General features: G+C 41.2%; 2 pseudogenes; both read left to right on the top strand.

Annotated features, from left to right (window-relative positions):
* Window positions 1-12,202: 12,202 nt before the first annotated feature.
* Window positions 12,203-98,752, top strand: LOC149174442 (uncharacterized; annotated as a pseudogene).
* A 78-nt stretch (window positions 98,753-98,830) lies between these two features.
* Window positions 98,831-103,162, top strand: LOC149174443 (uncharacterized; annotated as a pseudogene).
* The last annotated feature ends 41,017 nt before the right edge of the window (window positions 103,163-144,179 follow it).

Genomic DNA, 144,179 nt, shown 5'->3' on the forward strand with positions numbered 1-144,179 from the left:
AGAAAATACAAGAACACAAGAAATTAATAAGGAGTTCACCCTATCCTCCAGGGATACATCTCTAGTCTAGCTCTCAGTGGTGGCCTTATTTTATTGTGTCTTAAGCAAAGAATTACAATGCAGGAGCTCAATATGAGTCACCTGAAACATATTTGCTTGGCAGGGTGGTTCTTGGATTCCCCAAGCCACTAGAGTGCACAGACTCTGTTCCTACCAGCTCTTTGACCTCTCTGGTCTGACAGATCCTCTTTTGGGATGGATTGATCTCTCAATCTCTTTGGTGCTCGACGCTACCTTTGGTTAGCTTGGCCCTCTATCTTCTCTTCTGCTTTTCTTTGCTTCACTGTCTTCTTATGTTTGTGTTTCGTCCTCCTCTCGGGGTTCTGGTCTCTTTGTCTCTCTATGTCTCTCTCTTGTTTTCTTTTGTCTCTGTTCATGGCTTTAAGGTCATTCGTTCCCATGTCTGTTTAGTTCCTCTTCCACCTCCATTGAATCACCTACTACAGCTGCACTTGGAGTTCACTGTTAGGCATCATCATCAGGCTCACAGGGAGTGGCCATATGTCCTCCTATAAATGGTGCCAGCCTGCTTCGTCAGTTCAATTCTTCAGTTATGTCATAGAACGAGTCTTCCTCCACCGTGGCAGTCAAAGCGGACCTCAAATCCTTCTAAATTGAGGCTTATTCCCTTGTTAAATCCGATCTTTTCGTCAGGTGCGATGTCAACTGTTCGATCTGGACCCCCCCAGATCCAACGCCATCCTCTCATTTCACACGGTTGACTTGCTCGACCATTAGCAGGTGATGAGTAGTGGTTTTCTCTCTCCTCCACTCACCACGCATCACTCACTGGTGGAATTGCTCCGCTTTCATCCAAAACCACTTACTATTTAAGGAGCCCCCAATCAATACCACCGGTTTCAGAGAAAGTCCTGCCTTTTAGCTTTTAGCCTTTTCACCTTTTGTCCTTAGGTTCTCTAGCTCTCCATGTGACCAATGCTTAGGGCTTCTGCATTTTGAGCCTTTTCTCCCAACGATGCACGATTAGCGGTAATCGCGCATCAAAAACCTCCTCTATTTCCCGATCTGGGCCTCCCAGGGGCTAATTTCGCCTCCCGCACAGTCTCCATGGGCCTCGGTCAGTGTGCTTTGACCGAGGTCCTCGTCATTCCAAGTTGGCTACCAACTACCATTAGTTCAAAGGTTTTTTGATCGCTGTTTTGAATTCTTTGATGTTGGTCCCGACTTGATAAAGTAATGGTTCTTTTGACAGTTCTTTATGGATCCAATTCGGATCAAGCATCCAAGAAGAATACCTTCATCTACTCTGGATTCAAACTTACCAAGTTTTTCATCAGTCTTTTTGATGTAACATTTTCTTCCAAAAACTTTGAAGTATTTTACAGTAGGAGTCTTACCATACCAAAGTTCATGTGGAGTTTGAGTGCTGTTTACTTGAACATTTGCTTGGTTGAGAATAGTGATGGTGGTGAATGCAGCTTCATCCCAGAAGGTTGCAGGAGTTCCATATTCATCTATCACAGCTCGAGCCATTTGTTGAATAGTTTTATTCACCCTTTCTACCACTCCATTTTGCTGAGGAGTCCTTGCAGTGGAGAACTGCCTTTTTATTCCATGTTGTTCACAAAAGTCAAAGAATTCATCCGAGGTAAATTCCCCTCCTCGATCAAATTTGAGGCATTTGATTTTGCGATCTAATTCATTTTCAACCAAAGCTTTGAAGGCTTTGAACTTTTCAAATGCTTCATCTTTATGCTTTAGAAGACCTATCCAACACATTCTAGAAAAATCATCAATGAACAATATAAAGTATTCTTCTCCACGAGGTGAATTTTTCCTTGATGGTCCACATAAATTAGTATGAACAAGTTCAAGAGGCTTACTAGTTGACCCTTCCTTTTCGATGAAGTGAGATCTGGTTTGCTTACCAAATTGACATGATTTGCATTTAGTATTTTTAGGAATGCTGATATTTAGAAGATCATGAACAACCTAGAATCTGCATGCTTTTATTATTTGAGAAAAGCTTAGATGTCCCAATCTTCTGTGCCATAGCCATTTTTCATCATTTTTGCTTAGATAGCACTGTTGTTGTCCTCCCTTGAGTATGTATAAGTTGTTTGGAGTTCTTGTACCTTTGATCATGATTTCTCCTGTATCAAGCTCATGAAAAACACATCCATTTGATCAAAACACGACTTCATTTCCTTGATCACACATTTGACTCACACTCAACAGGTTATGCTTTAGACCATCAACATACATAACATTCCCAACTTTAACTTTTTCTTTCAAGAAAACAGAGCCTTTACCTCTTATGACAGGAGGCGTGTCGTTCCCAAATGAGACATTCTTTTCCTTTTCTAAGGCCTTATATGAGTGTAGTTTTTCTTTGTCACCTGTCATGTGTTTTGAGCATCCATTGTCAATGTACCACTAGTTTTCTTGTCCTTCTACATACAAGGCTATACCACATATTTCTGTTTGTGGTTCTTTCTTTCTCCATATTTTGGGATTTAATGGAGTTTTCTCCTTTTGAGATATATGCCGAAATTTACTCCTACATTCAGATTATTCATGGCCAAAGTTGTTACAGATTGAGCATTCTATTTCATTTTCAAGAAGAGAAAAGTTATTATAGGAACTTTTCTTGATCCCTGTCACATTCCTTTTATTTTGTGCTTCTCTCATCATGATGGTTTTGTAAGCAACATATTGAGTGGCTTTGTGTCCAAAATTATGACATGAGAAACATTGACCATTGAAGAAGTTCATGCGATTATCGAATCTATTGATCTGGTGTTTGTAGTTTCTATTCATCTTTGAAACAAATTGAGTATGTTTTACCTGAGGTTGGTTGTAAACTTCTATTCATCCTTGGAGAAAACTGAGCTTGATTTACTTGGTGATCTGCTTTATGCCTTTGTTGACAATTGTCATATTGTTCACTGTTCTTTGCTATATCAAGACAACTTTTAGTGGAGGTTGATGACTTCTCTCATATCTGATGGGCTTCCTTTTCTCATCTCAAAGGCAGTTAAGGTTCCGTGAAGCTTTGTCATAGTAATAGTTTGAAGATCCTGTTTTTCTTCTATGGCAGATACTTTTGATTCAAATTTAGCAAACAAGGATCTTAAAACTTTCTCAACTAAGGTAACTTCCTTTATCTCTTCACTCAAATTTTTCATGCAATTAACAACCTCATCTATACGTAAGAAGTAACTAGCAATACTTTCATCATTGTGCATCATAAGAGTTTAATATTGAATTCTGAGAGCTTGCAGTTTAGCACGTTCTACCTGAGAGTCTCCTTCGTAGCTTATAACGATTTTGTCCCATATTTCTTTGGTTGATTTGAGCTGCATAACTTTGACAAACTCTGATTATGACAGACTTTCCAACAATGTATTGATAGCCCTAGCATTGGTTTCATATTGCTTTTTACCTGCCATATCTGTAGGAATTGCTGATGGAAATGTATATCCTCCTTCCACGATTTCCCAGACATCTGTTCCAAGTGATTGAAGGTAGGTTGTGGTTCTTATCTTCCAATAAACAAAGTTGCTCCCATCAAAGATTGGCAGTCTAATGGATCCCCCACTTTCTTGATTACACATGATGATGGATCTTCTTTAAAGCGATCAAGCTTCTTCTGAAGGACCTGCTCTGATACCAATTGTTGGAAATAATACTAAGAGGGGGGGTGAATCAGTATTAGTAACTCAATAATTTTTCATTTCCATGGGGAGATTTTTATACACTACTTTAGCTAAGTGAATCAGCATGTACACATGACTGTTATTAAAGCAACCAGCGTATATGCAGAGAACTTTTTGATTTACCCAATTTATCAAGTATTGAATATTAATCAGTATGTCAGATATTAATTAGACAGTGTAGTAAAAGTAGAATAAAGCATAAGCATCACACATGAACACCAAGATATAAGGTGGAAACCCAATGTGGGTAAAAACTACCTGCTGTTGTTGTCTCTGTCTTCTTTTAATAATAAGAAAACATAAATTTTGTACTGGTGCAGACTTATACCAGTACACAGGCTTTGACCTGTAAAAGGCTACAACCTTCTCTCATTTTCCAGCTACTACTGGAAGGGAGCTACAACCCCCTAGCTATTGTACTAGCCGATATGATTACTAGTGCGTAGGCGCCAACCTACAGAAGGCTACAACCTTCTCTCTTCCTCCAGGGACCATGTTTCATAAATTTTCAGGCTGGACCCATCAACAACATCATAGCTGACATTCAATCATAAAATATATATGCATCACCCAGTTACCTTTTGAACCAACCACAACTGAATCAATCAATCACTTTGACAACCCATCAATCTGATCATTTAGAATACTGTCACCAGAATACAGTAACCAAAACCCAAGCCAAGACATCGAACTCTGCAACAACAAACAAAAGCAACTAAAACATATTTTATAAGGTATAAGCTACTTCCATGTGTTGAACCTGCGTGTATATGTGCTTTTCTCAAAGCCAACCAGCATATACATCTACAAATATAAATTCAGAGTTCTGTAGCTATTCTAGACTTTAATTATACCTAGATCATATCATTTATAGAATAATATATGCATCAGTATTCAGAACTAGAATATACATGAGAAAAAAGTCATAATGATACTTCATTTTATGCCTTAAGATCCTGATCCATCATTAGATCTAATCCCTCATCATCTGCTAAGGTTCATCCTTGGTTCAGATCCAGCACTACACCATAACCCAATAACCTACATACTAGATCTCACAATTCATTAGATATTCGATACTTGCACACCCTGGCCTAGTGATCTTCTCCTCCTTAGTTTGTAGGCCTTTCTCAATACCATGGACCAAAACCACTTACAACCAATACCTTGGACCATATACCTAGGGTCAATACCTCGGACTAGATACCTTGGACCAATACCATGGATCAAAATACCATGGACCAAACACCTCAGACCATAAACTTAGTTTTCCAAGCTATACGCACATTTCCTTCTATGAAATTGCATGTGTACGTATATGCGACTTGTATACAGTGAACCTGTGTGTATACGTAGCTTGGTCAATGGTGACCCTGCGTATACATCTCTTTCTTCATTTTGTGAAGACTGATATGTAATTATTTGTTGTTCACTTGCTATACTATGATCTTTTATCTGAGTGAGTTGCCATCGAGGACAATACCTGTATCATAATGCCAACAACATGCCCCCAACGTAATGACTCAAATCGAGGTACATGCCCCCCAAGCTTCATTTCATTCAACTAGGTGGATGGAATGAAGGTTCACTTTCAAGATCTTGGAAAGACTCGACTGGGATTTTACAAGATCTTAATCAAAGACTCGATTTGGAAAAGGGAGTTGTTTCATTTTTAAACGAGGTTGACACAGTAAGGGAACTCTCCTCATACTCCTTATTTCATTTTTGAACAAGGTTGACAAAAGATAAGGAACTCTCCTCATACCCTTTGTTTCATTTTTTAATGAGGTTAACACAAGACAAGGAACTCTCCTCATACCCTTTGCTTCATTTTTTAATGAGGTTGAAACAAGACAAGGAACTATACTCAGTTAAAATTGTTCACAGGCCATATGATAACATGGCATCCAAGAGGTCTTCACTAGATGGAAGAAACATGCTATGGGACGAATACATGTCATTGGGTACTTGTTATAGCTCCAAATATCACCCTTTGTATTTGTGATGCTTGGTTTATGGCCTAGGGCAACCCCTCCTTCCAGAATTGGTCCAAATATTAAAAAAATAGTGTTTTACTCCCTATACGCGACTTTGCCCTGTATTAAATGCGTGTACATGTTGGTCAGTATATACCCAACCCACGTATATGTCTTAAAACACTTAAAAAAAAATAAATTTCCTTAATTATGGGCAGAGATCATGGGCATTACCTGTTTATTACCTATTAGTGCCGATGGCCCAACTATTCCCAACTATTTCCCAACTAAAAGACTACTTTGGGAGAAGTATAAAAAGAATTCAATGGGAGAGAAAATAGAGAATTACTCTGCTGAGATTATCCCCTGATCAAGTCTGAAGATCCTTATGCTTCAAGCACTTCCCCAAGTTCAGGAAACCCTTGCTTCCTTGAGAGTTGATATCGTTTCACTTGTTGGAGATATCCTTGTATTGGTTATGGAAGGAGCCTTTTGAAGACTAGGACTGGGTAGACCTGGAGGACGGTTCCACTTGGAGCCAGAAGAGGAAGACTCAGGTGAACTCTTTCTATGCTTTTATTATAGTTATCTGCAATAAAAGAAACACTATCTTGTTCCTGATATCAACTTTGTTCATGCATCTGATGTTATTGTTATGGTTTATATATGAATGACTATTTCAATGTATAACTAACCATCTACTTATATGTTATAAAGTTGATTTCACTATAATGCTTTATCTATATGCTGTTGTGTGTCTTTGAATTGGTTGTTTTGCAGGTTCAAATATCATGAGGAGTTGTAGAGGGTTTGAACCCTGGCTAGAACTACCCAAACAAAGGACCCCCGAGTATGTACATCCTCACATAGTTTGCTCATTTAAGAATTTTTCCTGAGTTATATGCTTGTTTCTTGCTGTAGATTACTCCTGCTCTGCTAGGGTTCTGACCCAAAGCCCTAGGGGACTTTATCCCTTAACAGAATTGGTGACTCCACTGGGGACAACAATCTTGTTGTTCCTAGTTTGGGTTATTTAGTGCCAATCAGGGCTCAACTTTCAGTTTTCTTGCTGTGATTGTACTATCTGCTCTTGTAGGAACTCAGACTTCAAGTCTGATCCTTTTCATCAGGCCTCATTTTTTTTTTCTTGTAAACCTTTATATACGCACCTTTGTCGGGTTACAAAAGCATATACACGCTAGTTTCTCTGAACTGAAACTGTGTATACGTGGGTTTCTTTTGACTAAAACGCGTGTACATGCAGCTGTGTAGAGACACAGTCGCGTATACATTTGTTTTGCATGATTTTTTCAAGTCTTTTTATCTGGAAAGATTTGTTTCTTGGCCTGTGTGCTTCCTGAGTGGTCAGTTTCTATTTTCAGATTTTAGTTTTTCAGTGAGCTTACTGTTTCGAGTTCTCTCCTGCTTTGAAGAGTTTTTGGTCTCGGTTTGCTTTATAGTGAGTTTTATCATTTGTGTTTCAATGCACAAGACTTCTTGTAGTTCTTGATTGTTCTAGTCTTCTGGAATAGAAGATTGCTTGCAATCTTTGTGTCAAACTTCATTTTTATGGTTTGCTTGCTTTGCTTCCCGTTAATTTTGTGGCCATTCACTTCTTCTTGCTTTTCGAAAGTTTTTGTTGACAAGTTTGAAAGTGTGCCTTTCCTTATTTCTTGATCAGCGTCTTAAACCTCTTTTTGTTGCCTTTGGATCGTTTAGTGGATCTTGAAACACCTATTTTTTTAAGTTTTCATTCATGTTGAATTGACAACTTGCAAAGTTTCCTTGTGATTTGCTTTCAATCTTTGAGTCTTTGGTAGCATTTTGAGTGCTTTCGAAAAGTTTCTTTTATTGCTTTTTTGAAAAAAGAAAAGTCCTTCAAAAACATTGTTTTTGCTTTCTTTGCCGAATTTGAGTTTGGTTTCTTTTGGTTTTTGAGAGTGATTTGGGATCTTTGTGTTTAGTCCTTCTTGTTTGGGGAAAGAATTTGTGTTCAAAATTCTTATTCCTTTCAAAACACTTAAGTTGGATTATAAAAGAAATTACTTTCATTTTCTTTTTAGAGTAATCTAGAATTTTTGCATCATCACATACACCTTGCATTAGGGTAGTTTCGCATCATTAGAGCATCAATTGTCTTGTAGTTTTTGTGAGTGTGAAGTCTGTTACAAGAAAAGAAAAATATTTTTTTTTTTCTTTATTAGAAGTTTCTTAGAACCCAAGTAGAAGTTGATTTTCATCGAAGAACAAACAAGTGCATTGCATATAAGTTAGTTTTTCATTAATTTCTTTTGCGTCAATGAACACCATCAGTTTCACTTCTGTATTGTCCCTTTGACTTAAAAAGAACAGCCACTTAAAATCAAGCGCTAATAAAATAAACTAGAACTTTTTATATTGTCAATAAGTACACCAACAAGTTTTAGGTTATTTAGGGCCTTGGATTAGGCAAGAGGAAAGTAAACTCTCCAAGGTCACTCTAAATTGTCAAATGTAGAAGTCTGAATAAAGAGTGAAAATCCAATAGCATTAGGGAGACTGGAAAGCTCTGTGACTGGGAGTTAAGCACGAGGGTTTTTGAAGATAAGCATGAGAGATACCCCCTCTCTTATTTGTCGGATCTTACCTCACGACTGTTCCGCCCAGCTTCTGATACGAGTTGGTATATTTAGTTGCCTATCCTAGGGATCTCCACAGGTGGCTGCAGAGAGGAATCCTATGGCACCTGAGGTTGATGTTGCATCACGTTCAACGGTACTTCTGGAGGGCACTCTTGCGAATCTTGGGGGTTTGCATTGGCAAAGGCTATTGTCTGGAGGTCAGCATAACTACCTCTGATACCTTCACTAGTAGACTTGGGGCGTAATTAACCCAATCTATTTTCGGAAGGCCCTTATTATTCACTTTCTTGTATTTTAGTGTCTGGTCCTAATCACCTAGAGCGGAAAAACTTGGAAGTTGTTTGACTGCTGAATTCTTTAGGGACATTTTTAGTGTGTGTTCTGTGATCCTAGTTGGCTTAGCTTTCAAATTTCTTGAGTCTTTAAATAGATATTATTAAAATAATTCAAAGTGGTTGACCGATCACTTAGACAGTCCCATAGACTTAGTGGGCTTTCACCTACGATTCCAAAGTATTCTCCTAGAAGGCGTAGGAGTGATTCTGCCAGTGGTTTTCAACAAGTGGCAGCTGACACATCGGAGATTGATCCTCCGCTTGTGAGCATTAGTGAACAAGGTAGACCTAGTACTACCACAGATCTAGAGAGGGGCACACCAGTTCTTTCTCAAGTACTCTTCCAGTTGAAAGATAATATTGAGGTAGAAGAGCTCTTAGAGTCAGTTATGGCTTCGAATTCTCCTCTCCCTTTTGATCATCTGAATGTATTGTTATACGTCGGAACTCCGACACTCAGGCCTTCAAGCTCAGGTCCACATACAAACATTCCTTCGATGACCACTGCTGGAAGCATGGCATCCACCACGAGTGCTACGAGTATGCAGACTCCTATATCAGTACAAGGGGGAGGAACTATTTCCATCCCTTCTACATCTTTATTTGGATCTACTACTAGCACATCCTTGTTTGGGTCTACTTCCATCCCATCGATGAGTGGAAGTTCCCAAGCACATGCATCTAGTTTTGGATTCCTCCCTTTTGGAATGCCTTCTCAAGGTATTCCTTCAATTCCATTAAGTGTACCATTAACTGCCTCCACATCCATGATGAGTGGATCGACATATTTATAGGGTTTTCCTTTTGGAAGTCGTCAGATACCACATTCCAATCTAATGGTAGGGTCTATGCCTTTTCCTTTCACAGGTCAAGGTACTAATCCTTTTCAGAGTTGGACTAACCCTACGGTTAGTGGGATTGAAATTGGGAATTTGTTTTTTGGCCAACAAGGAAATGTGTCGTACTCCTCGATCAATTCATTTCGAAGTTTGCCACCCTTAGCTAATGCTTATAACCCTTACTAAGGGTTGTCCATTCCTTACAATAATTCGTTAGGGGGAAACTTTGCTGGTTACGGAGGTGTTTCGGCTGGAGTTGGTCAAACTCCGAGTTTTGTTGGACCACAAGGGTCACCTTTTAGTTTAGTAGGTTCTACCAATTACTTAGGGCAACCTGGTGCCTTTCAAAATCCAGGTCATTCTTTTCATACTTTCGAGAACCCCGCCCAATCTGGGTGGAATCCCCAGGGTCCTCCGAGACTTCCTTTTCTGGCCACGCTCAATCTTCCAGACTTGACTAAGTTAACGAATGATCCAATCAGATACAATCTGGCTTGGCCTCCGGTCCCAACCAAACTTCCATCGGATATTCCAAAATTCAAAGGGAAGAGAGGTGAAGACCTGGGTGACCATGTAACCACATTCCATTTATGGTGCTCATCGAACTCCCTCATTGATGATTTGATTAGGTTGAGACTATTTCAACGCACCTTAACTGGCAATGCGGCTAAGTGATATATAGAGTTTCCAGAGGGCACTTTTACATCTTTCACCAATTTCGCTAACATTTTCTTAAACCATTTTCAGTTGACTGTCCGTTACGAAGCCGAAACTGAACTTCTGGCCAATTTTCATCAGGACACGGCTACTCACATTTCTGATCATATTCAGGAATGGAGACAGAGAAAGAGGCTCATTAAAGCCGAAATTCCACCTGAATTCCACCTCGAATGGTTTTTAAAATCATTACAACCCGAGATCTCTAAGGATGTTTCTATGTCCAGAGTTTATTCTGAAGAGCAAGCTATCTTTCACGCCCAGCAATTAGAACTGATATATTCTTAGTCTAGGACTCTTCAGAAAATCTAGCCTGATGCTCTTAGATCCACAGTTGATATAGCCAAGTCTGCATGCTGACAGTATTGTTGGATCGATTGATGCAAATGCGGTGAACCTTCTAAGCCAATTGTAGTAGTTGTCCATACAAACTGCTTCTTCCAATCAGGCTGCATTGTTTACTACTCCACCTTTTCAACCTTCTTCTATAAACACTGTTCAGGCTTCTAACCCCAAAGGAAATCAAAATTTTGATGGGAAGAAGAAGGGACGAGGTAAAAAGAAGAATCAAGATGGAAGGGTAATGAGAATAAGCCTGGCAATAATGCTGGTGAGGGTGGAAAAGAGTTTAAGAAGAAAGTTAAGTTTCCATGCAAGTTATGCAGTGGAGACCATTTGATTCATCTCTGCCCAAAAATTCAAGATGCTCAGCGCTTGTTAGTGCAACAAGGGTCTTCTAGCTCCTAAGTGATCTTAACTAACCCTTTCCCCCAAGGGTAGCAGTTGCTTGCTGACGCAAACTCAAACCCTGGTACCTCTGCACGGGGAAACAAGGAGGGGGCCAATTCCTCAAATGTTTTCATGATGGGTTCTCACGTCAATGTGGCCACAGGGTCACGTGATTATGGTGAAGCTAAAACATCCAAGGATAAATCTGTTCCTGGAACTACCGATCCACTTCATATTGAGTGACCCTCTGTTGAGTCTATACCTCGAATACTAAAAGGTTCCGCCAAACGTGTGACTATCAACCCTAATGCTAGGGTAGCCTAGAACTACTCCATTGTTGAGGATCTGGCTCAAAGTCCATGCACTATGTCTGCTTTAGAGGTACTCCAGTCATGTCTAGCTCAACGAAGTGCTTTGCTTTCAGCGATAGGGGCAGTTGATCCAAACAATTCTTTAGTGCTCACTTTTGACATGCTCAATGTCAAAAAGAGACTCCCTCATCATATGGCTTTTCAAATAAAGTCTACTTACCAGAAAACTAACATTTTTCGAATAGTTGTAGATGAGGGAGCTTCCATGTGCGTAATGTCTATGTCATGTTGGAAGGCCATTGGATCGCCTTCGGTTGTTCCTTCACCCACACTCTTGACAGCATTTGGCGGACATTCTCATAGGCCACATGGGATTATCCCAGCCTTTCTTATATGTGTTGGAGGAAAGGTCGTTAACATCGAAGTAGAAATCATTGACGCCAACCTAGATTACAATCTCCTTTTAGGACGGAATTGGATTTATGAAATGGATGTCGTTGTTTCGACTCTGTTTCAAGTCCTTTGTTTTCCTCATGAGCGGAAAATTGTTAAGGTTGATCAATTAGATTATTCTCTAGTTGACCCTCGTGCAAATTTGGATTCTACTATTCCGTTGGTGGATAACTCCCGTCAACCTATCGAGAATCTAGGAGTTGGGATGTACTCTTCCTTGATGGGTGTTTTTTATCTTCCCCCTCCTTCAACTAGAATCGATATGATTATATCCTCCAAGGAGCCTCTACAAAAATACTTTGTTCAAACTCATTATTTTTCGGATCCTGGAACCTTACCTTCATTTGCGACCACATCAGATGAGGGGTAGGTGGGTGGAATAGCACCTTCTATCTCTATAGCAGAACTTAGATATGAATTTATTGATAACTCTGTAGACAACCATCCGACTACCTTTTCAGAGGAAGAGTTAGATGGTACTATGGATCCTGCTTGGAAGCTTGACTCTACTTTTGCTATGGATTGCTTAGATACAGTTTTTCCATCTGACGAAGCAATATTTGAAGCAATGATGATGGTAGATCGACTATTGGAAGATTTCCATCGTCGTTCATATTTTCGTCCTCCTTTGCATGAAGTCGAATCTAGGTCCACCAGTCTGCCTACTAGCAATGTTTGTACAGTTCCTTTGGCTCCAACACAGTTATCTGCCAAAGGTAATATATTGATTGGCTCAATGACTATACATATAAACGTTGCTAAGAACAAGCTGGTGGAGCCCCCTGATGGGCTCTACCTTAAGAGGAACTTTTCTTATGTTACGGCCGAGCAATGGCCTCTTTGTATATTTTGTATTTTTGTACATATTTTTATCGAGAGTTTTTTTTTTTTGTGATATCGACATTTTTTAATCTGCTTTGGCCTATTTTTTTTCCACAGTTTTTGCTCTCAGCACAAATGGTAACAATGGTGAGTCAAAAAGTCATTTTATAAGCTTTGAAAATGTCAAATTTTTTCAAAACTTTATTTTGTTTTGTCTTATGAATATTTTAACTTAGGAGCTTGGATTATCAAGAATAAGTTGTTTTTCAAGACATTTTGGATGCTTTTTCAAAAAATTCAAGTCGGTTCCATGACTGTTGACCTATCATGGCAGGTATCATTTACTCACTGGCATATAGGTTAGGGAAGCCATTTTTCCGTTGCATTTTGCATACTAGCCTCCATTTGTCGATACACTTGCCATAGGGTCGATCCCATCGTGTTATGGTTCGTAAACCATCTTCACTCACTGAATTTTTAAATCATGACACGATGGTAGAGCCATCCTTTTCATGGGCATCGTAGTTAGCACCTCACTGACATTGGTTTCCCATGCTGCTTCATTGAGTAGGCTTGGGAGTCCTCTCTAGTCCCGCCATGACTTGTGTGTTGAAGACTCATTCCTCTTTGCTTCTTCGCTTCGTTCTAGCCTTATACCCTAGAGGCTCCTTTGTGTTGAGTTGTACTACTGCATTGCATTTTGACCATTTGCACCTTTTGGCCTTGAGCCGACTTCACTTGGACTCATGTTTAAGCCACTTTTTGACCATGACATCTACAAAATCAAACTTGCAATCCCTTAGCTTCTGCAACTTGACAGACCTTCAGACCCGTGGAAGGAACATCCCTTTAAGTGTCCTTGACCATTTTTTCCTGCCTACATTGAGCATAGGAATGTTCCCATCCTAGGAGCTAGATCATCTGTTTCACTGACACTCGTTCTTTCCACTGTACTATAGAATTATTTTATTCTTTTTCCAGCTTAAAGAAAAAGACAAAAAAATTACATATTCCAAAAAAGAGCGGGAATGGGACAATATTTCCATTTATTGTTGGCAGCTAGAGTCAGTTGTGTCACCCTTGAACAAAGCACTCAAAAGAAAGTCTCTCCTCCATTTGGGTGGGATTTAGTTTGACTTAGGTATGCCTTAACCTTGTTATTGAGTCAGTTCTCCTCTAATTGGTTATCTCTTCCAATCATATGGAGAGTTCGTTCATGCCTCTTGCATGACGAACTTATATAGAGTCATCATATGCTGCCACATGGTCATCATTGAGTCATGCTTTTGTTCAAGGGAAGTAAGCCTGAGTCAGCCTCTTTGCGGTGTCTCTTGACCTATTTTTCAGTCAGCCATTCTTTGTTGATCAATGTCTTGTCTATAATCACATCAATTATATTGGTCCTTTACTCGTGCCAGTTTGAGAAGGTCTCCATTGACTTCTTGTTGGCGGGTCTTTTCCTTATCGATGACGACATCTTACTCTAAGGACAGGCCTAGAGCTACACCCTGGCCCTATTTTCATTATTTATAGGTCACCTTGTGCTCAGCATCAATCAGTATCATGGATCTTTGACTGAGTGGTTTCCCTTGTGCTCGACATCAACTTTCATTATCACACATTGGGATTCGTGCAGTGCCTTGGTTTCCATTTGATCCTATTGGTGGATTCCTCGCCTCTGTGTCAGCTTTCATTATTGGTTGGTTCAAAGGGTTTCTATCGTGCACTAGCTACATCTTATGTACACCAAAAACGTGCTTCGATCAGGTTACTACATCTTTTTTCATCCAATTCCTTCCACATTATTGGCCTACAGGTTACACTCACATTAGACTGATGAAGGATGCCTTAATGCCTTCCTTCTAGCGGATCTTTCCCTATCGACTATGACTCATTGCTCTGGGACAAAGGTCTATAGTCCATTTGGTAGTACCTTGGGGTTTGCAGTCATCAGTGGTAGATCCTTCGCTATCAACAGTGGGAAACCATCATTGTCTCCTGATTGACAGATTCTTCCAGGTGTTCAACTTCAGCTCATCTATTCGCACTTGTTAGATTGTACTGGGTACCTTGACTCTCATTATCATTATCGATGAGTGGTCTCACGTTTGTTAACGGTATATATCAATGACCGGTAATCAAACGATTTCTCACATGGTCTACTTCAGATAATTTATTCCCGTTGTGTAGAAATGTACCACAGCGATCGATGAGGACCTCAGGTTTCATCATCATTATTTGGTTCACTTGCCTGTTGCTTCTATTGCTACTAGTTGACACCATTCCATATTATATGTTGCAGTCCTTCACAACGACATCCTATATGCTGGCATCTGAGTTGCGATATAGTACCATCTTATTCCATCATGTTCATTTGGTACTATTGGGATCAGTTTTTGACATCAGTGATCAGCTTCATCTTTCAGCTTCATTGATCATCTTCTTATATGTGATATTTAGACATGTACTTGTTCGATCATGATTAGATGATTCGTTATGTACTTTCAGTTCCTTATACTTGTATACATAGTGGATCCACATGTACTTGATATACGGGCATGCTTTACTTTCTTTGAGCATGGGTATGCCTACCTTAGATAGTTGTTTCTTTCTAATCTTCTTTTGTTGGCTTGGCAGGGTAAAATCTGGTTAAGTCCTTCTCAGTTTTTGACAGGTTTCCTTTCCATATAATTAATACATTTCAGCCATCATGTACCCCTTCTGATCTCATATACGAGGGGGCATCTATTATAGCTCCAAATATCACCCTTTGAATTTATGATGCTTGGTTTATGGCCTAGGGCAACCCCTTCTTCCAGACTTAGTCCAAATATTTAAAAAATAGTGCTTTACTCCCTGTACGTGACTTTGCCCTATATTAAACGCGTGTACCTATTAGTGCTCGTGGCCCAACTATTCCCAACTATTTCCCAACTAAAAATCTAATTTGGGAGAAGTATAAAAGACTTTAATGGGAAGGTCTTAAGGAGGAGAAAATAGAGAATTACTCTGCTAAGATTATCCCATGATCAAGTCTGAAGATCCCTGTGCTTCAAGAACTTCCCCAAGTTCAGGAAACCCTTGTTTCCTTGAGAGTTGATATCCTTTCACTTGTTGGAGATATCCTTGTATTAGTTATGGAAGAAGCCTTTTGAAGATCGGGACTAGACAGACCTGGAGGATGGTTCTGCTTGGAGCCGAAAGAGGAAGACTCAGGTGAACTCTTTCTATGTTTTTATTATAGTTATTTGCAATAAAAGAAACATTGTCTTGTTCCTAATATCAACTTTGTTCATGCATCTAATGTTATTGTTATGGTTTATATATGAATGACTATTTCAATGTATAACTAACCATCTACCTATATGTTATAAAGTTGATTTCATTATAATGCTTTATCTATATGCTGATGTGCGTCTTTGAATTGGTTGTTTTGCAGGTTCAAAGATCATGAGGAGTTGTAGAGGGTTTGAACCTTGGCTGGAACTACCTGAACGAAGGACCCCTGGGTATGTACATCCTCGCATAGTTTGCTTGTTTAAGTATTTTGCCTGAGTTATACGCTTTTTTCTTGGTGTAGATTACTCTTTCTCTGCTAGAGTTCTGACCCAAAGCCCTACGGGACTTTATCCCTTAATAGTACCAACGACAGATCAGGTTCCAATGCCCCCAATACATGATCTACAAGACCATCTGTGTGATCATCAACAGATGCGGAGGTGGAATGAGTAGCCACATAATTGACTTGTGGTGGGGAAAGTACTACTTTCAAACAAGAGCTAATAGGGGACGATGGTTGCAAAGGAGGTATCTGGTGACTAATGAATGACAATTGATCAAGAGTCACAATTCGTCCGTCATGTAGAAAGAAAACCACATGAAAAGTAAAGAAACAAGAGCTCCCATGACATAAATATAGTCACGGCCAAGGAGAAGATTGAAATCTAACAAGCCTTGGATGACCATCACGTCTATATAGACAGTCCTGCCTCTCAAAGTAATGGGGAACCGTGGAAGGATCCCTAAGGGTTGTCTAATTCCTTCGTTGAAAGCCAACAGATTCTGGGTGACAGGCACAAGCCATGGGGAGCCCAAATATTGCCTAGTAGTGGAAGACATGAGGCTAACAGATGCACCTTCATCCAATAGAGTGCCAGGGACTGCCATATTATAGGCATGCATTGTGATCTAGAAAGGCACATAGGATGCGAGGCGGAAAGTAGTTAAGTGACTCCAATCAAAGGAAATGACTGAACTACTTGGTGGGGGTATCATATGATTGGCCCCATGCGCTGCAAGAATAGAAGAAGGACTCTCCTGAGCAGCCGAGATAGGAGGGCCATCCTTTGATTCATGAGAATCTGAAGAGACGAGAAGAACATGAGCAATATGATCAGTATGCACTTCCAGAACAGAGTGGGAAACTAGTGGTGAAACCAAGTCGACACTCTCTTCGACCAATGGTTGGTCAAGAATAGACACTAGAGAGTCAGGCTCAGGAACAACAGGGTGGGTAGGAGATGAATCTAAGTCAATCTCTTGACCAACCGGGGGAGGGTCAGAAGAAAGCCTCTGATAACCAATAGGGAGTTGGGGGTAAGAATCTGTAAGTTTTTCCAAAACTTTGGAGGCATTATCCATAAGAGGACAAAGGTGAAGAAGATGTTCTCCTTCACATAACCTACAGGGAAATATAATCTTCCCTTTCTTCTTACCATCACTAGCTAAGAGCGTAGCATCGACATGATCTCCAGAGGTCGATGAGGATGGTTGATCCAAATTTTGAGACCATACCTTCAAAACTCTGGGAATTTCAGGGCAACCTCGGAGGAGATGATCGCCCTTACACAACCTGCAGGGGAACTTAACCTTCTGTGGAAGATAAGAAGGTTTGCCTACAGAGGGTGCATTGGGAGTAACATTCGCACGGTCAACCCCTCGCTTAGCTGACTTCTTCTTCTTCATCTTCTTCTTCTTCTTCTTAGCCTCCTGGTTAATAGATTTGAAACTTTCACCAAGCAAAGTGGAAGAGGAAGGTGAAGAAATAGGGGAAGAAGGCAAGGGGTCAACCTTAGAATCGTCGTGGTGTGATTTGAATGAAGGAGATGGCAGGAATGGAGTTGAGACACTCGGGATTACTGAGGTAAAAAATAACTAGACAAGTAAACAATGGTTAACCTAGGGAGGGACAATGTTGCCATATAATGAGCACCAGCGTTTTTGAAGGAAGGAAAAGGACCAGGGTTCCCTTCTGAGGGGAACCCTTGATTGGTAGACTTCGGAAATATTGCCATTGGAATCGACTCTAGAGAATCACTAAGGAAATCAACTGTTACCAGGAATGTTTCGTGGGAAGTTAATTTTAGAACATTGAAACAAAATGTTGCCATTTCATGTTTTAAGAGTCGAGAAAAGAACAAAAGGTGACTCCATCACTTTTGATTGGAAATGAGCTTGAAAGGACAAGTGCTTTGATGATCCTTTTACTTTTAAAGAGTCTAAAAGGAATGAAAGTGACTGCTCTGGAATTCTAGGCAAGAGGTTTACCAGAAAATTCATAAAACTGCATATACACCTCGGTAATAAAATGAAAGAGAAATTACCAAGGACTTCCTGTACTACAGTCAATCTTCCCAAACGCTATGTTTGGTGCATTGCAACTCGTAGGGTGGTAGAGTCAGCTTCCTATGGATAATAAGATGATAACCTAGTGAGGTCTCCCAATATATACGCGACGGTATGGGGAGCACAAATCCGTACTAGCATCTATTGTATCACAAAAGGAGGAATCACCCAACCTTAGTGAGAACAATAAGAACTAAGTTTAACGACATTGGAACACGTCTCTAGCCTAAACCTCTAGATATGTGAGCATTAGGTTCCAATGCATTTTTAAGTTCATTCAATAAATTTTAACAGTTAATCTTGAATTAAGTCTTGATTTTAAGGCCCTATCGAATGTATCCTTAACACTCCTAGGATGCAACTAGATGAGCAGAAGGACCATTTTCGTTGGATGAATAACTAGCTAAGGAAGAGTGAGAGGTTCAATGCATAACAACTGAATGGAAAACAAGCAAGCCAATTAAAGAAAAAGGAAAACTTTGACCATCTTCTCAAACTTGCAAGCAATCCAAGAAAGAATGAGAAATACACTTTTTGCTTTTCAATGTCTTAATCTCAAGAATCTACTAATGAAAAAAATCGTCTTTCAAACCTTAATACAAGATGAATGCACTTTTTGATTTTCTTGAATAAACGATAAGCAATTACATGCACAAATGAATCAAAGACTCAAACTAAAGAAATAATCCTTTTTATAAAACTGAAAAACTATCTCATTGGCTGGGAAGCAAAGAAATTTATGCCAAGCGAAAGGAGCCCGAATGAACAAGACAAGGAATTTCGGTGATCAAACACATGCACCAATCAAGAGAATGACAAACAACAAAAAAGAAGAAGCCTCAAACAATGAGAGAGATTTTACCAAGCAGAGTCTAAAGATCTCAGTGAATGAGTGACCCAAGCAAACCAAGTAGTGGAAAAACCCTAGGGTATTTAGGTCACACGATTCAAGAGAGAGGATTTGGAAAGACTTAAAAATCGAAATCAAGAATCTTAACAACCAACACTTTTGACACAACAAAGAGAAGCAAAACAAGCTCTGAGGACAAAACACACTGGTTGATCAACCAAACAAACCTCAAAATTTGAAACTCATAGGAATCGTCGCAAGTAAAACACTAGCAACATGCACTGACAACAAATCATCGCACCTCCCTAACCAAGCACTTTGCAACATCATCATGAAAGTACATCAGTTATCTACACCGAGCCAATTTCAGGCCTCGGCGTGATTGTTAGACAATTCATTCACAAGCCAGAAGACAACGCAGACATGACTACTTCATGACTGTTAGGAAATAAACAGCGACGACCTAGAATCAAAAGCAAAACATGAAAGCTTGACTAGAGCAGGGCTAGATCTATCACTCAAAAGGGTGGGAAGGCTATAGAAGTAGTCCAACAGCTTCCAGAATGAAGTATGCTACCCAAATAGTAAGAAATACATTAAACAAACAAATCCAATCAACACAAAAGACAAAAGACAAGTGCCCAATGGATTCACCAACTTGTGACATAGGTAAGTTCCCTCTGTGGACAGAGGCAACCCCTCTAGCCCTACAGTGGGTCTAGTCACTACACAGACAATACCAAAGAAAATTTTCTTAGAAAGTTGGTGTTGTGAAGACCTACCTTCAATCCGACGTTCGATGAAGTCCTCGTCGTGTTGCTCCAGCTCTTCGTTCTTCTAGTTGTTCATACCTGAAAACAACATGTAGAGAAACACCACAAATGCAAATATAAAACAACCAAACAATCTACTTGAAGAGTCAAGGAACCTCAAGCTATCGACATATAATTTTACGCACGACATAGGAAAAAAACTATTGATTTGTATTAATATAAATCAAATTAAACTTACAACTGGGCCTTGACGTCGTAAGCCTCCTTGAAGGGTCTTGTTGGTATGTCTCCGTAAGCATTTACTTGTGAACCATCTCCCAAGGGAACATATGACTCTCTCTCCTCTCTAAAAGGGTTGATACTAGAAAGCTCTCAAGCCAACTCTACTCAAGCATCTCTCAAATCAAAATACAAATAAGGCTACTTCCACACTCCAATAAAACTCTCTACCTCTACTCCTCTCTTAGAAACTTGAAACTATCAAATTACATCTAGCTATCATTCCATTACATCTAAGCTAATTGATGTTATTCATGGAGGAGATATTTATAGGAGGGAGAGGTCCCATAAGAGAAGGAAGCAAGAGCTTATCTCTTAGGGAGGTTGCACAAAAGGTGGAACAACTATCCTAGAGGAGAAAGGCGAGATCAACTGACACAACAACTAGCCCTAGGACTGCAGATGAAGCAATTCATCTCGAAGTTTTGACGAGTCCTTGAAAAACTTGCCAAATCTGGCTCGTTGCGGGTGGAACATAGGGACAGAGCGAAGACTTCGCTAGGGCTAGTGTTAACTTGACAATCTTCACGAGGGGGCTAAATCCTGCCTCATGACGACCCAAAAACTTAGGTAAAAGGGGTCTTCTTCAGGGATAATGAAATGAGGCATTATTCCTGAGATTGCAAGGAAGGTAATGACACATAATTGGCAACATGACACAGCACAGATGTCAGTAACATGGACCAGAAGTATCTAGGATCAGGGAATGCAGACTCAGTGACAAATTACTGTGTAACAGGGTCTCCCCATCCATTCCCAAGTGTGATTTGGTAGGGCGTTCTCATCTGACCCCATATTCAAAATAACTTGATTCATTTCATACTCTCCTATTTGCGTAGTTAGTCTCATCTCCCGTCATGTTCTTGTTTTATGCTTTTGTTATACAGTAAAATGACCTCCTCATCAACTCAGAGGGGAAAGACATGATGATGAAGAAATGACCAAGTTCACAAGCCTTGTTTCTAGTGAGCTCCAATATTGCAGCAATAATGCTGCAACTTCTGGGGCTTCCTTCTTTACTTTTATCAACCTAGTAGTTTGTAACAAACTTGGAAGTGATGGTGCTGTATACACAAGTACTAGCTTTTACTACAGGCTGTCACTTGGTCAGTTGGCGCAAGATCACTAGGAGCTTAAGCCAACTTCTATGGATTCTCAGAAGAAGCTTTTAACTGTGATGAAAGGAAGCTAACTCTACAAGGACTATTCTATCTATAGAAAAAGAAGGAAAACTAAAATGTAACGCAAACCATAGCAAACCCTAACTTACCTATTAACCCTACTTTTGCAAGAAAAGAGATGAAAACTGATGAAATGAGTGCCATTGACTACTGAAAAGGTAAATTGCATTTATTCAAGCTACTTCTAAAAAGAAATGAGAAGAAAACATCTTTTTGTGTTTTTGAGTGTTTTTATGTCAAATTATTATGCTTGTGATTTATCTGGTTGTGACTGTGCAAAGGTTTGGTGGCAAAGGAAGATGGATTTGGCTTTGGAAAAGGGTGAGGGAGGTGTGGAGAGGTCCTAAGAAGCCCCTAGTACCCTTTTGAAGACTTCCATAGTGATCGGACTTCGAAAAATCACTCATAGGAAATTCTACAGGAGGTTGCAAGGGATCTACAAGAGGAGGCCGAGAGCTATCTTTGGAGTTTTGAAGGTAGAAAAATGATGGGAAAGGGGAACTGAAGGCTAGATGAAGGCGTTGAGGTGTCTAGAACTTGTTAGGGAAGATTAGGAATGAACGTGATGGTTGGATTTGTTCAAATGGTAAGAAAGCAACTTTATGGAGAAATACGCAAAAATTAGGGCAGTTTGGCAAAATGTTGCAAATGACATGGGAAATCTATGAGAAGTGAGCTGGTGCTAGCTGGTTTATGGATGTATGGTGAGCTAAGGTGTCCTGCAAGAGAGCTGCACATCTACTTACAAAAACTATTCAAAGAAAGGACTAAAAACTGAAATTTCTCTAGCTTGACCTAATTTTTGAACTAAAAACAGAAAATGCTGAATAGTAACCTGTGAACAGAAAAGCATGTAGAGAGATCTATGGTAAAAGAATTGGAAATGATCTAAGAAACTGAATCTAAACCAATATCAATCTTTCCAAACCGTGGTATCACACTAGTAGTTGCATGGAAGAGCAAAAGCTGTGTTTTTGGTGGCAGCAGTAGTGCCTTGACCTCAAATCATAGTCCCAAGAAGGGAGAAAGAAGATTAGGGCCTGTTGTTGGCCTTTTTGAATCTTATTCTATCAGTGTAGTAACCTACTTGAACAACTGAAACAAAAAAAACTATGCTAACCATCAAAAGCAACCTAATCTAACAAAGTAAAATGAATCTATGCAACAGAAATTAACTCATGAACTGAAGCAAAAACATATAAGTACATAGTAGGAGGTGTTGGGCAGCTTGGGTTGGGCCCTAACCCAAGAGATTCAGCCCTCTGAAAGAGATCAATGCTGGCTCAAAAACTGTTTCATCTTCATTATCAAAAATAACAGTCACATTACATAAATTGTTCTCAAAAAGGAACTCAAAAATGAGCTGAACACAATGTTGCACAAAAGTGAAAAAATCTACTAATAACTGGCTAACCTACTGAGGCTCTAAGCCTTCTTATTTATACAAATAGAGTCCTTCAACAGTCCTCCTAAAATCAAGGAACTTGGCTTCCTAGGACTGGAGATAAATAGTGGTCCTTCTTTACTTGCTCGGCTGCCCCTTGGAATCATCAATGTGGACCCTTGTGCTCCGAGATGCTGATGGAGGATTTAAGGAAAGGGGATCATAAATGAAGGAGACACCCCACTACAAGTCCTCTTCCCTGCTTTCCTCGAGTTTTGGCTGCCATTTGCTCATAAATCCCTTGACTTTGTCCAAAATTGACCAAAAACTCTGCATAAGGCACATATTAGACTACATGGCAAAATGACTAACCCAATTCACTATATTAGCATAAATATATTAAAAAACATATAATAAACTAATGAGAATGGTGGATTAAGTTGAAATAAGAGGCAGAATGAGCCCATATAATTACCCATTTCTAGGGATCATCATCACCTCCTACTGAATGGGTTGCTCATCCTCTGAGCAACTAATCTAACTCTTCATCCTTGATGGCTCTAACAGATTCCTTGACATCCCAAGCCTCTGATGTGATGTCTTCCTCTTTATCATGGAAACCTGCTTTCCTATCCACTTTTTCCCATTGTTTATGTTCTTCCTCCTCTCTTACTCCTTCCAACAGTCCTAGTAGCAGTGGAGGATTGACTTTATGGCCAATCCAATTTGCCTTCAATCTTTGCATTGAGTGCTTATACAGGGGCACTCTTCTCATGGCTTCCCTCATCCTGTTTGGGGAGTGATACTCCCTAATCCTTAGGCTGTGTGGCAAGGTATTCCACCTTCTCATGCAAGCATGAATGCAGTCATCCCCGAACAATCTCTCCATGTCCTTGAAGTGAGCAATAGCCTGGGCCTGCTTATCAACATAGTCTAGGACAACTTGAGGATTAGCTGCAAGGTGTTGGTGGGCATAGATGAGAGCTAAGGGGTCTACTGGTTCTGCTCTAATCATCAAGGGCTCACTCAGCTCTTTTGCCATCATTTTCTTGATTTCCACTACCCTTTTCTCTTCATGGCTCATCCAAGATGCCATAGCCATCAACTACAAGTCTCCCAATGCAGCATTTGGATAATTCATGTCAGTAAGTGCCATGTTGTGCAAGTAAAATTTTTCTAGCTTTGATTTATCCTCAGCTGAACTATGATCACATAAATGCATGAATTGGCCATAAAACTGAAAAGGTATTGTGCCCCTTTGGGCTAGTGTCTTAATCTGAAATTGGAGCCACTAATCTTTGAGGTACATTGCATGTGATTTGGCTGGCTGCATACACTGCAATGCCTCCATTGCCTAGCTAGCCATGCAGGCTAACTGGGCTTCCTTTACCTGTAGCTACCTTTTCAAAATCAGTGCTTCATTTTCTACCTGGGATTATTTTTCCTGTTGCTGTTTCATCAATGTCTCACTATCTATCTGTGGTTCCCCTTGCTATTGTTGTCTTTTTAATACCGACAGCTCCTTTCCTCCTTGAGGTTCCCTTTCTTGTAGCTGCTTCTTCAACATTTCATTTTCTTCCTCCAATTGAGCTCTTCTGATGCTTTCTGTATGCTTGACCATGCTCAATTCTTTGCCCATATCTCAACTTGTTTTCCATGTGCCCAATGTCTTCTACGCCTTTTGATTTTGCAAACTGCATCCACGTATGGGCACTGACTCTTTCCTTTTCCAGCTCGAAGAAAAGAGGCACTGCAAACTTTTGTGGGATGATCTTCCCACCTTCCAGAAGGTTGTAGTAGGAGCCTAAGTTAAGCTGAGGTCCAGGCTCTAGCATCTTGTTTGCCTTATCTTCCTCCTGGGTCTGTTCTTCTACCTTCTTTTCAAGTTTTTCAGTTTCTTTGAGCTTTGCCAATGTCTCCTGTAGAGAGGTCTGCACCTCCTGTAGGACTGCTTTAGAGTCCATTAGTTTGATCCTTTCTTTCCAGGTAGAGGTCTTAGGGCTTCCTCTCTCGTAAGTGATGGAGATTTTGGAGGGAGATTCCTCCTTTGTTATAGCAGGTACATCCTCAATGATGATGGGTTCCTTTGAAGGTGGATGAGGCTTCCCCATCTTGATTCTAGTGCTCTTTTAAGCTTTGAAGTACATATATGGCTGTCTCTTCCTTTTTCCTTTGGGCTTGGCTAGAGTACTAAGTGCAGCAAGAACAGTTGTTGCTTCTCTTGCTAATGTCTTAGGAGACACTTCTTCTTGCTGTGCTTCTTCCTTCCCATCTGTTGTTTTACCTGTGTCTGCTATCTCTAGTGTTGTTTTCTCCTCTGCTTGCTGAGTTTCTGCCTTTCCTGTGGCAGCCTTTTTCTGAGTTGTCTTGGGCTTCTTCTTTTCAGTTCTTGTCCTCTTCCTTTTCTCTACTGTGGTTTTCCCTTTTTTTTACTTTTGATGCTGTCTTTTTCTCTGCTTTAGGCTTATCTATGGTGGTGTCATGTTTCTCCTCTTCTCTCTATTTTTTTCTTTTTCTTCTTCCAATTGAATGTTCTGTTCTTCTTCATGGATTTCCTTCTTAGCTTCCTCTTTTTATTCCTCCTCTTCACTTCTAGATGGACTAAGGTCATCAGTGAGAGTTTTTATGTCATCTTCTTTAGTCATGTTCCTAAAAATCTCCTAGGCTATAGGGATTGTGTAAGTGCGTAGGGCATCCTCCACCAGCAATTTAATGAGCCCATGGTAAGCCAGTTGGTTTGGAACCCATGCATTCAATTTGGTGCTACACTCTATCAAGGATTGGAGGAAAAAGTATGGAAGACTGAGTTTTCTAGATGCAGGCAGGTCCATGCCATATCTTAGTTCATGTAACAATCTGAAGTGATACCCATAGAATATGTTGTATCTTCATTCACAGGAGATATATTTCATGATCTGATAGCTGACCTCACCCCATGGATAAGGTATACTTGTCCTTCTGATCCCATTCTTATCCTCCATAGGATGTTCATCAGGCTGGAAAAAGGTCTTCTTAGCAACTTGACCTAGTGGTTTTTCTTCTTTGCTCCAGGGGAGCCCAAGTGGAAGACTTGTAATTCTGCTGATGAACTCTAGTGTAAGTTCTATGGTTAGACCCCTGAAACTGACTGTAGCATGGGTTTTTGAATGGGGTCTTAAAGATAATAAAAATTCCTCTGTGACTTCCTCATCATACCCATGAAACTTCTCAAAGAAAGGAATCCAATTTTCCCTGGTAAAGAGGGCCACCACTTCTAGATGTTCATGCAATTTAGTTGAATTCAGAGGCTCCTTCCTCATAAAACCCCCTATCATGATGTTTAGTGACTGCTGGAAATTCTCAGGTGAGGAGGGAGACAACAAATTTCAAACTTGGAAACAGAGGAATAGCTGAGTTTTTTTTGGAACCAGAGAGAGTTTTTCGTGTTTCTTCTTTTTAACAAAAACAAATTGCAACTTTCCTACCCTTCAAACTCTGTTCTCAACCTTAATTTACTTCTCAGGCTGTTTGAGGAAATCAATATCTTTTTAAAAAAAAATAGAGAGTAAGACAATGTTTTTTTCTTTTCACAAAGTAAGAAAACCACCCAATGCAAATTCACTGCTTTACAGGCTTAATTTCCTATGGTTGTATCATTTATTTACACAAGAGAATACCACATAGGAGAAAGAGATAGAATTTCAGTGCAGAGAGTAAAATGGAGAGATTGTATATATTTAAAAACACAGGCAAACTTCTATTCTCAATTTTTCCTTTCTTTTCAACTCAATACTTTTCTTCAAATACCACCACCTTTTGTAGATCTATGAAATGCAGAGTGGGATTTCTGAGCCTACCTTTTTTTCAAGCTCAAATTTGGAATAAAATCCTGAATTTTCCCTCTACAGAGCCGCTCACTGGCCTTCCTGTAGAAAGGCTCCTATAGATTGTGTTTCCACTCCTGTAGAGTGCAATAATACTCCTGTAGAGCCCGATAAGCAGAAGGGTTTTGAAACTGGTAGAGAGTGACTGTTTCGAGGTTCTGAAGGTGGTAGGTAAGTTGTTGCAGTTGAGAGCATGACAATGCAAATGAAAACAAAGTTGATGAAGGCATCGACTGCAGCATACTTAAGCTTACGGGCATATTCTGCGATGACAAGGTGAGGTGGCAGGAAGGGTATGTTATCCCCATCCAGACCATTGGTCCCTACTGTTAGCTACCTATACCAATAGGTTTCATATTTCATGATTGGCAAAGAAAGTTCCAAATATGCTCTGCTTTGATGATGCAAAGATCCCATATTTCCAAGAGAAGACACTGTGTGTATAGAGCTTGATGTGCACTCAATTTTGATGGATGGTCCAACAGCCTAATCTGGACCATGCCATGTTTAAATTTTTGTTGTAGAATAGAGAAAGAAGTCTGTCCAAACTGTTTAATCTTGGCAGACCAGTAGCTTAGGTAGAGAATTAAGGTTCCCAACTGCTTAATCTGGGACCTTGGAAGCAATAAGGGTAGTTCTAGATAGAAAATCAAAAGAAAAATCCAAGAGAAAAGAAAAGGCAAATAAGGGTCTGCAAGTCTAAGTGCACCCTCCAAGAAGAAACAAAAAATGCTAGGCAAGTAGATGGGTAGGCAGATGGGGTTGCAGAAATGTCATTCCTTACAATTGAATGTATGCTAACCTATTCACAAAGGAAAATCAATGGATTGAGAAGCTCTTCTTCTCCATCAGGTGGCAGCAAAGCAAAGGAGCATGTCTAACTTTCATTTTCCCCTTTCCCATTCATTACTAACATCCCTTCATTAGTTGTGTTCATGAAAGAATTTGAGGTCTTAGGCTGGTTCTTATTCCTTTAAAAGCCACATTTCTTGTCTAAAATTCTTTTCATTTTGATCTACTCCCTGAACTAAGTGATTTTCAAATAAACTTAGTGATGTCACTCCTCATTCACCTTTTCCATCCATATTAACCCCTAACTTCTATTATCTAAATCCCCTATGTTACCCTTTCCCTACTATTATAACACTATGGTGTACAAACCCCAAGCATTGTATAAATATCCCTCCCCTTGGCATTATAGCCATATGATTCACTGTTCGGGATTAAATTGGCATCTGGTCAGTTTAAGAACCCCAAACCTTACCCCTTTTTCCCCTTCTGGAGCCATTTGACCCATTAAACCTTTCATTGGCTAAGAAACCTTGTGAAAAAACCCCTTTTTACCCCTAACCCGCTTCATTTGCAAAATGCGCATAAAAACCCACTTTTTCCATTTACCCAAAGTTTTAGCGCTGTCCGCATTTTTATAAAAATACATTGAAAAACCATGAAAATCCGCCATATTCCAAAGGTTTCCGCCGGGCGCAAATCCCAAAAGAAATATTATTTTAATCCCGCCCGCGTTCGTATCGTCCCGGCCATCTCAACGATCCGTCGACCGTCGGATCAGGCCCTTTTCATCCGACGGCCCTCGTACATATCGGACCGGCCCCGACGTCCGAAAGATACCTTCCGATATCTGTCAGAGGGTGACGTCAGGCCTCTGCCACGCGTCACCCCCACATCGTATCGGAGGTACCTCTGACATTTCCGCTTCCGTATGGAAGGCGGTGCGATATGAAACCGCTAACCACCTCCGGTTTCGGTGAACCCGCCTGCCAACGTCATCGCCAGCGTCATCGCCGTGTCAGCGCCCCGTCCGCCATCTGCCCCACCTGTCTGCCACCTCACCATCCCTGTGGACCTCTCTTATGCCGCCACGTCACCCGATGATGTCATGCTGACGTCATCCGACCTTGACCCCACCTGATGACGTCATGCTGACGTCATCCAAAAAAAGCGCCAATGTTCCGAAAAATCCATATTTTGGCCAAATTTTCGCGTTTTTCGCACTTTTTGCCAAAAACGCTGTTGCTTTCTCTGCATGGTTTTTTACGTTCAAACCGCACACCAACCTGCTGAACTCAACCTGGAGACCACCGGCGCGCCATTTCCACCTGCATTCGTGACCATTGCTCGCTATTTACCAGGTATTTATCCTTGTGAAATCCCTCCTGCGCCTGGTTTGTCTGTAAATTACCATAAAAAGCTTAAAACACTGAGAAACTTATAATTCACCGGCAAATCCCCTGTGCCTGGTCCCCATTTGCACCTGTAAGGTCGAAAATCACCGGCTGAGCCTTGTTTGCCCGAGCTTTTACCAAAAACTGCATTCTGTTCGCGCAATCGCGAACTGGTAACCCAAACCGTACCAATTTGCTGTAAAGGAGAGATTAAGGTTAGACATTGGTCTTATCCATGCATTAAGCAGTATTTCAATTGCTGCAATTGACCATTTATCCTCTGTCCTTGAGTAATTCACATTTCTCTGTCAAAGTAAACTCTTTGTGTTGCTCGGCATAGTAACACCAGTCTATAAACAACAGAAATCCTTAAAGCAACCATGGATCCACCAGTAGCCCCGGTGGCATTGAACGTTGCTCCATTGAATGCCCCTCAGAGAGAATTGGAGTGGCAGCCTCTAGCAGACCTGGACTATCAAATTTCAGAGGAAATGCTGATGAGGACCAAGTTCCACATCCACCTGCTAAATGAATTGAAGGCTAAACATGAGAGTGGGACAGATGTGCTGGGCATATGGGACTCTTTTCTCCCTATCTTCAAGCTCCCTCAGGTCAATCAGTTCCCTGATTTGATCCACCTATGTGCTGAAAACTATGACCCTACTCAGAGGGCAGTGCTTGACCCTTCAGGCTCAGCTGTTTTCTATATCACCCCAGAAGCTATCGAAGAGATGCTCTGCTTCAAAATTGAGAAGAAATTGGTCCCTCTTTCACTCATAGACTTGATAAATCAAGGAGCCAGGTTGACAGATGCTCAGGTCACCAAATTAAATCAGTTGTACATTGACTTTGACTCTGTGAAGTATCCTCCTATCAACCAAGTATACCTCAACCAATTGGGCAGAGATCTTGCAGACATGATTAGTCCCATTTTGGGCTATAATTCAATTGAATTTGTTGATGAAACTGTGCTGGTGATCATGCTAATGTTCGCTCCTGGCAAGTCTCCAATCTGCTATGACTATGCCACCTACATCTCTGATAAGATACATGAGCAATTGATGAACTTGGCAAGAGAAAAGGTGTTCAGATACACCTCTTACATATACCACTTAATCCTATATTATCAACATGAAAAGTTTTCTTTTGCTATGAAAAGGGTGGATGCCCAAGGCAATCCAAGGTCAGTGGTCTATTGGTCCTCTGTCTTCCACTGCAGACCTAATTCCCCATATACTTACTGTGAGTTCATAGATCTCTTCATCCACCCAGCCATGTCTCTGATGATGAGCTCACCTCCTCCAAGACTAACTGATGAGATGCAAAGGGTACTCCAGTTGTCTAAATCATACAGCATTGGGGACTGGTACTTCTATCAGAACCACACGGTCATCAGGATCTATGGGTGTGAATTGCCTCCCTACAGATTGCCCAAATATGTGCCCATGAGATTGTTTTCCCTTGAATATTTCAGGCAGTTTGGGAATGCTGATGTGCTACATTTTTCAGGCAAAGGCAAGAAAGCACAACTCAAGGTCAGGAACCAATTAGGCCACTTTATCTACAACAAAAGGGAGGAAGGTTGGAAAGAGGCGGATAGCATGTTAGAATCCCTTGGCTTGCAAACCAGTTTCCTTTGGAAACCTTATGACCCCAATCACTTCATAACTTTAAGAAGGGTCAAGTATAAACTGTCTGGTTATGATCATGTAAGGATTCCTCACATAGAAAAATATGCAAATCAAGTAAAATGGAGGAGAGGAACCTTAGAGGAGGCTGTCACACAAGAAGAGTTAAATCAAAGAGCGATAAGAAATCTGAGGAAGATGGCTGACCTTGAGCTTTGTTCACAGGTGTTTACTCTTCCAAGCACTCAAGTGGGAGCAGCTGCCTCTTCCTCCACAGCAAATCAGCAAGCAGTTAAGGCTACTGGGCAGACTTCTAGCAAAGGCAAGGAAAAAGAGATGGAAACCGAACAACCACCTCATGAGGAGGTGCAGCAGCAACAAGAACAGGTACAACAACAACAAGAGGGGCAGCAAGAGACAGAGCAGCCATTACAGCAAGAAAAGGCAGCTGAGGCCCCAATTTTTACTGAGCAGCAGCCACCACAAATTGTGCCTCCTAGGCAGGAAACAACAGCCGAAGCCTCAGTCCTCCAAACCCCACAAAAGGAAGACATAAGCAGAAAGAGGGACAGAGAGACTCCCCTAACCACATCAATAAGTCATGGGGAGAAAAGGCACAGAATGAATCCCCTTTCAGATGAGGAAATGCCTATTGGGCAGTCATTGGGCATGGGCCCACCAAGTCTGGAGGCCTCAGCAAGTTCCTTCCAGCAGGAACAAGAGAGGATGATGGGAGGAGAAGTCAGCTCCTCAAGCCAGCAGAGAGAAGGTGAACGGAGCATCAAACAGCAGTTCATTGACATTAAGAGGAGGAATGAGCCAATAAAGATACAACTATATAATCATTTGTTGAAAATGGCTCCCACCAACCAGCAAAGGCTCATGTCTGCATATGATGTTAATGAAGGCAAAATGATCATGAGTCACTTCATGCCAACTGCATTGCAGCCACAGTCCCCTTCAGACTACTTGAGGACCAATCTTGAGGTCCTTGCCAAGGACATCCACCCAATGGACAAAATCGAATTGCATAAACAAACGGGTGAGATGGTGTATGCCTCCTTGGCAGACAAGACACTGGATAACTACAGGCTATAAAATAGCCTAAATAATACAGCTGCCCAACTTGAGTTGGAGAGAGCATCCTCTCAAGCAAAGGACAACAGGATCAGGGCCTTAGAAGATATAATCATAGAGATTGGACATGATCCTAAGGACATCAAGGGCATACAAGAAATATTGAAATTGAGGGATGCAGACATGGCAGCTTTGAGGAGAAAGATCAAAATCCCAGCAACAATTCACCCTCAAACAGATGAAGTTGCCCAGCTGAGACATGATCAAGATGCCACAGCTTTGCTGGTGTCTTTATATAAACAGCTGATCCAGACTCAAGAAAAGTTGGGAGAATCAGAGGCTGCACAGGCAGCATTGCAAGCATCATTACAGCAAAAGGAAGGAGGTCAAACATCTCAGCCTCCTCCTGAAATAATTAACCTTGAGGAAGCTCCTCCAACTACTGCTCCTCCTACTCAACAAACAGATCAGGCAGCACCTTCTACCTCAGCACCAGCACCAACAACAGAGCAGGCTCCAAGCCTAGATATGCAGAAGCTCAAGAATGAAATCCAAGCCCTGGAAGCCCAAATGTCAGAGTTAAAAGAGGCCAGGGAAAATTTGGTCAAATTAAATGAAAGATATGACAAATCTAAGCAGACTGTAGCAGAAAAGGGCAGGGAAATAAAAGCCCTTAAGGACAGGATAAAGGAGCTGGAGAAGGAGCTCACACTGGATAAAGTGACAGCTGAGCTCAAGACAGTGCTATGGGCCAATATTGGCCAATCCATCACTGATCAATGGCAATATATTGAGACAATTCATGAGCAGTTGGAGCTCATTGCAAAAGCACAAAGGGAAATTCAGAGATCAAGGGCCTCTCTAGGCAATATGCCTGAAGTTGCCAACAGGATGATCAATGTGCTTAATAATAGAACAAGTGCTCAGTTAGAAACTATGGGAATTTCCAACAGGACTGAGACTATCTTGTTAGTAAAGAGGGTCCTAACACTAAGAAACCTGGTGCAGACATTAGAAAGAAGGACCCAAGACATGCAGACAGAGGTCAATAGATTCATGGACAAGTATGTGGCATTGCAAAACAGAGGTCTCCCTGGCTTACTGAACAGCGCAGGAAGGCTACTTACACATGAGTAGTATGCCAAGAGGGTTAACACATTCGCCACAAATCTGATCACTGAAAGGCCCAGCACCTCAGAGGAAACAAGGCTAGCTACAGGACAAATTCTCTACAACATGGTAGAGAATTTATTCTTTATAATGAATGAAATCAAACATCTGTTTGAAGTGCCTCCCAATTTCTATAAATACACAAAGGCAGATGAGACTTTGGATGCAATTCTCAGACATCAATTGCCCACACAGGAATGGTGGACTAAGGCAATACAGATGATCTTATAGACCAGGAAGCCATTCACTAAGTTTTTTCATCAAAAGTACAAGTTGGCATGCACAGGAAAACTTAGTAAAATCAGCATGCATGAAAAGGGAAGGGCTGAGCCAACTCAGCAGATCATATTCGGCCAACAAAGGAAGATTGACAGCTAACAGGTAACAGGGCCGAAAAAACTACAGCACGACATGCCATAAAGGCGCATTTTTCAGAGTTAAAGCAGAACGGTCAGACCGACTCAGTGGCCTCCAAAGGCCAAAATATCTTCTGACATACATAAAGAGCACTTATTCTGTATTCAATGATGTAATAACTTCTTATCTACTTTCTGTACAAGTTGGTGAATGTATTTATTTCTCAGATGACTCAACGCCTCAGATATTTTTGTATGACCGTTTGTATATATTCCCCCTCGCATAAGTTTGCAGGGGTTGTTGTTGATTTCTCTTCAAGAGTTTCTTATGCTGTATTTTTCCAGACTATTAATACAAAAGTTGATGGAATTTCCAAAGCTCTGCGTTATCTGAGTCGTTGTGGTGTTTTGCTGAATGTTACAGGATTCCTGCGTGTTTCATGGCACAATAAGTTTTCTTCAAACTCTCGTTATGTGTTTATGTATCTTTTCATAGCTCATTCATATTCTGTGTTTTACAATTAATGGCAAGGAAAAAGAATAGTTCTAGGATTTAATCACAGTTTACCCTAGACTCAATCTATGCCATTATAAGTGTTTTCTTCAGTTACAGGTATGAAGGTGTAATTCTTAATTGCTGCACTTTCAAACTATATACTTTCACAGTGATTGTTGTTTCAGGAAATCAAGTTTGATCCTGTGCAACATATCTCTTTCTCACACTCAGCTTAGTGGAAGATTCTTAATTGCCTTTCACTGGTTGAACACACATCACAATCACAATTTCAGATTTGTCCCATGAGATATTTAAATGGCCCTGTAATTCCAGCTACTCAACCCAATATTCAGTCAACCTGTAGCCACAGACTCCATTGCCCAATGGATTAATACTGCCTGAAAACTTACACCTTAGATGCAGAAGACTTCCCTCAACCAAAACATAAAACAAAACCCTGAACATAATAGCTAGCCTAAAATACTATCAAAATAGAGACAAATCATAAAGAGAGAGCCCTCTCTGATTACAGTTTGGCTAGAAACAGTAATCCAAAGATTGGTTAGTGGTTACCCCGGCCGTATTCCCTTGGGAGTCAAAGGGAACAACCTGGGTGTTAACACCTACTCCAGTGCCATTATGATACTTCATGCCTCCTACCCGCAATCACTTCCATCACTCCCATTATACACCGCCACCACTACCTTTTTTGAGTTTTCTTCCCGAGTTGACTGAACACACGTGCTGATTGCACCCATTGAATGCTTTGAATTAGACGAGGCTTGTTTGAACTAGACGAGGGGTGCTATTTGAACTAGACGAGGGTGGCCAATTAGTTGGCCCCTAATTTCATTTAATCATGACCATCTCAATTGTTCATGTAGTTTCTAAATTATACTCATGGAACAGAGGAACGGGTTTCGTCACTTCCCTGTTAATTGCTATTGTGCTTTGCATGCTCAGACTTTGGCACTCTGCTCATGTATTGCTACTACTGTTGGTGCTCATGGCTTTTGAACTGGTGGCTTGGCTACCTCATGCTAGTGTTTTATCATCTGTGGCTGCATTGACCCTGCCTCTAGAGCTCGATTTTTAAGGGGATCAGCTGTTACAGGAATCCTGCAGGATTTCCTGTAACTGCTTCTCCCTCTAAAATTTCTGGCTAAGGTTTGAGCAGGGACTGAAGAGATAGCTGAGGAAGGTTTTGAAGGAAAAGGAAAAGTAGTTGGCATACACTAGGTAAGAAATAAGTTAAGGATGTTGCGGTTTATTCTTCATTTTTCTCTTTTTTTAGAAAAAACAAAAGAAACAAGATTTCTATGTGTTCTGTGCAGGGAAGAAAGAAGTGAGTGGAAATGCAGTGGTGTAGGTATGGAATGGAGATTTGGGAGGATGAATGGTGGCAGGGAGGTCCACAGGTCTTCAGGACAAATTTCTAGCCCTCTGATTCTTTTCTGAACTTGATTTCAAGCTCTCTGTGGTTTCTATAGGAGCCACCTGTAGAATGCACAGAGCTTCCTGTAGGATGCATAATTTCCTGAAAAAGTGAGACCAGGGCTTGGGAAAAGACAATGGCGATGGAGAAATGATCTATCAGGGGTGTATTCAGCCTGGCCATGTTCCTTTTTCTTCTGTGACCCTCTTGCAATCTGCAATACATTCAAAAGAAGTTAGTTTTTTTCTCTTTTTTTCTCTCTCTCTTTTTTTTTTGAGACAGTTGGGGTGCCTCCAGGAGGTTTTGACCTTCACTACTTGCTTTGGGTGCCTCCAGGAGGTTTCCACCCAGGGATATTTTATTCTTTTTTTTCCTTTTTTTCCTTTTTATGTTTTTCCTTTTTTTTCTTTTTTTTTTCTTTTTGTTTTTGTTTTTGTTTTTGTTTTTGTTTTTGTTTTTGTTTTTGTTTTTGTTTTTGTTTTTGCTTTTTTTTGTTTTTTTGTGTTTAGAGTGTGGGTGGAGTGGAGGCAGAAACCCGCTCCACTACCAACACTGTTTTACTCAGATTCTCAATGAATTCTTGCTTGGAGAGGGGCTTCCTGTAGATCTTCAACCTATGTCCATTGACGAGCATGGGGATGGCATCTTCATTGATGGTCCGGATCAGAACTAAACCATTGTCATTGCACTTTTCTACTGTGTATGGTCCCATCCATCTTGTCCTCAATTTTCCCTTGAAATATTTATATCTTGAATCATACAACACCGCCCAATCTCCTTCCTGGAATTGTTCCTCTTTGAGGTGTCTGTCATGCCATATTTTCCTTTGAAGCTGAACTACCTCTGAGTGGAGAAGGGCTTACAATCTCTGTTCATCCAATCCATTTAATTGAAGTGACCTTTCATTTTGTGCATGGCTAAGAATTAGGTCCAGCTGAGTTGCCATCCTTAGTGCGTTATATTCAAAATATATTGACAACAAAGACTTCTTCCCATAGACCAACTCATAGGGTGTGAACCCTGTGGTGGTTTTCCAAGTGGTGTTATAGGCCCAGATGGCCTCAACCAATCGATTTGCCCAATCTTTTCTACTGCTTCTCACTACCTTGGTCAAAACTCCTTCCAAAGCTCTGTTAGTGACTTCCACCTATCCATTTGCTTGCAGATGATAAGGGGTGGAAGTTCTGTGCTTAATTTTGTGATGTGTGAGTAGGTCTTCAATCAAATTGGAGGTAAAATGACTCCCTTAGTCTATGAATAATTCTCTTGGATAGCCAAACTTGTAGAAGATATTCTCTCTCAAAAACTCAGCTAGTTTTTCTTCTGTTGTTGCCTTGACCGCTTTTGTTTCTACCCATTTTGTCAGATAATCAGTGCACACAATGATGTAAGATTTCTATTTTGAAGGAGGGTTGATAGGACCCACAAAGTCCATGCCCCACTTCTCAAATGGCTCGAAAGTCACTTGAGGTTGCAGGGGCATCTCATCCCTTGGAGTAGGTTTCCCCATCCTTTGACACCAGTCACATTGGCTGATATATCTCCTTACATCTTGATGAAGAGTGGGCCAATAGTAACCTTCTTGATTTTGAAGGCAGTCCTTTTTGCTGCAAAATGGCCCCCACAGGGCCCATCATGACAGGTTAGGAGTGTTAGCTTCCTGTTGCAACAGGGTTTCATTTTTCATGATTAACATTTTTACATGCCAAATATGTCATACTTTGCAAGCTGCAGTGTTCCATATTTCCAGAAGAGACCAAAGAAGAAAGCCATGAAGTGTGCTTAGTTCCAATGCCAATGTTGTACTCCAATTTTGATGAGTTGTTCCAGTTTTGAGGAGTTTTCATTTAAGGGAGGTCCAAACAGTCTAATCTTGGTCTCCCTAGGTTTCAATTTCCTGTTTTAGAATATAGAGAATGTATCTGTCCAAACAGTTTAATCTTGGGAGATTTGTAGATAGGTAGAGAATCAAAGGGACCCAACTGCTTAATTTGGGCCCTGGCAGAAATAAGTGTAGACTTAGATAGGAAATCAAAAAAAAAAAAAAAATTAAATCTGGGTCTGCAAGTCTAAGTGCACCCAAATAAAAAGAAGAAAAAATGTTAGGTGAGTAGGCTGGGTAGGTAGCTGTGAGATTACAGAATGATAATTTATGATCAATTTTGTGTTACAAAGTGTTTTATATTTTCAGATCACAATTATCAGGCAGGTTTCACCTGGAGGAGCTCAAGCTGGACATCACTAACTCCCCCTTCCTCTTATTCCCCAAGTGACTTACTAATTTCCCCAAAGAGGTCAAGATCTGCTTGATTCCTCTTAGTATTCATCATTTTCCATGTCATTTGTCTTGGTGAAGATCTTCTTCACTGAAGGATCCTCTATTCCTCATCTATGAGTCACTTTTCCCTCGAAAATTAGCCTAAGGTCCCCCACCTTAGCGCATGCTTATCATCTCCATATTAACTACTAACTCTAGTATGTAACTCCCTATCAGTTTTCCCCTTCCCCTACTAAAACTATGCATATAAAACTCCCCTATGTAAATATCCCCTCCCTGGAAATAAAGCTATATTTCTTCTAAGTCAGGGAAAAAGCAGTCTATCTGGGGCTGTTTTTAGCCCATCCGTGTCCTAAATGGGGTTAGTATGACACCTGGTCATGCTAACAACCTCTCCCCTAGCCCTAAAACCCTCAAAAACCCACATTTCCGCCCTTATCCTAAGTTTTTGTGTATAAATCGTTAAACCCCCGCTCATAAACCCTCAAAAAACCCATGTTTTACCCCTTATGCTAAAGTCCCAAGCGTAAATACATTAACCCGCCCATTTATAACCCCCATAACCCACATAAACCATAGTTTTACCCCCCGTTGCGCCGTATTAAAATTGGAATATTCTGTGTATATTCCCGTCCCTTATCCCTCCGTCGTATCATCTTCCCCGCCAACCGTTAGATCTGGCCCGCCCAAGATCTACGGTGGGCGGGCCTTCCCATCTCCAAGCCGCCCGAAGGTTAGCGTCCGGGAGATGGGCGATATTCCCGCCGTACTCCCGCCACGCGTCGCCCTCTGGGCTGTGGCGGAGTCCCCTCCCCCGAAACCACCTCTGTCCAAAGGCGGTGCACCCAGAAACCACTTACCGCCCTCCCCCCTGTGACGTAAGCTCCACGTCACCTGCCGTGTCATCCGCCTACATGGCCTCCTACCACTGTACCGCCGAGTCACCCTGCCACATGTCCTGCCACCGTGTCCCCTGCCGTACTACCACGTCACCTCCGTACGTGATGATGTCATCATGTTGACATCATCCTGCCACGTCATCCGCCATACAAGGCCCCACCATGCTGACGTCATGCTAACGTCATCAGCAATTTTGGCACGAAGGGCGAAAATCGCACTCTGGAGCCCCGGAATCAGTTTCTGAGGCAGTTTTTGATGCATGATTTGCGCCTAGCGCATATCGCGCATCGCTGGGTAAAATAGGCCAAAATGGAAAGCCTCAAATCGCGCAGCCCCCAGCAAGCCCGAAAGGCGCAGAATGACTCATTTTTCTTTGCGAAGCATTCAGAAAGGAGCCGAAGACAGTTTTAAGGAAGATAGAGAGCCGAACAACGGCCATTAAATGTTGATTTAACGCACAGCACATCAAAGCAGCAGCCCAGTTATTTTCAAAGAGTATCAGCCAAGATTTTTTAGGGGCTCGAAGCACCTGAACATTAATGAGTTCCCAAAAATTCTAGTCAAGAGGCGTAAGCCCATTCTGGCCCTCAAATCACAATAAAGGCATTCAAAGCCACCAGACAGCAAGGAAGCAGAAACCCATACACATTTATTTCAGAAAACACTGCACCAAGCCACCGAGGACAACATAATTTATTCAGTTTTGATACGGCCGCCCTCAGCGCAGCCCGAGATATTTTTCATGCATTTATTTCTAATAGAATTAGGTCAAATTAATCATTCTTTAGGACCTGTTTAGGTCAAGATGTAATAAAAGCAATTGTAGAGAGTTTTTTCCTATATATACCGCCCTCTACATTGTTTCAAGGGTTGGTCAATTGAGAATTTTCACTAGAGACTCGCACTGTATACCTGAAGTTGTTTCTATAATCAAAGATTGCCGAAAGTTCTGAGAAGAGACTGTTTGCTGTGTTGTTAATGTTTCTAGAGACTGAAGATGGAATTCTTGTGCTGCAGCCCGAAGCAATAAGTGCATCTTACCTCCGTTTTATTGTTTACCACTATCTAAGTAGCAGAAAGAAAGAATAGCTTAGAATTTGTTTAAATACACTCTATGCTCAATTTCTGCTATTTCTTTATGTTTTCCTCTGAATGAATTGGTTATGAATATGAATTCCTCCTGGCTCATGTTTACCCCGATTCACCTGTGTTGGCCAATTATCTAGGGATTCTTTACTGCCCCTAGGTAGAGCTCTGTTACCTCCCTCTGTTAAGCTGATTGAGAGATTCTTAACTGCCTCTCATTACTTAGCATTTCTTTCCATCACTTAAACCTGAAACATTGTTTCATGCGCAGCTATCTTGCTCCATTTTCCCCTATTGTGACCAAGGAAACGCACCAGCAGTCCTCCTCCTCGACTCCACGCCCAATGGTTTGAAATTTTCAGACTATGCTCTGCCTCTCTACCTGAAAACATCAATTTTCCCACCAAAACAAAACAAAAAACCCTTCGAACTCAATACCTAGCCTAAAATCCCTTTTCAACAAAGCTAAATCAGAAAGAGAGAGCCCTCTCTGATTGCAGGTGGGCTAGAACCTGCAATCCAAAGTTGGTCTGTGGTTACCTCGGCCGTATCCCTTATTCCAACCTGGGGACAACCTGAGTGATAACAAGGAGAATGTCAAAAACTTCCTCCTCCCTAACACATCTCCTCAAAATCTGATCTGGGCCAAGTTTGAAGAGATTGCCCCCAATCCAGGTGAATGGGGCACTTTTCCTCACAAGCTTGCTCTTCTCTTTTGAGGAAAGGTGTGGCGGGAACTGTGCTAAAACCAAGTAATTTTCTATATCAGCAAACCATGGAGAGAGTACTAAGATAGTAAATAGGTGTTCATCTGGCATTTGATCATCCACCATTCCTTCCTCACCTACAGGTAGATCTAGTCTAGACAGAAAATTAGCTACAACATTTTCCTTACCCGGCTTATCAACAATGGTTAAATCAAATTGCTGCAATAAAAGTAACCATCTAATAATACGAGCATTTACATCTGGTTCATTCATTAAATACCTAATTGCATCACGATCAGTGTGTATGAATGTTTGATAGCCAGTGATGTAGTGTCTGAACTTATTTAGGGAATGGACTATAGCTAGGAGCTCCTTTTTTGTTATAGTGTAGTTTAATTCTGCCTTAGACAAGTTTTTACTTACAAAATATATGGCATAAGGCAGCTTCTCATCAATTTGCCCTAAGGCTGCTCCTATCGTTTTGTTCAAGGCATCTGTATGAATGTGGAAAGGTAGGGCCCAGTTTGGACCTCTCAAAATTGGGGCAATCACCAGTTTACATTTCAAGGTATCCAGAGCCTCTTGACAGTTGTCAGTCCATATGAACTCAGCATCTTTCTCGAAAATACCAAACAATGGAGAGGCTAGCTTACTAAAATCTTTAATGAATCTTCTATAATACCCTGCTAAACCTAGGAAACTCCCAACATCTCTTACCTTTTGAGGAGGTGGGACCCTTTGGATGATGGCATTTTTGTTGGGATCCACCTGTAATCCTTGCTGAGAAATTGTATGACCTAGCACGGTCCCCTCAATCATCAGGAATTTGCATTTTTCAGGACTAAGGGACAGGTTCATTTCAATGCATTTGTCTAAAGATTTTCCTAGGTTAGTCAAAGCTTCCTGGATGTTAGAACCATAAGGGGTGAAGTCATCCATATATATTTCCACTGCATCATGAACCAATTCAGCAAATATACTCAATACAGCTCTCTAGAAAGTGGCGGGAGCATTGCACAATCCGAAGGGAAGGACCCGGTATGTAAAGGTACCCCAAAGACAATTGAAAGTGGTCTTATCTTGGTCTTCCGGGCTTATTTGGATCTGGTTGTACCTGCTAAACCCATCTAGGAAGGAGAAGAACTTCTTCCCTGCCAGGCCATCTAACACTTGATCTATGAAAGGCAAAGGAAAATGGTCCTTCTTGGTGGCCTTGTTTAGTTCCTGATAATCGACATAGATTCTCCACTTCCCATTTTTATTTGGCACTAGCACCAAAGGAGCGACCCACTCATTGTCAGAGATGGGGTAAATGAATCCTGCATCCAACAACTTTTGCAGTTCTTCTTTGACAATGTCTTTAAGGGCTGGATTCATCCTCCTTTGAGGCTGTCTAACTGGTTTGCAATCTTCATTAATGTAAATGTGATGAGTATAGACTAAAGGGTGCACTCCCTTCATCTCCTTATAGCTCCAGGCAAAAGCATCCAAGTGGTTTTTCAATAAGCTACATAGTTCTTTCTCCTGAGAGGTGGATAGGGGTGAGTTGATCTTCAAGGTTCTTTCTGGGTTGAATTCCACATTCTTAACTCGGAGAGAGGCCGGATTAGCCATGCAGAGATCAACTAAAGGATCGCCTTGGGTTTCTTCCACCAGCTCTTCTAATGGCAACACACTGGGGGGTGGATTCTGAATCAAGTTTTCAATAAGATCATCCTCGGTTTGTGGGCCCCCCATGGTATCTTCTACTGCACACAGTGGTGCAAAATAGGCTTCATCCTCATCTTCCTCCTCCAACCAGAGAGGTAAATCATGTTCTAACAAAGGTTGGGTAGGAGGATATAGGACTAGCTGCTTGGAAATATGCCCGTTCTTGATTGTCATGTTCCCAGCTCGACAACTGATGTAGGCATCTGCGGTAGCCAACTAGGGCCTTCCCAGGATGAGAGGATACCCAGTGAGCTTTTCCTTTGGCTAGAGAACTAGGAAATCAGTAGGGTACTCCCAAGAATCGATGGAGACCATTACATCTTCCACAATCCCCTCAGGAGTCACAATGGAGCGGTCTGCTAACTATAGTACAGTTGTGGACTTTCTCAAGGAGCCCAGAAGGTTGAGCTTGAGCATAGTGTTCTTGGTCATCACATTAATGGCAGTCCCTAGATCAATCAGGGTATAGGGGATTATGGTGCCATTGATGTGGACATCGACTACAGGACTTCCAGCGTCTACATATTTCGGACAGATTACCTGCCCCAACATCAGGTCGGACAGTTGTCCTATGACATTGATAGTTGGAGCATCTCTCTTGCGCCTACCTGGGTGCTTGAAGCACTTCTCCTTGATCATCTTGTTGTATATAGGCACATCCTTTATGGCTTGGAGAAGTGGTATCTCTACACATAACTGTTTTAATTCCCCCAGAAGTTCAGTTTCTTCTGGGGTCGGTTGTGTGGTTCCAGTTAATCTCTCAGGAAAGGGTGGAATAGCCTTTGGTTCACTTTCTTATTTTTCTTCCTCATCCTCCTTAGGGGGAGGTTGGTTATTGGGAGAACCTTCCCAGATCATAGGTTAATCTCCTGAATCTCCATAGCATAAGTCAGGCATGATGTTTCCCCACTATATACGTATTGGGCCTATCTGTTATTCAAGTTCAGGTTCGGTTAAGCAAGTATTTGGGGTTGCCTTGGTGGAGTAGGAGGCAATGGTTGTGGTTGAGCAGGTGGTGGACGCAAAAGAGTGGGAGGAGAGTTGTATTAGGGCCTCCACCCGTGATGAGGTGCATTCCACTGAGGCTGTGGCTGAGCATAAGAGTGGAACGAATGAGCAGCTAGTTGAGCATGGTATTGAGATGGATATGACCAAGGAGGGGGTGTGGACCAGGATGGATGAGAAGGGGGTCCCCAAGATGGCATGGAAGTGGCTTGATTGGGGTTGTAATAGGTTGGGAATGTCCCTTGCATTCCCGGTTGGTAAGGTCTGGGCCCATGTGGCCTCCTTTGGTTCATGAAGTAGAGTGGTTCAATGGCTCCTTCGGTCCCCTGGTATGCAGCTTTAAGTCCAGGGAATGAAGGGCACTGATTCATAGAATGGTTTTCTTCACATACTAAACACACTTCTATAGAGTTCAATGGACATTCGTTCCTAGGACGACTTCTGGTGCACCTAGAACAAAAGGTGGCCAAAGCCCTCTCTGCTTCCTCTTGTTTTCTTTTGATATGAAAGGTATCCATTTGCATGGCAAGAGTCTGCCTCATCTCACTCTTGAAATCTTCCAGCCAACTCTCAAATTCACTTCTAAGAGATGAACTGGATGAGGATGTACTAGCTAAAGGTTGACTTCCCCTACCTCTCTTTCTGGTTGCCCTAGAATGGTTTCGAAACATAGTCTTTATGTCATCATAAGGTAGTTGGTAATTGTCTCCCCTAGCTAGCAAATGGAGGGTATCTAGAAGGTCTTCAGGGACTCCTTTGAGCAAGACCAACTTCAGAGATTCAGGGTCAAGTGTGCACCTAGCCCTTTTATAACTAAGCTAAAACCTCTCTTTAGAGCCTTCTAAAGATTCATCACTTCCCATGGTCATTCGGAAGATCTCTTCCTTGGTATCCTCTAACCTACAGTAGTCCCGGTATTTGTTTTTAAAGGCTTGCTACATCTAAGCCCAAGTTCTGATGATGTTGGCAGATAACCCCATGAACCAACACAATGCTGCATCCTTGAGGGTAGAAGGAAACAGTTTCAACTTCTGCTCATCCTCTGCATAGTCATAGGTTCGACAGAGAACAACAAATTCAAACAAGAAGGTATCAGAATATTTGGTAGTTAATCCATGGAAGTGTGGTAAGGCTGAGGGACTTATGTTTTTCATTTTAGTGTCCCCATTGGTCTCTCAGATAGGAAAGGTACCCTCTACTCTTTCCCCATTTCTTGTAACGTTTCTGTTTTCAGCCATGGTGTCAAGAGGAATGGTTTCTTGCTCTTCTTCTGCTATAGGATCTTTGTATATCTCTGGAGGTTCACCTATAGGTTCTTCTGGATCACTGCCACCAAAGAAGAGAGAAGGATGACTATGTGATGTGGTGGGGGTGTTGGGTAGGAATTTTCCTGAATTGTCTCTGTTCCTACGAGGCATGAAAGGAAATCTCTTTTTTGGTGGTTTTTTTTTTCTGCATGTACCTATAAAACTGAAATTGAATATACAAACAAATTGCAACTAATCTGAAATGAACTTGCTAAAATGAAATTGCAGAATTGAAATGAAAACAAGGAAATGAATAATCTACTTTGCAGGAATGGAAATTGCATAATTGAAATGAAAGAAGGAAATGACTAATCTACTTTTGCTGCAATGGAAATTGCAGAATTGAAATGAACGCAGGAAATGACTAATATACGTTTGCTGAAATAGAAATTTTAGAATTGAAATGAAAGCAAGGAAATGACTAATTTACTTTTGCTGAAATGGAAATTGCAGAATTGAAATGAAAGCAGGAAATGCCTAATCTACTTTTCTAAAATGGAAATTACAGAATTGAAATGAAAGTAGAAAATGCCTAATCTACTTTTGTAGAATTGAAATGAAACAACTACTTTACTTTTGTTGAAATAAACTACTTAGCAGAATGTTGCAGTAGAAAATAGAAGAAAAGCAGCAATCACAAAATACTCTGACGCTTCCCCAGCAATGGAGCCAAAAAGAATGGTGAGATCTAGTATTGCAGCAATAATGCTGCAACTCCTGGGGCTTCCTTCTTTACTTTTATCAACCCAGTAGTTCGTAACAAACTTGGAAGCGACGGTGCTGTATGCACAAGTACTAGCTCTTACTGTAGGCTGGCACTTGGTCAACTGGCGCAAGATCACTAGGAGCCTAAGCCAACTTCTATGGATTCTCAAAAGAAGCTTTTAATTGTGATGAAAGGAAGCTAACTCTACAAGGAATATTCTATCTGTAGAAAGAGAAGGAAAACTGAAATGTAACGCAAACCCTAGCAAACCCTAATTTACCTATTAACCCTACTTTTACAAGAAAAGAGATGAAAATTGATGAAATGAGTGCCATTGACTACTGAAAAGGTAAATTGCATTTATTCAAGCTACTTCTGAAAAGAAATGAGAAGAAAACATCTTTTTTGTTTTTGAGTGTTTTTATGTGAAATTATTATGCTTGTGATTTATCAGGTTGTGACTGTGCAGAGGTTTGGTGGCAAAGGAAGATGGAGTTGGCTTTGGGAGAGGGTGAGGGAGGTGTGGAGAGGTCCTAAGAAGCCCCTAGTACCCTTCTGAAGACTTCCATAGTGATCAGACTTTGAAAAATCACTCACAAGAAATTCTACAGGACGTTGCACGAGATCTACAAGAGGAGGCCGAGAGCTATTTTTGGAGTTTTGAAGGTGGAAAAATGATGGGAAAGGGGAACTGAAGGCTAGATAAAGGTGTTGAGGTGTCTAGAACTTGTCAAGGAAGATCAGGAACGAATGTTATGGTTGGATTTGTTCAAATGGCAAGAAAGTAGCTTTATGGAGAAAAACGCAGAAATTAGGGCAGTTTGGCGAAATGTTGCAAATGACTTAGGAAATCTATGAGAAGTGAGCTAGTTCTAGCTGGTTTATGGATGTATGGTGAGCTGAGGTGTCCTGAAAGAGATCTACACATCTACTTACAAAAAATGTTCAAAGAGAGGACTAACAACTGAAATTTCTCTCACTTGACCTAATTTCTGACCTAAAAGTAGAAAATGGTGAATAGTAACCTGTGAAAAGAAAATCATGCAGAGAGATCTATGGTAAAAGAATAGAAAATGATCTAAGCAACTGAATCTGAACCAATATCAATCTTTCCAAACCGAGGTATCACACTAGCAGTTGCATGGAAGAGCAAAAACTCTGTTTTTGGTGGCAACAGTACTGCCTTGACCTCAAATCATAGTCCCAGGAAGGGAGAAAGGAGATTAGGGCCTACTATTGGCCTTTTTGAATCTTATTCTATCACTGTAGTAACCTATTTGAACAACTAACACAAAAACAACTATGCTAACCATCAAAAGCAACCTAATCTAACAAAGTAAAATGAATCTATGCAACAAAATTAACTCATGAACTAAAGCAAAAACATATAAGTACATAGTAGGAGCTGCTAGGTAGCTTGGGTTGGGCCCTAACTCAAGAGCTTCAGCCCTCTAAAAGAGATAGGTGCTGGCTCAAAAACTGTTTCATCTTCATTATCAAAAATCGCAGTCAAATTACATAAATTGTTCTCAAAAAGGAACTAAAAAATGAGCTGAACACAATGCTACACAAAAGTGTGAAAATCTACTAATAACTAGCTAACCTACTGAGGCTCTAAGCCTTCCTATTTATACAAATGGAGTCCTTCAACAGTCCTCCTAAAATCAAGGAACTCGGTTTCCTAGGACTGGAGATAAACAGTAGTCCTTCTTTACTTACTCGACTGCCCCTTGGAATCATCAATGTGGACCCTTGTGCTTCGAGTTGCTGATGGAGGATTCGAGGAAAGGGGGTCATAAATGAAGTAGACACCCCCCCTACAAGTCCTCTTCCTTGATTTCCTTGAGTTTTGGCTGCCATTTGCTCATAAATCCCTTGACTTTGTCCAAAATTGACCAAAAAATCTGCATAAGGCACATATTAGACTAAATGACAAAATGACTAACCCAATTCACTCTATTAGCATAAAAATATTCAAAAGCATGCAATAAAATAATGAGAATGGTGGATTAAGTCAAAATAAGAGGCAGAATGAGCCCATATAATTACCCATTTCTGGGGCTCATTAGTGTCCAAGCTAACGTTGCCTATACACTGACAACCTACTTTATAAAGCTTTTCTGCAAGCCTAAGGGAGCGTTAGTGACCCAAGTAACTCTACTTATTACCTAGGGGAAAACATTGGTGAACCCTAATGAAGATCTAAAGGTCAAAGGAGTGGATTGACTAAGAAATATCCCTATATTCTCTCCTAAACCAACTCAGCAAAGCAAGGAAACATCCAAGTTCGACCTATTTGGGGGATTTCTAATCCTAATGAAGTAGGAAAATGGGAAAGAGCTCAAAAGGATGGCAAACTCATTGCTTTTACCTGAGGAAACTCATGGAAAAACTTGGCAACCCTAACTTCGCATGCTACATAAGCAGAGCTAGGGCTGTTGTGATAGAGGTCAGATCATTTGAAAGGATAGCTTACTTGATTGTCGAGCAGAGTCTCAGACTTAAGCATAAGAAGTTTGCAAGAAGGGAGAGAAAGAGAGGAACTAGTGTTATAGGACAAATTGACCTCCTAATCAACTCATGCTCTCTATACACTAACAACCTACTTTATAAAGCTTGTTACCAAGCATAAAGGAGCATTAGTCACCCTGATAACTCTTATTGTTAGCCCAGGGGGAGTGTTAGTGAACTTAAGTGATGTTCAGAAGGTCATGCCAACGAATCTGTTCATAAATATCTAGATATTAAATCCTTATATTTATGCAAGAAAAGTAAGGAAACTCCAAAAATCAAGATATTTGGAGAAATTATATTCCAAGAATGAAGGCAAATGGGAAAAATCTTGTAAACAGGGCAGGTTCATGGCTTCTACCCTAATGAACTATAGGTGCAGCTTGGCAACCCTAATTCGATTGCTACATAAGTAATGAGAGGGCCATTGCAAAAGGGTGAGAGCATTTAGAAGGATAGCCCATAGAGCTGTTGTGAACTGTCATATTCTTGAAGGAGCTGAAAGAAGGAGAGAGAGAGGAAGAAGGGGTAAGGAAGGCTGATGCAATGGATTGTTGTAATCACTCTTCCATTCTAAATATAGAACTGCAATTGTGTTCCCTACTCCAAAGTGTCGGTGATATTGTGCATTTATTTGTTCATTCTGATGCTTGCCGAGTTGAGTAGTTAAGTTATACATTTATACATGTTTTTTACGGATTCTTACATTAGTTTTCAGAAGTGTATAATGTGATTGGTTTGCTTTGTCTTTTGTGCAAGAATCATCTTGGAGCCGGCTTAGAAGGAGTTCTTCTTACCGCACAGAGATGCCCAAGCGAATCTAGAAGGAACCAAAGGTGATCCTCTTTCCATACCCTGTCAATTTATGTCTGATAGATGAGCATATGTGTAATAGGTAGCTTTTGCAAATAATCTTACAGTCTATCGAAGGTCCCGGGAAGACCTTTGAGGGTAGTTTTCATCTTATGCATTTTACCCCATAGTAGAATTGGTGACTTCGCTGGGAACTATACATCTAGTTCCTAGTCAACCTGGACTCCTCTCAGTTCTTCTCCTTCTTCTATGAGCTTCCCACTTCTTCAAATCCTTTTCTGATCAACCATCTACCTTGTTGCATCCTGCAAAGTTGCATTTTCCTCAGAAACTGATCCAAAAAGCCCTCTTTTTGAGCTATTTCCCTCACTAACGCAGGTTGCTAGTCTACACAGAGCTTTATAAAGCTCTTTGACTGTGCACAGGGAGCGTTAGTGGCCAAACTAACTCTCTGTTTACATAGAAACAGAGCGTTAGTCTCCCATTTCCATGTTTTTCAGAAGATTTTGTGGACCAAAAGAGGGGAAACTTGTCTCAGGGGCTAAAGTAAGATCTGCAACAGTATCATGTTCAAATTTGGTGTCTTAAAAATTTATTTTTAAGAAAATGTTTTATTTTTTCTCTCATAAATGACAATTTTTTTTAAGAAGCTGATAAACTGTATATCTCCTTCTGTCAAAATAGTTGTAGGTTGCTTCATTTTGGTTCTCAATAGTTGTTAGGGAATATTGAGAAAAGAAACTTTCGGTTATGCAAGTGTTGAATGGTTTTAGATGCACCGATGAATCCATGAATATGTGAAATGATACATGTGTAGAATAAGACTTGTTTGCATAAGAAATTGAAAATAAAATTCAAAGCATTGTTCTGCATGGTTTATTGAGTCGAGAGTCTCATCATATTCATACGTCAACACCCCTACCAAAGAAAAATAAGCAAGCACACTAAAATTTACATTAAAATCAATCAGTTACTCTTTTTTGAGCGAACTTGTTAGCTATGCTATACAACGAGGATTCCCTATGGTTAGAGACAGGCTTGATCCGCTTGGTGGTGCTTAGAAAGGGTTCAAAGCAAACATGGAAGTGTTCAAAATCCTCTTAAGGCCTTCTACTGATCAGAACTATCGCAAGAGGAAAGCCCTTGGGAGGGCGGAAATACACTATCGGGAGGCAAAAACACTCCAAAACCATGCAAAAACCCAAATAGCAAGCTTAAAGGACCAAATGCACGATAGTCGTTTGATCTGGCCGATCAACGGTCCAGATCGCATCGGCATTTCGCAATCGGCGCAGGCGGGCAGTGGCAGCAATGCGGGACCCCACCGATCAGCGATCGTCGATGATCGGATCGGCGGGTCGCAGAGGAGGACTTACAGATAGTGGGACACTGCCGATCAGCGATCGCCGATGGTCGCATCGGCGGGTTGCATCAGCGGGTCGCATCGGCGTATCGCAATCGGCGCTTTCAAAAGGGAAATGGCAATGGAGAATAGCGCTTAAGCGAGGACCGTTGATCGCGTGCACAGATCAACGGCTCACGCTGCATCAGTTTTTCGCTATCGGCAAAACCAAAGGGGCGGGGCTTTTATATAAGGCATGCGTGCGACCCGATGGGTCAGACCCGATGGCATTTAAAGTGATCTTTGATAAATTTTCAGGTCCGCGCTAAAGCCGTTTTCAATGGTTTTTGGCGCATTTTCGTTATATAACGAAATATAAAGAGGTATTGGGCGAGCGCCGATAGCGATGAAGCCCGGACCCGAAAGGGTCCGGGAAGCAAAGTATATATATTTTCAAGTCCGCCGGAGGCATTTTTTCATGTTTTTCTAGTGTTTTTCATGTATTTCCAAATATAGGGAAAAGCAAGGGATCGGCGGCATCGGCCCAGATCGCATCGGCAATATCGCAATCGGGAAAACCAAAGGGTACACAACATTTTCGTATATGCACGCTATGCGATGAAACCCAGACCCGATGGGTTTCCAAAACAAAACTGTTTAACTTTTGAAGTCCGCCAAAGGCAATTTTTCGTGTTTTGCAGCGTTTTTATAGATTTTCAAATAAAGGGAGAAGCCGGCTATGATATGCGACTGTGACCCGAAAGGCGGACCCGATAGAGAAAATATGCATGAATGAACCTTTGATGTTCAAATGAGGCAAAGGGGGCAGGATTTCTCAATGGCACGGAGCTGGTTAAAGCGGACATGGAGCAGTACAGCGCAGCAGGCAATTACATTCAATACGCAGTATGGCCGAGTAGAAGCATGGATGGCATTGGGCAGATAACAGCATTTATCAGTCATGGACTTCATCCATATTTCACTCCACCTGCCAAAGGAGGACTACGGGGCACCAGAGAAGGTCAAATCCTTTACAAACACAGTCAGATTTGTATCAGAGACCCATACCAAGCAGTTAGAGCGGTTGGTGATCCATTATGATCCCTTCACGCGTAGGTTAGCAGAATTATTTTTTAATGAAACACCATATATACCTAGAAGAGAGATGTAATCAGGTTGATGAGTGTTGGATGAATGCTAGGCTGTTGTAATCTTCAACTTCTGGAGACTGTAAATACTATGAGACCTGCAGCTTTTGGTCTTGATTTCCAACTAATACAAGCTTATTTTGTTGTCACTTTCTCACTTCTCCCTTCTTCTATGTTCCAGGCTGTGCCTGCTTTGCATTTATTTGATGTGTTGTAAATGTTTAACATCAGAGCGGTTTTCATCCCACCTCTGTATTATAATTTAGTGGTTCATTGAAATTTCTTGCAGATTGCTGTTGTTTAAAAACCAAAGAGTTGTCATCCTATATGTGTATTAAATAATAGTTTTACAGATCTATTAACTGGTTGCAGCTGGCCATCACAGGGTCCTGTGCATCTGCTGCTGTAATTAGTCTTCTCCATCATCACCTTTACCTTAAAATGTGAGTAGTTGGTAGTTAAAAGCCTTGTAGTTTGGGGGTCTTCACCCATGTCTAGGGATAATCATAGTAGGAGTGGTTATCTGGCTTGAATGTGTAGCATACCTTCCATTTATTCATCATTTTATCCAACATAATTGTTGAATAATTAATGTTCCTGAGCATCACCGATTTACAACCTAGGTGAGTTTCTTGGGGTGATAACATTAATTGGCACCGTTGCTGGGGAGAGGAGAATCGGAGCTCAAGCTTCCCTGGGAGAATGAAATAGTTTCAAGCTTTGATGACAGACAAGGTTTGAATACAGACGTTGGTTGTAATCATTTGTCTGGCGACTCCATTGGTGGAAGACCATCCTTTGGCGACTCCACATTGAAGTTCTGGCTCAGTTTGTGAGGCATACTCGAAGAAATCCTCAGAAATCTCCAGTTGAACCATTGCATGACCCTGAGAGAATTGTTAAATCGAAGAAATCATCACAGAAAGGGGCATCAGGATCAGGTAAGCCTAAAAACTCTAATCTATCTCTGAAAGATGAAGTCATAGCTGGAGAATTACAATTTGAAGGCTTAGAGCCCAGCACTGTTAATAAAGAAATTCCTTCAGAGATTAGTTCAGCCCCTTGTGCAGTTAGTTCCCCTTTGAATCTCAGTCCAAAGAAAGCTTCCCATACTGTCCAAAACATCCCAATATCTCTGCCATCCATTGCATTATTTCCTACTGCTCCATCTGTTAGTCTTCTTCCACATATTCCAAACATGGCAGGACAGCAAGCATCTACTAGGATTGAGAGAATTGTTGCTACTAGATATGGGCCTCTGGTATTGCCTGTTCCTCTAAATCCTATGCCTGTGGGAGAATATAAAAAATATATGCCTAAATTTACTGGAACAGAGGGAGTGACAGCAGAAGAACATCTTGAAGCTTTTTACAGTTATGTTGATAATTTAGATATAAGTGAGAATGATGTATGGATGAGAGTTTTTGTCCAGAGCCTTGATGGTGAAGCTAGGAAGTGGTTTAGAGAGTTACACCAAAGATCCATAACAGATATTGAAGCATTAGATGAGGTATTTTTGAAGCAATGGGGAGATAAGAAGGACTTGTTGTATTATCATACTGAGTTTGGAAACTTGAAAAGAGAAAAGGGTGAGTCTTTGCCTAACTTCAATAAAAGATTTAATAAAATGTATAGTAAAATACCAGCTGAGGTAAACCCTACCCCCACCGCCGCCAAACTCACTTATGCCAATGCTTTTGACTCTGATTCCTGCTTATTGTTGAGAGAAAGACGATGTGCTACTCTGGGTGATATGCAAGATGCAGCCCTGGAGGTGGAATCCAATATTATGGCAGCAGAGAAGTTAAAGAGTCAAGTTGATAGAAGAAGGCTGAGAGGCGAGGCTTCTTCTTCCCCTGCCTCAAATTTAGAGCCTAAATTAGACAAAATGACTAAGATGATCGAGTCATTGGCTGCTGAAATTTCTAAGCTAAAGGTTGAGCAGACTTTACGCAAAACAAGGCAGCAAAACACATTTGCTCCAAGCAATCAAAACCCATTCAGAAAAGAAAATGAGCAGCTACAAATTATGCAAAGGGGTGAAGAAGAAAAATAAGATCATAAGGTTAAGGCTCCCTTTCAAAATGTAGTCATGGAGGGGGAACAATTTGAAGAAAATGAGGATGAAATTCACTGCATGGAAGATAAAGGCAGCGCTGCGTTTTTAACATTGGCCGAATATGAAGAGTCATTACTGCAAGAGCAAAACAGTCAGAAGTGGGACGACGGTGTTGTTCTGCAATCTGGTGAGCAGCAGCAAAAATATAATCTAAGATCCAATGCAAACAATGCCAAGGAAAATGTCGCACAAGAAGCTGTTGCCCAAACAGCGCCACAGAATACCAGGCAAAGAAGACCAGCAACTGATCCTGTCATCCTCAAAGCTCCAGTTCAAGAGGTAAAAATTGCTGATAAAGTATTCTCTTCTTTTAGTTTTGAGTCAGAAGTTCAGAAATTGAAAATATCTATGCCTCTGGCTGAGTTGGTGAAGAGTGAATTATTTAGAAAACCCATCCTTGAAGCCCTTGTACTAGAATCTAGACAAACCTCCATGGATTTTGTCAATTTGCAAGATGACAAGCCTGCTATTGTGCTTAGCCCCATGATTGAACCTGCTGATAATAATTCTCCATATTTCTATGTTTCATTAAATATCCATGATAAAATCCTCCACAATTTCCTACTAGACACAGGGGCCAACCACAATCTAATGCCTAAAGCTGTCATGGAAGAGTTAGGCCTTGATATCACTAGACCCTATCATGATTTGTTCTCTTTTGATTCAAGGAAGGTAAAATGCCTTGGATTAATTAAGGATATGGCCATTACCTTAACCCAGCTGCCCATGAAGAGTATGATGATGGATATAGTGGTCGTTGATGTCCCTCCTAAGTTTGGTATGCTGTTGTCTAGAGGGTGGATTAAGAGACTAGGTGGGACACTACAGAATGATCTATCTTATGCAACTGTCCCACTGTTTGGAGGAGAAAGCAGGAGGTTATATAGAGAAGCACAACTAGCATATATCATCAGTGATGAGAAGAATCCTACAAACCATCCCATATATTCAGTGGACACTGATTTTGGAGCATGCATTCTCCAAATAGAAGAATCTCAGAAGGCCTCATTGCAGATTAGGAAACCAACAGCTCAGGCCGAGCATGATATAGGAAGTTAGATTTGGGAGATGTTCTTTGATGGAGCATGTACCAAGGAGACTGCAGGAGCAGGGGTGGTGCTAGTATCTCCACGACAAGAAAGAGTTCAATTGTCTCTAAAGCTGGTTTTTCAGGTGACAAACAACATAGCAGAATATGAAGCACTGCTCTTGGGCCTTCATGAAGCCAAAGACAGAGGAATAAAAAATCTGAAGGTATTTGGAGATGCTAATCTGATAATTCAGCAAGTAAATAAAACATTCCAAGCAAAGCATCCGAGGCTGAGAGTATACAGAGATGAGGTATGGAGAGTCAAAGAGTTCTTTGATTTTTTCTGCATTTCATATATTCCTAGAGCCCAAAATCAGCTTGCTGATTCCCTTGCTGTTTCAACTAGTTTGTTCATCCCTCCATCGCCTCCCAAACTAGTTTATGAGGTACAAATGAAGTATAGACCCTCCTTGCCTGATAATGTCCACCATTGGAAAGTTTTTGATGACGATGATGAGATAAATAGGTTCCTTCAATTCATTGATGAGTTCTCTGAAATGCAAATTGACCAAAATAATGATGCTTTGTTAGAAAATCCCAAGTCCCAGCGTAGAAATAGGATTGGAAACAATAGCATTGTCCAGCTTCCTAGTAACCATATTCCTAAAGGTCTAATTCCTCTTGAGAGATTGTTTGACCACAATGATGTGCCTTACAAAGCTGCCCAAAAAGAAGATCAATCTGCAGTTTGTAAGCATGATATAGGAAGTCCAGGTCAGCCCAAATTTATAAATCTGTCTGCTAATCTATCTGTTGACCAGAGTGCTGAATACTGCAAATTAATCAGGCAATTTTCTGATGTATTCGCTTGGGAGTACAATGATCTGAAAACATTCGACAAGAATATAATTCAACATAAAATTCCGCTTGAGAAAGACACTATTCCTTTCAAACAGAAGCTGAGACCAATGAATCCTATGCTCCTTCCTCTGGTTGAGAAAGAAATTAAAAAGTTGTTGGCTGCTAAGATTATAGTGCCTCTCAGATATTCTAAATGGGTGGCCAATCTGGTAGTTGTGAGGAAGAAGAGTGGAGAAATCAGACTATGTGTTGATTTCAGGAATCTAAATAAATGTTCCAAAAAAGATAATTATCCTCTGCCAAAAATGGAGCATTTGTTGCAACAAGTCTCAGGAGCCAAAGTAATGTCTTTTATAGATGGATTTTCAGGCTTTAATCAAATTGCTGTGCACCTAGATGATCAAGAAAAGACTGCATTCACCACTCCTTGGGGCACGTTCATGTATGCCAAAATTCCGTTTGGGCTGATGAATGCTGGAGCCACCTTTCAGAGAGCTATGGATATAGCTTTTGTGGGAGAGAAGGACAAATTTGTGCTAATCTACCTTGATGACATAACAGTTTATTCCAGCAGCCATCATGATCATTTACAGCATTTGAAATGAGTGTTTTTGAAGTGCAGGAGGTTTGGAATTTCAGTCAATCCAAAAAAATCCCAATTTGCTTTGGAAGAAGGTAAGCTGTTGGGACATGTAGTGTCTGTTGCAAGCATTCAAATTGACCCAGAAAGAGTCAAAGCAATTCAGGCTTTGACTCTCCCAAGATCAAAGAAAGACATACAGTCTTTTCTAGGAAAAATTAACTTTGTAAGGAGGTTCATTCCGAATTTTTCAGAGCTAGTTAAGCATGTAACCTCCATGTTGAAAAAGGGAGCAGAGGTAAAATTTACTGATGCAGCAAGAAAATCTTTCGAGTCCATTAAGAAGGCTATTATGGAAGCTCCCACGTTAATAAGCCCTAACTATAGCAAGGAGTTTCACCTGTTTTCATTTGCCTCTAAGGATACCATTGCAGTTGTTCTGTTGCAGCAAGATGAAGAAGGTCCAGAGCATCCAGTGGCTTTTTTCAGCAAGAATTTGAGGGATGCTGAACTAAGGTATGATATTATTGAAAAGCAGACATATGCTCTTATCAAATCTTTGAAAGCTTTCAGAGTGTATATCTTGCATTCCAAGATAATTGCATACGTGCCTTCTGCTGCAATAAAGGATATTTTAACGCAACCTGATGTGGATGGAAAAAGAGCAAAATGGATTGAAGCAATCCCTACAAGGAAAGCTGATCATAATGTGGTCATGAAGTTTTTAACAGAAAACATTTTTAGCAGATTTTGTTGCCCACATAAGCTAATAACAGATAATGCAACAGCATTCAGGGCAAAAGAGTTGGTGGAAATGTGTGATTCAATGGGCATTAAACTTGTTCATTCCACCTCTTATTACCCTCAAGGGAATGGTCTAGCAGAATCCTCTAATAAAATTCTAGTCAGGATAATTAAGAAGTTGTTAGAGGATAATAAAAAGAATTGGGATGCCAAGCTCAAGTATGCACTTTGGGCGGACAGAGTGACCATCAAGAGATCTACAGGAAGTTCTCCATTCAAGCTGGTGTATGGTACTGAGGCTGTTTTTCCTATTCAACTTACCCTCCCTGTGGCAAAGTTTCTCCAAACAGAGCAGGATGAAGAAGATGATATAGCAAGTAGAATCACTGATTTAACAGAGTTGTATCAGATTAGAGAACAGTTGGTTGAAAAAGCTGCAGCACATCAGAAAAATATCAAGGAAGCCTTTGACAAGAAGGCAAAAAGAAATAATTTGTAGGTTGGGGATTTGGTTCTGAAATGGGATGCATTTAAAGAAAAGAAAGGCAATCATGGGAAATTTCATGCTCTCTGGACAGGCCCTTTCATCATTTCACAGATTCAAGGGAACAATACCTTCATACTGAAAAGTATGCGAGGAGAGACAAGTTTTGATGGCCCAGTTAATGGGCGGTTTTTAAAAATTTATGTGATTTAAGGTCTTTGGCCTTAAAGCTGTAAATATTGTCCTTTTATCAGTTTTTTTTAGGTGTAGTAGACTCCATGCCCAATGGAACACTAGGAATTTTGGTTAATTTGTTTGCTGTTAGAAAGGCATTGATCTGCAGGTTCTTGAGACCTCACAGGGAGGATCTCATCCCCAGAAGGAGCCAATGTTAGCTCTACTATATAACGAGGATTCCCTATGGTTAGAGATAGGCTTGATCCGCTTGGTGGTGCTTAAAAAGGGTTCAAAGCACACATGGAAGTGTTCAAAATCCTCTTAAGGCCTTCTACCGATCAGAACTATCACAAGAGGAAAGCCCTTGGGAGGGCGGAAATACACTATCGGGAGGCAAAAACACTCCAAAACCATGCAAAAACCCAAATAGCAGGCTTAAAGGACCAAATGCGTGACAACCGTTTGATCTAGCTGATCAACGGTCCAGATCGCATCGGCATTTCGCAATCGGCGCAGGCGGGCAGTGGCAACGACGCGGGACCCCTTCGATCAGCGATCGCCGATGATCGGATCGGCGGGTCGCAGAGGAGGACTTACAGATAGTGGGACACTGCTGATCAGCGATCGCCGATGGTCGCATCGGCGGGTTGCATCGACGTATCGCAATCGACGCTTTCAAAAGGGCAATGGCAATGGAGAATAACGCTTAAGCGAGGACCGTTGATCGCGTGCATAGATCAACGGCTCACGATGCATCGGTTTTTCGCTATCGGCAAAACCAAAGGGGCGGGGCTTTTATATAAGGCATGCGTGCAACCCGATGGGTCAGACCCGATGGCATTTAAAGTGATCTTTAATAAATTTTCAGGTCCACGCTAAAGCCATTTTCAATGGTTTTTGGCGCATTTTCGTTATATAACGAAATATAAGGAGGTATTGGGCGAGCACTGATAGCGATGAAGCCCGGACCCGAAAGGGTCCGGGAAGCAAAGTATATATATTTTCAAGTCCGCCGGAGGCATTTTTTCATGTTTTTCTAGAGTTTTTCATGTATTTCCAAATATAGGGAAAAGCAAGTGATCGGTGGCATCGGCCCAGATCGCATTGGCAATATCGCAATCGGGAAAGCCAAAGGGTACACAACATTTTCGTATATGCGTGCTATGCGATGAAACCCGGACCTGATGGGTTTCCAAAACAAAACTGTTTAACTTTTGAAGTCCACCAAAGGCAATTTTTCGTGTTTTGTAGCGTTTTTATAGATTTTCAAATAAAGGGAGAAGCCGGCTATGATATGCGACTGTGACCCAAAAGGCGGACCCGATAGAGAAAATATGCATGAATGAATCTTTGATGTTCAAATGAGGCAAAGGGGGCGGGATTTCTCAATGTCACGGAGCTGGTTAAAGCGGACATGGAGCAGTACAGTGCAGCAGGAAATTACATTCAATACGCAGTATGGCCGAGTAGAAGCATGGATGGCATTGGGCAGATAACAACATTTATCAGTCATGGACTTCATCCATATTTCACTCCACCTACCAAAGGAGGACTACGGGGCACCAGAGAAGGTCAAATCCTTTACAAACACAGTCAGATTTGTATCAGAGACCCATACCAAGCAGTTAGAGCGGTTGGTGATCCATTATGATCCCTTCACGCGTAGGTTAGCAGAGATATTTTGTAATGAAACACCATATATACCCAGAAGAGAGATGTAATCAGGTTGATGAGTGTTGGATGAATGCTAGGCTGTTGTAATCTTCAACTTCTGGAGACTGTAAATACTATGAGACCTGCAGCTTTTGGTCTTGATTTCCAACTAATACAAGCTTCTTTTGCTGTCACTTGCTCACTTCTCACTTCTTCTATGTTCCAGGCTGTGCCTGCTTTGCATTTATTTGATGTGCTGTAAATGTTTAACATCAGAGGGGTTGTCATCCCACCTCTGTGTTATAATTTAGTGGTTCATTGAAATTGCTTGCAGATTGCTGTTGTTTAAATACCAGAGAGCTGTCATCCTATCTGTGTATTAAATAATAGTTTTACAGATCTACTAACTGGTTGCAGCTGGCCATCACAGGGTCCTGTGCATCTACTGCTGTAATTAGTCTTCTCCATCATCACCTTTACCTTAAACTGTGAGTAGTTGGTAGTTAAAAGCCTTTTAGTTTGGGGGTCTTCACCCATGTCTGGGGATAATCATAGTAGGAGTGGTTATCTGGCTTGAATGTGCAGCATACCTTCCATTTATTCATCATTTTATCCAACATAGTTGTTTAATTTGTAATGTTCCTGAGCATCACCGATTTACAACCTAGGTGAGTTTCTTGGGGTGATAACAGAACCAACATTAGCTAGATTAGGACCTGGGGATAAGCATGTGAGTGAACTGCCCAAGGTTGAAAATCAAAACTAGTGTCGTTAACGAGTGAAAAATCCTTCTGCACTCATATTACCAAGACCACTCCACTAACAACGGAGCGAAATACGAGACAACATCGGACTTTGATTAAAGATAGCCCGCCTTCTCTTACAACTCCTTTGGGCATTCTATGTATTGGGGGTCCCTTTGGGGATTTCGGAACTAAGTCAAGGACTCAGGTATCCTGCCCACATAGGGTGTTGTCTATGACTATGTCCCCCTTGGTAATGTCCGTGATTTGAGGTATCTCTAGTGGCCAAAACTTCTAGGTACTTACCTAAGGTGACTGGGACAGGTTGTCCTAGTACCTCAAACGGACGGATCTACTTTGTCTTCAATTTTTGGGAGGGTGCTCGTCTTCACGAGAGTACTTATCCCCTCAATCTATGGTTCGGGTGTTGGCCAGATAAATCGATCTTGTGGATAAGGCCAATCTCCCTAGTATCAGAAGATATTCTAGCAACAAACAAACAAACAAACCTATCTTTCTCTAGACATATGCGATTTATAAGTAAATACTACAAAGGTGTTAAGATCCTACCTTAGATCCAATGCTTGTTCATTGTAGTCATCCCTCAATCATTCAAAAGAGTTATCTTTAAGGACCTGCAATCACAGAAAAGAAAACATTAAATAGCACTTGCATAGCAAATATCATAAATCATGTCTATTATGGTGATCAAGGAATCCATAAAATAAACCATAAATGAACAACTTATTGAGAAAAACAAACTTATTTGTATTAAATTTGAAGTAGAAGAACCTTACAACCTTTTCAGCCTTGATGTTGAACAAGCTCTTCCAGGGGTCCGAAACAGGAATTTCCTTTACTTTGACAAGCCTTGCACTCTTCCAAATGAGATCTTAGAGGCATGTAATCTCTCCTCATAAAAGCTCAACTAAAGAAGACTAAGTTCTAGCAACATTTCACCTCAAAAATATTCAGCTTCTAACCTCCCAAGTAACCAGCCCAATGCTTCATTTTATAGTGCAGAGGAGGAGGTTACAAGTCCATCTATGAAGGGATAGAATCCTCCTTCAAAGGGATAAGCTCCTCACATCAAAGGGTTAGCTCCTTAAGGTATGGGATGCATGAACCTTAAGAGAGTAAACTCGCCAACTCAAAATTCCTTCCAGAAGCTTCTAGAAATGACTAAAAGTGAGTTTTTTAGAATGTACTCTTGCCTTTTTAACTTTTACAGGGGTCCACACCCATAACACAGAGACAGAGCAATTAGGTGCGCATGGGACATGACCATTAGGTGCGGGACCGCAGGTAATGCAAAGAGAAAGTGCAGAACCAGAGTTTTAAAGACTTTTAGCACTTTTCTCTTACTTTCAAGGCTTTATATGAAGAACTGAGGCTTTAAACATGCAAAGGAGGAAAATATGAGTGGTAATGGACTCACACAGATTGCAGAATGTCAAGGTGACAATTTTTACTGCAACATCAGGCGAAGCTCAAAAGTAACTGTAACTGTACATTTCGCCATCCTTCTTTATTACTCATTGAGAAATTGGGTTTCATCTCCAGTAATCGGTGCTTATCAGACAAGGTAATTTCCCTCTATTTGATGATTGACATATTTAGTATATTTTTTCTTTTTAGGTACCTGAGTGCTATTGTTTTCGGGACTTTAAAGAATATCACATTAAATCTATTTGATAAAACTTAACAGTCACTACAGCTACATCCAACCCTCATCGTCAATCTAGACAATTGTTAGGACTTCCTCCACTCATTATGGAGGTTCAGTCGAATTCCACTAACTTAGATTCCTCATCTTTGAGGAATCAATCTCCTAAATCGCACATGGGATCTCTCTGGATGACTGACAATTCTAGTTTACCGGAGGATTTCTTCATGAAAGGATTTCTTCCTCATTTTAACACTCCGCTTACAGATCTGTCAGAACCTATCGTTACTCCCATGGTACCTATACTTCCTTCTTCAGTAGGTTGAACTTTCCCATCTATCCAGTCAACACCTCAAGGGTTGTGGAATTATAGAGACACTGTTGGTCCTCTACCACTTCCCCAGTTGACGATCATCACAACACCGGTAATGTGGAATCCCGCTATCCCGTTCATCCTAGGTACTGCAACCTACATAACACCCTCTATAAATGGAACCCAACAAATGCCAGGTTCCACTCCTATGGTGCCACAAAGCATACCTTTGACTAGTGCCACATATAGTGCTCCATATAACACTCAATTCCAGCACTATGGGCACGGTTCTAGTTTACCAACAACAAGGTTGGCCACCAATGTATAGTTCCAACCCCCAGATTTAGATATCTGGAGTGGTTCCCAATATGCACATGCTGGCGGGGAATGTCACAGTTCCCCCGCCATTCTCAGGCATGCATAGACAGTCACTGATTGACATGAGTGTTCCCTCTATCAATCAGAGCCATATGGTTAGTTCTGTGTCAGTTGGGAATCCACAAGGGATTCCCACCCAATCCATGGGGGCATGCTACTCATAAGCTCAGATGAGTCATGGGGGAATCGCTTATACTAGGGGCAACTTCATACCCCAATATCAAAATCCTCATGGAAATCCACTTTACAACACCGTACCACAAAGCAACTGCCACACCACGCAGCCCATGTACACCATGGGGAACCAAACAATGGGAGGAGCACAGAGCTCCTTAAGTCATCCGTCATCACCATGGTCTAAGTCGGGGGCACCCAAAAATTTGCCTTTTTTGGAAATATTGGATATTCCCGACTTATACAAGTTGACAAATGAGCCCATCTACCATAACTTACAATGGTCACCTATCCTGCATAAAATACCGATGGACATTCCTAAGTTTGAGGGAAAATAAGGAGAGGATCCAGGTACTCATGTCACCACCTACCATCTCTAGTATGTTTCTAACTCTATGGTGGATGACAATGTCCGGTTATGTCTTTTTCCCCGCACCCTCACTGGAAATGATGCAAAGTGGTATATTGAGTTACCACGCGCGTCAGTGAATACCTTTGATGCCTTAGCGATGGAGTTTCTAAAGCACTTTCAGTTACCTATCTGTTATGAGATAGGGACAGAGCTCCTTACTTCATTTCGTCAGGATACCGCCACCCACATCTCTAATCATATCCATGAATGGAGACGTAGGCGGAGGTTAGTCAAAGCTCCCATCCCTGATTTTCTCTTAACAGACTAGTTCTGTAGGTCATTACTCCCACAAATCGTTAGAGATGTCACTCTAGGTGGTGCAGTCATAGAGGACCAATCCATATGTCATGCCCAACACTTAGATTTGATTTATTCACAGTCTAGCACTCTCTACGACATTATCCCCTATGCTCCCAGTAACCCCAATCCTCCCACCGCTCAGCACCCTGGAGCACACAGCGATGGGATCGTCGGCACAACCTCCGGGGTCACTGTAAAACAATTCAATTGTTCCATTTCCAAGTTGGCAGTGAACCCCTCCACCGAAGTGATTGCTCTTGCTGCCACTGCGATTAACTTTGTGTAGTCTACATAGAAATCCAGTAGCAAGAACAAGAAGAATAACAACAAGACTGCTTCTTCTGAGGAGCAGCCATCTAAGCAGCCCAACCCGAAACAGAAGGTCATTGCGCCTACCAATACTGAAAAGGATAAAGGCACCAACTATTCATGCAAACTCTGTCTTGAAGATCACGTAACCTGGCATTGTCCGTGTCTTCAAGAATGCACGGATTACCTTACCAAGAAAGATTCTGGTAAGGCACTTGTTGTCCTTAGAAATCCTTTTCCTAATCAATAGCAGCAAAATCTTGTTTCCAACCAACCGCAACCCATGTCAGGGGGCAGCAATGGTTCACAACATCCTTCAGCTAGTGAAGGAAGTTCTACCGTTCACACATTTGAAACGGTAGAACTAGCCACAAGAGCCAAATCTTATGGAGCTCTTGTCACTCTAGCAGCAGAACCATCTGTATGTCCAAACCCATCGCCACCCAATGATCTGCATATTGAAAGGCTGGATGGGGACTTTGTAATTCGACCCCCAAAAGGGGCACTTTGATGCACAACGCACAACACATTTGCACATGCCACCAAACACTACAACATCATAGAGGATTTGGCGCAAGTGCCATCGGCTATGTCGGTGCTCAAAGTATTACAAACATGCCCCAGCCAAAGGAAAGCTTTGCTTTTGGCTATCGGGGGTATTGACCCTACGGATTCCATGCTTGCTATTTTTGACATGGACAAGTGTAAACCTCCCCTTTCCCACTAGCTTGCATTTCAGGTGCATATCACTTCGAAAGGTAAAGGTATACACCGAACTGTCATCAATGAAGGTGCTTCAACCTACGTCATGTCGGCTTCATGTTGGCTCGCCTTGGGTTCCCCAACCCTCTCCCTATCATTGAACTCCATTAAAGCTTTCAACGGCCACACCTTTATCCCAAAAGGATACTTAGCTAGGTTTCCCATCACTTTGGCTGGGAAAATAGTAACGGTGGACGTAGAAGTTGTGGACAAGAGACTCGACTATAATCTGTTGCTGGGTCGCAATTGGACATACACCATGATGGCTGTCATATCCAATGTCTTTCATATCATCCTATTTCCATTGCATGGAAAGCTCATTACAGTGGATCAGTTGTCTTTCTACACCCCTGACTATTCACCATTACCAAGTGGATCCGTACCCCTAGTAGGAGGTGTAACTAACAGTTTTGTTAGTATAGGTATCGGTTTGTTGAAGGCTTCCTCCATGATGGGTTGTTTTCCTCTTCAGTCATCGCAGGTTCCACAATCGGTCAATATGATTTCATCAATTCCTTATGAACTGACCGATCCTTAGATCCTAACGGCGTCTTCAAGCCTTGACACATTCGGAGACCAGATTCCACTGTCACCAACTGAATCGACCTACCAAGGCATTGAATCCACATCCACATCTCTGGTCATGTTGGCTATCACCGACGGTACCACCCAATTTTTCATAGCCACTCCTCCTTTAGATCCATGTGATCAACTCCCATCTATGGACGAAGCCGTTGATGAAATCATGAGTTTTGGAGAGAAACATTGGGAGGATTGGCATCTTTGGGGTTCAACATCTAATTCGAACATAATGCCTCTTCAAGTCCTGTCCTCTAACATGAATGAAATCATTTCCCCACCCTATACAAGCATCCAAACCTTTGGGGTGGAAGAAAATATGGACGACACTTCCAGGTCAATGCCCATAGATATTTCTATCATGACAGGCATTGTGGAAGACACCCAGATGTGAGTAGATTGCAGTCCTAAGGAAATTGCAAGCTCCACCTACCTACATGAGGAATTCCATGATGAATTTGTTTGGTCTCATGAGGAAATGCCTGACTTTAATCCGTCGTTTGTCGCACATGAGATCTAACTTTACGATGAAGCAAAATGAAATGGGTGGCCAATTCCTTCCCTCGAAACAGCCGTTGGACCCATGTCGGGCCCCACAGCCAAAGAAGAACACCTAATATACCTCAAACAACTAGATAAAACCCGTCAATATCACGATTTAGCACTCGTAGCTCACAAGGAGTGGGTACAAACCTAATTGGAAAAAGAGGTTAGGTTTTGTTCTTTCCAAGAGGATGATTTCGTATCCCTATATCATCCAAAAGATAATCTCTTCGAGGCATGTACGCTTTGACCCATTTGGCTAGGTCCCTATGTCATAACCAAAGTCCTCCACTCAGGGGCATATGAACTGTAGGACTGGGAAGGAATCCTTGATGCAACCAATGGTTGTAATCACTCTTTCGACATTAATATAGAACTGCAGTTGTACTATCTACACTGCAGTGTTGGTACTATAATTCATTTATATGTTTATTCAATGTCTTTTAGCATGAGTAGCTTAGTTATGTGCAACTAGATGTCTTTTATATATTCATACATCAATTTTCAAGGTTTTATGTTGTGATTACGCTTGTCTCTTCTATGTGCAGGTCTTGATCTGGAGTCAGCTCACAGGACTTCCACCTAGCTGCATTGTGCTCTCCAGAAACTCTACATGTAGACTCGAGGTAATGAATCCATCTTGCTTTGATAGTTAGTTATTAATTTGAACATGCATGTATCTTTGTGACAGTTGCAGATAATCTTACAATCTACCAAGGGTCTCATGAATACCCTTAAGGTTTCCTTCATTCTCCATACACCGTGCATTAATCCCTATAGCAAAATTGGTGACTCCAATGGGGACTACACTTTAGTTCCCAATTTTCCCAAAAATTTCCTAGTTTTCTCCTCCTTCCAAACCTTCCTGTACTTCTTCATTCCTTTTCTGACCACTCAATACCTTGTAGCACTCTTCTTTCATTGCTCAGCCATGGATCTGATCCCCACAACCCTTGTTTGAAGTGTTTTCCCTCACTAACGCAAGTTAGCAGTGTAAATAGATCTTTATAAAGCTTTGTGGCTGCACAAATAGAGCATTAGTGCCTCCAGTAACTCTCTGTGGCCTCTACAACAGAGCGTTAGTCACCCATTTTTTGATGTACAGTTGTGTCTGTGACCTCAAAGGGTTGGGAAACTTTCTTCTCGACTGATAAGGGAACTTGTTATGAAACCAGCTCACAAAAAGATAGAAAAGAGAGATCCACGCCTTAGAATTCAGCCTCTTCGAGGGGGCAACCTCCTTTACATTACATAAATGAACAATTCTTGGATGATACAAATGAAAATACCTCCTTTCTATATATAGGAGTCTAAGGGTCCCAATACAATCAGAGCCTACATAACAATAATATTGTAGGGCACAAAAATAACAATAGAGGGATTCTATGTGGCACAATAGTAACAATATGGGCACTACATGGGCACAACAATATAAATAAGGGGTATAACTACAATAGTAATGGGGTAATCACTAGTATTATAGGGACCCAACATGCCCCTCTCCTTCAAAAAAGTGTTGTCCTCAACGCTTGAGTAGTTCTGGATACTTCTGCATAAAATTCTCATCCTCCCATGTGGAATCTTCAGCGGATAAGTTCTTCCACTTGATAAGATACTCTGAAATTGATCGATTTCGTAGCTGTCGAGTTCTTGTTTCTGTGACTGCTTCTGGTTCCAATATAATTTTTCCTTCCTCGTCAAGTTCTGGCAATATTGTTTGAACTGGGAGCTTGTCGCCTATAACCTTCTTTAAACATGAAACATGGAAAACTGGGTGCAATCGAGAAGCTGCAGGAAGCTCCAATTTGTATGCCATAGTACCAATCTTTTGCAACACCTTGTACGGACCATAATACTTTGGTGATAATTTATTATCCTTCTTAGCTTGCTTGAGGGACATTTGCTTATATGGTTGTAGCCGTAGGAATACCCAATCACCTACATCAAAACTTCTTTCACTGCGATGTTGATCTGCCTGTTGTTTCATTCTATTCTGTGCCAACACGAGGTTATCCTTTAAGAGTTGGAGGACTTGTTGTTGATGTTCGATGTGATGTTCCACTGCCTGAACCTTAGAATTTTCTCTTAAATATGATGTGATGGATGGTGGTTGATACCCATAAAGTGCCATAAATGGGGTCATTTTTGTTGCTGTATGGAAGGAAGTGTTATACCACCATTCAGCCAGAGGCAACCATTTGACCCATTGTGTCTGTTTATCAGATACAAAGCAACGAAGATATCCTTCCAAACATTTGTTTACTATCTCAGTTTGCCCATCAGATTGAGGATGATAAGATGAGCTATGAGCTAACTGAGTACCAAGACAAGAAAATAATTCTGTCCAAAAATTTCCAGTGAAAATGGGATCTCTGTCACTTACAATAATCTTTGGGTTTCCATGTAGCTTTTGAACTGTTTCCATAAATGCAGTAGAAACTGTACTGGCTTTAAATGGATGTGATAATGCACAAAAGTGTGCATACTTGGTAAGTCTGTCAACTACCACCATGATGACACTCTTTCCCTCAGACTTGGGTAAACCTGTGATAAAATCCATTGAAACCTCCTCCCAACGTTGGCTTGGAATGGATAAAGGTTGTAATAGACCCGGTGTCTTAATTGTTTCAACTTTATTTTGCTGGCAAACCAAACATTCCGCCACAAACTTTTGAATATCTGATTTAAGGCCATCCCAAAAAAATTCCTTCTTAACCCTGTGGTAAGTTTTTAAAAATCCTGAGTGCCCTCCTAAGGGAGAAGTGTGCAATTCCATAAGAATCTTTTGTTTTAGCTGGGAATTCTTACAGAGGTATAAGCGATCTTTGTACCATAACGAATCATTTTTCCAGCTAAATGTATCAGAAGTACTGGAATCTTGTTGTAGCTTTCGAATAAGTGCCCACACTTCTTCGTCATTCTTCCATTCCTCCCTTGCTTCGTTTATCCAATCTGGTTGGATAATAGAAATGGCACACAACAATGCTTCCACATCCTCATCCTTTCTTGAGAGTGCATCTGCCACCACATTTTGCTTCCCTTTTTTGTAGATGATTTCAAAGTCATAACCCAACATCTTTGTGACCCACTTTTGTTGCTCTTCAGAGGATAATCTTTGTTCTAAAAAGTATTTAAGGCTATCATGATCCGTTTTTACCTTGAAGTGTCTTCCCATTAGGTAGGGTCGCCATTTCTTAAGTGCATGGAGTATTGCCAACATTTCCTTCTCATAAATAGCTTTTCTTAAAAACTTTCCCTTGATTGGACGACTTTCAAAAGCAATGGGTCTTTCATCTTGCATTAGAACAGCACCAATTCCATTTCCTGAAGCATCACATTCCACAATAAAGGTTTTTGTGAAGTCCGGTGTAGCTAAGACCGGTGCTTGGCACATTGCCTCTTTAAGATGTTCAAAGGCCTTTGTTGCTTCCGAAGTCCATGAAAATGAATCTTTCTTCAATAATGTTGTTAGAGGTGCTGCTATTCTCCCATAATTCTTAACAAACTTGCGATAATACCCTGTCAACCCAAGAAATCCTCGCAGATGCTTTATGGATGTGGGGATTTTCCATTCCTTAATGGCTTTAATTTTGCTAGGGTCTACCTTAACTCCTTCATGAGATACAATATGACCCAAATATTCCACCTCCTGGACTCCAAAGAAACATTTGGATCTTTTTGCATATAATTGTTTCTCCTCCAATAGTTGTAGCACCCTGTCAACATGTTCAACATGATCCTTCCAAGACTTGCTGTAGATTAGTATATCATCAAAAAATACTAACACAAATTTTCTAAGGAATGGTTTGAAAATTGAATTCATCAAACCTTGAAATGTTGAAGGTGCATTGGTAAGGCCAAAAGGCATGACCAAAAATTCATAATGACCCTCATGAGTTCTAAATGCTGTTTTCGGAATGTCTTCAATCTTCATTCTGATTTGATGATATCCCGAACGAAGATCCAACTTGGTGAAGTAAATTGATCCATGCAATTCATCCAGTAATTCATCAATAACAGGAATGGGGAACTTATCTTTAATAGTGAGCTTGTTGAGCTCCCTATAATCTGGACACATGCGCCATGATCCATCCTTCTTGTGCACCAATACTACTGGAGCTGAGAAAGAACTTTGACTCGGTTGAATTATACCAGCCTCTAGCATTTCTGCAACCATACGTTCAATTTCACTTTTTTGGACATAGGGATATCTGTACGGCCTGATGTTTGGAGGAACACTTCCTGGAATCAGATGAATAGCATGATCATGATCACGCATAGGTGGGAGACCTTTGGGAGTCTCAAATACCTTGGAATGATTGTCCAGGACTTTTTGGAGATCTGGAGAAATAGATGATTCCAATGTGGAAACATCTAGCGAACATAATTGTGCAATTACACCTCTTTGCTCCTTTTTTAGAAGCTTTGTCATCCATTAGAGCTGATTATCTTTCCTGGTTTCCCTGCAATACCCCTTAATTCAACTTCCTTTCCTTCCACAGAAAATTTCATGAAAAGTTCTTGAAAATTAAAAGCTATTGTACCCAAGGATTGTAGCCATTGGACTCCTAGTACAACATCAGCACCTCCCATTGGAATGGAAAGCATTGGGCTAGTCAATACATATTCTCCCATGGATAGCTTGATATTATGGCACTTTCCAGAACAATTTATTGTTCCTCCATTTGCAATCATCACTTGACACTCTGGTGCTGGATATAGGAAGCAATTCAATTCTTTTGCTACCCTACAATGAATAAAATTGTGGGTGCTTCCTGAATCAATCAACACTATTACCTTTTTCTTCTTGATTTGTCCTTCTATCTTGATGGTTTGAGGAGTGGTAATTCCCGCCAATGCATTACAAGATATGGTCGGATTTATTTGTTCTTCATCTAGGCTTTGTTCCTGGAATATATCCTCTTCTTTTGACCTTTCTTGCTCCTTTTCTTCTTCCTCTTCACAATCTATGTAGAATAATTTCTTCTCAGCACACTTATGACCTTTTGTGTATTTGCTATCACAATTGTAACAAAGCCCTTTTGCTCTTTTTTCTTCCAATTGTTGTGGTGTCAACCTTGTAGGTTGTGGAAGACTATGGGCAACAACACTTCCGTCTTTATAGTTGTGAATGGTATGCTTCCTAGTTGCCATAATTTTGCTTTCCATTTTTCTTGCTAACCTGAATGCCTTCTCTAATGAATCAGGTTCCCAAAGGCGCACATCATGTTGGATATTATCCTTTAAAGACCCTATGAACACATCAATCCTATGCTCCTCTGGAATATCTTTTACCCTTATGTTCAATTTTTGGAACTCCTCAATGTGCTCCATTATTGAACCCTTTTGTTTGAGACTTATCAATTGGCTAAAAAAAGTGTTGCTTTTTGTATCCTCATAATGTGCTATCAATTCTTCCGTAAAAATTGCCCAAGTGATAAATTGTTTACGAGAACAAAGCCATTGATACCATACAAACTGATTTGGTTCCAAATATAAAGTTGCCATACGTACCTTTTGTGTGTTTTGCACATTATTGAGATCGAAGAATTGCTCCATCTGTAATATCCATGTGGCGGGATCCTTGCCATCAAACTTCCTCATATCGATTTTTGGAACATGATGAGTCTTCGATCCAACATTAGCATCTATGGTATCATGATTAACATTTCTTTTGTTCTCATCATGAGTTTCCTTTACTACCTTTTCACCATTAGTGACCCTTTCTTGTAGCAACTTCTTCAATTCATCCATCTTATCATCCATGCCATCAAATTTAGCATCAATCTTAGCTTCCATGCCATCCATCTTAGCTTCCATGCCATCCATCTTAGCTTCCATTCCCTTTATCTTAGATTCCACGCCATTTACCTTAGATTCCACGCCACTTATCTTAGCTTCTGTTAGCTTTTGTGAGCGTGACATTTGTTGCACTTGTTCTTGTAATTTTGATATATCATGTAGCATTTCTTCCTCTTCTTCATGAGTCATGCTAGAGCTTTCAGGTTCCTTACTAGGTGTTTTCATTTTTTTTCCTCGGGGCATCAGTTACCGATAATAAAGTTTTACTATGCCCTTTGAATTCCGTTAAACCAAGCTTACACAAAAATTAAAAAAAAAACTACACACCTTTTTTCACTTTATAGAAGCCTGATATTGAATCTGATGTATCTCTGTAATTTCAGATCATCCAATTCTGAAATTGCTACCTGTAGTAGCCTTCTGCGTCCTCTTTCCAATGCCACAAGTCTGAGCCAAATTGGATTCTCCAAGGAAGAGTTATGTGAAATCTCCCACAGTTACTTGCTTTTAGACTGGTTCAGTAGAGCGAACTTGTACGACGTGCCACGAGTCACTGTTTCCACCTTTGAATCTGAAACACACGCACAAGAAACTACAGTCCGTCCTCGTTCTGTACCTTTTGACGAAATTTCAATCCGATCCTCAGAGAGAGAGTTATGACGATTTTCCCCAGGTCACCTGTTTTGAATGTAATTCAGGAGTCTGCCAAAAGACCAACTTCCTCAGATCATATCTCCGAAACTATCGCGAGAAAAGCTCTGAAATTCGGACCCAAGGTTCAGCGCCAATTCTTCTCAAATGGGTTTTTTTTGCGACTTCTGAAACGTCCCAGAAAAAAAGTTATAGCGAAAATGCCACGATGACCTGTTTGGAGCAGCGAAACCCTAGAATCCAAAGCTCTGATACCAAATGTTATGAAACCAGCTCACAAAAAGATAGAAAAGAGAGATCCACGCCTTAGAATTCAGCCTCTTCGAGGGGGCAACCTCCTTTACATTACATAAATGAACAATTCTTGGATGATACAAATGAAAATACCTCCTTTCTATATATAGGAGTCTAAGTGGTCCCAATACAATCAGAGCCTACATAACAATAATATTGTAGGGCACAACAATAACAATAGTGGGCTTCTATGTGGCACAATAGTAACAATATGGGCACTACATGGGTACATCAATATAAATAAGGGGTATAACTACAATAGTAATGGGGTAATCACTAGTATTATAGGGACCCAACAGAACTATAGCTATGTTTTGTTTGACTGATCTGTGTCCTGATTTTTTTTTTTAAAGAAAATAGCTTTTCTTCTTAAAAGTTTTTATTTTCATAAAAGAAAAAATCAATTTTTTTTGTTTTCTTCTTAGGTGATTAAGTTCTACATTATTTGGTTTCAGTGGTTGTTAGTGAGCATTGAAAAGTTTTTCAAGTTATTCTAGTGTTGTACTAAATAGGATGCATGGAATGAATATTGATGTATGAATGACTCTCCCTTTGTAAAAACAACTTATTCATCGAAATTGAAAATTTACAAGCATTGTCTTTGCATGATTTGTGTCAAAGTTCCATAAAATCTCATACGTCAACACCCCTACCGAAGACTCTAACAATGTAAACTTAAAATCTACCTAATGAAATCAATCAGTAACTCTTTATAGAGTAAACACACATTAGTTTAGGCTAGGATCTTAGGATAGGCAGTGTGAGTAAATTGCACAAGATCATACACCAAAACCAGTGTCATTAAAGAGAGAAATGCTTCTGCACTCATACTACCAGGACCACTCTAGTAAACGAAAATCTAAATACGAGACAACATCAGACTGTATGTGAAGGTAGCCTGCCTTTGCTTACATCTCCTTTGGGTATTCTATGTATCGGGGATCCCTTCGGAGATATCAGAACTAAGTCGGGGACTCAGGTATCCTGCCCATACAATGTATTGTCTATGACTATGTCCCCCCTGTTATTGTCTGTGATCTGAGGTATCCTTAGTGGCCATACTCTTAGTGACTAGCACAAGGTGACTGGGGCGAGCTGCCTTGGTACCTAACATAGATGGACCTACTCTGTCTTCAGTTTTTGGGAGGGTGCTCGCCTTCACGAGAGTACTTGGCCCCTCAATTTGAGGTTCGGGCAAAGCTCTAGAGTAACTATAACTCTACATTTGGCTAACTCTCTCTGTTATTCATTTTCATACTGTGTTTCATCTCCAGTGATCGGTGCTTATCAGACATGGTCATTTCCCTCTACTCGCTGATTGATTTAATTAGTGTATTTTTTATTTTTTTAGGTGCCAAAGTGTTATCATTGAGACTTTAATAAACATCACTGTAAAATTTATTGATAAAAATTATCTGCCACCATGGCTACATCCGGCCGTCGTCGTTAATCTAGACGATTGTTAGGACTTCTCCCACTCACTGTGGAGGATCCACCGAGCTCAAATGAACCAGATTCCCTGTCTTTGGGAAACCAGTCTATGAGATCTCACACATAATTAGTTTGGACATCCGACGATTCAATCTTACGAGAGGATTTATTTACCGATGGATTTCTTCCTCCATACAATCCTCTGATCATGAATCCGTTGGGCCCACTCTTGGTTCCCGTTGCATCTGTACCTCTTTTGTCTTCAGTTGGAACACTTCCACCTATCTCGTCAATCACTAATGAGTCGTGGGACTTTTTGGACTATTTTGGTCCCCCACCACTTCCCCAATCGACAGTCAGTACCACACCCTTGATGGTGAACCCTGCTATCCCATTTGTCCCAGGTTCAAACCCTAACATGACACCCTCCACGAGTGGAACCTAGTCTATTCTGGGTTTCACCCCTTTAGTGTCAAACCCTGTACCTTCTACAAGTGCTACATACAATGCTCCTTATAATGCTCAATATAGCACAGTTAGCGTGGGTCCCTTCAACTAATAATATGGTTGGCATCCATTGTATAGTTCTAACCCCCAGATTCAAATATCTGGGGGCACTCCTAATATGCATATACCAGCGGGGAGCATAACAGTTCCCCCTCCGTTCTCAAGCATGGATGATCAGTCATTGATTGACATGAACACTCCTTATGCTAGTCAATGACTTATGGTTAGTTCTGTGGCGAGCGGGACTCCTCAAGGAGGTCCCAATCAATTCATGGGGGCACCCTACTCTCAACCTCAAATGAGTCAAGGGGAACTGCTTATCCTGGGGACAATTCTATCCCCTAGCCTAACAATCCCTATGGACATCTACATTATAATACCGTACACCAAGGCACCTACTATACCACACAACCTATGTACAATATTGGGAACCACATGATGGGAGAACTGCAAGGATCCTCATGTCATATGTCATCGCCTTGGTTTGATTCGGGGGCATCACACACTTTTCCTTTTTTGGCAATGCTTGGTATCCCCAATTTGTACAAACTTACAAATGACCCCATCTATCATAACATACTTTGGCTACCAATCCTGCATAAAATACCGGCAGACATCCCTAAGTTCGAAGAGAAACAAGGGGAGGATCCAGGTACACACATCACCACCTATCATCTATGGTGTGTTTCTAACTCCATGGTCGATGATAGTATCTGGTTACGTCTTTTTCCCTGCACCCTTACTGGCAATGCAACCAAGTGGTACATCGAGCTACCACACGCGTGAGTCAATACCTTTGATTCTCTAGCGATGGAATTCTTAAAGCACTTCTAGCTACCCATCTGCTATGAAACTGGGACAAAACTTCTCACTTCATTACGTCAGGATACTGCCACCCACATCTCTGATCATATACATGAATGGAGACGTAGGTCGAGGTTAGTCAAAGCTCCCCTCCCAGACTATCTCTCAGTGGATTGGTTATGCAAGTCTCTACTCCCCTAAATCGCTAAGGATGATGCCTTAGGTGGGGCGGTCATAGAAGACCAATCCATACATTGTGCCTAGGACTTAGATATGATATATTTACAGTCTAGAACTGTATACGACGTAATTCCTAATGCCCCTCACAACTCCAATGCTCTCGCTACTCAGCAACCTGGAACTCACACCGATGGGATTATCAACGCAACCTTCGGGGCTGCTGTAAAACAACTCAGCAGTCACATTGCCCAGATTTCAGTGGACCCCTCTACCAAATCGACTGCTCCTCCTACCACCATGATCAACTCTTTATAGTCTACGCAAGAAACCAGTGGTAAGAACAAGAAGAATAATAAAAAGACCACTCCTGTTGAAGAGCAGTCAACAAAGTAGCAAAACCCAAAGTAAAAGGCTATTGCGCCCCCTGATGATGGAAAGGATAAACCCGCCAGATTTCGTTACAAAATCTGTGTCGAAGACCACATGACCTATCGATGACCGCATCTTCAGGAATGCACAGATTTCATTGCTAAAAAGGATACTGGCAAGACCCTTGCTATCCTGAATAATCCTTTCCCTCCTCAACAGAAGCAACACCTTATTGCAAACCAACCCCAACCCCAGCAAGGGGGTAATGGTGGTTTGCAACATCCTTCAGCTAGTGAAGGACCCTCTACCGTTTACACCTTTGAAACAGTAGATCTACAAACCAAAGCCAAATCTTATGGAGCTCCTTTCACTTATGCAGAGGAACCCTCCTCAAGTCAGAACCCACCGCCGCCTAACGATCTTCATATCAAAAGGTCGATTGCTGACCTTGTGATTTGCCACCCTAAAGGGGCACTTCAACGCACAACACACAATACATCTACATGTGCCGCCCAAAACTACAAAATTGTAGAGGACTTGGTGCAAGCATCATCAGCTATGTCAGCGCTCGAATTATTACAAACATGTCCAGCACAAAGGAAAGCTTTGATTTTGGCCATTGGTGGTATCGACCCACAGGGTTCCATGCTTGCAATTTTTGACACCGAAAAGTGTAAACCTCCCCTTTCTCACCAGCTTGCATTTCAGGTCCAAATTTTTTCAAAAGGTAAAGTTATACATAGAACTATCATTGAAGAAGGTACTTCTACCTGCGTAATGTCGGCTTCATGTTGGCTCGCTTTGGGTTCTCCAATCCTATCCCCACCGTTGAATTCCCTTAAAGCTTTTGATGGCCACACTTTCATCCCAAAAGGTTACCTAGCTAGCTACCCCATCACCTTGTATGGGAAAATGGTAACGGTGGACATCGAAGTCGTAGATAAAAATCTTGACTATAATCTCTTATTGGGTCGCAGTTGGACTTATGCCATGATGACCATTGTGTCTACTGTCTTTCACATCATCCTATTTCCATTGGATGGAAAGGTAGTCACAGTTGACCAGCTATCTTTTTGCACCCTTGATTATTCCCCATTACCAAGCAAATTTGTACCCTTAGTGGGTGGTGTACCTGACTCTTATGTCAGTATCGGTACCAGTCTACTGAAGGTATCTTCGTTGATGAGTTGTTTCCCTCTTATACCGCAAGCGGTTCCTCAAATGGTCAATATGGTTTCATCCATTCCTCATGAACCGACCAACCCTTGGATCCTACTGGCCCCTTCAGAAATTGACACTTATAAAGAACAAATGCCGCTGTGACTATCTGAATTGGCCTACCAATCCATTCAATCTGCATCCGAATCTCTAGTCACTTTGGTCACGACCAACGATACCACTACCCCTCCCATAACTGCTCCTTCTTCTGATCCCCTCAATCAAGTCCTACCTACGGACAAAGCTATTAGAGAAATCATGAGTTTAGAAGAGTGACCTTAGGAGGACTCACACCATCATCTTTCGATATCTGATTCGAACATGATGCCTCTTCAAATCCTCTCACCTAACACACTAGAAATCATTTCCTCACTATATATGACTATCCAAACTTTGGACATGGAAGGAAACATGGACAATATTTCAAAGACATTTCTCATCAATATTTCTATCATGACGGGCATCGTGGAAAACATCCAGATTGGAGAAGATTGCAATCCTAAGGAAATTCCAAGCTTCAGCTGCCTTTTTAAGGAATTCCGCGATGTATTCACTTGGTCTTACAAGGAAATGCATGGAATAGATCCATCTATTGTCGAGCATGAGATCAATATATATGACAATGTTAAACCTATCTGCCAAAGGCTTCAACTAGTCCAACCTCGCAAAATGGCAGCCATTAAAATTGAGGTGGAAAACATAATACGTGTTGATTTTGTCTATCTCATTCCCTTAATAGAATGGGTTTCCAATGTGGTTCCTGTGGATAAGAAACAAGGAACCATCCGCATATGTGTCAACTATCGAGACTTGAATGTTGCGTGTCCCAAGGATAATTATCTGACACCATTAATCGACCAGATCATCGATGACTGCGTCGGTTGTGAATCATTTTCATTCATGGATGGATTATCAGTTTACAACTAGATTGCTATAAAACCCAAAGACTAGCACAAAACTGCCTTCGTTTGCCCATGGGGAATATTTGCCTATTGAAAAATCCCATTTGGTTTAAAGAATGCTGGAGTAACATTTCAAAAGGCCATGGACTACACATTTCATGATATTAGACATATCATTCAAGCTTACTTGGATGACCTTCCAGCCCATTCCAAGTAGCAAACGCAGCACCTAGATCATTTAAGGGCCATCTTTCTTAGGTGTCCGTTTTATAACATACATCTAAATCCACATAAATGCATTTTCTTTGTCGAGTCTAGAGGCTTACTTGGATTCATTGTCTCCAAGTATGGGATTAGGGTTGATCCTAATAAGGTAAAGGAAATTACTCAATTGCCCAAACCACAATCCTTACTGCAGCTCCAACGTTTGCAAGGGAAAGAAAACTTTTTACGATGGTTCATTGTAAACTATGCTGAGTTGATGAAAGGTTTTATGTGCCTACTTAAGAAGGGAGTCTCAAATCTGTGGGATGATCACGCTCAATGATCATTTGATGCCTTGAAAAAGGTTCTTATATCATCCCCACTCCTTAGCACTCCCAATTATGGACATGACTTTCTTCTATACCTAGTAGCCTCGCTATCCTCTCTAGGAATGGTCTTGGTTCAATTTCATGATGACTGGAGTGAACATGTGATATATTATCTATCAAAAGGCCTAGATGGGCCTGAACTCAGATATTCACATGTGGAAAAGTTGTCATTGGCAGTCATCTTTGCTCTCAATCGGTTACGACATTACATACTACTGCGATAGACTACTGTCATCACCTTGGAGAATCCCATGAGACACATTTTGTCTCGTCAAGTTATTGGAGAGAAATATTTAAAATGGATCGTGATCCTCCAACAATTTGATTTGGTTTTCATTGCTACCAAGGCGAAAAATTCCTTATTCTTCGTCAAACTTATGTCGGATCTTCCCATTGTCGATCCTAACGAGATAGCCCACGATCCTCTTCCGAATGAAGCAGTATATCTTATTGACACTACTAACTCTTGGTATGGTGACATTATTATCTACCTCCAAGTGCAACAGTTCCGCCTTGAGCTATCGTTAGGTGACCATCGTCGCATCCGCCACCAAGCGCGACACTATTTAGCGCTTAACAATACATTATATCATTGTGGTGTGGATACAGTTCTTCGATGTTTCCTCACTCATGAAGAGGTGGAACACGTTTTAAATGACTACCATGTTTGGGAATGTGGCAGTCATCTTTCTCGCATATCTACTGTAAAGAAAATTTTGTGTGCAGGCTACTACTGGCTGACCTTGTTCAAGGATTGTATCAAGGCAATCTGACAATGCCATCCTTGTCAAGTTTTTATAAAGAAAATGAGCACTCGTCCAGCCCTACTGCACCTGGTTATCTCCGTCGGCCCCTTTGCCAAATGGGGGATAGACTTCATCACTTGCAATCCCGTTTCCTCTACTGGACACAACTATATTATTGTAGTTGTGGACTATTTTACGAAATGGGCCAAAGCCCTTCCCACCTTCCGGATCGATGGGGAAACCGCGGTGCTATTCTTATTTAATAAAATCATTTATCACTTCGGTGTACCCTGCACGATCATTACAGACCATAGGTCTCATTTTTAGAATCACATGATGTCTGACTTATCATCCTTGCTAGGTTTTCGCTAGGATCAATCATCCTCCTACTACCCCCAAGCTAATGGTCAAGTAGAGGTTGTCAATGGCGTCTTAAAAACCATGTGTTATAGCTCCAAATCTCACTCTTATGATTTGCGATGCTGCACTCATGGCCTAGGGCAACCCCTCCTTCCAGACCTGGTCCCAAAATTTAAAAAAATATTGTTTTATCCCTCATACGTGACATTGCCCTGAGTTAAACGCGTGTATACGCGGGTCTGTGTATAGCCAACCTGCGTGTATGTATTAAAACACTTAAAAAAATATAAAACTCCCTATTTTCGGGCAGAGATCGCGGGTTTTACCTGCTGATCACCTGTTAGTGCCCGTGGCCCAACTGTTCCCAACCAACTCCTAACTAAAAAACTACTTTGGAGAAGGTATAAAAAGACCTCAATGGGAAGGCCTAAAGGAGGAGAGAAGAGAGAGAAAGGTTATTATGCTGAGATTTTTCCCTTGACCAGGTCTGAAGTCCCTTGTTCCTTCTGCACCTCCCCCATTTTGTACAGGAAACCTTTGTTTCCTTGTGTGTTGATGTTCATCCACCATTTATGACATCATGGAGAGAGTCATGGAAGGAGTTTGTTGGAGGCTTGAGGCTGGAACGGATCTGGAAGGAAGCTTTGCTTGGAGCCTGCTGAAGGTGACTCAGGTGAAGATATTCCTTTTTATGTACTTTATTTGTCTATAATAAAAGAAACACATGTCTTGGTTCCCGAAATGAATTTTCTTTATGTTAATGATATTCATGTTTGAATTCGTATGTAAATGGTTGTTTGGATTTCATAACTAACTACCTTTCTTTATAACATGAAGATGGTTTCTTTATAAGTTTTTGTCCATATACTGTTGTGTTCTTTGAATTGGTTGTTTTGAAGGACAAAAGAGAAGAAGGGAACTCCACGAAGGGTTTGGACCCTAAGGGCCTTCTCAAACGTAGGACCAAAGGTACATACCCTTATCATAGAATTTTCTTATAATAGCATAATGGCTATATGAATGCATGTTTCTTTGCATAGACAACTTTCAGTCTGCTAGGTTTTCAACCCATAAGCCCTAGGGGAACATTTCCCTCCATGAGAATTGGCGACTCCGCTGGGGACAACACTCTTGTTGTTCCTAGTTTGGGTGTTTTTCAAGCCAATCAGGGCTCAGCTGCCTTGTCTGCTTTCTGTTACTGTCTGGTCTGTTTTTGAACTTTAAGTTTTGCCAGTTTCTTCAGTTTGTTTTTTTTTATTTTTCTTGAAACCTTTCATATACGCTGTTTTTCTTAGTTACAGAGGCGTATATACGCTAGTTTCTTTGAGTGAACCCGCGTATATGCATGTTTCCTCAGTTACAGTCATGTATACATGCAATCTATACATCAGTACAGTCACGTATATCTTGCAACTTTCAAGATTTGTAAATCTTTTTGTCTCTGAAGGTTTGTCTAGTGGTTTGATTTAGTCTGAAACAGTCACTGTCCAGTATCAGTTATTTGTTTTACAACGAGCATCTTGTTCCGAATTCTCTCTGATTATAAGGAGTATTGGTCTTGTTTTTTGTTGATTGCAAGCGTCATTGTTTTTTGCTAAAGAACGCAAGATTTCTTGCTAGGAATCTTGGCTGCTCTGTTTCATCAGGGTAGGAAGATTGATTTCAATCTTTGTGTTAATCTTGCTTTTGGTGACTTTTTGTTTGCTTGACAAAACCGCTTTTTGTGACCATCCACTTCTTTGTTTCATGAAAGTTGTTGATTGACACTTTCTTGGAATTTGTCTTTTTGATCTTTTGGTTTTCATTGCCAAAGCTTTCATTACTGCTTTTGATTGTTAAGAGAAATTTCAAACACATTTATTTTTGTTGAGTTTTCATCCATTGTGTGGTGTCGATTCGCAAAAGTGTTTAATTGCCTATTCTTCAATCACAAGTTTCAGTGTTGTTGAGAGCATTTTTTGAAAAGACTTTTTTGCTTGTTACTTTTGAAGAAAATCTTTTTGAAAAACTTAGTTTTTGCTTTCCTGAACTTGGTTTTCATTTGGTTTCCTTTTAGTGAAGTGAAAGTGCTTTATGTTTGTCTTAGAACTTGTTTTTAGTGTTTAGACGAAATGAATGGTAGCATCTCATATTCCATCTAGACATTGTAAGTGGCAAGATAAAGATTGATAAGCAAGCAACTTTCATTTTTGTTTTTAGAGTAGTTTTAAATCTTGCATCCGCATATATTTGTTGCATTAGGATAGATTTGCATATCTTTTTAGGAATATATAGCTTTGTGAGTGTGAAGCGTGAATTAACGAAAAGAAAAGAAAAATTTGTTTTATTAGAAGTACCTCTGAACCCTATAGAAATTTCTCTTCATTGAAAAACGAAAAAGTGCATGTGCATGTAGTTAAGTTTTTATTAATTTCTTTTGCGTCAAAAAACACCACTAGTTTCACTTTCGTTACCTTGTGACTTAAAGAACAGCCTAATTTAAAATCAAGCGCTAACTAAAATTCACTAGAACTTTTTGTTTTAGTCAGTTACACCAACAAGTTTAGGATTTTAGGGCCTTGGATTAGGCGAGTGGAGAGTTAACTCTCCAAGGCCATATAAATGTCAAACGTAGGAGTTTGAATAATGAGAGAAAATCCAATAGTGTTAGGAAGACCACGAAAGCTCCGGATCTGGGAGTTAAGCACGAGGGTCTGTGAAGACAGGGAAGAGAGATACCCCCTCTCCTACTTGTCCAAACTTACCTCACGACTGTTCCGCCTGGCTCTTGTGACGAGTTGGTATCCATAGTTGCTACTCCTAGGGATCTACACAGGTGGCTGCGGAGGGGAATCCCGTGGCACCTGAGGTTGACATTGCATCACTCTCGACAGTAATACTGGAGGGCACCCTTGCGAAGCTTGGGGGCTTGCACCGGCGCAGGTTGTTGTTAGGAGGTCAGCATAACTTCCTCTGATACCTCGCTGATAGGACTGGGCCCTCATCATCCCAGACTATCTTCGGAAGGCCCCTTAATTCACTTTCTCGTATTTTGGTGTCTGGTCTTAATCACCCGGAGCAAAAATACTTGGAAGTTGTTTGACTGGTTGTATCTTTAGGGACTTTATAGTGTGTGCTCTGTGCTCTTAGTTGGCCTAGCTTTCAATTTTTTGAGTCTTTAGTTAGATCATAACAAAAAATTCAAAGTGGTTGACCGATCTCCTAGACGGTCTCGAAGACTTCGTGGTCTTTCGCCACCAAGTTTAGAGCCTTCTCCTAGAAGGCACAGAGGCAATACTACCAGTGGGTTCGTCCCACGCCGGTTGACGCATCGGGGATTGATCCTCCTCTCTGGGGCATTAGTGTTCAAGCAAGGCCTGGCACTTCTGAACAAGAGAGGGACACTCCAGTCCTTTCTCGAGTTCTCTTTCAAGCGGAGAATAACATAGAGGTAGAAGAACTCTCAGAGTCGTTAGTGGCTCTGAATTCTCCCCTACCATCTAGTCATCCAGACGTATTGCAATACGTTGGGACACTGACACATAGACCGTCAAGTCCAGGTTATGTTACGCCCTTACCATCGATGACCACTACTGGAAGCATGTCTTCTACAAGTGTTACAACTATGCAAACCCCAACATCAGTGCAAGGGGGAGGAACAATTTCCATCTCCTCTGCTTCCTTGTTTGGATCTTTTGCTAGCACATCTTTAGTTGGGTCTACCTCCATTCCATCCACTAGTGGAAATGCCCAAACCAATGCTTTTGGTACTGGATTCTTCCCATTTGGCACCCACTCACAGGGTATTCCATCGGTTCTGTTTAGTGCCGCTATGTCCATGATGGGCGGATCGGCTCATTCCAAGGTTTTCCTTTCGGAAGTGGTCATATACCACGTTCCAACCCAACGGTAGGATCCATGCCTTTTTCTTCTATAGGACAAAGCAGCAATCCTTTCCAAGGTTGGACTAACCCTGGGGTTAGTAGCGCGGGAACTGGGAATCCATTTTTCGGCCAACAAGGGATTAGGCCGTACTCCACGGTTAGTTCGTTTCAAAGTATTCCTCCCCTAGCCTTGGCTTGGAATCCATATCAGGGGTTATCAACTCCTTACAATCCTTTAGGAGGAAACTTTGCTGGTTATGGAGGCTATACAGCCAGAGTTGGTCAAACTCTAAATTTTGCTGGATCACAAAGCTTGCCTTTTGGTTCAGCCAGTTCTATTGGTTACTTCGGGCAGCCTGGTGCCTCCCAAATTCCAGGACAATCTTTTCAGAACTTTGGGAGTTCTACCCAATCTGGGTGGAATCCCCAAGGTTCTCCTAGGCTTCCGTTTCTGGCAACGTTGAACTTGCCAAATCTCACTAAGTTAATAAATGACCCAATCAAGTATAATCCGGCCTGGCCTCCGGTCCCAACCAAACTCCCTTCAGACATTCCAAAATTCGAAGGGAAGAGTGGTGAAGACCCAGGCGACCATGTGACCACATTCCATTTGTGGTGCTCATCTAACTCCCTTATCGATGACTCGATTAGGTTGAGACTCTTTCAGTGCACCTTGACTGGTAATGCGGCCAAATGTTATATAGAGTTGCCAGGGGGCATCTTTACATCTTTCGCTGACTTAGCCAATATTTTCTTAAATCATTTCCAGTTGCCTGTCCGCTATGATGCCGGAACTGAACTTCTGGCCACTTTTTGTCAGGATAAGGCAACTCACATTTCTGACCATATTCAGGAATGGAGACGGAGAAAGAGGCTCATTAAAGCCGAAATCCCTCTGGAGTACCAACTCGAGTGGTTTTTGAAATCTTTACAACCCGAGATCTCCAAGGATGTCTCCATGTCTGGGGTTTATTCTGAGGAGCAAGCCATTTTTAGGGCCCAATAATTAGAATTGATCTACTCTCAGTCTGGGATCCTACAAAAATACTTGCCAGATGCTCCTGGATCTAAGGTTTACGTAGCTAAGTCGAAACCAGGTCTGCATGCGGATGGTATCGTTGGGTCAGTAGACATAACTACAGTGAACTTGTTGAATCAATTGCAGCAGTTGTCCTTGCAAACTGCTTCTAACAACCAAGTCACATCGTCTAATCCCCCCGTTTCCCAAACTTCTTCAATTAATTCTGTCTAATCTGATAACCCCAAAGGAAATCAAAATTCCAATGGGAAAAAGAAAGGACGAGGTAAGAAAAAGATCTAGGATGGGAAGCCTGATGCAAATAAGTCTGGCAACAACGCTAGTGGTGGTAGAAATGAGTCGAGAAAGAAAGTCAAGTTTCCATGCAAGTTGTGCAGTGGAGACCATCTAACTCATCTCTGCCCTAAGATTGAAGACGCTCAACATTTGTTAGGATAGCAAGGGACTTCTAGTTCTCAAGTTGTGTTAACCAACCCGTTTCCCCAAGGGCATCAACTTCTTGTTGGCGCGAGTTCAAACCCTGGAACCTCCGCAGGGGGCAACCAGGAAGGGGAAAAATCGTCAAATGTTTTCATGATGGGTTCTAACATCCATGTGGCTACTCGGTCACGTGATTATGGTGAAGCCGAAACTTCCAAGGACAAGACTGTTCCCAGAAGTACTGACCTTCATATTGAGCGACCCCCTGTCAAGACTATACCACAAATACCGAAAGGTTCCGCTAAACGCGCGACTATTAATCCTAATGCTAGGGTCGCCCAGAATTACTCCATTGTGGAGGATCTGGCTCAGAGTCCATGCGCCATGTCCGCTTTAGAGGTTCTCCAGTCGTGTCCGGCTCAGAGAAGTGCTTTACTCTCTGCGATTGGAGCAGTCGATCTAGCTAACTCTTTAGTGCTCACTTTTGACATGTTAAATGTCAAAAAGTGACTCCCTCATCATATGGATTTCCAAATAAAGTCTACATACTGAAAAATCAATATTTTTCGCACCGTTATAGATGAAGGAGCTTCCACATGCGTCCTATCGATGTCATGCTGGAAGGTTATTGGATCGCCTTCGGCTGTTCCTTCACCCACCGTCTTGACAGAATTTGATGGTCATTCTCATAAGCCGCATGGGATTGATCTGGATTTAAATGGGAACGCAATAGATTACAGAGATAACCATAAATACGGAGATGCAATAACCATAAACACAGAGATGCAGCGGAAATAATGCTTCATTTCATTAATGGAAAATACTGAAATATGCTTACAACCAGAAATGGAAATAAACCAGCTAGGGCGATGGTAGCTTATCTCTGAGAAGAGATGTGCGACTACATGCCTCTGAACTGTTCCGAACTGTGTTACAATGAGGCTCGAAGGCCTATTTATTGTTGAGAAACAATGGAAAACCCTTCACATTCCAAAACCTAGCCCTAGAAGATGAAATGCCAAATTGTGGGCCCCGTTTGGGTAAATTGCTACATCAATTTCCCGGGGTCGTAACTTTGGCATACGATCTCCGTTTGACACGTACGATAGCTCGTTAGAAAGATCTATCCGAGTACTATCACTTTGGGAGGCAACATCGGTCCATGGACCCATGTTGTCCCAGATTCCCCAAAAAACGTCGTTTAGGGCCTCAAAACGGCTCCGGAAGTTCAGGACCCGAAAAACTGCTAAAAATAGTAAACTGTGCTACAATTTAGGAAACTGAAAAGACTGAAAGAGACAATTGTGGGGGTCCAAATGGGATAGGTGGGTGGCCACCAACATCCACCTGGATCATTCCTCCCCCCTTAGGCAGCAATGGTCCCCATTGCGTTGAGTTCCTCCATCTGCTGAACTTGTCCTGCAATCTCTGATGTGTCCAGTGATGGTGGGAAGCATGGTAGACGATGGTCCACATTGAACATTTGGTGAAGGCGAAGGAATGGAGGAATGATGTGCTCCAAAGCATTGTTCCCCATAGCCTTGGTACTGCTGTAAGGACCATGTCAGAGTGGTTTGAGCTTCTGATGGGTTCTGGTAAGGCATTCTTTCGGTCGATGCAACCAGACTTTGTTGCCCACCTGAACTTGTGTGGTACCCATGTGGGTGAGGAGAAGTTGTTCCTGTGTTTTTTCATGACCGTATCCCTTTGCTGCTGCTGCTGCATGGAGGAACCCTTTGCAGGGGTCATGGAGGTAGCAATGATCTTCCTCTTACTTTGGGAGTGAACCAGACATATAAATTTCCTGGTCTGTGAGATGAGCTTGCTGCCTTTCTTAGCAGTGATCAAAGATGTGGCAGTAGGTGGGGCTACCTCTGGTATCCTGTATAATGAGTTACTCAAAGAAATAATGACAGCACGAGGCCTTGACTCATACACAGCATGTCGCCTCCACAAGTATGGCTGGCCTAGTAATACATCACAAACATCCAGAGGTGTAACATCACACAATACCTCGTCTGTGAAGGGCTTGATGCTGTAGGGAAGGCGGCACTGCTAGCGAACTTTGAGATCTCGTCCTTCGTGAAGCCACCCGATACTGTACGGCTGCGGGTGCGGTGTAGTCAGTAGGCCCAACTGCTTCATGACCTCTGCTGAAACAAGGTTCTTTTGGCTGCCACTGTCGACAATGAATTGTAGCTGCAAACCCTTCACCCACATCTGTGAGTGGAAAAGACGCTCCCCTTCCTCCAGATTTTCGGGCTCATCTTTCTGGATCTTGGCAGTGGCAACAGTGGCACTGGGATCCGCATCAATGATCTGCTTCCCTTTTCCATTACCCCTGTCGGGTACTGGCTCAGGGTCGGAACATGCATCTGATTCGGAAGCCTTCAACTCAACCACCAGCGACTGCTTGGTCCGACACTCACTTGTGTTATGAGTGGGACTCTTGTGGAACTCACACCACTTTCCTGTGTCCTTCTTTGGCTTCGTGGTGTTGTTCTTTTCTTGCAGCTTCGATGGGTTGTCTTGGGTCATCCCGCCTTGGCTTTGTCCTTTGGGCTTCGGATTTACAGATCCAAAGTCTCGCTTCTTCTGTTTGAACTTTTGCTCAATTTTGACAGCGTATCGGTATGCTGTGCCGAGTGAGGAGATGTTCAAGAACACCATCTCTTCCTGGATGTATTTGTGTAGGCAGCCACGGTATTTGAGTACCAGATGCAGCTCAGAATCTTTGATACCCAACTGTGTGCGAAGGGTATGAAAAATATTTGTGAACTCCGGCACATCTTGGTCTCGTCCCTGCCGCAGTGTGGTCCATTTGATGTATTTGTCTTCATAGGTTCCGACAGGGTAGTACTGCTCCTTGACGGCATCCCGGAAGTCATTCCAAGTGGGTGCGGTTGAAAATAGTGAGCCTGTACTTTCATCCTTCTGCTCGCAGTAGGTTTCCCACCAGTCCTTGACGTGGGGGGCTGCTTTGAGAAGAGCGAAAACAATCTTTTCCCGACTTGAAAATTCGTGAACAAAAAAATTCCCATCTAGCAGATTTAACCATTTATCTACGGCATCTGCGTCTATTTGACCCTCGAAGATGGGGATTTCAAAATTAACTTGTACCTTAAATGGCGTGGCATTTCCAGAGTCGCTATTGGAAGCCGATGTGTCGCCTCTGGGTAGCCGCTGAAGGATCTGCGCAAAGCTATCCATCATCGCGTTCCTTTGCCGCTCGAGCGCTTCTTCGAGCAAGATTTTGATAGGATCTCCTGCCCCCTCGTCTTTCTTCTCATCCGCCATTGGAGGCCGTCGGGATTTGCGAGGCTGGTCTTGCAAAGGTTCGACCAGTTCAAGCCCTAACTCCTTATATCCCGACCTCGTTGGGGACATGCAAAGAAAAACAGAGAAAAGTTGACCGCTCTGATACCACTGATCTGGATTTAAATGGGAATGCAATAGATTACAGAGATAACCATAAATACAGAGATGCAATAACCATAAACACAGAGACGCAACGGAAATAATGCTTCATTTCATTAATGGAAAATACTAAAATATGCGTACAACCAGAAATGGAAATAAACCAGCTAGGGCAATGGTAGCTTATCTCTGAGAAGAGATGTGCGACTACATGCCTCTGAACTGTTCCGAACTGTGTTACAATGAGGCTCTAAGGCCTATTTATTGTTGAGAAACAATGGAAAACCCTTCACATTCCAAAACCTAGCCCTAGAAGATGAAATGCCAAATTGTGGGCCCCGTTTGGGTAAATTGCTACATCAATTTCCCGGGGTCGTAACTTTGGCATACGATCTCCGTTTGACGCGTACGATAGCTCGTTAGAAAGATCTATCCGAGTACTATCACTTTGGGAGGCAACATTGGTCCATGGACCCATGTTGCCCCAGATTCCCCAAAAAACGTCGTTTAGGGCCTCAAAACGGCTCCAGAAGTTCAAGACCCGAAAAACTGCTAAAAATAGTAAACTGTGCTACAATTTAGGAAACTGAAAAGACTGAAAGAGATAATTGTGGGGGTCCAAATGGGATAGGTGGGTGGCCACCAACATCCACCTGGATCAGGGATTATCCCGCCCTTTCCTATATGTGTTGGGGGGAAGGTCGTCAAAATTGAAGTAGAAGTCATAGATGCTAACTTAGACTATAATCTCCTATTAGGAAGGAACTGGGTATACGAAATGGATGCTGTTGTTTTGACTCTGTTTCGTGTCATTTGCTTTCCTCATGAGGGAAAAATCGTTAAGGTTGATCAATTGGACTATTGTCCAGTCGATCCTCAAGCAAGCTCGGACTCTACTGTTCCTTTAGTGGATAACCCTCGCACGCCTACTGAGAATTTAGGAGTAGGGATGTATTCCTCATTGATGGGTACATTTGATCTTCCCTCTCCTTTCGCTAAAATCAATGCTATTTCATCATCTAAAGAGTCTCCTCGAGAAGAGTTCTTCCGAACTCGTTATTTTTCAGACCCTTGGACCTTGCCTTAACCTACGACCACATTAGTTGAAGGACAAGTAAATGGAATGGCATTTCCTATATCTGCAGCTTAGCTTAGATATCAGTCTATCGTAGACTCTGCAGAAAACCACTCTATTCCTTTTTCCGAAGAGGAGTTAGATGGTCATGTGGCCCCGGCCTGGAGCCTTGATTCTACCTCTCCCTTGGACTGCTTAGATTCAGTTTTACCTTCTGAAGAAGCAATCCTCGAAGTAATGATGGGTATAGATCGACCTTGGGAAGACTTACACCATCGTTCATACTTTCTTCCTCCGTTGCAGGAAGTAGAATCTAGATTCTCCGAGCTCCTCACTAATGATGTTTGTACGGTGTCAAACCCTTTGGCTCCAGCACACATTCGTGCTGAAGGTAATATGTCAGTGATTTCAAAAATGATACCTATAAACATCTCTAGGGACCCTAACCTCATCGAGAATCTATTCATCGGAATTGAGTGTTCCCCTGAAGAAATTCAAATTTACACCAACCTATTTAAGGAATTTCGTGATGTATTTGCTTGGTCTTATGAGGAAATGCCTGGCATTGATCCTTCTATAGTTCAACATGAGATCAAGACGTATGAAAACGCCAAACCAGTTCGTCAAAGGCTTCGGCCGGTTAACCCTAGGAAAGCAGCAGCTATCAAAGCTAAGGTTGAGAAGCTGATAAGGGTGGGTTTTATATACCCTGTTCCTCTTACTGATTGCTTTTCTAATCCAGTCCCTGTGGATAAAAAGCAAGGAACAATCCGAGTATGCATCGATTTTAGGGACCTAAACAAGGCTTGTCTGAAAGATAATTACCCCACGCCATTCATTGATCAGATTATCGACGAGTGTGCGGGTAATGAAATTTTTTCCTTCATGGATGGTTTTTCGGGTTATAATCAAATTTCTATCCGTCCTGAAGATCAACATAAGACAACCTTTATATGTCCCTGGGGTACCTTTGCATATAGAAAGATGCCTTTTGGTCTTAAAAATGCTGGAGCCACTTTTCAGCGGGCCATGTCATATGCTTTCCACGACATCAAACATGTCATTGAGGCATACTTGGATGATATCGCTGCTCATTCTCGAAAGAGAACTGATCACCCTAGTCATCTTCGATTGGTTTTTGAGCGGTGTCGTTTTTATAAAATCCGGTTGAATCCCAACAAGTGAATTTTCGCGGTTACGTCCGGTCGGTTGTTAGGGTTCATCGTGTCCAATGAAGGGATTCAGGTTGATCCCTTCAAGGTTGAGGCAATAGTTCAGTTGCCTCCCCCGTCCTCAATTCGACAACTTCAAAGTCTTCAAGCGAAGGCTAATCTCTTCGGTTTATAGCAAACTATGCCGAGATCACTAAAGGGTTTATGCATTTGCTACGGAAAGGAGTTCCATTTGTGTGGGACGACTTTGTGCAGCGGTCGTTTGATGCTTTGAAAAAGGCATTAGTCTCTGCCCCGCTTTTGAGTCCACCGGATTATGGTAGAGACTTCCTTTTATATCTCGCTGCAGCAGAATCAACCATTGGTATGGTTCTTGTTAAGGAGGACGATGCTCTCGCCGAGCACGTGATTTATTATTTGAGCCGAGGCTTAATAGGTCCTGAACTTCGCTATTCTCCGGTTGAGAAGTTGGCCTTGGCAGCTGTCCACGTTGTCCAGCGGCTCCGTCATTATATCCTGCTATGCAAAACTTTTGTCTTAGCAGTGGTCAATCCATTTCAATTTGTCCTCAGTAGGCGAGTGATTGGGGGCAAATATAATAGATGGATAGTCATTTTGTAAGAATTCGATCTCGAGTTCTTGTCTGCCAAGTCTAAGAAATACATGGTTTTCGCAGAGCTAATTTCTGAGCTACGTTGTGGAGAGGATACTGTTTATGAGGAAAGTTTTCCCGACGAACATTTATTCCTCATCTCTTCACTCGACCCTTGGTATGGAGATATCATAGTCTATCTCCAGACTTCGAACTTTCCCTCTACTTTCTCCAAGGATGAACGTCGAAAATTACGTCACCTAGCTAAAAACTATGTTATCATCGGTGACACATTATACCATCGAGGGGTTGATTCAATCCTTCGGCGTTGTTTAACCTTAGAGGAAGCAGAGTCTGTGCTCAATGACTGCCACAGTGGAGCTTGTGGTGGTCATCTATCAGGGCTTGCTACAGCCCGGCGCATCTTACGTGCCGGCTATTTTTGGCCTTCACTCTTTAAAGACTGTGTGGAAGCGGTCAAATGCTGTCACCCGTGTCAAATTTTTACTTGGAAGATGCGCGCGCATCCAGCTCCTCTTTTCTCGTTGTCACCGTCCATCCCTTTACTAAGTGGGGTATTGATTTTACAACCTGTAATCCGCCTTCAGCGGTGAATCACAAGTACATTATCGTGGCTGTAGACTACTTTACGAAGTGGGCTAAGGCCATGCCTACTTATAAGAACGATAGTGACACGACAGCATTGTTTCTTTTCGATCAGGTTATCTCAAGATTCGGTATCCCAAGAGAGATTGTCACTGACCATGGCAGTGATTTCCAGAATCAACTGATGTCCGAATTGGCTCTTAAATTAGGTTTCCATTAGGAGCATTCGTCCCCTTATTATCCTCAGGCCAATGAACAGGTCGAGGCAGTCAATAAAACTCTTAAGATGATACTCCAACGAAAGATCGATAAAAATCGGTCCAATTGGCACATTATGTTGTATTCGGCTCTTTGGGCATATCGAACCTCCGTCAAAACGACTACTGGTTTACACCTTTTCAGTTGGTTTATGTAATGGAATCTATCTTTCCGGTTGAATGTGAAATTCCATCTCTTAAGTTAGTTGTTGAGCTCCTTCCTGAGACTTCGAGTCTCGAAGAGTGCCTAGTTCACTTGGAACATCTCGATGAGCAGTGCCGAGATGCCGCCACGATGAATGAGGCTCACAAGAAAAGGGTTAAAACGCAGTATGATAAGTCTGTCCGTCCTCGAATCTTTTTTGAAGGTGACCTTGTCTTGGTCTATGACCAAGATAAAGACACCTTGGGGGCAGGCAAATTTAAGCCTATGTGGTACGGTCTTTTCATTATTAAATGAGTTTTAGAAAAAGGATCGTATGAGTTAATTGATTTCGAGGGAAACAAGCTGGCGAAGCCCCAAAACGGGCTCTACCTAAAGAAGTACTTTTCTTAGTTTTGGCCAGGCAATGGCTTCTTTGTACTTTATGTATATTTGTACATATATCGTCGAGAGTTTTCTGATATCAGCACTTTTTGGTCTGCTGTGGCAGGTGTTGATGGATGATTTGGTCTATTTTGGGTTCGCCGATGGTGCTAGTCGGCACACTCGGAATCTTGCTTCCGCAGCTTGGGTACTTTATTATCCAACTGGTCAATTGATGGCATCAAGAGGCGTATGTATCGGTCCTGCTTCAAACAATATGGCCGAGTATACTGCTGTTATTAATTTATTATCCGAGGCAATCTCTCATGGGATCGACTCGTTGGTAGTGTATCTTGATTGTCAATTGATAGTGTCTCAATTAAATCGGGTAAGGGATCCATCTTTATATCGCTAGTATTTAAGGGTGAGGTTGTTGCAAAGATCATTTATTTATATTAATTATTTGCATATTCCAAGATCTCATAATTGGTTAGCTGATTCTATCGCTAATCAAGCATTAGACTGGCACATCAATCATTCATCACAATAAAATCAAGCATCAAAAAGTCAAACTGTATATATATATATATATATATATATATATATATATCATAAAGCGTCTCGAGTGTACATATGTGTGTCCAAAAATATACAAAATTGGGACTCAAATGCCCATAATCATGTCCAGCATATCTAACGCCTCGGCTCAGGATGAGCATCTAAGTATGTAACTATCGCAGTGGCCACATGCCGAAAAGTGCGAACCCAGTCACGTGGCATGCCAACCACATGACGCTGCATATCCTCAGGAAGGTCCTCTATAGTAGCCATCGGTACTCGGCAGCTCAGTCTCGCCAAGTGTCGTTGGACATTGTTTAGAGTCCGTTCTGTATCAGCAGCCGCCTCTTCGGCTCCTCGGCCGCGCCGTCCATGCCGCGGGAATCCATCTGGTTGTACTGGCCCAATGTCTGGAACATGATCATCATATCAGTCATTTGAATCTCATCAAAAATATTTTTCAAAATTCATCATTATATTTGAAAAATCCAAAAAAATCATAAAATCAAAAATTCTTACCAATCTCGCCCCATGCTGCGTTCGGTGGTAACGCTAGATCAGGATCTCCTCGGAAATCCAGCCCAGCATAGGGGTAGTCATCCACGGCGATGATCTGTTGATCCCACCAGATGAAGAAATCATCGTCGAAGGCAGTCCTTGGGACCTCCCCACCCCCCATATGTTTCATTAGATCAGCCCACCAGCCTATGCGTGGATCGTGTGGGGTGCTGATGGAAACTGCTACCCTGGGGCGGAGTGCGGGAACCTTCTCGAAAAAGAAAGTGCACAAGATAGTCCCATATCCAAAGTTCTTCGTCTTTCCCCTCCTGATAGAAGTGAGTTGGCTCTTCATGTTGGCCAGAAGAGGAGTACACCAGTCGAACATAGTAGTGAGACAGTCAACTGCCACACTTATGGTTAGCCGTGATGCCTGATGCAGAGAGGATGATCTGTTCACTCGAGCTATGGTGAACAGGATTATCCTAAGTGATAAACTCGCCACATGTGTGATGGAAATCTGGCTCCCAACCTTCTTGGGATGTTCCGGGCAGTATATCTGTACATAGTCCTCTATCGTGAGGCTACTCCGTGTCCTGCCTCAGGAATGTACTACCTCTCCCCTTCGGGAAAGGCCCGTGATAAAATAGATATCCTCCACTTCTACCCTGAGCGGCATCTGATCGATCATAAAGGCTTCCTCATCGACGTCCTAATAATCAATGAGCATCTCAAGCAGACGCGTGTTCGCTTTCATATTTGGCAATTTGAAAAATTTAAGCAAACCGCATCCCCGTAGGGCATCTAATGCTTCTTGACTATTCATAACTTCATTATATACCGCTGCGTGCTTTCTTTCACGCCACGTGACAGGCATCCTGAGAAAAAATTGATTCAAAACCGTTAGTTTTTGTTTAAAAATGGTTCGCGGCATATACGCGGGTCCCTGTGCACACAGTCGCGTATAGGGCCCGTGTGTATGCGGGTTCAATATTACCAACTCGCGTATACGCCGCGAGGAAATTTTTGACAAAAGTTCAACGGTGAAACATCAATCAAAAATCTTAAAACCTGTCGCAATCAATTGCAGCCTAAGTATAAGAGTTACCTGGAGGTTTTTGACGAATTTGAATGGTTGAATCTAGCTATGGGAAGTTTTCTCCTTTTGCTCCAAAACCTTTGCTCTCAAACTCAAATGGTAAAAATGGTGAGTCCAAAATTCTTTTTATAAGTTTTGAAAATGCAAATTTTTTTCAAAATTTTATTTTGTTTGGCCTCATGTGACTTTTAACTTGGGAGCTTGGAATGTCGAGAATGGTTTGTTTTTCAGGACATTTTGGACGTTTTTTAGTTTCGAGACGGTTCCATGACTGCTAACCCGTCATGGCAGGTATCGTGTTCTCACTGGCATATAGGTTAGGGACACCATTTTTCCGTTGCATTATGCATACTAGCCTCCATTTGACCGATACATCTGCCATAGGGTCGATCCCATCGTGTTATGGTTCGTAAGCCATCTTCACTCGCCGATTCTTTAAATCATGACATGATGGTAGAGCCATCCTTTACATGGGCATCGTAGTTAGCACCTCACTGACATTTGTTGCCCACGCTGCTCCGATTTGAGTAGGCTCGGGAGTCCTCTGTAGTCCCGCCATGACTTATGCATTGAAGACTCATTCCTCTTAGCTTCTCCACTTTGTTCTAGCCTTATACCCTAGAGGCTCCTTTGTGTTGAGTTGTACTACTGCATTGCATGTTGACCACTTGCACCTTTTGGCCTAGAGCCGGCTTCACTTGGACTCGTGTTTAAGCCAACTTTTGACCATGACGTCTGCGAAATCAACCTTGCATACCTTTGACTTCTGCAGCTTGACACACCTTGACCCGTGGAAGGAACATACCTTTGAGTGTCACCAACCAGTTTTCACCTCCTTGCATTGAGCATAGGAACATTCCTTTCCCAGGAACTAGATCATCTATTTCACCGACACTCGTTCTTTCCACTATACCATAGCATTCTTTTATTCTTTTTCCATCTTAACAGAAAAAGACAAAAAATTAAATATTCCAAAAAGAGCGGGAACGGGACTGTATAGCTTGACACACCTTGACCCGTGGAAGGAACATACCTTTGAGTGTCACCGACCAATTTTCACCTCCTTGCATTGAGCATAGGAACGTTCCTTTCCCAGGAACTAGATCATCTGTTTCACCGACACTCATTCTTTCCACTATACCATAGCATTCTTTTATTCTTTTTCCATCTTAACAGAAAAAGACAAAAAATTAAATATTCCAAAAAGAGCGGGAACGGGACAGTATTTCCATTTATTGTTGGCAGCTGGAGTCAGTCGTGTCGCCCTTGAACAAAGCACTCAAAACAAAGTCTCCTCCGTTTGGACGGGATTTAGTTTGACTTAGGTACGCCTTAACCTTGTTATTGAGTCAGTTCTCCCCGATTGGTTATCTCTTCCAATCATATGGAGGGTTCGTTCGTGCCTCCTGCATGACGAACTTATACAGAGTCATCATATGCTGCCACATAGTCACATTGAGTCGTGCTTTTGTTCAAGGGAAGTTAGCCTGAGTCGGCCTCTCTGCGGTGTTTCTTGACTCATTTTTCAGTCGGCCATCCTTGGTTGTCAGTGTCATGTCTATCGTCACATCAGTTATATTGGTCCTTTACTCATGCCGGTTTGAGAAGGTCCCCATTGACTTCTTGCTGGCGGGTCTTGTCCTTATCGACAACGACATCTTGCTCTGAGGACAAGCCTAGAGACACACCCTGGCCCTATTTTCATTATTGATAGGTCACCTTGTGCTCAGCATCGATCAGTATCATGGGTCTTTGATTGAGTGGTTTCCCTTGTGTTCGACGTCAACTTACATTATCACACATTGGGATTCGTTCAGTACCTTGGTTTCCATTTGACCTTATTGGTGGATACCTCGCCTTTGTGTCAGATTTCATTATTGGTTGGTTCAGAGGGTTTCTGCCGTGCGCTAGCCACATCTTGTATACGCCGGAAACGTACTTCGGTTGGGTTACTACATCTTTTTCGTCTGATTCCTTCCACATTATTGGCCTACGGGTTACACTCGCGCTAGATTGATGAAGGATGCCTTAATGCCTTCCTTCTAGCGGATCTTTCCCTATCGACTCCGACTCATTGCTCTAGGGAAAAGATCTAGAGTCCATTTGGTAGTACCTTGGGGTTTGCAGTCATTAGTGGCAGATCCTTCGCTATCGACAGTGGGAAACCATCATTGTCTCATGATCGATAGATTCTTATAGTTGTTCGACTCCAGCTCATCTATTCACACTTGTTAGATTGTACTGGGTACCTTGACACTCATTATCATTATCGGTGAGTAGTCTCGCGTTTGTTAACGGTATACATCAATGACCGGTAATCAAATGATTTCTCACATGGTCGACTTCAGATCATTTATTCCCATGGTGTAGAAATGTACCACGGCGGTCGGTGAAGACCTCAGGTTGTATCAGCATTCATTGGTTCAGTTGACAGTTGCTCCTGTTGTTGCTAGTTGATACCACTCCACTTTATATGTTGCAGTCAGTCATGGCGACATTCTGTATGCTGGCACCTGAGTTTGCAGTGTAGTACCATCCTATTCCATCATGTTCAGTTGGTACCTTTTGGGATCAGTCTTTGATATCAGTGATCCGTTGTATCTTTCAGCATCATTGATAGTCTTATATGTGATATTCAGACATGTACTTGTTCATCATGATCAGATGATCCATTATGTATATTTAAGTCATTTATACTTGTATACTTAGTGGATCCACTTGTACTTGATATGCGGACATGCTTTAATTTTTTTGAGCATGGGTATGCCCGCCTCAGACAGTGTTTCTTTATGATCTCCTTTGGTGGCTTGGCAGGCTGAATTTTGGTGAAGTCCTCCTCGGTTTTTGACAGACTTCCTTTCCATGTACTTGCATAATATATTTCGGCCATCATGTACCCCTTCTGACCTCATATATTAGGGGGCATCTGTTATAGCTCCAAATCTCACTCTTATGATTTGTGATGCTACACTCATGGCCTAGGGCAACCCCTCCTTCCAGACCTGGTCCCAAAATTTTAAAAAACAGTGTTTTATCCCTTATACACGATATTGCCCTAAGTTAAACGTGTGTATACGCGGGTCTGTGTATAGCCAACCCACGTGTATGTATTAAAACACTTAAAAAAATATAAAACTCCTTATTTTCAGGCGGAGATCGCGGGTTTTACCTGCTGATCACCTGTTAGTGCCCGTGGCCCAACTGTTCCCAACCAACTCCTAACTAAAAAACTACTTTGTAGAAGGTATAAAAAGACCTCAATGGGAAGGCCTAAAGGAGGAGAGAAGAGAGAGAAAGGTTATTATGCTGAGATTTTTCCCTTGACCAGGTCTAAAGTCCCTTGTGCCTTCTGCACTTCCCCCATTTTGTACAGGAAACCTTTGTTTCCTTGTGTGTTGATGTTCATCCACCATTTATGACATCATGGAGAGAGTCATGGAAGGAGTTTGTTAGAGGCTTGAGGCTGGAACGGATCTGGAAGGAAGCTTTGCTTGGAGCCTGCTGATGGTGACTCAGGTGAAGATATTCCTTTTTATGTACTTTATTTGTCTATAATAAAAGAAACACATGTCTTGGTTCCCGAAATGAATTTTCTTTATGTTAATGATATTCATGTTTGAATTCGTATGTAAATGGTTGTTTGGATTTCATAACTAACTACCTTTCTTTATAACATGAAGATGGTTTCTTTATAAGTTTTTGTCCATATACTACTATGTTCTTTGAATTGGTTGTTTTGCAGGACAAAAGAGAAGAAGGGAACTCCAAGAAGGGTTTGGACCCTAAGGGCCTTCTCAAACGTAGGACCAAAGGTACGTACCCTTATCATAGAATTTTCTTATAATAGCATAATGGTTGTATGAATGCATGTTTCTTTGAAATCCTAGCAGACTGAAAGTTGTCTATGCAACTACCATTTTTGCGCCATGCACAATCTCCATGGGACAACAGTCAGTGCGCTTTGACCGAAGGTCCTCATTGCTCCATGCTGGCTACAAATTACCATTATTCAAAGGTTATTTCTAATAGTTATAAGATTTCTTGAAGTCTGTCATTCATTCTTAACAATCATGGAATTGTTTGAGGATCAAATTCAGATCAGTGCCATACCCGAAACTCTGTTGGGTTCGAGTCTTGCATGCAGTCAATTCTGCCTTCAATTGGCAAACCACTGTTTCACACCAGTTGAGCATCTGAGGTTGGACACAGTCAACTACAAGCAATAGTTGGGTCTTTGTTGCAATGTGGGGACTCTTTGACCCCACCAAATGCACAATCAACCATAAAATGGCCCTCATAGATCTAGACCTAATCCTCTCTGTTAGAGTCGGTCTGGTCATCCCTCCATCAGAGATCATTTCTCTTATTGCATCTCATTTTATGTGTCTCATTCAGCGCTTCTATTTGCATTCCATTAGGGTAATGCCAATGTCTGACGGAAGGGTCTCTTCACCTGTTTCCCTCATGGTTGTACCTCCTAGGTTGGTCAAAATTTCTCAAAGATCATCAAAGTTGATTTCAGTCATTTACAGGACAGCAGGCCTAAGGGAAGATCAGAATAAGTTCTCATCGCAAAATTTCGTTGTTATCTTTCTTGATCGTGACTTTTCTTCAAAACCCTGTTTTGAAGAAAGTCATCATTTTGTTCTTTGTAATAAATGTCATATACAGTTTTCAAGTTTCCAGTTGTCAACATCTTCAGGCGCAGCCCTGGTGAGCAATGGTGGCACTCTAAACAGTGGCTGCTCCTTCACTTTCTACTCCGTTTCGGCCTTATATGTACTAGAGTCCACAAGCAGCGGTAACACCATTCCAGATATTGGATGGAGAAGCTCAGACACTACAGATTATGTTAAACCACATGAGACAGTCATTGCCAAACCTGGTATGATGTATGTCTGGATCTATTCAGATGGAAAACATATTGCCTTCAGAGAATGGAGGCGGTATATGGCAATGGTTTTTTGGGAAGAATTTTGCAACCACTGCATTTGTGAATTCTGGCTCCCAAGATGGTTTTGTTGGAGTGGCAGCACCGTCTCTTGCAAGAATACTTCCGATTGATCTGGCCACTTTTGGTGGAGAAATTATTTTTTAGCCAGACGCATACCTCTGTTCACTTAATGATGTGACAATGTCAACTACAATGAAAAGGAGGGCATGTCCTAGAGTTTTTGGTGGTGAGGGAATTTTGAGACAGAAACTTGTTGGGTGTGGCCTTGCTTTTATAGCTGCGAGGGGGTCTCTTGTACAGAAAAATTTGGCACCTAGAGAAGTATTAGTTGTTGACGCATCATGTGTTGTTGTTGTGTCAAGCATTATAGATTCCCACATCAAATATACAAGTCCTAGTATTGTTTTCATCCAAAGTCTACCATTTCATCGCCTTTCTCAAAGAATAGCACGGGCAGTTACGTCTCCAAACATCTATGACAATCCACGATTCTTTATTCAAATTGGTAAATTCAAATATGTCATCCCTGCAAAAAAAATCAACCAAAATGCCATCGTTTTAGCCAAAAAATCAAAGGGAAGAAATGCCAATTCTGAAACATTACAAAGATGGAAGCGAGAATTAAAATCCTTTTGATGCATAATATGTTTCCACAATTGTCAATTCATCTTCATGCCAAAGACATCACAGAAGTCGATGTGGAGGAATGAAATCATGAGTTTGGAGCCGAAACTGGGTATTAGAGTGCTGCACGGCACGTTGGGAGAAGGCACGGTGCACATAGGCTGCGTGGCACATAGAGCCAAAGTCTACTGTGTAATTTCCAACGGCCGCGATGCATCCAGTGAGCGTGGCGCACTAGGTTTGTGCGTAGCGCACAGAGCCCCCAATCAAATTTTTTCCACCGCTTCACTAAATTTCAAATCCATTCAGTTTTCTAGTGATCCAAGTAAGTTTGTGGGCTTCAACTATTGATGTTAGCTGGTGTTTGGAAGTGGTTTGGAAATTATGAAAATGAGTTTAAATCCAGGGCGATTTAATGAAGGGATTAAAGAAGGTCACAAAAACATCCACTGTGCCATTTGGATCTGGTCCAAAAACATGTGTGGGTCAGAACTTCGCACTATTGGAAGCAAAAGTCATATTAGCCATGTCTTTCCATTATATGTTGATGCTACTACCGTAATATTCACCTTGCAACCCCAACATGGAGCCCAGGTCTCTCGCGTTTCAGCTAGTGCAGTTACATTTGGCATGGTGTGTTTTGCTAGAAAGGAGTTCTTGGAGCAGGACAACATCATGGTTGATATCCATTTGCGATTTCATAATATTTGCCAAACATACAAGGAGTTCCTTGTTAGAATTAACATAATTTAATAATTACAGTACCTTGTTTGGAAAAGTTCGTTGCATAAGTGTTTAGTCATAACCCGTCAAAAGTATTTGACCTCCAGCAAGGCTTGAAAAGTGTCCTAGGTGGCAGTCATTTCTATACTTGGGCATTCGATTCATCTTCAGATTTAAAGAACATATGTGGCAGATTTGATCCATATTTTAGCATTGAAATATTGGAGATCTTTTCCCAATTTTGGTAAAGTGGCAAACGCATCTCCAGAAATCTGAGGGCAGTTGTGTAGGAATGTGCAAAGTGGCATTCAAGAAGTGGAGTTTTTAGGCCTAAAATCAGCAAATACACAATTCTAGGCTCAAAATTTAGCAAAGGAATAGGATTCGATTTTGACTTTAGTTATGATTCAAAGGGTCTACAGCTACAGTTTCCGCCTCTCCATTGGTCATCAAACAGATTTCACATGTAACGCTGCTCCTTTTCAGAATAGATGGCTGGCTCTTTAGCTTTAGTTTGTTAATAATGATTAAACAATTCCTTATTTTCATCAATTTGTCTATTTATTGTATTGTAAATCATTTGTAAGAGGTCTGAGTTCTGGAAAAGGGTCTGGAAGAAAAATTCACTGCTTCACTGTACGGTTTGGCCTGGAGATTAATAAAATGATGCAGCTTTGATTCATGAGATTCATGTGGTATGAGTTTAGCATATGTTTCTTCTTTCTGTTTCATGTATCCTGTTATGTTTTACTATCCATTCATGATCATTTCCAGTTGAATGCTTTTAAGTAAGAAAGGTAGAATCCAGTTTACTGCCCTGCTTTGGGAAGGCATTCATGCTTTGTGTCTCTTCTTCTGTCTGAAAAGGATTCATGTGTATGCCCTTTTCAACTTCTCAACAGTCTTTCCACTCCATGTTATTTCAGTTTGATTGCTAAAAATCGTGCCTATCTTGCCTCACGAAATATTTTGTGTCTTTAATTTAATTTCCCAGCTCATGCTGTCCTTTGTCCCATACAGCCTAGAAAATTCAGTCATTCAATAAATTACCACTTTCATATTTATTTACTAGCCTAAAATATGTTCCCATTTTAAGTCATCTCAAGCCCCCATCTGATTATCTTTTACTGAGATTGACCCGGAGAGAGCCCTCTCCTGTCCTCATAGGGCTAGCTATGAGGCTGAGCGTGGTTTGATGTGGACCTAGAATCTTACCTTTTCAGCCTAAGCTAAATCTAGGCTCTAACATAATGGCGACCATACTAGGGAGAAATGGTTTGCTTGTTAATGTTATTTGATTTAGCTACAGACGGAGCCTGAAGTTATGCCAGGTAGCCTTCGAAACACTTTTGATTTGCATTAGCACAAGTAGATAAATGTTGCTTCAGTCAATCTCTGGTTTAGCTTGTAATCGTAACACTTAACTTATAAATCGCCCTAGTACATGTATTAAGTTCATATCGGATTGTTGATGGTGGACAACCATCAGACATGTGAAGGCTGAAACATTCACCTGGTGACTCCAACTCAACCCAGAGATTCCAGTGCTCACTGATCCATTCACGCAATGGTAGGGTATGTGGCAGACCCTGCACTTTGTGAAGTTGTAAAAGAAGTTAAAGATCAGTTAGTGGATTTTGAAATTGATGAAGCATTTTTCATTGCCATGTTTCAATGTTTGAAATCTCTGAAGTTTCCTCCTGAAGCTAAAACTGGTTTCTGTGAGTTACTTGTTGAAAGATTTGAGAAGGAGATTCAATATTTAAATGATCAGATCCAATCATATGAATTCCGAGATCCCAAAAAGTTCTTGGAAACTCTCCCTCCTTCAAAACAAGAAACAATAGAGCTGCTCGTGGATATTTGCATTGATAGTGTACAGCTGGAAGTATGTATTGCAGGGTTGGGGCAGCAAACAGAGTCTGGCTTTTGTGATCCTATTGCAACATACATGGAAATGTTTTTCAGTTTAAATGATAGATCAAATTATTTTTTACATAACCAGACTCATTTCATGCATGTATGGCTGCGAGAAATTACATCTATGTCCTAGTGGAAACACTCTCAAGCAGCATACTTGTCCTAGTTACTTGGATGGTTGATCTGGCATTACAGAATTACTTGATCTATTGGCTCTGTAGCAAAGTAGGGTAGATTTTGTAAATAAATAAGCAGCAAAAGGCAGCGCTTCATTCCAATTTCATTGCAGTTTTGGTTTCAATTTGTCAAATCAGTTTTTCAATCATTTTAGTTTCACAATTGAGTCAGTTTAAATCAAGTTTCAGTCCGTAAATGGGTTAAAGTCTTGTGTTGTTTGTCAAAATAATGATTCCATAGCCCAATGAATGAAGGCACTGTCTGCTCTCCCAAATATCTGCAGTTCTTGGCACCTCTAGGGAGCCACCATCCCCATTGGAGCCAATGTTATAGTCGGTCTGGTCATCCCTCTATCAGAGATCATTTCTCTTATTGCATCTCATTTTAGGTGTCTCATTCAGTGCTTCTATTTTCATTCCATTAGGGTCATGCCAATGTCTGACGGAAGGGTCTCTTCACCTGTTTCCCTCATGGTTGTACCTCTTGGGTTGGTCAAAATTTCTCAAAGATCATCAAAGTTGATTTCAGTCATTTACAGGCCAGCAGGCCTAAGGGAAGATCAGAATAAGTTCTCATTGCAAAATTTCGTTGTTATCTTGCTTGATCGTGACCTTTCTTCAAAACCCTGTTTTGAAGAAAGTCGTCATTTTGTTCCTTGTAATAAATGTCATATACAGTTTTCAAGTTTCCAGTTTTCAACATCTCCAGGCGCAGCCCTGGTGAGCAATGGTGGCACTCTAAACAGTGGCTACTCCTTCACTTTCTACTCCGTTTTGGCCTTATGTGTACCAGAGTCCACAGGCAGCGATAACACCATTCCAGATATTGGGTGGAGAAGCTCAGACACTGCAAATTATGTTAAAACCACATGAGATAGTCAATGCCAAGCCTGGTATGATGTGCTATATGTCTGGATCTATTCAGATGGAAAACATATTGCCTCCAAAGAATGGAGGCGGTATATGGCAATGGTTTTTTGGGAAGAATTTTGCAACCACTGCATTTGTGAATTCTGGCTCCCAAGATGGTTTTGTTGGAGTGGCAGCACCGTCTCTTGCAAGAATACTTCCGATTGATCTGGCCACTTTTGGTGGAGAAATTATTTGTCAGCCAGATGCATACCTCTGTTCACTTAATGATGTGACAATGTCAACTACGGTGAAAAGGAGGGCGCGTCCTAGAGTTTTTGGTGGTGAGGGAATTTTGAGATAGAAACTGGTTGGGTGTGGCCTTGCTTTTATAGCTATGAGAGGGTCTGTTGTACAGAAAAATTTGGAACTTGGAGAAGTACTAGTTGTTGACGCATCATGTGTTGTTGCTGTGTCAAGCACTATAGATTCCCACATTAAAAATACAGGTCCTGGTATTGTTTTCATCCAAACTCTACCATTTCATCACCTTTCTCAAAGAATAGCACGGGCAGTTATGTCTCCAAATGTCCATGACAATCCACGATACTTTATTCAAATTGGTATATTCAAATTTGTGATCCCTACAAAAGAAATCAACCAAAAAGCCATCGTTTTAGCCAAAATATCAAAGGGAAGAAATGCCAATTCTGAAACACTACAAAGATGGAAGCAAGAATTAAAATCATTTTGATGCATAAGATGTTTCCACAATTGTCAATTCATTTGCATGCCAAAGACATCACAGAAGTCGATGTGGAGGAATGAAATCATGAGTTTGGAGCTGAAACTGGGTATTAGAGTGTTGCGCGGTGCGTTGGGAGAAGGCGTAGCACACATAGGCCGCGCAGCGCATAGAGCCGAAGTCTACTGTGTAATTTCCAATGGGCAGGGCGCATCCAGTGAGCGTGGTGCACTGGGTTTGTGCGCAGCGCACAGAGCCCCCAATCAAATTTTCTCCGCCGCTTCACCAAATTTCAAATCCATTCGGATTTCTAGTGATCCAAGTAAGTTTGTGGGCTTCGACTATTGATGTTAGCTGGTGTTTGGAAGTGGTTTGGAAATTATGAAAATGAGTTTAAATCCAGGGCGATTTAATGAAGGGATTAAAGAAGGTCGCAAAAACGTCCACTGTGCCATTTGGATCTGGTCCAAAAACATGTGTGGGTCAGAACTTCACACTATTAGAAGCAAAAGTCGTATTAGCCATGTCTTTCCATTATATGTTGATGCTACTGCCGTAATATTCACCTTGCAACCCCAACATGGAGCCCAGGTCTCTTGCGTTTCAGCTGGTGCAGTTGCATTTGGCGTGGGGTGTTTTGCTGGAAAGGAGTTCTTGGCGCAGGCCAACATCATGGTTGATATTCATTTGCGATTTCATAATATTTGCCAAACATACAAGGAGTTCTTTGTCAGAATTAACATAATCTAATAATTACAGTACCTTGTTTGGAAAAGTTCATTGCATAAGCATTTAGTCATAACCCGTTAAAAGTATTTGACCTCTAGCAAGGCTTGAAAAATGTCCTAGGTGGCAGTCATTACTATACTTGGGCATTCGATTCATCTTTAGATTTAAAGAACATATGTGGCGGATTTGACCCATATTTTAGCATTAAAATATTGGAGATCTTTTCCCAATTTCAGTAAAGTGGCAAACACATCTCCAGAAATCTGAGGGCAGTTGTGTAGGAATGTGCAAAGTGGCATTCAAGAAGTGGAGTTTTTAGGCCTAAAATCAGCAACTACACGATTCTAGGCTCAAAATTTAGCAAAGGAATAGGATTCGATTTTGACTTCAGTTATGATTCAAAGGGTCTATAGCTATAGTTTCCGCCTCTCCATTCGTCATCAAACAGATTTCACATGTAATGCTGCTCCTTTTCAGAATAGATGGCTAGCTCTTCAGCTTCAATTTGTTAATAATGATTAAACAATTCCTTATTTTCATCGATCTGTCTATTTATTGTATTGTAAATCATTTGTAAGAGGTCTGAGTTCTAGAAAAGGGTCTGGAAGAAAAATTTAGTTCTTCACTATACATTTTGGCCCAGAGATTAATAAAATGATGCAGCTCTGATTCATGAGATTCATGTGGTATTAGTTTAGCATATGTTTCTTCTTTCTGTTTCATGTATCCTGTTATGTTTTACTGTCCATTCATGATCATTTCCAGTTGAATGCTTTTAAGTAAGAAAGGTAGAATCCAGTTTACTGCCCTGCCTTGGAAAGGCATTCATGCTTTGTGTCTCTTCTTCTGTCTGAAAAGAATTCATGTGTATGCCCTTTTTAGCTTCTCAACAGCCTTTCCACTCCATGTTATTTCAGTTTGATTGCTAAACCTCCTGCCTATCTTGACTCACGAAATATTCTATGTCTTTAATTTAATTTCCCAGCTCATGCTGTCCTTTGTCCCATACAGCCCAGAAAATTCAGTCATTCAATAAATTACCACTTTCATATTTATTTACTAGCCTAAAATCAGTTCCCATTTTAAGTCATCTCAAGCCCCCATCCGATTATCTTTTGCTGAGATTGACCTCGAGAGAGCCCTCCCCTATCCTCGTAGGGCTAGCTACGAGGTAGAGCGTGTTTTGATGTGGACCTAGAATCTTACCTTTTCAGCCTGAGGTAAATCTAGGCTCTAATAGGACACTTGGGATTGCTTGGCACATCATTGTACATTTTATCTCTGCATTTTTGGCTAAGGAAAGACCAAGGTTTTGCAGCACTTGTTGGGATCCTTGTGGCTCTGTGTTTTGATGGTGTGTTTCTTCATGTAATTGTAAGTTCATTGATGTTTTATGTATGCCATTTCCCTTCTCTTTACTTCTGAATTAAACAAGTTAAGTGACAAAGGTAAAATCCATGAGTTTGTTGTGCTCTGCCTGTAGTTTTGTTTAATTCTCAATGTTTTCTTCAGTTTGAGGAGGATTCTTGATACCCTCACACCCTCCTTAGCTCCTCAACGGTCTTTTCCATCCATTCATTTAATCTAAAGCATCAAAACTGCTGCCTACCTTGCCCCAACCGGAACTCTGCAAAAACTAGTCCTCATCCCCGGACCCAAAATTTGCCCGTCCCTTTTTTCCAACAAAGCCCCCAAAAACTCAAATTAAATCCTTGCACTTCATACCTAGCCTAAGATCAGTTGTTAAATCAGTCATCTCAAGCCCCATCGATTATCTTTTGCTGAGATTGACCCGGAGAGAGCCCTCTCCTGTCCTCGTAGGGCTAGCTAGGAGGCTGAGCGTGGTTTGATGTGGACCTAGAACCTTGTCTTTTCAGCCTGAGGCAAATCTAGGCTCTAACACTCTCTATGGGGACGTTGTTGCCGACGAGTCCACTCTCAGGGATACAGTAAGATTGAACCAGCTCTAGGGTGGATCTAAGATCAGGCCTAACCCCGCCAGGTTTTCTTGTGCTCCTCGGCATGATAAACTAGTTAAAAAGTAAATATCATCATGGTCAATGGACAACTCATGATCTACAATCCTGAACACTTTCTCATGTTCATCCCGCCGCTGGATAATCCATCTCAACAAGTCCTCCTGCCCTTTCATCAAGTCCAACTTTAGATACGTAAACAAATTGCATCGGCGCAATGCAAGTAAGCATGTTGGATCATTTAGCATCAACAATTCCTCATTGTCATGGGCCCGTTCTCTCCATAGGCTAGTCATAATGGCCTGAAACTTGTGCAAAACAACCCAAAAATCAGTCAAAATGGGGCAACAAAGCTTCAAGAATCACTGCATGGGTTTTTAAAATGCACTCTAAGGCTTTAACGCTCCCCCCAGTGGTACACAGGGGGGATTAACACCCTACAGCAGATCGTAGAGGACGTTTAACACTCCCTACAGGCCTGCAAGAGGGCATTAGTGTGTAAACACTAATTTAGGGCTCCCCAGATCTGCAAAAATCCACCCTAGAAACTCATAATAGAGGTTAAGTAAAGCAAAGATCATGGTTTTGGAATCTACCTCAGACTGATAGCACATCGAATGGTCGCTCAGATCTCCCGCAATCATCCATGGAAAATCTGCTCCTCTTTGGCTCCAAAACGTTCTCACAGTTCTCAAATAGTGAAAAGGGTGAATGTGAAAGCTCAAGAACTTTCTTACATTTATTTTTGGAGACATGATTTATTGAAATCATTAAAGAGGAAGTAGTCCATTCCCCATTATTTATTATCATGCATGACCCCATATTGACAGGAATTGTTGCTTTTTTCTACTTCTTTCTGTTTTTTTTTTATGAAAGTACTTTTAGGAATGAATGGTAGCAATCACCGCATGCAATTCTCAATGAGCGCTTTCTTTTATGGGATATTTTCTCTCTCTTAAATCAAAAAATCCCCGATTTTTTCATCGTTGGGCTCATTAAACACATACGACAACGGTCTGAGCAACTCTTTTTCACTTTTTTTCTAGCTCATTAAACTAAAAAAGATCATTTGAGCATTGTTTTTAGGTGTTTTTTTCTCACTTGTAAAACTAAAAAAAATCTTGAGTTTTTTCTCAGGCTTGTTAAAAAATTATGAAGACAGCCCGAGCATTCTTTTAGGTACTTTTCTCACTCATTAAGCTGAAAAATCACGATTTTTTGTCACCGGGCTCATTAAAAATATATGGCAACAACAAGAGCACTTGCTTTTTTGAGACAATTTCTCGCTCTTAAATCGAAAAATCCCTGAGTTTTTCCCTTCTTCGGGCTCATTAAATCTACGAAGAAGGAATGAACAGTTCTTTTACCTCTTTTTCCTTGCTCACTAAACTGAAAAAGATACCTTGAGTTTTCTTCATTTCACTCGTTAAAATTCGATGAAGGTATTGAGTTTGTCATCGCGTGACTCATTAAAAATTCACGACAAATATCGAGTTTAGTCTGTCTCCTCGTACTCGTAACAAAATGAGGTCAACATCTATTGATCTTTCTCTTTATCTGGACTCAATAGATTAACTCATGGAAAAGTAACCGATCCGGGTATACTATTAAACTTTTGTCACAACTGGTTAAAAACTATGACAAAGGGACCACCCTCGAGACGTTCTTTACGATCTTTTCATACTCTCTAAATATGAAAATACCACCGAGTTGTCTCGTATGGACTCATTAAATTACATAGGCAAGGTATAGAGTCACTCTTTTTACGATTCTTTTTAGACTCTTAAAACATGAAAAGATCAACGAGTTTGCCTATCTGAACCCATTAAACTAATCAGATAGGACATCGAGTTTCTCTTTTTGGGGTCGTTTTCAGACTATCAAAATATGAAAAGATCAATGAGTTTACCCCTGTAGACTCACTAAACTAATCAGATGGGGAAAGTGGACAATACAACTATGTTCAGTATTTGAAAGTGTGGTTTGGTAGTAGTCATTCCCTTGAACATGGAACTCCCTCAGATAAACCTTCCTTGTGACGGCCTCTCAATATGAATCTTACCATCCTATGAGTTTAGCCTAAATATCCCGATGTTCTTGCATCTCTGTATCCTAACACTCTTTGGTGTTCATGAGTCTAGTGCTGCATGGTTAAGACTGTTGTTGTGCCTTCTATTGTTCAAGGGATAACCTTTTGTTTCCTCCATCAACCCATCAAGCATATTCTTTCATCATGCCCTCTGTCATTTTGAACCAATGCTCAAAGATTCCTCAAAAAACAAATCATTCTTGTCCCATTTCATGTCGATTAATGTAGGACATATTATTGCCTACCTTTCGACAGGTCTCTTCTTGTCGACTTCAACACTCTATCTAGGAAGAAAACCCAAAAGCACATTCAGTGCCTTGGTACTTGCAGACTTCAGTGGCAAGTCACCTTGTGTTTGATCAATGGTTCTCATTATTAGCTCCTAGTTAAGCAATTCTACGAGTGTTCGATGACAAAAACATTTTTCACACTCGCTAGATTGTACTATGCATCTTGGAGACCATCACCATTATTGGTGGCCTTCCTCGCGTCTGTTAACAGTCTCCATTATTGACTGGTAATCAGACGATTTTGTGCATGTTCGACATCAACGCATATATTCACATGCATTGATCTATGTTGTTCGATGAAGCGGAATTCAAGAGCTTGGGTAGATGCTTGCATCACTCAGCCTTGTTTCCTCTCCCAAATTGCGTATATTGTTTTTTGGAGACAGCTCATCAAAATGATCCTATTATGACACTAGATCTTCATTGTGCTTACCAGGTGCCAGAGTTGTCATATCTCTTCATTGAGAAAATCACTCTGACATAGCTACTAGCGTGGGAATGCCTGACTCAGGACATGATTTTAGTTATTTTATATATGTGTTGTATCAGGGTTCCCATATCGCCCAAAGCTCCGATCCTCTCTCTCTTTTTGTCAAGAAGGAACAGAATAGTTAAGTAAAGTATTTCGGCCATCGTTGTAGCCTCTGATATCACACTTTAGGGGGCATCTGTTATATAGTAAAATGAACTCCTCATCAGCTCAGAGGGGAAAGACATGATGACTAAAGCAATGACCAAGTTTGCAAGCCTTATTTCCAAGCTAACATTGCCCATACACTAACAACCTACCTTATAAAGCTTCTTTGCAAGCCTAAGGGAGCGTTAGCGACCCAAGTAACTCTACATGTTACGTCGGGAACATCGTTAGTGAGCCCTAATGAAGATCTAAAAGTCAAAGGAGTGGATTAACTAAGAAATATCCCTATATTCTCTCCTAGATCAACTCAGAAAAGCAAGGAAACATCCAAGTTCGACCTATTTGGGGGATTTTTAATCCTAATGAAGTAAGAAAATGGGAAAGAGCTATAAAGAATGACAACATCATTGCTTTTACCTAAGGAAACTCATGGAGAAATTTAGCAACCATAACTTCACATGCTACATAAGGAAAGCTAGGGATATTGTGATAGAGGTCAAATCATTTGAAAGGATAGCTTACTTGATTTCTGAGCAAAGTCTCAGACTTAAGCATAAGAATTTGGTAAGAAGGGAGAGAGAGAGAGAGGAGCTAGAGGGGTAAGGGAAGGCTGATGCAACCAATGGTTGTAATCACTCTTTCAACATTAATATAGAAATGCAGTTGTATTATCTACTCCATGGTGTTGGTACTATAATTCATTTATATGTTTATTCAATGTCTTTTAGCATGAGTAGCTTAGTTATGTGCAACTAGATATCTTTTGTATATTCATAGATCAATTTTCAAGGTTCTATGTTGTGATTACGCTTGTCTCTTCTATGTGTAAGGCTTGATCTGGAGCCGACTCAAGAGACTTCCACCTAGCTGCATTTCGCTCTCCAGCAACTCTACACGGAGACTTGAGGTAATGAATCTGTCTTGCTTTGATAGTTAGTTATTGAATATGGACATGCATGTATATTTGTGACAGTTGCAGATAATCTTATAGTCTTCCAAGGGTCCTAGGAAGACCCTTGAGGGTTCCTTCATTCTCCATACACCATGCATTAATCCCTATAGCATCTTGCCAATCTTTCGTACTACGCATGGCTCACCCAGAGCGGTTCCATCACATCTATTGATGAGCTCTTGTAATCCCTTCACAGCCTTACTATTGCGCAGTAACTTCATGTAGGTCTCAAGGAAGGTTGTGACCATAAAAGGGTCCATCTATTTATCATGCTTATCCTTGCTTCCTGAGGTGGAGGCCTCAGCGAAGCTCTTCTTAGCTTCCATGAAGATTTCATGTGCATGGTCCAAATCAAACTCAGCCTCCTTTGCCAAAGCTTTAAAAACCTAGGTATTGTCTTCTAGATGTTTCTCCTTGTCATCTCCTCTCATGATTCCACTTCTGAGCACTATATTTACATTTGGATCCACTTCGCATAGCTCAGACCTCATCATCTATAGGTTCTAAGTTGGCAGAGGTGGTAGTGCCCCTTTGTCACATATCCTTGCTATCAGTGTAGGACAATCTTCCATTTCGTGATCGAACAACGTGCAATACTTACATGATGGACGTGTTGGTTTAGTGCAATCACGGGCATAGTGTCTTGGTCCTTCATAATTATAGAAAATTAACTATCCTCAACCTCTGCCAGGTCCTCCTCCACCTCGGCCTCGTCCATGCCATCCCTATGCTCTGGTCAAGGGGCCACATTTCTACCTAAACCCTCTAGGTGGGAGTTCTATCCATCATCAATTCATAACTCCTGCAATTATGCTCATCATGCCCTACTAACCTACAAAAGTTGTAGAACATCTATTGCAGTGTCTGTACAAACCTCTGTAGAAAATGACAGTTACCCGTGGCATGTTTTCCTACTACCTGACATATAGCGCACCAAAATGCAGACCCCGCGTTAGGTCATGCTTGAGCTTTTGGCCTCAAAGGCATCAATCTTCCTCCTACAATATAGTTCGTAAAGACCGAGCAATGGTCTTTGTCATGACCCTAACTTGCATTTTAGGCACCATACCTCTTCGTGCACCTCGGGTCAAACCGTTTTGTCCTTCTTTAGACTTTACATCTCAAGGCACATATTCTTCAACTGTGGATGGATCTACTAAACCCATAGATTTGGATCTTGTATCGGAGTTTCATGTAGTCTCATGGAAATCTCCAAGGCCTCTACTTGAGTCGTTATCTTTTGTTGTGATAGTGCAACCCTTAAGTGTGGGAGTAGCGAAGCCACAAACCACTCGCAATGCTTTCTGTCTGTCAAATTCATGTTGGCTTCGTGGATTTTACACTTCAACCTCTGATCTAGTTCCCAAGGCATCTCGCCTAGTTGCATCGTGATCTCCTTGAATCCCATAATCGGTTGTGCCTCAGATTTAGGCCTACTGAACTCCCTATTCAGTGTTGTCTATATGTTTGCCACTCCAACATTTGGGTTATCATTAGACTACTTGATATACCATCTTAGCGCACGATCTTGCAGAGAACTAACCATTGTCGCCTTCTTTATATGATCATCTGCAATGCCCTGAGCTTCCCATACAGCTTTCACAATGAACCAGAATTGGCCAGGGTCCTCATTTCCCAAGCCTTTAAATAAAGGAAGCATCACTAAATTTTCTACACTGAACTACGGTGGAGGTGGAGCTGGTATGGGTGAAGTCAGAGGCGGTGTGGTTGGAGGTGGTATTCGCGGGAATCCTTTTCTTATTAACTGAATAACACTTCGTAGAGAAACCTTTGTTATCCCTTCCTTGTCACCTCATGGAGGTGAAACCAATGGGCTATACTCCGAACCCTTTTTTCCTTTGTTCCTATAAGTTTTTCCACTTCGCGTAGTTCTGAACATCAAGGTAGCTGCATAACCCATTTTTCGCACAATAGCATTTTAACCTAGGTATTCAAATATTTCATGTACTTACCTCGTGGTCCTTTGAAAAAGTGTCGCTCCGCCTCGCTATAGCTAACTAAGGTGTTGACCGTGAATTTAGTCACAAACCCTCCTATGACGCGATTGAGCCAATGATCAACAGCGCAGACGATCTTGTTGTCAAATGCTTCCAATTTCTATACTAACTCTAGGGTCCAAACAATAGGACCATCAAGTCTCCACCTTCCTTGGCTATCTACTAGCTTCGCGATCCACTCGTATAGCTCAATTGGAAAGGAGCAGAAAAAGATCTCGTGGATCTCTGTATATAGGTATCTCTCTGTTTCTAGGAAAACTAGTGTCTTTTCGATCAACTAGCCCTCTAAGATTGGCAGCTATCCTAGAAACAAATAGTTTAAAGCAATTCATGATTTCCTCTATGTATGATAGATAAGAGAGAAGCAAAGGAACCAACCTGGATCTTCCGCTTGACTCCTTGCTTGATTTCTCTCCCCCTTGACAAAGCTTGCAACTCCTCTCCTACTTATCCCTCTTAGAAAATACCTGTAGAAACAAAGTAACAAAACAACATCAAAGCATCTTAATCTATTATATCATAAACAATGCAGAATCAGAAATACAATTAACATACAATAGCATTCACAAATAACAACATTCACAAATACACGATTGTATGGAGGAAAACTCAAAAAAATTTATTAAATATGAAGGGAGAATCACAACCCAGCTGTCTAATCCAGCATCATCCTTCCAGCATCAAAGCCCTCTTCACCTCATGAAAAGCAAGATCACCCAACAATACAATGTTCTTTCTCAGATACAAACTATCAGCACTTCCTTACAAATTACAAAATTCCAGCCTCTAGATCTCTCAGATGAGAGATCCATTTATAGATTTCTGCAAGGGTGTGATTCATCTCTGGGTTTTTGATTAGTGTCATTCCACTTGTTGTTCTTAGTTCCACTTAGAGATTTCTTGGATCTCTTACTCATCCCTGGGCAAATTCAGAGAGGCAAGTGTCATAGGAGAAGTTTCTAGAAGATTCCATGAGCATCCATTTAGCAAATTGTCTCGAACATTTGTCCATTCTCGCTCATTGCACCCCACATAAGGCCTCTTCACTCTGCATCGCACCTAGCTAGTGTAGGAGCCAGTATGCATCACAAACTAATAGTGGAGCAGTCAGTATGGTCCACTTTTGGCCAGTTCTGGATGGTTTTTTAGGTGGAACCTGTTAGGGCCTAAATCTACCTTAGGCTGAGAAAGGCAGGATCTAGGGTAACATCAAACCATGCTTAACGTGGTAGCTAGCCCTACCAGGTCGGGAGAGGGCTCTCTCCTTGTCAATCTCAAAAGAAGATGGCCAATAAAGCTTGAGATGACTAATGTAAAGACTGATTTTAGGCTAGGTATATGCTTAGAGGAGTTTGATTGAATTTAATTTTGGTTTGTTGGCTCAAATGTGAAAGGCAGATTTGGGTCCGGGGAATGGACACAATCTTGCAGAGATCTCTATGGGGCGAGGTAGGCAAATGGTTTAGTACTTCAAATTGAGTGAGATGGAGAGCTTTTACACTGGTGAGGAGTTGGATAGGGCATGAAAGTCTCTGGGATCCTCTTCAAGCAGCTGAAAACATAAATAAATAAACAAACCCTAGGTAGAGCACTGCAACTTCAATGAATTCTACCTTTATCCTTATTTCATTTAGTTAAGATGAATAGAGAGAGATGATGGCATACATAAAAATGTAAACTTTCAATTACATAAGGAAAAACTATACCAAATCAAGTTGCCACAAGAATCCCATAAAGTGCTCCAAACCCTGGTCTATTCCTTTGCCAAACTGCAGATATGAATGTACAATAATGCTCAAAACATTCACAAGAGTCCAACATTTAAAAATGACTGAAAAAATATTAGATATAGGCAACAAACAATTCATGCTAGGCTTTAGGGGTCGAATTCATGAGTTTAGGAGCTATTTCAACAAGATCTAAACTAAGAACTAAAAAGTAGGCAGTGGAATAGCTTGCCTCTAAAACCTAGGAAACTTATTCATTCAGTTTCAAACTACCTTTTCATGGTGTATCTACCTCCAAGAGTGAAATTTTAGCATATTTACATCAAAATCCATCAAGTCACATCAAATTACATAATGAGTTTGACTATTAGAGAGAGAAAAGTCAAACTGAGAAAAAACTAGGCGAAATACAAAGTTTTTTGGCCAAAATGACAAATTTTCATCCTATGTGCCGCGCTCCTGTCCCTGTGTGCTGCGCTACTTTGGAGCTGATTTTGGAGGCCTTTCCATGCACCAAATTTTCTCCAAGTAGGCTTGTTGGAAAGACCTGCCTGTCTACTTTCCAAAACAAGTGGAATTTTTTAATTGGGTGTCCATTTGCCCCTCCAAAAATGAGTTCTCTCAACACTGCTTCCTGTGTGGGAAAAAAGGGGTAGAAATGGCATTTTTGAGGTGTTTTTGACCCTTTTGGAAGCTCAAAACTTGACAAAATTTCTTGGCCATGTGTGAGCATTCATACTTTTTCCTGAGGAATCCAAAAATGCTAAGTTTTCCTCCAAAGGAGGTCCCTAGCAAAAGCGCGTACCAGGTGGCATGGCGCACCAGGCAGAAAAACCTGTTTTTTACTCCAAGAAATTTGGGTTGAGTGTCCTTCATCAAGTCCTATGTTGGGCTAAGGAAGCCTCAGCCAAGATCTAGAGTTTATCTTGCTCTTTTCTCTTCCTCAATGCTTTTTTCAACTTGGCCTTCAAAGTCCTAATTCTCACTTTCCAAGCTTTGTTTCTCACCAAGTAGTGGTAGGCCATGTGCCTCAACATCATTTTATCTCTGTTAACCTTCTCCAGCATCTTTTCCAAGTGCATGTTTATCCTCTCAAGCCAAGATTCATGATCAACTTCAATTTCTTGTTCAAGTGGTGTCAACTTGACTTTCCTCCTCTTGGTAGCTTGCCAATTTTCTCTTATGTTTTGAAGCTCCGTGATGGTTTGCTGATCCTCTAACTATTTATTTCTCTACTCCAAATAGTTTGTTATACACTTGGCTCTTTCTAGGTTGAGAGACAAGTGATGAATGTCCTCTTGTTGCTCCTAAATGATCTCCTTGAGCTTTGAGCTTTGGGAGCCCAAATCAGTGTCATCATCCTAAATAAGAATGAAATCTGCCTCTTGACCTTCTGAAGGTCCCTCATCATGTAATGGCTACTTACCCTTGTCCTGTACCTACTCTGATGATGGAGTAAATGATACCCCTTCCACCTTGAGTGGAGATAGTACTCGTTTTGTTGTTGCAAACAATCTCCTAGTGCCATTTTGGTATGTGACAACACTAGCACACTGGTGGTTTGTGTCTCATGCACCTCTCGCTGTTGTGAAGGCTCTCCTACCTCATGAAAAACTGGTGGGGGCACTTAAGGACTAGTAAAGACCTCATGTGAGATGAAATCCTCCCATGAAACATTCAGTAGACTAAGCTATTGCAAAACCAGAATTTTGATTAGTGCAAAGTGATAGATGTTGTTATACTGCTGGTGAGGAGGATTCCTTTGCACTAGTCTGGTCATCTTCTCAATATTTTGGCAAATGAAATAGACGAGGTTCATCATCCTCACCCTAGTAAAGTGCATCAACAATCTGATGTGATAGGTGTAGAGACGAGTAAATCTACCCTCACAGCTGAAATATTTAATTATGTGTTTCATCAAGGGAGCATATGTGTCTTGTAGTTACCTAAATGGGAAGACCCTACTGACATGTCTCTCAAAACCAGCCTTGATATAAGGCTCATAATGATCTCTGTCTACCAGTTTCCCCTTATTCCACTGATCACCTACATTTGGAATACCGGTTTCTTTGGCTATAGTCTCAGGTGTCAAGGTGAATGTCACACCTGCCAAATTGACTTGGCCATTGTGAATATGGAGCATAAACAGTCTAGCAAGCTCATGGTGGTACTTGACTCTTTCCACCATCTCACAAAATTGATAACAAGATTGATGTTGGAAGCATGTGACTACAAGAGGACAAGCCAACAGCTCAGCAAGTGAAGTAGGCTCCTCCCAGTTATGTTTTCCACTCTTGTGGGGTCTCTCTGGTTCATGAATTTCTCTGGAAGAGTCACTGACTGTTTCCTCATTTCTGTCACAGGAAGAATTTAACTCCATGTTTTGCCAATGCCTGATTTTTCTTAGATGAGTATGAAGAGATTTTAGAGTGACAATAGGAAATTACTGCTAAAAGATAAGAATGAATGAGGGACTGTGGAGGGACTGTGTATGAGAGGTTGGGTATGTTGTTTGTAGGGTTTTTGGGGAATGAAAGGGTTTAGGGAATAATATTTAGGGTTTAGGATTTTTTAATTAGGGTTTGAGATAAGTAAAGGTAGGGATTAGGGTTAGTAATTTAGGGATATGGGGAATATGGAATGGGTAAATATGAATGAAAAGGGAGGGAGAAAATGAAGTGAGGGAGTGAGGAAGTGAAAATGATAAGGGAGGGATTTAGCAACAAAAACAACAATTTGTAAACCCTAGGTAGTGTTTTTTCAATAAGCAATGCAAGGAGCTAGGGTTTCAATATTTCCCTATTGAATCACCATGAACACTAAGCAAACTCATTCATTGGCCATGAGGGAGTGTCAACTTACTTGTAAGATGAGGAGTTTACAATTTGAGAGCCTTTGGAGGAAGATGTGAATGATTTTGGGCTTTGTAGACCTGTGTGCCACACCACCTCACAGGTGCACCACGCTACCTCGGTGCATCGTGCCCCTTATAAAAATACATTGTAAACTACTGCCTGGTGTGCCGCACTGGATGAGTGCACCGCGCCCACACCCAGGTGTGCCGAGCCTGCAATTTCCCCTGTTCTGAATAGAAAATCATTCTCTCGGCTTTGGAGATGGAAATTCTCTTGCTCTTCTTCACTTGTGAACACAAATGAGCCTTCTTTGTCATGAAAACACTTTATATAGCAATGGCTTCGATTTTTCACTCAAGAAAACCAACTTTGCTAATCTTTGGCTTTGACTTTCTTTTAAAACTTTGTTTTGGCATTTTGCTTGGCTTTTTGCCTTTGATGGACTAAATACTTTGGAATTTTGTTTCTTTTGCAGGAACTGGAGTTGCAGAGGCTTGGCAAGGTGACCATGGCTGCCTCTGAAATTATTACATATGGAAAAAATGAAATTACATCAAATTTGTACATGAAACATAAAAAACTTTGTTTTTCCTCAAAACAGGGTTTTGAGGAAAAATCAATCACTGAACATGTGATTATTGAAATTATTGTTGCTGAGACCTTATTTGACCTCCTCATGTGCCTGCTGAACATTATTAAGTGTTTACAAGACCTTATTGATGAAACCCTAGACCTAATGAGACCTAAAACCCTAAAAAATGACTTTTGCAGATATAAAGACAAAAATGACTGCAAATGACCTAAATGTATGAAAATGGGCTAGCAGGTAAAGATCATGAGAGAAAATGTATAATATACCACTACCATTAGATGATCCATGACCCTAATGGAATGCAGCTGATCGAATGAGACACCTACAATGCAACAAGAGAATTTGATCACTGATGGAGGGATGAAGATAGCGACACTAACAAAACTTTTGGGGAATGATGTAATCAGTTGACCATGATCCTTTAGGGTATGAAACAACACTTTTAGGGGTTAAAGAGCCCTAGTTTATTGACATATAAGTTTGGGGTTGCAATGCCCAAATATGTCTATAACAGCTGCCCCCTAAAGCATGAAATCATAAATCTTTTGATGTCGGGTGAAATGCTTTATCATGAGGATCCATGGTATTCGAACTGGAAGGTGACCTGTATAAGATACAATACAATACATCATCATCATATTATTTTCATGATCTAGTTGAGGCGGGCATTCCCATGCTCAGCTTTATAAATTCATTTTCATGTACATAGAACGGATAATCGTCTGCGGTTGCAGACTAGTGATTCTTTATATGTAGAGTCATCATCCCTGGCTTGGATGACCATCTATGCAGCTTCTGTGTACATTTGATGTCTTTATATTCTTGGATATATCGTAGCCTGGATGGATGAAACTATATATGGGGTCTTCAAACTCGTTCAATCTTCACCCGATATACAAGTCAATCCATGTGAAAACATGTCCTGAAGTCGAACATGGAAATACATCGCTTGATTACCAGCCAATAATGTAAGTTGTTAACAGATGCGAGAGGAATCACTGATAATGATAATGACCCTCAAGGTACTATAGTACAATTCATGTGGTGTGAATATATGATCCGATGTCGAACACCACGCAAAATCTTTCGGTCGAAGGCCATTGATGTCAACCTGTCGCCGGAAGTGAGAAACTTGCCATTGAGGCATGCAAGCTTCAAAGTACTAAAAGGGTTGTTTCTAAGTCAACTTCTTGGATAATGAGCTGATGTCAACAAGAAGTGACCCATCATAGGAGGGCCTTAATGTATCCCACATCTATGACTCAAAACAAAGCAAATGATTTTCCGGAGGTGAAAACGATCTGACGAAACAAGGTTCAGGAATGTCGGCCATGAAAAATGAAGGGTGAAGGTATTGCAGTGGATGAGGCAATAACTGGATGGTGAATCCTCATCTGAATTACTTTTCTTGAACATATTGCTGACACTAAGATGGATTGGTAGCGTTAACCCCAAAATATGGATGGTGTGGAGGACCAATGGTGATATGACCGGTGAACAGAATAACCCAACCCGACTCAATCATGGTGATGGAGTGAAAGTATCATGTTCAAGAGCGACCTGCTACCATAAAATTCTTCAAGTTTTCTTCCCTTTTTCCCTAGTCATTGCTGACCAGTACCTCTTTATTTTTTTCAAGCTTGAGGAGGATAACATGTGCTTGTTCTATAATTTGCCCTGCAGGCAAATCTGTTGCTATGTTTTAGCGAGCCTAATGACAGTGAAACTCGTTCTTGTCTAGGTTGACAAGTTTGTCGCTATCGTTTTAACAAGTTTAACAACAAAGATAACTCGGTCCTTCTCATGTTTAGAGAGTTTGAAAAGGGATGAAAAGGAAATTCCAGCAATTATTTTCCATAGCATAATCCCTTAAGTCTGAAAAAGGATAAAATAATATGAAAGGGATGACTTTTTGATCACTTTAGTGAGCCGAAAAAGATAAGTGCTCAAACTTTTTCATGAGATAATCCCTTAGGTCTGCAAAAGATTAAAATATATAGGAGGGATGGCACTTCCCATTACTTTAAGGAGCTAGAAAGGCCAATAGCTTGACAATATTTTCATATTTAACAAGTCTGAAAATATTTTAAAGGAGACTCATTTTTTAGGAACGAGTGGTGTTTAGGGTAGCAACTGGTTCCGGGTAAGCTTGGAACTTCTTAAAACATGGTGATGTGAAGAGGGTGGCTAACAAGACCACTTGTTGCAGCTGTCCCTCAAAAAGGTAAACAATCAAGTGGAAGCAGATGATCAGCCAAAAGGATGGGGGTGATGGCAGGAACACAATGAAGGCTCAAGAGGCTGATAGCAGGGCAATCACAAAGGTTGTTTAACGAAGGCGGGTTCATTTTTTAATGAGCTTGACCTGTGGGGGAACTATGCTCAGTGGTAGGTTTATTTTTTAACGAGCTTGAACCATGCGATAACATTTCCCAAAGGTAGGTTTATTTTTTAACGAGCTTGAACCATGCAACAACATATGCTTATATTTTTTGTTTTCTTTTTATGTAAACTAGAAACAACAAAACTAAAAAGCTAGAAAAACTAAAAAGCTAAGGAACTATTGAGGTTAGGTAGGATAGTTTCATCAGCGGTTAGAAAAAACACTTCCTTTGCTTCGTCCATAGAGCAGACAAAGGTGAATGGTGTGTTAGACCAATCACCTAACCTAAGAATTTAAAAACTAAAAAGCTAGAAAGCTAGAAAGCTTAAAAGCTAAAAGGATAAAAAAATGAAATTAGTCGTTTTTAGCTTGCATAAAAAGGTTTACATGCTCCCAGGCATCGAGAAAAGGAGAGTCTCCAGTAACCATATGAAAATCACTGTGGTTAAGCAGGATGGTTTTTGTCAGCAATTAGACAAAACACTTACTTGGCTTTGCTCACCAAATAGACAAAGGTGAATGGTGTGTCAGACCAATCACTTAAAGGAAAATTCATATGGTAGGATGGTTTCGTCAGCGATTAGACAAAACACTTCTTGGGCTTCGTCCACATAGTGGACAAATGTGAATGGTGTGGGATGGCACTTCCAATAACATAACCTACAGGGAAACCTATCTTTTCAGTTGGGTTCATCTCAAAATAGACAAGGGTGCATGCCTCCTAAACTTTGTTACATTCACCGGACTACTTGTGGTAATTAGATGGATGGAATGAAGGTTCGAGAAACACTGCTAATGTACAGGACCATTCAAGGATGATGATCAACTTGGGGCTATGCTTGAACCGGGAAATGAAAGCTTGTTAATAGTGACAATTTTTCCTTCACATAGGAAACACATCACTCGAAAGAGTGTTGAAACAATAGCTTCCATGTTGTAAACATAGTCACATCCGAGGAGTAGATTGTAATCTAACGGCCCTTGGACTACCATCACATTCAAGTGAACGGTTTTCCTTCCCAAAGTTATCGGTAACTTAGGAAGGATCCTTAACGGTTGACTGGTTCCTTTGTTAAAGCCTAACAAATTCTATGTAACAGGCATAAGCGATGGCGAACCAAGCACTTTCCAAGCAGTTGAGGAAAGGATACTCACTTACGCACCCTCATCTATGATAGTTCCAGACACAATCATTTTGTAAACTTGTACTATGATCCGAAATGGTACATTAGAAGGGAGGCGGGATCTTGCTAGTCAATTCCAATCAAAGGAGGTGACTAGACTACTTGGAGGGAGTACCGAATAAATGAGTGAAATAATCCCTTGAGTAGTAGGAACTGGAGTATTTTCCTCTTGTTGTGAAGGAATGGGCAGATCACCCCCAAGTTCATTGGACTCTGAAGTGACAAAAGGAATTTGAACGATATCGTTCTCACTCTCGTTGGGAAGGATATGATCTTCTGAAGGTAAAACTAGGTCGACTGCCATTTTGACCTGTTGACTTTGGTCCAGTATGGACTCAAAAGATTCACTTTCAATGATAGGCACTTCGACCAACAATTGAGTTATGTCAGTCGGATTTTCAACTAGTAAAGGACTTGGGGAGAGTTTCCTGTATCCAGATGGAAGTTGCTGTGGTGAAGTAGGATGGTCATGCAAGACTCCTTTGGCTTCATCCAAAAAAGGACAACGGGGAAGGGTATGATCCCCTTCACATAACCTACATGGAAATTGGACCTTTCTTTTCTGCCCATTATTACTAGTTGATGGTGTGCTATCAACATGATCACCAGAGGTCGATGACACCGGTTGGTGCGAATGGGGGGACCATTCTCACAAGATCTGAGGAATGCACGAATATTCTCAATGAAAATGGTCTCCTCTACAAATTATGCATGGATCTCTGGGTTTAGCAGATTTAGTGTACAGATTTTCACCATATGCTGCATGGTTGCCCCCTTGCTAAATTGGCTTCTTCTTCTTCTTCTCCTTCCCTTTCTTCTTCTTCCCAGCCACTTCGTTACTAGCATTACTATTTTCACCAAGCGAAGAGGAAGAAAGGGAGGGAGAAACAAACGAAGAAGAAGGTGAAGGGTCAACTTCAATATCAACTGGTTTCTGATTTGATTGCTGAGGAATTACAGTATTTTAAATGACAGAGGTTGAGAATAGCCATACCGACAATCCAGTTGTAATTCTCGAAAGGGACAATGTGGCCATATATGGAGCACCAATATTTCCCCAAGAGGAAAAAGGACTAGGATTCCCTTCGAAAGGGATTCCTTGATTGGTGGATCCTGAATTTGTATCCATATATCTCAACCTAAGATCAACGAAGGAATAGGGATGTTATTCCGAATTTAACAAATTTTAATGATGCTTTGACACAACTTTGCTTTTTCAATTTTTAAGAGTCGAGAAAAAGCTAAATATGACACTAGTCCCCTTCGATTTTTAATGAGCCTAAAGTGACAAGTGCTGAGATGGACCTTTTCTTTTAAGGAGTCGAAAAGGAACGAAAGTGACTACTTTGTAAATCTAGACAGAGGGATTATCAAACCAATCGCAAAACTGCAATATACACCTTGGTGATAAATTAAAGAGAAATTAACAAGGACTTATGTATGGCAGTCAATCTTCACGAATGCTGTGTTCAGTGCATTGCGATCGATAGGGCGGCAGAAACAACTTCCTATGGATAAAGGATATAAGCCTATTGTGGTCTCCCAATATATACTCGACGGTACGGGGAGCACAAGTCCGTGCTAGCACTTGTTGTATCAAAGAGGAGGAATCACCCAACCTTCGCTGAAAATGATAGTTACTAGTTTTTATGACGTCGGAACACATCTCTAGCCTAGACCTCTAGATGTGTTGCATTAGGTTCCAAAGTGTTGTTAAGTTCATTGAAATTTATTTTAAAGTTGATCTTGTTTAAAATTTTGCCTTTCAATGGTTCACCGCATGATGTAGATTTAAAATTCCTAAATATGAAGTCTACAATGATAAACAGTCGTTGTTTATTTTGAGCAATGAAAATCCTAGCTACTAAGGAAAGAAGATTACGATTCTTTCAAACAAAGAGCAAAGAGCACACACTAAATGCACTTTTTCTAAATCATTTTTCACACACAGTCTAAATGCAAATGCAAATGCATGTATTTGTTTTTCGTTTGCCTTAATGTGAAAAATGCCAAAAAGGAAAACTAAGTAGAGCAAAGATCTGAAATATTTTTACTCAAAGCGACATCTCGACAATTTATTTTTCAAAAATAGAAAGGAAGACTAAATGACACTTTTCAATTTCGAATAGAAAATTCTTTCGACACTTCAAATTTCAACAAATCAAATCAAATACTTGAAGAAAAGTTCAATTTACTATTCAGGGAAGGAATACTCAACAACACTTCTCTTTTTGACACAAAACGACAGTTACGACACTTTTTGCACCAAAACAACAGATCGATTTAAGCAACTTTTCGACAAAGGATTGTAAATGATGGAAAAATTCATAAAAAAATTTACTAATCCTAATCAATGGAGGCTGGTCTATGTAATGCAAGGAGGCTTCAATAGTGAGATACTGTTCATAAGCAGCAAAACAACTAAATAGAACTGAAAACAAGGACAAAACCCCCCAAATTTCAAGGAGAGAAATAGGCTCAGTCAATCATCGCACCTGTGCTTCATAGAAATAGGGATGCATCAAAATGTTCAGGCTGAGGAAGTGCAATGCATACTGGTAGACAGTGACAGACAATGCGATGGGCCAGGGAGCGCAACTGAGATGGGTTTTGGCTCAAATTTGTAATTGATTTCAGTGAGTGACGCTGAGCTAGGATGGACAACAAAGAGCAAAGTACAGAGGTATGATCTTGAGAGGTTACTGAGCTACCAAAAGAGCATCTATAATGCTTGTAATTCAGATGTTCAATTCATAAACTAAACTGGAGATTGACTGAAGCAGCGTTCATCTACTATGCAATTGCAGAGAAAGAGAAATTCGAAGGCTATCTGGCTAACTTCAGGCTCTGTCTATAGTTTATAAATCAAACAACAACAACAAAAAACAATCATCTATTCGATCCCCAGTGGAGTTGCCATTTTGTTTCTCAGAAAACTAGTGTCTTTTCGATCGACTAGCCCTCTAGGATTGGCAACTATCCTAGAAACAAATAATTTAAAGCAATTTGTGATTTCCTCTATGTATGATAGGTAAGAGAGAAGCAAAGGAACCAACTTGGACCTTCCGCTTGACTCCTTGCTTGATTTCTCTCCCCCTTGACAGAGCTTGCAACTCCTCTCCTACTTATCCCACTTAAAGAATACCTATAGAAACAAAGTAACAAAACACCATCAAAGCATCTTGATCTATTATATCATAAACAATGCAAAATCAGAAATACAATGAACATACAATGGCATTCACAAACAACAAAATTCACAAATACATGATTGTATGGAGGAAAACTCAAAGAACTTTATTAAATATGAAAGGAGAATTACAACCCAGTTGTCTGATCCAGCATCATCCTCCCAACATCAAAGCCCTCTTCACCTCATGAAAAGCATGATCACCCAACAATACAATGCTCTTTCTCGGATACAAACTATCAGCACTTCCTTACAAATTAAAAAATTCTAGCCTCTAGATCTCTCAAATGAGGGATCCATTTATAGATGTCTGCAAGGGTGTGAGTCATCTCTGGGTTTTTGATTAGTGTCATTCCACTTGTTGTTCTTAGTTCCACTTGGATATTTCTTGGATCTCTTACTCATACCTGGACGAATTCAGAGAGGCAAGTGTCATAGGAGAAGTTTCTAGAAGATTCCATGAGCATCCACTTAGCAAACTATCTTGGACATTTGTTCATTCTCGCTCATCGCACCCCATAGAAGGCCTCTTCAGTATGCATCACACCTAGCTAGTGTAGGAGCCAGTATGCATCGCACCCTAATAGTGGAGTAGTCAGTATGGTCCAGTTTTGGCCAGTTCTGGATGGTTTTTCAGGTGGAACTTTTGGGGAATGATGTAATCAGTTGACCATGATCCTTTAGGTTATGAAACAACACTTTTAAGGGTTAAAGAGCCCTAGTTTATTGACATATAAGTTTGGGGTTGCAGTGCCCAAATATGTCTATAACACTCTCCAACCATCGTTCCTTTGTCAGTCATGAGTTTCTTTTCTCCTATGTTGCAAATTCATGGATCTTCCTATCAAACTAGTCTCTGATCTCCTTCTTATTTGGATTCCAATGATACGACATCACACATCCCTTATGCAGATTCTAGTCTTGGCAATGAAACCATTTGTTGGCTTGAGAGGGCCTGACCCAGGTTTAGCGTTAATTATCGAAACAAATCCCTACATTACTAGCCCTTTTGGAATCAGCCCGTGGAGCGCGGACCAAAGTCTCACTCGAAGCAATATGGGGGGATGTTGGAACCAAGTTTTCGCACCCTGAGATGGTTGTGATGTCAGTTTATTCCTCTTATGCTTACCTTCGCACAGGTCACTTTGCTCTAGGGCTTGCCAGACTAACCCTTTATTTCTCCCTTCAATACCTCCGCGAAAGGCTACAATCAACCTTTATGCAGCCCTATCCTATGGCTCGGGTACTTTCGCACTACTGTTGCAGCGTACCAAGCAAATTCCCCAAAGTAGTCTAAGTACCTTGCTTATCTTATCGAACAATTATCTGCATAAACAGATATCCTTAATTGCGATCAGTTTTCCAATATAATTACATTCATTCGTTCATCATATAAGCATAATAAAGGAAATTCATACATAACATATCAAGATGCATCAATAGAACAAAGACATAGAAATTGTTGAATATTTCCCTTTATTGATAACTTTCAAGTGATTACAGACTCTATCCGCCCTGCTCACACCGCTGCAGGGGTCCGCACACTCAGCTGCGGACTTCTATGCCAGGCCTCTGCGTACTCAGCTGCAAAGCCTCTACCTACGCTACGACCCAAGACTTAGACTTCTTACTTCAGAGCTATGACTCTCTTACATCATTATCCTTATGTGTCTCCAAAACTACTTAGAGCTTAGCTCTTTTTATACAATCCCATGGTCGGTGGACCGTGGGTAGGTCTCTTACAGCTGAATTTACTTTACAAAACTGAGGGTGGACTACCCTTTTTTATACATGACACCTTTGTGCTCCGCGACCACAAAATGTGGAGTCTTTACAATCTTATTACAAAATTTGACTCAAACATGGGCTTTTAGCCCCAAAACTGCCCTTGGGGAATCCTGCTCCCAATAGCTCCTGATAGGGTAGTCCTGCTCCTTCATGGCATCCTAGAATGAATTCCAAGTGGGAGAAGCTGAAAACAGTGAGTTCGTACCCTCATCCTTTTGCTCACAGCAGGTTTCCCACTAGTCCTTGACGTTGGGGGCTACTTTGAGAAGAGAGAAAGTAATATTTTCTCGGTTGGAAAAATCATGAACAAAAAAATACCCTTCAAGCAAGTTTAACCATTTATCTATGACATCTACATCTATTTGACCCTCGAATATGGGGATTTCAAATTTAACTTGTACCTTAAAGTGTGTGGCGCTTCCAGAAGTAGATGTGTTGCCCTTGGGTAGCTGCTGAAGGATCTGGGCAAAGTTTTCCATCATCGCGTTCCTTTGTCACTCGAGGGCTTCTTCAAGCAAGATTTTGATAGGATCTCATGCCCCCTCGTCTTTCTTTTCATCTGCCATGGGAGGCAATCAGGATTTGTGAGGCCGGTCTTGCAAAGGTTTGACTAGTTCAAGCCCTAACGCCTTATATCCCGACCTCGTTGGGGACATGCAGAGAAAAATAGACAAAGAGTAGACTGCTCTGATACCACTAATCTAGATTTAAATTAGAATGCAACAAATTATAGATATAACCATAAATACAAAGATGTAGTAGAAATAACACTTCATTTCATTAATGTAAAAAACTGAAATATGCTTACAAACAGAAATGGAAATAAACTAGCTCGGGCGATGGTAGCTTATCTCTAAGAAGATATGTGGTGCCTACATGCCTCTGAACTGTGTTACAATGAGGTTCGAAGGCCTATTTATTTCTAAGAAACAATGGAAAACCCTAAACATCCAAAAACCTAACCCTAGGAGATGAAGCGCCAAACTATGGACCTAGTTTGGGTAAATTGGTACATTAACTTCCCAGGGTCATAACTTTGGCATACAATCTTCGTTTGACACGCACAATACCTCATTAGAAATATCTATCTGAGGACTACAAATTTTTGTAACCAACATCAATCTATAACCCATGTCAGTCCCAGTTTTCCCAAAAAAACATCGTTTAGGGCCTCAAAACAGCTCTGGAAGTTCAAGACCCGAAAAACTTCCAAAATTAGTAAATTGTGCTATAATTAAGGAAACTAAAAAATTGAAAGAGAGAGTTTGGAGGGTCCAAGTGGGATAGGCAGGTGGCCACCAACATCCACCTAGATCAATGTGTGAACGAGTGAACATACATGATCTTTCAAACACACACTTACATGACTAGACGACAAGACTACTCAAACCATCCAGACACACATGCTCAACATGACTGATCGACGTTGTGAGCAACAAGCGTGCCACTTGTGATTGATCATTTGTTGACCATGACAACGCTTGCATGACAGTGTATGTGACTTCGTGTGTGAGTGCAACAGATGTTTACATAGCAAACACAACATGTACACACAAAGAAAATACCTTGAGTACAACGAGAACATGGTTGCAAGCATGACAATGACATCAACATGCAAAAGCTTGGGTGGAATGATCAATAATGGTGGGTGTGACGCCTCACACAAGCTCACAAAGTGAACCTAAGTGTGTGTAGTCATCAAGTAAAAATCTCAAAGGAGGCTCCGAAATTGGATGCAGACCAAAATTTTGGAGGGTAGTTGTAGTCGCTACAACACTTGGTGACACATTGGTAGAACTCTCGCTTCTCTGTTTTGGTTCATTGATAGCACAGGGCCTTGGCCTTTCAGGGAGTATTAAATCATTGTGTGGGTTACTTCAGCTTCCCCACTTACCCCATGGACATACATGGTTCACCTTTTTCTTACTCAGTCAAACACAGTAAAAAATTCATCTTGATCACAATGTTTCGAAATCGGGAAGGGTAGTTTAGTTCGCGAGTTGAATATTTTCATAGTATAAGTTTTCATCTCTGGTGTTGCTCCACTGCCAGGAAGCCTGGATAGTACCCCGATGGATTCACACAAGAACACACACATTGCTCCATTACCAATGAGCCTGGTCAGTACCCCAGTGGAGTTGCATGTTTCACCTCTCTGCGCAGGAAGCCTTTCTCTTCTTTTGCCTTTGTATTTTTTCAAGAGGACTATGCATAGGCACTTATTTATTTTTGGGGTGGAAGAGGGATCTGGATTTGTTTAGAGTAGAAGAGGTTTTTCCTTCAGAAAAGCATGTAAGACCTCTAACACAGGTTTGCTCATTTAGATTTTCCCCTTCTTCATTTCTACTAGTTGGATAAGCTTGCACACACATAACAGAAGGCTGAGTACATACATGGGGCTTCCCAGTGTGGACACAAGTTCATGGTTGGACCAAAACTTCCCTTGAAAATGGCTCATATTTTCATCAATACTTCATCAGCTGAAGGTTATAACCAAGCATAGAGAAGACAGACACAACACTAGCCAAGTGTTGCAGTGTCACAAGTCTCTTCAAATCTCAGCCACATACTCATTCAAAATCCATAATGCAGTAGATGGAAGCACTTATTTTTGGAAACAAAAATAGTAAGGTATTAAGAAACTCAAACAAACAAAAACAAAATTAGTAAGAATAAAAAACCCAATAAAAACGAAGATAGTAAGCAAAGCAAACAAAATGAAAACAATAAGCATTAAGCAGACTATGTACATGGCACAGGGCGTGGCCCGACCTACTAAAAGTTGTGCTTGAGATCTTGGCTTTTGAAAGGAAGGTTTTCAATCCTCTCGTAAAGTGATTGTAGATGGTATGTGTGTGGGCCAAGGTTCTCGTGGACTATGTACATACCAATCCACAGGGACTGGAACTTCGTATGTTCACCTTTGTCTTCATGGGACTTGTCCCATTTCAGAACCAAGTCACCAACACCGAAGTTAGCTTTCCCTGCAGACTTCTTATCAAACCATCTCTTGATATAGTTCTAGTGGAGTGTGAATTTTTCTTTTTCTTTCATCCTTTCTTCCTAAAGCTTATGGAGAGCATCCACCCTACGCTGAACTAGCTGGCAAGGCTTGCCTTGGGATTCTTGGGAAAGCTAAAGTGTAGACAAGTAGATATTGGGCAGAAGGATGGCTTCTTTGCCATAAACCAGGAAGTACAGTGAGGTATTCAGAGAGGGTTTGGGTGTTACATGGTCAACACATAATGCATTCATCAAGGCGGTATGCCAGTTGCGCTGCTCAGAGAAAACGGTATTTTTTATTATGTGAATGAGTTTTCTATTCATGGATTCTGCTAGAGCGTTTCCTTCCGGGTAATAGTTAGATGAGTGTTTCAACACAATATCATTCTATAATGAAAAATCATAGAGTTTCAAAGACGAAAAGTATGTTGAATTGTCAAAAACAAGTGTTATCGGAACGCTGAAGCGTGAGATGATGTTCTGCTGGAGCAAGCTGATGACCTCCTAGACATTCACTTCTTTGAGCAGAACTGCTTCTATCCACCACGAGAAGTAATTAGTTGTTGTTAGAATGTAGCGGTGTTGCTTTGACAAATGTGCGAATATTTCCTAACTGATGTCCAAGCCCCACTGTTGGAATGGTTCAGTCACTACAATAGGGTGCAATGGGGCTGTTGATCTTCGTGTCATGTCGGCGCATCACTAATAGACCAGGCACTTGTGGGCATAAGCATGTGCATCCTTGAATAATGTGGGTCAATAGAAACTAGCTCGCATAACTTTGTGTGCAATGGTGTTTCTCGTAAAATGACCCCCCACAAGTCCATCATGCAGATCTTGTAGTAGCTTCTCTGATTCATGTGCCTCCAAGCACCTGAGGAAAACTCTATTACTATGCTTCCTATAAAGCACTTCGTGCACTGACTGATATGCTAAGGATTTGAGGCACATTTCCCTCTTTTGTCTGATCAAAAAGTGAGAGGCTATGATGTCATGATCAAGGTACTGGCGCACATTTGTGTACCAAGAGATTCTATCTTCAGTGGGTGTTGCTCACCTCATATCATACATCTCAATTTCTTGATCCTAGCTAGCGAGCTCTTCTTCACTTTCTGGTGCATGTACTGCTTCAGCTACAAGTCTGCAGAGCCCATGTTCTTTGATTGTGTGAACTAGCTTGATTTCAAGATCATACTCTTGCAAGCCTGTCATCTAGTTCGCACGTCATTCACCCAGTTCTTGTTGTACAAGCAATGTGTGGATTGCTAGGTGAGGGACGAAGACTATGCAGTGGTTCTTCAGCAAGTAGGCCTGAAGTGTTTCACCACCTTGTAAATTGCATATGCTTGCTTGTCAATAGTTGGGTAGTTGAGTTCTGGTCCCTGCATGCTTGCACTCATGAAGGAGATTGGGCATTCATCATTCATCTCGTCCTTCTAAGTGAGTACTGTAGCGAGCGAACTATCAGAGGCGAAGGTTTATAGAAGGAAATATTTCTTGAAGTCTAGGTTGTAGAGTGTAGGTGCTTCTGCAACAGCCTGCTTTATCTGGGTGAATGCATACTTTTCCTTCTTACCCCAGTTGTATATTGCATCTTTCTTGATCATGTCCTTCATGGGCTTGACTATTTGCGCATAATATAAGATGAACTTCCGGAGGAACTTTATCTTGCCCAAGAAGGACTACATAGCTTTCTTATTAGCTGGGTGAGGGATATGTGTAATAATCTAAACCCATTCTGGATCCACCTTGATCCCTATTTTGGAAACAATGTGTCTGATAAGGTTCCCCTCAGACACAACAAATACGCTCTTTTTGGGATTCAAGGAAATCCTGTATCTCCGACATCCAAATATTTTCTTCAGATGCCGTATGTGGTCCTCACATCTTCTTGAGAACACAGTCATGTCATTGAGGTATACCACTATGCTCTGTCTAACAAGTCCGCGAAATATGATGTCCATGGTGCACTGAAATGTTGTGCCTGCATTTACAAGCCCAAATAGCATTCGTCTGTAAGCGAACATACCTCACTTGGTACGAAAGGTAGTCTTAAGTCTGTCTAGTTCTGCTACTAGGACCTGATTGTATCCTGAAAAATCGTCAAGAAGAGAAAATATATGTGCCCCAGATACTGTTTGCAGAATGTGTTCCATAGATGACACGGGGTAGTTATCTTTGTCTGAGGTGTGATTCACATTCTATAAATCAACACACAAGTGGATTTCCCCAGACTTCTTGCGTACAGGAACAAGGTTTGGAATGACATGGAATGGCAAAATTTGTATATGATCGTGCATCCAATAGCTTAGTGATCTCTTTCTATAAGATGGGTTCAAGTGACAGATGTACTTTTCTCAGCTTCCACTGATATGGCTTGACCCATTCTTTGATCAGAATGATGTGTTGGATGATTCACATGTCATAGGTTTTCAGATCATCGTATGTCCACACAAACACATATCGGTACTGTTTAAACAAGCGGACAAAGGCTTGTTGCTCTTGCTATGTGCAACATGTACCAAGATTGACAAACTGCAGATCTTGTTTTGTTCCCAGGTTAATTAGTTTGTGCATCATGGTGGAACTATGAGTCTTGCTATTCCTCGGCCCCTGAAAATGTTCTTGCAAGTCATAAAGCTTTTCCAATGTTGCCACACTTTTTGTGATAAGGTGGTCTTTCATGTTACTAGCTTTCGCTTGCAGAGAGCACTCGTGCTCATCATCATCTATCACTGCATCTTTGAAGACATCAGCATTGGCCATGAAATGCAGTATTTGTTGATCATCATTAAACACACATAAATTAGTTATGTTATTCGAGATAGATGGATTATACAAAATTTCAATAGTAAATATATCCCTAATCAGTGACATTCGTGAAGTTGTGTTTGCCAGAGCATTGGCAACTGCATTACGTGTACATGGTACAACTATGATGGTAAATTCTTGGAAGTTTGAGATTAGTCGCCATACCTCTTGTTGGTAAATTTTGAGATGCAGTGACAAATAGTGAATGGTGTTAATCTCTGAATCACCTACCACTTTGAGCGCAACCACGTTGAGGCTTATGGATTTCTGCAATCCTAGCACAAGTGCTTCATACTCAGCAACATTGTTCGTGCACTCGAACTCCAAGTGACTTGAAACTAGATGCTTTTTGTTGTATGAGTTGATCAAGGCACACCTGGCTCCTAATCCGTCCTGTGCCTTTGATCTGTTAAAGTACATGGTCCACAACTTGTATGTACATGGACCATTTGACGTGCTAGTATTATTTCTATTATTGTTGCTACTAATGCTACTACTGCTACTATTGGTACTAGGGTTGGAGTTGGCCATGCAAGATAACACCCCAACGTTGTTTCTAGGAGGTAGTTGCCAAACATGAGTTATGCGAAGGCCAATGGTTCATTCTCATTGTTAAGGGGAGTGACATTATGCTTCATATACCTCTCAGATAACACCCAAATTTGGTTGCATTTTCCCTTGTACAGAAGCCACATGTGCGACCAATCTATAGAAAAATATTTCTCCAGCTTCTTGGACTAGTCTCTGCTGAGTAGTAGACCGTATGCTTCTGGTATGTCCACAACAACTATGTTGATGCATTCGTGGACTCGAATGTCATGAGATAGTTGGATGATCATATCTCAGAGTTCACCAATGGCTAGTACAGATGTCCAATCAAGTTGGATGATTCGTGCGAATGTTTGGCTCCATTGTGCATTGATCTTTTTAGCAATGGAGAGTGGCATGACATTGGCTGCCATGCTGGAATCAACCAAGCAGTTGTGAACATTACAGTTGAAAACTTCAAATGAAAGTAGGAATGGAGGGCAACCTGAGTTTGCTTCTTCCATCCAGAGTGTGTTGAGCATAGTGGAAAGTGATCTGGGAGGTGTGCTTGCTCCCTTGTTGGTAGAGGTTGCACTGTCCATTGCTGTCTATCCCAATGTGTGTAGCAAGATGTCTCGCTGACTTTAGATCTTAGCTAAGTCAAACAAACTAATGTTCACTTGAGTTTTCTTCATGCCATCTACAATGTTGTAGTCTAGAAGTGGAAGACTCATCAAGGTGTTCAAGGTAGGACTGATGTTCATGTTGTCCGACGGAGTGTTCTGCAGTTTCCTGCTCATGGACGCACTCTTGTTCACCGCTTTCTTCCCAGACTTGTTTTTTGTTTTATCCTTTGGGGTGGCCGGTGGATCATCCTTCGTCAACAACAGTCTCATCTTTTCTTGTGCTTCCCCAAGTGTAAGGGGAGCCCCTTTACTCCTAGGATTGTAACAATCATTTTTATTTCGGGGCTGCTTCTCGGTGCTCGTCTTCAGCATTTCTTGCGAGCACTGATATGCATTCACCACATGCCTAGAACTTGATGGTTCATCAGGTGCAATACCTTCATCATTATCAGTGTCTTCTTGCTACTCCCGCATACTATTTTTTTCATCGAATGTATGACTGCATACCAAGTTTGTGACTCGCTTCCAGTCCGAAAAAAATTTCTCAGGTGATGTTCTTCATGGAATGAACAGAACTTGGGATCTGTGCACTATTCGACATGGAAAATAGAGCTTTGCACAGTTTTTTGTGTGAACAGGTTGCTACCTGATGAACTGCTTCCTTGTCTCTATCTGGACAGATGGTTTCTTGTAGATGTGTATGTTTTCCGTTTTTTAAGCTCAGACACTTCTGTTGTCAAGTTCTTGATGAGGCGAGTGAGGGTTTCAATATCATTTGCTTCCTTTGTCTCTACCCTTGCTCACCATCGCTTGGGACTTCCTACTTGTGTCTTTGGAGTCCTTTGCTAGTTCATCATTCTTGATGACTCCAATCACACGCAGGTGTTTCTCAATAGCAATAGCCTCTTTGCAGTTTTCCAAGAGTGTTGGTTTCACAACTTTCTTTATGAATCGTGCAATGCTAGTCGGCAGTGCGGACATGTAGTAATCAATAGTGATGGAGTCATGAGGTTTGGTGTCCGCTACAAATTTGTTCAATATGCGTGTAAACCTCTAATTGAAATCTTTTACCTTTTCTTTCCCCTCCATCTTCAGGCTTCCCAATTCTTTCAGTAACATAATTGGGGTCTTGTCATGAGAAAACTTTTTGAGGAACATGTGTTTAAATGCACCCCGGTTCTATATGTCATTTGGTGGAAGGTTGTGATACCATGCAACTGCATGACCATCCAAGGTACATGGAAACAATCTACATGCTACATTGTCATGTTGTACCTCAAGGGTCTGCAGATGAAGGTAGAAGTTATCCAAATGGTATTCTAACTTCACCAGGCTGTCAGGGTTGAACTTGATCTTCATTCTCTCTACTCGCTTTGGCATCTTGTGCAAAACAGCTGGGAGAGCCAATGGTCCCTGAGTCATCCATTCCAGATTTTGGTCAGCCATCTATTCTTCTTCTTCGTCCTCTTCCTTTCTTTCAGAATCTAATGGTTTTAGCCCTGAGTCCGTTGGTTCGTCTTCGCCTCCACCTCCTTCATTGCCTTCCCCTCTACCTCCTGTTCTGGAGCATAATCCCAAGATCACAAGGGTGTCTCATTCCCCTTGTAAGTAGACCGGAGATTCCTCTCTGTCTTCACTATATTTTGCCATACCTTCAATTGTGGCAAGAAATTCTTCTTCCACTAATGATACAACAACCCCTGTGGGAGTGGATTTTGGCTTCCTTGATGCGTATGGAAGATGTTGTATGCCTAGAATCAGTCTGATTTCTTTCGTGAACTGGCAGGTGATGTGACGGATGAAGCAACGTTGATGATATGGAATCTTGTGTTCAGTCCTGGGAGGTGAGAAGTAACCAACTGCAGATTCAAGCGTAGGTGAGAGGGAGTGCGAGTTACTGCCTTGACTAGATGGTTGATGAGTGAGTGTGAGAGGACGTTCAGCCATATACAACTAGTTGTCCTCCTTCTAGTGCCATAAATGTTGACAGTGATAGACTGCCAACATTCATGGGATCAACCCAGTATGAAGTCATAGCTAGACCCCACAACGTTTGGTGTGGGAGTCCCATCCGATATGATGGCTCGGTTGCCATTATCTTAAAGATTTGCCTCAACTCTTGCTTGTTAGCATAGGAGAGTGGTCTGCGTTGTCTTCGAGAAGTGAGGTTTGCATGCCTGGTGATTACTAGTGCCACTTGTGTCAATGGTTCTTTCACTGTAGAGGGAGAGGGTGTGAGTGAGTCCCAATTTGGTTGGGAGGAAGCCCCAACTCTACTAGGAACACACAACACAAATGGATGTGCACAACTTCTGGAGGAACAGTCCACACGGATGCGAAGGTCACAACACACAAGAGAAGATAACACGTACAACACTCAGCAGATGAGTCCAGGAAAGTGCAATGGTTGTTATATCAAGTTTTATGTGAAAGGTCTGTTTGATGTTCAGAAGGGTAGCCAACATGGGTGAGATAGCATTAACATCATATACAACACATTTTCATTAACATATATGTATTAAAACAAGTGAATGAGTTCAAGTGTTAAACACAGGTTAAAGCAACATGCATTACAAGTGTTCAAGATTAGTCTTAACAAATTTACAATACATGTGTGAAAACGTGTTGGCCTGTTAGCAGGCTTCTGAATTAAGCGAAAGTTCCAAGACACATTGTTACACCATACATCACTAACCCTGTGTGTGGGACGTTGGAGCCACTACTTACTCCTCAAAGAAAATATTATAGACTCTCAAGGCTATGCGGGAGGAGCTAAAGTGAAAAGTCCTTTTGCATGTACAAATGAGGGGGTATTTATAGCCAAGGGTGAAATTGACCCTTGTGGTTGTTTGCCTACCCTCATGACTATTTGACATCCATGAATTTTCAACTTTACATGACTCTTCATACAACAAGTGGATCTCTTGGACTTCCACGTTACATCACATTGAATGACAATATGGCCACAGTAGAGATGTGGACAACATGACTCATGAAAAGACTCGACACAATAGTGATGGTACATTCATGTTGCTAATGGTGTGCATGTCGAGTTGCAGTGTTTCTGAGTGATGGATGTCCTCATGGTGTGTCACAGCTTCACCTCTGCATGGAAAAATGCGTGGAGTCTTCGATGGTCGTTGGTTCACTTGATGTTGCGTTCATACATTGCTCCTTGCTTGTATGTTGGTAAGCTTGATAGGTTTGTCCGTTCACGAAAGGTGCATGTTCGTCCATTCATCCGTGAACACACCTTGCATGTTTTCTCGTTCGTCTATCCACGAACACATATTTGCATGGTCATCCATTCATGAGCGCATCTTTTTGCATGCACGTTCATTCATCTATTGGCGAACATGTCCTTCTACATGTGCTCCCCTTGTTCATCCCATCCGTCGTCGTGCCACATTTGCTTGTTTACCTATATCTGCAGTCTCATGGTGAAACAACATCAAATCCATAAACCTCCTAGTCTACCATCATGCATGATCGTTTCGGATGCAGGTGACCGGGAGAGGAGACAAGATTGTGAGATGGGATGGAGGCTCTAGGCACTCCTGATGAAAATTGTGCAGCATTCATTGGGTGATGGAGATGGGCATTCCAGATCGATAGTGACTTTCCACGAGGTTTGGCTCAACCGGAGGAAAAAACTACGCAGTTTTTGAGAGAAATAGTCTAGGCTGTGAGAAGGTTGGGCAGGCAAAATCTTGGAAATTTCCAAAAGGAGCAAGCAGTGGGAATCTAGCAGCCAAAACCATGCAATTCCTAGAGGGAATTGGCAGCTGGCTACTGGTTCTCTGGCAGCAAAAATTGATCAATCCTAAGGGGAACTTGAATTCAGCTACCGAGTGCTTGGTAGCAAAAATGCGCAATAGCTGGAGGGAACTAGTAGTCGACTGTTGGAGCTTGGCAGCAAAAAATGCACAATTCCTGGAGGGAACTGGTAGTCGGCTGCTGGGAGCTACTCGTGGGAAAAAATGCATTGATGCTGGGAGGCTGGCCTACTGATCACCTCTACATAGTTTCTGAGTTGAGTGGATTGCTGGGCAGCAGAGGGATTGCTCATGAAAACTCTGTAGTTTTCCAGGTGAGCAGCCGGTCGACTAACTAGAAACACTGCGCAATTTCTGAGGGAGACAGGGACAAGCACTTGGTGTCTATCCAGCTTGTGTGCATAGTTTTCTTAGTGAGCAGAGTGGTGAAGGTCTATAGCCTTTTTGCAATCTTTTAGGGGAGTCAGTCCCGGGGTGGCTGTGGGGTCAAACTCTGTGGTTGACCAAAATGAAGCTTGATTGATTCGCTTGCGGCCAGCACAACTTGAAATGGCTTGCTTGGTGCTTCTACATTGTTCTAGGTGACATTCAATTGATTCAATGGTGGGGTGATGGTCTAGATGTTAGAGGTGAATCCGATCATCAAAACTTCAACAAAGTGACTAAGTGTGTGAACGAGTGAAATATGCATACGTGATTGTTGAGCCCTGAACTTGCATCTTTCCGATACACCTTCCTAGACTTTTTCCATTTACCTGGACCTCCTAAGCTATCAACATCATTGCATATTAATCATAAAAGAGCACTTAAAGTGGTTTTTAACTATGTTTTGTGTCTGCTGTTTGAATTAGATTTTTGCTCATTAAGCTGCGGAATCTTGTCACTTTCCGCAGCTGCTTCAACTTTCCGCAGCCGTTTTTGTTAAAGTCTATATTGCAAGTGTCTTCATGCAAATTGAGCCACATGGACAAGTTGAAAATGACGTGGACATGGACCGAGTCCTATTGGCTCAGTCGGATTCATTAGAGGAGGCGATGGTCAACGGTGGTCAAACAGAAGAGTCCTACAGCAACAGGACTCTGTTTCCAAGCACGTGAAAGATTTTCATGGCCGTTTCTAGATTTTTGGAGGCATGCTGACACCTGTAGGCTGCCCATGATGTAAATCCAACAAGCCACTTTCAATAGATTGCATCATCTCGGCAACCATGATGCTAGATCCATGGACGTTGTCGTTCATGTGTCCTCTGTCAGCGCAATTTTTAGGAAATCAATTATGTAGCCTTTTGTTATAAATAATGCGTTTCTATACACATAGGAGTTAGTCTTTGGAATGTATTGTTGACTGTTAAAGAGCCCACTGTATCGTGACATTGTTTCATTGTTATGACTGTGTTCTGAATATATGAGAAGACTCTATTTCTGAGCATAAGTCTTGACTGATAGCTGTTGCCCGAGGTTGTGCAGAGGGCCCCTGCACATGCAGTGGTTTTGTTTTATATTGCTGTACAGTTTCATGTTTTGTTTCTTTATGTTTCTTATGCCATAGTTATTCACTCATGTATATTGCATTTCCTATGGTACTAACGTTTCATTGTTGTTCATAATTTTACATGCTTTACATTGCTGTTAACACTGGTCATTGTGTATGTTCGAGATTACAGTAGGCTGCCCGGGCATTTGCATATAGTTTTCACAATGACTAATGACATGGAATCAATCTTTCTGCTGACTTACTTTTCTTAGCTTTTAATTTCAGTACTGTTTTGTTTATTTCAATTTTGTTCATTGGCTTTATTAGTTAGCTTAGATATTAATTTGCTCATATCATTGTCAGTTACCTCCGAAAGCCATAGTGAGACTAATGGTGAGGGATTGAAGTATGAGTGTGTAATTTGATATTAGTTTTATTTTTCTACAAATTAGATATTAGATTTCTCAAGTTGTTGATGATTACCTCCGAAAGCCATAGCGAGACTAACTGGCGAGGGCTCAGACTATGAATTGATGTGATTTGATTTTAAGTTTACTTTTCTGCAATTAGATATTAGATTGCTCAAGTTGTTGATGATTACCTCCGAAAGCCATAGCGAGACTAACTGGTGAGGGGTCAGACTATGAATTGATGTGATTTGATTTTAAGTTTACTTTTCTGCAATTAGATATCAGATTTCTCAAGTTGTTGATGATTACCTCCGAAAGCCATAGCGAGACTAACTGGCGAGGGGTTAGAATATGAATTGATGTAATTTGATTTTAGCTTTACTTGCAATTTTTGGATTTCTTTGAGTACAGTAGCTCAATTCATTTCTTTTGTATTTAGATAGCAGCAAGGATAATGGTTTCATGATCAATAGTTCACTGTTTGTTTGATTAGAATAGTGGCACATTTTTCATGTTCTTTTAGGAATTAATTTCATCATTGCATGTTCTAAGACCTTCTGAAGTTTGAAGTTTTGGAAACCATTATAAAGGACATAATTGCCTTGAACATTTATATCCATACTTGTCTTTTAGAATTTCCATTTCACATTAGGAGATAAACGAAGAGAAAAACCCCCAAAACAAAATAAAAGAAATCAAAAATGACAAAAAGTAAGAAAGAGGTTATCTTGCACATATAGTGCGCCACACTTCAACAGTTTACGACTCCTGGATTGACAATTAATATAGCAATTTAGGACACTCTAAATTGACCAAACAGTGATCTTGCAAACACACACTTATATGACTAGATGATGAGATGACTCAATCCATCTAGACGCACATGCTCAACATGACTGACCGATGGTGTGAGCAACAAGCACAACACTTGTGATTTATCGTTGGTCGACCGTGATGACGCTTGCACGACAATGTATGTGACTCCATGTGTGAGTGCGACAGATGTTTACATAGCGAACAGAACATGTACACATGAAGCGAAGACCTTCAGTACAACTAGAACATGGTCTCAAGCATGATAGTGACATCAACATGCAAAATCTTGGGTGGTATGATCAAGCAAGGTGGGTGCAAGGACTCACACAAGCTCACAGAATGAACCCGAGTGTGTGCAGTCATCAAGTAAAACTCTCAAAGGATGCTCTAAAATTGGATGCAGACCAAAATTTAGGAGGGTGGTTGTAGTCGCTACAACATGTTTAAAATAAATAACGAACCAAACAACAACAATTGTAGATCAAACCCCCAACCTATAGGGGAGTTAACCAACGTGCCCAACCAATTGGTCTATTTCCATTTTGTTGAAAGTTTTGTGGAGTCGAGACTTTTTGTAGACAAAATTTTAAAGGAGGATAATTTGCTCATTTCTAAGCCTTTTCTAGCACCACAAGAGCCTAGATAGAGGTTTTTGAGCATTCTAGACAACATGTGAGCATTATTTTTGCAAGTTGAGGCTTTTATTTTGATGTAAATAGAACCTTAGCATCTTAATAAAGTGTTCACCATTACAAGCTGGACCCGGAGATGTACCCGAAGATGGGTGAACTCTGTTATCAACTTGTGTTTGTATTATGCCACATTTTTGTTGATTCGGATTTAAAAAGGAACATAATAAATTACAGATATAACCATACATATAGAGATGCAGCAAAAATAATACTTCATTTCATAACTGTAAAATACTGAAATATGCTTACAAACATAAATGGAAATAAACTAGCTTATCTCTGAGAAGAGATGTGGTGGCTACATGCCTCTAAACTGTGTTACAATTAGGCTCAAAGGCCTATTTATTGTTGAGAAATAGTGGAAAACCCTAAACATCCAAAAACCTAACGCTAGAAGATGAAACACCAAATTGTGGGCCCCGTTTAGGTAAATTGGTACATCAACTTCTCAGGGTCGTAACTTTGGCATATGATCTCCGTTTGACGTGAACAATATCTCATTAGAAAGATCTATCGGAGAACTACAACTTTGGGTAGAGAAACATTAGTCCACAAACCCATGTTGCTCCCATTGTTCCTAAAAAACATCGTTTAGGGCCTCAAAATGGCTTCGGAAGTTTAGCACCCAAAAAATTGCTAAAAATAGTAAATTGTGCTACAATTAAGGAAACTAAAATGTTGAAAGAAACGATGGTGGGGGTCCAAGTGGACTTGGCGGGTGGCAACCAAAATCCACCTGGATCATTCCTCCCCCCCTTAGGAAGCAATGGTCCCCATTGCATCGAGTTCCTCCATGAGATGAGAAAACTTCTGCTGAACTTGGTCCTTGGTGAGCCACTTGCCCTGGTGAAGGAGTTGGCCTACTTTGACAACTCAATACAGTTTCATATTCTGCTGGTGAGTGTGCTTGATCTGTGTGTCCATGATCTTATCAGTTGCAGCTTGTTCCATGCAATCTAGATTTAACTCTATGGGTGTGAGCTGTTCTGCAATGTCGAATGTGTCTAGTAATGGTGGAAAGTATGGCCGAAGGCGGTCCACATTGAACACTGGGTGCAGGACAAGGAATGGGGGAATGCTGAGCTCAAATGCATTGTTTCCCATAGCCTTGGTAATGGTTTAAGGACCATATCAGTGTGGTCTGAGTTTTCGATAGGCTCTGGTAAGGCGTTCCTTTTGCAAATGCAACCAGACTTTGTTGCCCACCTGAAACTTGTGTGGCACTCGATGTTGATCATGTCGTTGCTTGTACCTAGCATTTGATTTCTCCATAATGTTGTGGACATACTGGAAAATATGTTGGATGTGCTCAATGAAGCTATTTACCTTATCTGTTTCGGACTGAACATGAGCTGAATCTGCGTGAGTAGCTGTAAATGGCATGGCCACATCAATGGGACATAGTGGCTGGAATCCCAAGCCTACCTGAAAAGGGATGTGGCCATTCGAGCTGTGGAGAGCCCAGTTGTAGCTATGTTGAACATAGGGGAGACTCTCATCCCATGTGTGTAGATGCTTTGAGTTGTACATGCGCACAATGTGTACGATCATCTTGTTGACAACATCTGTATGGTCATCAGTTTGGGGATGGAAGGCTATGGACTTACTGAGTTTGGTGTCCAGTATCGACCAAAGATTGGACCAAAATGTACTAAGGAACCTGTTGTCCTGATATGAGATGATAGACTATGGGATCCCAAAGTGTACCCACCCTTGTTCAAAGAGGAGTTTAGCATTGGTTTCTGCTGTGATATTCTTCTTACAGGCCGCCATAATGGCCATCTTCGAGAACCTGTCGACGACCATAAAAAAACAGTCATTTCCATGCTTAGTAGAAGGAAGGCCCGACATGTAATCCATGGAGATGGATTCCCAAGGTTGACTAGGGGTAGGCAGTGGGGTATAGAGGCCTTGCTTCTAGATGTTTGGTTTGGCAATGGCACAGGCAGTGCATGATCTAATGTACTTCCTGACATCTTATCGAGGATTCAGCCAATAGAAATACTTCTGCAGTACTATGACCATTTTCTTGACTCCAAAATGCCCAACAGCCTGAGTGTAGTGTGCTTCCCAAATCATCTTCGCACACTCACTTCAAGGAACGGAAAGGTGACCCAGGTGGCATAACAGGGCATCCTGGAAGTGAAAATCTAGAACATGCTAACCCTCCAAGAGTGTCTAGTATGTGTGGCCAAATTTTGGGTTGCTTTTGTAGAGAAGTGGCCAATCAGAAGTTGTGTGCCCACAAGAGTTGAGCACGGTGGTTAACGCCATGATTAGAGGTCAATTGAGGCAATCTGAAACATTATTGGTGCTTCCCTTCTTATACTTGATATTCAAATGGAACTGTTGCAGGTATGTGGACCACTTCTGATAGCGATCATTCTGCAATTTCCCTTGGGTCTCTATGAACTACAGGGGTTAGTGGTCTATGTGGATGACTGTTTCCTTCCCCAAAATGAAATGCTTCCATTGTCGGAAGGCTTGCACAATGGAATACATCTCTTTGTCATAAGTGGGATACTTCCGTACTGTGTCTGAAAGTGTCTCACCATGATATGCCACTAGATGCCTGTGTTGAGTAAGGACTACCCCAATAGCATTGTCAAAGGCATCCATCTCGACCTCAAATGGTTGTTGCAATTCTGGTAATCTGAGCACTAGTGTCAAGCAAAGGTGATATTTCAACTATGTGAATGCCTTCTATTGAGATTCAAACCAAAATCATTTTTCTTTCACTCCTCTCTTGATGACTTGACTTAAGGGCCAAGTGATATGAGAAAATACCAACACGAACCTGCAATAGAAGTTGGCAAGACCTAGAAAGCTGCAGAGCTCTATCAAAGTGGTTAGAGATGGCCAATCCCGAATGACTTGGATCTTGGCTAGATCCACATGCACCACCCATTTATCAATAATGTGTCCCGGATACTAAACCTAGGTCATGCCAAAAGTGCATTTCTCCAAATTGGCACATAACTTTTGTTGTTGCAGTGTTTGGAGAACCTATCAGATGTGGTGGAGGTGCTCTTCCCAAGTCTGGCTGAAGATCAGGATGCCATCTAAGTATACCACTACAAATGAGTTGGTGAATGGCTGCAAGATGTCATCCATTAGCCTCATGAGGGTTACAGGAGCATTTGTCAACCTGAAAGGCATACCTAACCATTCAAAAAGGCCCTCCTTGGCTTTGAAGGCAGTGTTCCACACATCAGAGGGTTCAATTGGTACTTGGTGATATCCTGACTTCAAATCAATCTTGCTTAAATATTTCCCCCCTTTAGTTGGTCTAGGAGGTCATCAATCCATGGGATCAGGTACCTATTATGGACAATGATCTTGTTCAGCACCTAATATTCCGTACAGAGTCTCCAAGTCCCATCCTTCTTCTGTACCAACACAATTGGGCTCCCACGGGGTGATGAACTTGGACGGATGTGACCTTTATGCAGCAACTCCTAAATCTGCCTCTTGATTTCATCATTCTCAAGAACGGTCGATAGATTGGTCCTTTGGATAGCAGCACACCTGGGGTTAGATTTGTTATTTCCAGTCTTCACAGCCTGTCACCAGGGATCAAAATGGGCTCTTACTATGTCTGGTTTTCAGAGATGTTTTGCACATGATCTTCAGTGAAAATCATATCCTAATTATTTCCATCAGAAGAATCTTGGAAAAATATTTCCAATGGTATATCACACTCCCGTAACCATTTTCTGTATCAGAAGATATGATCGAAATGAATGAGTGATTCTTGGTTATGCATGTTTTGAGGTCAGTTGTTGCACACAATGACAAGTTTACTACAAGATCAGTTTCTGAAATAATGGTAAGGAATTTTTCAAAAGTGAAAGAGGTTTTTGTCCACCACATACCAAACAACAAAAACCTCCTTCAGTTTATGCATAGGTGCTACTATGTGGGAGATATATAGTGATATTTGGAGCCTCGATTAAAACAAAGCAAATTTTTTATTTATTTTACTGTTTTAGTCATTTTAGTGCGGTGCTGTTGCACTAAAATATTGTCACCATGACATTCTACAATCGGTGTGAGTCTATCACCACTCATACTTTCCTCCTTTGCAAGTATTAAACCTCAGTTCTTCATGTCAAGCCTTGAAAATAAGAGAAAGCCCTTAAAAGTCTCTAAAACTCTAGTTCCACAATTTCTCTTAGCATTACCTGTGGTCCCGCACCTAATGGTCATGTCCCCTGCGCACCTGACTACTCTGTCTCTGTGTAATGGGTGCAAACCCCTGTAAAAGTCAAAAAGGTGCAAGTACATTCTTAAAAACTCACTTTGAGTCATTTCTGGAAGCTTCTAGAAGGAATCTTGAGGTGGCCAGTTCGCTCCTTTAAGGTTCATGGATCCCATACCTTAAGGAGCTAACCCCTTGATGTGAGGAGCTTATCCCTTTGAAGGAGGACTCTATCCCTTCATAGGTGGACCTGTAACCTCCTTCCTTCGCACTATAAAAT

The sequence above is a fragment of the Pinus tabuliformis genome, chromosome 4_1 (assembly GCF_031772625.1).
Source record: "Pinus tabuliformis cultivar Carrire ecotype Pingquan chromosome 4_1, CPIR1, whole genome shotgun sequence".
Classification (NCBI taxonomy): Eukaryota; Viridiplantae; Streptophyta; class Pinopsida; order Pinales; family Pinaceae; genus Pinus; species Pinus tabuliformis.